Genomic DNA, 135,710 nt, shown 5'->3' on the forward strand with positions numbered 1-135,710 from the left:
CAGCACCATATCACCCATGTGTCATTACGTACTAAGAAAAAGCACCCTAAATATGATTGCCAGGGTTCCTCTGAACATTTTGATGGCCATTGTTCATAAGTTTACCAAAGTATCTGGCATTTAGAGGCCCCAAAATGAAGTTAGCGCATACAAACAGTCCCGTGGGTAACTTCATCTAATGAAAAATCAACACATTGACTGCATTTTTGTGGGGTAAAAACACAGAAATATATGTTTACCCCCCAAACCCATATATTTTTGGAAAGTACACATTCTACTGAATCTAAAATGGGTACCCATGCCTTTCTGCTCCAAACTACTGAGTCGCAAGGCTTTCCCAAAGTTGTCGGTTTTGGTGAAATATCTGAAAATTGCCTCAAAGCTTCAACTTCCCAGCACCATATCACCCATGTGTCATTACGTACTAAGAAAAAGCACCCTAAATATGATTGCCAGGGTTCCTCTGAACATTTTGGTGGCCATTGTTCATAAGTTTACCAAAGTATCTGGCATTTAGAGGCCCCAAAATGAAGTTAGCGCATACAAACAGTCCCGTGGGTAACTTCAGCTAATGAAAAATCAACACATTGACTGCATTTTTGTGGGGTAAAAACACAGAAATATATGTTTACCCCCCAAACCCATACATTTTTGGAAAGTACACATTCTACAGAATCTAAAATGGGTACCCATGCCTTTCTGCTCCAAACTACTGAGTCGCAAGGCTTTCCCACATTTGTCGGTTTTGGTGAAATATATGAAAATTGCCTCAAAGCTTCAACTTCCCAGCACCATATCACCCATGTATCGTTATGCACCAAGAAAAAGCACCCTAAATATGATTGCCAGGGTTCCTCCGAACAGTTTGGTGGCCATTGTTCATAGGTTTACCAAAGTATCTGGCATTTAGAGGCCCCAAAATGAAGTTAGCGCATACAAATAGTCCTGTGGGTAACTTCAGCTAATGAAAGATCAACACATTGACTGCATTTTTGTGGGGTAAAAACACAGAAATATATGTTTACCCCCCAAACCCATACATTTTTGGAAAGTACACATTCTACAGAATCTAAAATGGGTACCCATGCCTTATTGCTCCAAACTACCGAGTCGCAAGGCTTTCCCAAAGTTGCCGGTTTTGGTGAAATATCTGAAAATTGCCTCAAAGCTTCAACTTCCCAGCACCATATCACCCATGTGTCATTACGTACTAAGAAAAAGCACCCTAAATATGATTGCCAGGGTTCCTCTGAACATTTTGGTGGCCATTGTTCATAAGTTTACCAAAGTATCTGGCATTTAGAGGCCCCAAAATGAAGTTAGCGCATACAAACAGTCCCGTGGGTAACTTCAGCTAATGAAAAATCAACACATTGACTGCATTTTTGCGGGGTAAAAACACAGAAATATATGTTTACCCCCCAAACCCATATATTTTTGGAAAGTACACATTCTACGGAATCTAAAATGGGTACCCATGCCTTTCTGCTCCAAACTACTGAGTCGCAAGGCTTTGCCAAATTTGGCGGTTTTGGTGAAATATCTGGAAATTGCCTCAAAGCTTCAACTTTCCAGCATCGTATTGTCCATGTATCATTACCAGCATAAAGCATCCTAAATATAAACATAGGGGTCTACTAAACAGTTTGATGCCCAATATGCATAGATATACCAAACTATGTGGCGCACAGAGACCCCCAAATGACAATATGTATAGACATTTTCACGGCTGACGCGCTGGCTGCTGCAATATAACCACTCGGTGTGTGTATTATGCGACATTAGACCACCTAACAGTACAGAGACCCCAGAAAACCATATATTTTCAGAAAGTACAGATTCTGACGAATCTAATATGGGTAAATAAGTGTTTCTACTGCAAACTGCCAAACTGAAAAGCAATGCTGAACATAACGGTTTTTATCAAATTTCTGAAAATCGTCACAAAGCTTGAATTTTACCCCATTATATGCCCCACATTTCGTAACTTATCAGCATAAAACATCCTAAATATGAACGCCAGGGGTCTACTAAACACTTTGATGCCCAATATGCATAGATATACCAAACTATGTGGCGCACAGAGACCACCAAATGACAATAGTGTATATACATTTTCACGGCTGACGCGCGCTGGCTGCTGCAATATGAGCACCTGGTGTGTGTAATATGCGACATTAGACCCCCCTAACAGTACAGAGACCCCAGAAAACCATATATTTTCAGAAAGTACACATTCTGACGAATCCAATATGGGTAAATATGTGTTCCTACTGCAAACTGCCAAACTGCAAAGCAATGCTGAACGTAACGGTTTTTATCAAATTTCTGAAAATCGTCACAAAGCTTGAATTTTACCCCATTATATGCCCCACATTTCGTAACTTATCAGCATAAAACATCCCAAATATGAACGCCAGGGGTCTACTGAACACTTTGATGCCCAGTATGCATAGATATACCAAACTATGTGGCGCACAGAGACCCCCAAATGACAATAGTGTATATACATTTTCACGGCTGACGCACTGGCAGCTGCAATATAAGCACCTGGTGTGTGTATTATGCGACATTAGACCCCCCTAACAGTACAGAGACCCCAGAAAACCATATATTTTCAGAAAGTACACATTCTGACGAATCCAATATGGGTAAATAAGTGTTTCTACTGCAAACTGCCAAACTGCAAAGCAATGCTGAACATAACGGTTTTTATCAAATTTCTGAAAATTGTCAGAAAGCTTGAATTTTACCCCATTATATGCCACACATTTCGTAACGTATCAGCATAAAACATCCTAAATATGAACGCCAGGGGTCTACTGAACACTTTGATGCCCAATTTGCATAGATATACTAAACTATGTGGCGCACAGAGACCCCCAAATGACAATAGTGTATATACATTTTCACGGCTGACGCGCTGGCTGCTGCAATATGAGCACCTGGTGTGTGTATTATGCGAGATTAGACCCCCCTAAAAGTACAGAGACCCCAGAAAACCATATATTTTCAGAAAGTACACATTCTGACGAATCCAATATGGGTAAATAAGTGTTTCTACTGCAAACTGCCAGACTGCAAATCAATGCTGAACGTAACCGTTTTTATCAAATTTCTGAAAATCGTCACAAAGCTTGAATTTTACCCCATTATATGCCCCACATTTCGTAACTTATCAGCATAAAACATCCTAAATATGAACGCCAGGGGTCTACTGAACACTTTGATGCCCAATATGCATAGATATACCAAACTATGTGGCGCACAGAGACCCCCAAATGACAATAGTGTATATACATTTTCACAGCTGACGCGCTGGCTGCTGCAATATAAGCACCTGGTGTGTGTATTATGCGACATTAGACCCCCCTAACAGTACAAAGACCCCAGAAAACCATATATTTTCAGAAAGTACACATTCTGACGAATCCAATATGGGTAAATAAGTGTTTCTACTGCAAACTGCCAAACTGCAAAGCAATGCTGAACATAACGGTTTTTATCAAATTTCTGAAAATTGTCAGAAAGCTTGAATTTTACCCCATTATATGCCACACATTTCGTAACGTATCAGCATAAAACATCCTAAATATGAACGCCAGGGGTCTACTGAACACTTTGATGCCCAATTTGCATAGATATACTAAACTATGTGGCGCACAGAGACCCCCAAATGACAATAGTGTATATACATTTTCACGGCTGACGCGCTGGCTGCTGCAATATGAGCACCTGGTGTGTGTATTATGCGACATTAGACCCCCCTAAAAGTACAGAGACCCCAGAAAACCATATATTTTCAGAAAGTACACATTCTGACGAATCCAATATGGGTAAATAAGTGTTTCTACTGCAAACTGCCAGACTGCAAATCAATGCTGAACGTAACCGTTTTTATCAAATTTCTGAAAATCGTCACAAAGCTTGAATTTTACCCCATTATATGCCCCACATTTCGTAACTTATCAGCATAAAACATCCTAAATATGAACGCCAGGGGTCTACTGAACACTTTGATGCCCAATATGCATAGATATACCAAACTATGTGGCGCACAGAGACCCCCAAATGACAATAGTGTATATACATTTTCACAGCTGACGCGCTGGCTGCTGCAATATAAGCACCTGGTGTGTGTATTATGCGACATTAGACCCCCCTAACAGTACAAAGACCCCAGAAAACCATATATTTTCAGAAAGTACACATTCTGACGAATCCAATATGGGTAAATAAGTGTTTCTACTGCAAACTGCCAAACTGCAAAGCAATGCTGAACATAACGGTTTTTATCAAATTTCTGAAAATTGTCAGAAAGCTTGAATTTTACCCCATTATATGCCCCACATTTTGTAACGTATCAGCATAAAACATCCTAAATATGAACGCCAGAGGTCTACTGAACACTTTGATGCCCAAAATGCATAGATATACCAAACTATGTGGCGCACAGAGACCCCCAAATGGATATATAGTAGATAAAATTTACAAGGCAAAACAAAATAAGGCAGTAAAGGGTGAAATGCAAAAAAAATCCAATAAAACCACAAAAATCAATGTTTTTTTTCCAGACTAGTGTTATCAGCTGTCAGAATCACAGTTTGAATATTTTAGATGGGCCAAACAGGTTATACGGCTAGAAAAAAGTGAACACAATATATGCAGAGCTGAAAATGCAATAAAATGGCTAAAAATTCAATAAAATGGCTAAAAATGCACCAAAATACCCAAAATTGCAATATAATCACCGAAATAACATACAAAAGGTATTGCACAGTACGGTTAGCGAATACGCTATGCGTAATGGCAATAAAACATTTTTTTCAGCCAAAAAAAGAAACGATGCGATAAGAAAAAAAAAAAAAAGGCCACAATGCCATGTATGTGCGTGTGCGTGTGTACAAATGGTAAATTACATGTTATGTGCGCGTGTGTGCGTGTGCACATGTGTGTAAGTGCAGTGAGTGTAAGTGACCCCCCCAATCCCCAAAAATGTATGTGTAAGTGTGTGTAAGTGTGAATCTAAGTGTGTATTACTGTAATAAGTGTGTGTTGGTGTGTTTGTGTGTGTAATTGTTGCACTAACCTGAAAAAATCGCTGGAGACTGTTGCAGGCGATCAGGAAGAGCCCCTGGAAGACATCTGCCTCGTGGTTCCTGTCTGTGTGCTGTGGGGGCGGAGATCGACGATCCGGTGCAGGCTGCAGCAGCAGGACACGTAAGTAACACGTGCCTGCTGCTGTTTTTGGGCCCCTGGGCGATCGCGCCCCAGGGGCCACTCGATCCCCTGCTCTGCTCGTTGCCTAGGGGCAGGGGATCGAGCAGGAACGGAGCGAGCGGCTCTAACAGCCGCTCCTCCGCTCCTGAAACAGGAAATGCTGCAGAACGTAGAATCTACGTTCTGTGGCATTTCAAGTACCTTTGCCACAGAACGTAGATTCTACGATCTGTGGCATTTAAAAGGTTAAGTGCCATATAAGTGCCAGTTCAGGTGTCATCTGCCTGGTTGAAGTGCTTTTCTCCCCTTTTAGACTGTACTTACTGAGGCAGTGGAGCAGTGCACAAGTGGAACGTCACCTCCCTTTTTGCGCTAAGGGCTGGCCTGGTGCTTGGCTGCGTCTAACCTGTCCCCTCCAGCACACACGCACAAGTATAGGTGTGCTGGGTCGGACTGGGCCCTGGCTTTCAGGCAGGGTCGGACTGGGCTGGCGGGACTCCAGGAAAAAACCCGGTGGGCCCTGCCAGACCAGACTCGCTGCTTGCCCTCTTCTTGCTTGCTCCCCTGCCTGACCTCCCTCTCCTGCCCCGGTCACAGAAATTAAAAGGTACATACATGCAGGGGCTTATGGCAGTTGTGGGGAGTCAGAGCAGCTGGAGGGGGCCACTGGGACAGTAGTCCTGGTGGGCCCCAAGGCCCCCCAGTCTGACACTGCTTTCTGGGGCCCTGCAGCACTAGACCCACTCCTCACAGTACCTGAGGTACTCCCTGACCTCCCTAAAGTATGCGCAGGTGTTGGGGGGGGGGAGATAAGGTGCTAGCGCATACCTCCCAACTGTCCCTTTTTCGGAGGGACAGTCCCTCTTTTGACAGCTCAACCCGCAGTCCCTCATTTGTACTGGAAAGTCCTTCTTTTCTATACACTGAATAGCCAGAAAAAGAAACAAAGTTTCTCACTTAATTGGCTTTTAGCAGAGAGCCCAGAACAGCTAACAGGTGCAAATAAGATACTTTGTAACAATTTTGAGACACAAAAACACAGTTCAGATAAGGAGAAATATTTTCAAACTTTCATAACCTGCCAAATTTTGTAAAAAGGATCCATGAAGATCTGAAACATGTTGTGCTTAATAAATTTTTTGCAGTAAAAGCTGCTATTTTGTGTGCTCCATCCTACTTCGATTTTCCAAATTTTGTAAAACAAACATGGTAATTAGGGGGTGTGGCCACAGAAATGGGTGTGGTGAAAAAATTGCTGCGCTATGTGCGAAAAAAAATTTTTGTCCCTCTTTTTACTTCCAAAATGTTGGGAGGTATGTTAGCGCAGAGGATTGAAAGAGGTGTGGGCCCCTGTTGTGGCAGCTCCAGTGCCCCCCCCCCCAGTTCAACGCTGTATAAAACCAACATTTACAGAAAACATGTCTGCAGATACCAAAGAGCATGATGGAACATTGCAAATTAATCAGATCTATACCGCAAATTACTTTTATAGTCCAGTTTTCATACACTAGAGGTCACTAGAGGCCTTAATTTTGAACAATGTCAGTGTGTATTATTATTTATGCAGCACCATCATCTCCCACAATGCTGGACAGAGTTAAGCTGGTCATACACGGGCCGATAAAATCTGCCGACAGACCGAGCCGCCAGCTTATCGGCCTGTGTGTAGGGCCCTCCAACGGGCTTTCCCGATCGATATCTGCCCGAAAGTTGGCCAGATGTCGATCGCGCAGGATTAAGAATCCCATCGGATAGCGCCCGCATCTATTCATAGATGCGATCCCGTGATCCAACATGCGTTAGCTACATTATGATCTGATTGTTGGGCCCTAGGGCCCACAATCGGATCACCCCGATATCGCCCACCACAATGTGGGCATATCGGGAGAGATCCACTCATTTGGCAAAATCACCAAATGATCAGATCTCTATATGTATGGCCACCATAAGGGCAATGGGTAGATTTGTCACCTAAGTTAAAATCTTTTCTGGGGCAGCAAATCTTCATACACTAACCATGTAATCACCCCAAGTAAATTATGGCAATTAGTCTTGTTATGGGAAAATGCCTGCTCTTGCATTCTCCAGCTAATAAGCAGTCTTGGCTCCACTGAATGGGGTCAGTTTAGATTGGGGAAGTCCATAGAGCAGTGTGTTAAGTCTATACAGCAGTGATCCCCAACCAGTGGCTCATGAGTAAAATGTTGCTCTCCAACCCATGTTGCTCCCAGTGGCCTCAAAGCAGATGCTTATTCTTGAATCCCTGACCTAAAGTTGCATAAATACCAGGTGAACTGTCAAATGGAGCCTCCTGTAGGCTGCCAGTCCACATAGAGGATGCCACATAACCAATCACAGCCAATATTTGGCTTTCCCAGGAACTTCTTGCATGCTTGTGTTGCTCTCCAACTATTTTTACATTTGAATGTGACTCATGGGTGAAAAAGGTTGGAGGTCTCATGTGTGAGGAAGAGTTGAATACAGAAAATGTATTATTGAAAACATGCAATGAAATGAAGCAATGAAAGTATTATTTAGTATGCATTTGTGGAATAAATGCGAGGGCAGAGTCAAACGTCACTCCTAAGCAGCAAACTTGGGTAACTAGGGTTATATGGATGTCTTCAACACTTAGGGGGGTTATTTATTAAAATCCGAATTTATCTAATTATTTTCTGAAATATACCTCGACCAAATCTGCATGGGTTATTTCCCTTTATTTATCAATACCAATACATTTTCCCATAAATTCCAGTTCGGGAATAAACTAGAAAAAAAATCGTGAAAACTCTAATCGTACAAATGTTTTGGGTTTTCCATACGAAAAATCTGATTTTTTTTTCAAATTTTTGCTGAAAACCACTAAATTCAGATTATTGCACGAAACCAGCACAGATCTGGATATCTTTGAGACTTCTCCCATTGACTTATATACAACCTCGGCAGGTCTGAGATGCCGGATATTCAGATTGGGACCTTTTCCATCCTCTGGGTATAATAAACCCAATAAAAGTTTTTTTTCATAAAAAAATTCAGATTTTATAGTCAAAAGAAACTCAAATTTTTCGAGTTTTTGGCGTTCAGACTTTAATAAATAACCCCCTTACAGTGCAGTGATTTCAGGCAGAGAAAACTAAGTGGAAGCTGGGTTGATATTTAAGTTGATTTTTAGGCAAAGAGAGGACAGAAACGTTACCGTTACTTAGTCTGGGACACAAGTAAGAAACGGCTAGTCAGAAGTAGAAACCCAAATGAGCTGATCAGCTGACGAAAACGAAAAGTATGTTCTGAGAATATGAGGGGGTTCAAAACTGAGCCTTGAATTTATTTGCTTATATTGTGCGCCTTTAGGTTTCCTGACCGTTTTCAGCCAGATGTCTGTCGGGGAAACTGTTGGGCAAGAACCATACATATATAAATATATATAGAGTATTATATATACAGTATAGATAGGTTGCTGGCTCGACCAAATCAGCAGCCTAAATCTGCCCATGTATAGCCAGCTTTCTGCTCTTCACAAGCCAAACCCTACAAAACCGTGGAAGTAATGTGCTCTAAATTTTTCTTCTAATTTTCTTATATAGCAGCAGCCAAAGGAGAAGTTGCATATCAAGGTATATATGACGTTCACAGCAGCTATTAGGATACTGAAATTTGAAATATGGGCTTTCCTTGTCCTGCTGTCCAAAAATGTGAAGTTCTAAACAATGCAATGTCATGAGAAAGATATGGAAGCAATTCATGCATTATTTACAAAACAAGTGCAGGATTTTATATTTTAATTGACAAAGCAATGGTCACGAACATCTGCAGCACATCGGGAATATTCATCCATCCAAGACACGTGCTCATTCATTCATTCATTTGATTATTTACCCACACTGTCATACAATGTCCTTAAAATGTATAACCCTGAAGAGCATTTATACTGTAAGGTTTGCTTTTCAACATTTAAAACTAAAATGTGTCAGGACAGACCAGTGTTTTTTCACAGAATGTCAGTGTAATTGTAGTTGCGTGCTGAGTTGCGCTGATCGCAACTTGCACAGGATGTACCAATGTGGACACAGATTTAGCATCCATTTGGCATATCACTCAGAAATCAATTGTGGCTAATGTAAATGTAAAACAAGAAAGCAATCATTTGAACTGCTGCCGCCTCCAGGCTAGAATTACTAGTCAGTTGACAGTTTCATACAGGGGATTAAGATAGGGATGTCACACATATTGGCCAATAAAAAAGATAATAGAAAGGAAAGTACATATTCTGTATAATGATCCAAAACCATATGAAATAATCAGTAAATGCTGAGGATAGTTTTTATGAGAAGCCAAAGACAAAAAACTGGGTGCTTCAAGTGTGGGGCCACCAGGTTTATCAACTGCAAGTTCATTAATATTTCTTTTTTATAATCAGTTCAACAGAAAGAACATTGCAGACGTGGGATTGTATGGATTCTCCATGCAATACACCAGGTGCACTACCAAAGCCCTTCAATGCAACATGAGAGAGCATATTAACAGCATAGTAAACGTGGTAAAGAGAATAGTCCAGTTGCAAAGTATTTAAGGTGCGATATATATAGTGAATAAAGTACCCCCTCTTGTAAAATATAAGGAGATTATAAGTTACCGAGGAGTTTCATGACCATATAAAAACACGAGGCCAAAGGCCGAGTGTTTTTATACAGGTCATGGAACTCCGAGGTAACTTATAATATCCTCATATTTTACAACTGGGGGTACTTTATTAATTATAATACACAAATTTTAGTGAGTCATGTGACAGAAATTACATCACTACTCACCGTTTATAACTGATGACATCACTACTCACCGTTTATAAGGATATAATTTACAAGATATTCATGGCTTTTGTGTATTATATATATACGCTGGTGTCTTTTTTTTGGGTAACTGGGTTCCCCCATACATTTTACATATGGAACATAAACTATACAGTGGGCTCATGTGTAGGGCAATATAACAACTCTATTGTCTTTATGAAGGTTCCCTGAACTTGTGTGTATTTGTAATGTATTTGCTGCAACATATACGTCCATTCAACTTTAAATTTCCCGCCGTATGCACATTAACTTAAGCGCAAGACATCTAGCGAATTTGCGCTAGGCAGAAATTAATGCTAGCGCATCTTCGCTTTCAATTGCTCACATTGCCGAAGTAATGCTAGCAAAACGTTACCAGTGTTCGGCGCCCACTACGAAACTCCGCATTCCAGTAAATTAGCGTTGTCTAAGGGAATTTTTGCCTGTCGAAATGTTGCGATGGCTGCGAATCGGTCGCTGTTGAATTTTCGCCCTTAAGTAAATCTGCCACTAATAGTGTGGAGCATGTAGCGGGTGGACCATGAAACATTTATTTATTGTGTCGATGCACTGTCAATTCTGCATTCATTTTTTAAGGCATACAAACAGTACTTTTGAAGATGTTACCCAAACATTCGGTAATTTTCATTATAAATGCACATAAACACTAGGTAAATGTGCACCTGGACAGTAATCACAGTGAATCAAATAAATTTGAAATAAAAGCCAATCACTCACTGACACCTATGGGTTACTGCCCAGATGTAAACTTGCCTGTACGTGAGCCCCACAGTTTTCATTTTAGTTTGTTCAATAACTTGCAGTGAATGCCTCCTGCCTTCATTTATACTAATATTGGTCTTCCTTCTGTAATACTAACACATTTACTTTGTTTAGTGTGTTCCATGTGCAAAGTCACAGTTCCATCCTGTAACAAAGAAAGCACATGTAAGTGGGTGAGCTGTTAAGCTAACAGGGGTGGGGTACACAGTACTGATAGAAGTATCTATAGCAGCAACACAACTTATGAATCAGCACGCAGCTATGGAAATATTACATATATATATTTGTTTCTTGTTTTTTCTTTGTTTTTGCTTTTTGCCTCAGATATTATCATATACAGCTATTTTCCAGAATGCTTGGGACCTGACGTTTTCTGCACAAGAGGGTTTTCTGTTTTTCTATATTTCTTGAAAGCTCTAAAAAAATTGACATTTATTAAGTGTAAAAACCACAAAAACCTCTAAGGCAAAACGTCACCAAGTAGAAGTTGTTGATAGGGTTGCCACCTGGCCGATATTTTACCGACCTGGCCAGTAAAATGTTGCTTGATGTCAGTGTTATTTATAGGGAAAAAACATGAATATATAGGAAGGCCAGTATTTTTTTCCAGAAAAGGTGGCAACCCTAGTTGTTGAGGTCCTATAGTCAGGTCCATGGGAGCTGCACTGATTTTATTGGACCACTTTTAATCCATTAGGACTTTTCGAGATTAGCTCATTGTTCATCGCTTTTTTTCGTTCATACTTTTTATAGTCTGGTCTTTTCATAAATTCAATGACAATCGTGGTTTTAGAGTCTGTGAGTTTAGTTGTGGTTTTAAAAACCTCTAAAACCACTAAAATCTGGCTTTAATAAATAAGCCTCCAAGTCTACTAAAGATTCATTTACATTGTTATATAGTAAGTTAGGTTTAAAAAAGACACACGTCCATCAAGTTCAACGTTTAAACTCTATTTTAGCTTGCCTAACTGCTAGTTGATCCAGAGAAGGATTTAAATATTAAATAATCCCCGTAGTATTGTTTTGCCTCAATTAAAGATTCATTTTAGCGGGAACAAGTAAAAGTTACTGTTTTATTATTACAGAGAAACAAAAAAAACTGAATTATTTCATTAAAATGGAGTCTACGGGAGATGTCCTTCTTGTAATTCTGAGCTTTCTGGTTTGCTGTGCTTGCAATGCAGTCATTTTTAACCTGCCTTAATTATAGGTTTTGCCAAACGGGAAAAATCTTAATTTTATTATCACAGCAGGTTGGCACCTGGAGTTTTACCAGTAACGAGAAATCTGTAGCATGAAGCACTATGATTTAGGTTTACTAAAAGATTTATTGCTGTCAACATTATTTTATGCAGCTTAATAAACAACGTACAAGGTACCTTGTTAAGTTGTTATTACAGAAAACAAGCAAATTAAGTGAAAACAAGAGGTATTTTGTTTTTACCACACAGTTAAAAAATCATCCATTTTATTTTATACAATTAAATGTTAATAAATATTATTACTTAAACATGTTCACTTAAAAATGAATTGTTTGCTAAAAATGCCTCTATACTGATTCACTATACTGAGGTAAAATATTGTAAGTTCTCTTATTTGCATTTTTGTTCTTCTTGTCTCTAAGCCACCTGGTTTCTTAGGCTAGCAACGCAAAGAACATAGTGCTCAGTTCTGTTTTTGTGCCAGACTACACGGTTGGACTGAAACCTTGGGGGCAAACCAGGGCTGCAAAACGAAGGGCCCTCCTAGCAGTCCCCAAGGCCTCCTCCAGATCTCTAGACGTGCATTACATCTTTTGCAAAACACACAGGAGCAGGTTTTTATGGGGCAGCCGGGGGAGCAGGCAGGGCCGCTTCTGCCATGAGGCAAGATGAGACCCTTGCCTCAGGCGGCAAAAATATGCCTCTTGTAACTTTAAGAGTCAAACTTCCTGGTTTTAATCCGGAAATCCGGCTCCGCTAGTGCAGAGAGCACCATTGCGCTTGATGCACTAGCGACACTGCCCCTTTAGACCCGATTCAACGTTAATTTGTAAGCGCGGATCGGGAGACGAGGGGGGCGGCATCTGGGCTGCGCTGGGAGCAGGTCTGGTCTGGCGGTGGCTCATGAGGTATGGTTGCCACCTTTTGACCTGTGGTGTCCGGCCAGGGGGTGGGGCCGTGATGCAGCAGGGGCGTGGTGGGCCGTGATGTCAGGGGCGGGCCTATGATGCGGCAATTGCCGTTTGGCCAGTCACCACGTCAATTATAGAAAATCCCGCCCGGTTTTCCTAATTTGGAATCTTGTCTGAGCTGTAGAACAGATTTTATTGCATTTATGCAATGCATTTATAAATAGGGTCTTGTTGTAAACTAGTAGTTGCAGTAGTTCCATTCAGAATAGTTTTTTTGCCTGTGCTAGAGTAGCTTGAGACTTGCCCACTGGCAGAGAATATGTTGAGGAAAGAGAGGTGCTGCACCGACACCCACTGACCATGGTGTCCTTGTAGCATCACTATCCTTAATGCTATGTTCAGGCTTTACTGATTCTAGGTTTTATACAATAGCTATGAAGTATTCTGCCCTGTAACTGGTTTATTGCTTTGAGGCTCATTTTGTAGGAGAAAACATAATTTTTATTTTAGAATAAATGTAGCTAATACATTACAGTGCTGATTCTATAGGGATAATTTCTGACCGCAAGTAAAGTTGTACATTCACACTTTTCCCCGCAGTGTGTTGCATGCTAAATCCTATTACCAGTCGAAATGCACTCTTTGCACTTCTTTAGAGCTGCACTTGATGCTGCTCAGGCTTCCTTCCTTCCTTTCCAAATTGAGTGCTGCCACTTTAATTGACACAGGGAACCCCTGGAACGACCACCATGCCCTGACGGTAGCTCCATCTCCAGTCGGTCGATCCAGGGTTCTATTAGCCCCCTAGTGTCAATAGGCCCATTGCACGTGTGCCTTAAGAATCAGGCAGAGCCATCACTTGAAAGACTTCAGTGCAATTGAATCTGATTTTTAATAAAAAGCATGCTCAGTTGCAGTGATTTTGACAATATGGGCATAATTATCTTCGTAGCATAGTGCCCTTTTGGGAGAAAAACCATGGAGATTGTGCTTAAAATTGAACTTAGCACACTGGTCATCGTAAATGACCACTTATATCTCCACCAGGCTCTAGAACGTATCTATACATTACCTGTTAACATGTTCTTCAGTAATGTATACTTTCAATATTCACAAAATATTGATGTTGTATTCATTGTTGTTAAAATGTTTAAACATACTGCAGTACAGTTGTTGTTACTTTTTATAGGCTTTCAGTTTTTGGTACAGGTATTATTTGTTGGTTCCTGAAACATAAACTACCTGCATTCCCCCACCCCTGCTTTTATATCAGGACTGGACAGCCCATGCTGAAAGGGTTGTACTGTTTAGGATACAGATCTACAGTATAATGGAATAGCATGACTGAAATGAATGGCATTACGTTTCGCTGGCAATCCAGCTGAAAAATCCATCTGATCAAACATACTGTATCACAGTCCTATCTGCTTAGCGACAGTGGCTAGCAAACCAAACACAAGTCTCACCCATAGCCCAGGTATTGTTTGACTTTCCTACTCATTGTTCTTCTATCTGAAAAAACCTGTTTGAAGAAGTCTGAAACGAGTGTTCAACAATCTATTGCTTTGCTACAATATGCAAATATGAAAGTGTGAGGGATACATTCATTGGATGAGGAAGGCCAAGCACTTTCAGAAGGAGGTGACGTTGCTGATTCTTCAGTTACTTCTGCTTTGTGCCAGAATGCAGTCTCACCGAGCTGTCTTATGGGCCGAATGAAGAGCAGCTGAAAAGTAGGAATACTCCTGTGAGAGTTGCAGGTCTATATAAATAAAGGTAAGTGAGATTTTAGTGCAAGATTTTAGATATATCTCTACATCAGACTTCATCTATATAAAGCAGTCCTGTTTACAGCATTACATACATAGATTTCTTATGTATAATAATAATTATTATTATTTCAAACTGCATTGACTAGCTTGATTTGAGCCAGTTTACTAAAATTCTAAATGTACAAGTCTTGTCATTTCCTAATAGTTACTATCAACGGCACTTTATCCTTTCATAATAACTGCATCAAAATCTCTGGTTACTCATGGTTGGTTTGCAAACTTCACCACCTTTCTTGAGTAACATGGAGTTTGCGAAACAAAAATCGTACAGAATTATTCACATCTACGTGTTCTGTTAAAGGCCTTGTTCATCTTCAAACACTTTTTCCTGTTCAGTTGATTTCAGATTGTTCCAGATTGTTCTAATACTTTTTCCAGTTACATGCCATTTTATATTTGGGAATATTTTCACCATTTTCTACATTGGCTGCTAGTGGGGCTTGTCATGTTTTACATAGGGGAGAATAGGTAAATGTCTGGCCAGATGTCAGCGGATCCAGGGGATCAAACATACTGTATCACAGTCCTATCTGCTTAGCTACAGTGGCTAGCAAACCAAACACAAGTCTCACCCATAGCTCAGGTATTGTTTGACTTTCCTACTCATTGTTCTTCTATCTGACGTAATATTGAAGTATAAAATGTCATTTTACACCCAGGCATTGCCCTTTAGCTGACATCTGGCCAGACATTTACCTATTCTCCCTTATGTAAAACATGACATAGCAGCCAATTTGGAAAATGGTGAAAATATTTCCAAACAGTATGTATACTGGAAAAAGTGTTTGGAAGGTAAACAACAAGCTCCGAATATCAAAACCTCGAATAATTCACAGTTTTCGGAGCAAAGTCCTGTATAAGTCAATGGGGAAGGTCCCAGTGTCTGCGCTGATGTCCGTACTGATATCCGATGATTTTGTGGTTTCGAAGCCAAAAACTCAGAAAACTCCAAAAAAATCGTTGTTTTTGCGGAAAGCTCCGAAGTTTTGCCCGACCCTATTTTTTTGGACTTTTTTCTTCATAAATAAGGTCCATTCGGGAATTCGGAGTTGCTCGGAGTTGGATATTAGAAATACTGAGATAAATTCGGACCTTGACCCCCTCAATTTATACTTTACAAAAGCCACCCAAAGAACCGTACATGTATAGCCAGTAGTTATTTTACAGCTGTGCTGTTCCTTGTATTACTGTGATTTACACATGCAAATATCTGTTTTATGAGCACCCATTCACATTCCTGGGCACTCTACAAGAAGTGAGTCTTGGTTCAAGCAAATTTTTAATTATTCTGTGTATATAGACAATTTTCTATATGCACTACATTTGTTTGAGTTTGCGAGTCTGATTTGTTGTGGGGCCTGTGTTTACAGTTTAGAGAGAACATTTCTACCAAGTACATGGTTGTTATTGGCAATTAGCATTAGCATTAGTGCCTTATAATAATCTGTAATAATCTATAGAAGCCCTGTAGAAATGGTTTTACACCTTGTAGGCTGTCATTACAGGGCCCCTTTCAACAGTAGCACTAGCTGTGTTATTAGTTTGCTAATACTCTGAGCTTTTTATGTTACCTATATAAACTCAGCCAAACAGGTGCAGGTAAAGTAAATGGCCAGTGCAAATGGATCAAAGGCTTATGGATAAAACTGCCAATTTACAGCAAAATGTATAGGCATTTGTCATTCCAGCTCTTGTAGAACTTAGACCAACACCCACACCCACTCTTATTATTATTATATATACACCAGCTCAAGTGACAAGGAAATGTTGTATGTCATCATTTTACTACAGTTGAGATGTGGGTGGTTATACCTGGCTTATGACAATTATCTCCTGAATGTGTTGGTTTTAACCCCAAAACGTTGCACTTCCGCAATAAACTTAGCAAGGGCTAGTCCCTGCTTGTAACTGCCTAGAGTTCCAGTGAATCATTTGTACTCACACAACTCAGCAATTTGCAACCATTGTGAAGTTTTAATGGCATAAGATACATTTCTATACCTTATTTACATTTATAGCCCATATAGAATGTAGACACCCAGGTATTGCGCTTTAGCTGATATCTGGCAAGACATTTACATATTCTTCTTCACTATGTAAAACATAGCCCCACTAGCAGTCAATGTGGAAAATGGTCAAAATATGTCCAAACATAAACCCCTAATATACCCATCACAGTTACCTGTTTCTTCAAAAAGTATGAATAAATGCCAGTTTCTATGCTGAAATCCAGCTGTTTAACAGTTCTCATCTTTCTGCATCATTTGAAATCCTGGCAGGGAAGGAAGGACTAAACACTGATGTTACAAATTGTAACAACTTTTCCACAGCTTACAGACAACATGCAGGAACTACATAACCCACAATGCATTGCACTGTGATGTTCCTTTCCTTATTGAAATTGTGGGGTTTGGAGGATGCAGGGTGAGGACAGATGTCTGTTGATACAAAGTAACAGTAGTCAGCCAGCTCAGCAAAGTAGTCAGACAGATCAGCAGAAGAGCAGGGGGCTAGGCTTAGGGAACTGTCAGAAACCATTAAAAATCATGAAAAGTCTGCATATTTTTTAACTGATGTATATTGCAAAGTTTCTTGAAATTATGTTTACTTTTCAAAAAGCTTAAGTTATGTTTTTGTGGAGTTCCCCTTGAACTCTTTTTTTGTTACAAAGGTACCACCTCAACGATTACATAACATTTATTAATTTACAGCTCTTCAGATAAGGGATGATATTGTAGGAGTAAACATTGTGGAACACATGATGTTAAGTCACAAGTCTGAGCCATAGTTTACAATAATGTTGAGCGATCTGCAACTGTTGCTAACATTTTGTACATCCACAGTTTTGTTGTGTTGATGTAATAAGAAGTGTATCATAAGCTTTTAGCATGATCAGTTTTTTATGTTCCTCTTTAAGTTCAGGGCTATTATTAATATTGGGTGCAAGGTCTCCTGTGTGGTACCTGTGTAAAGAAGTCCTTGGTTCTGACCTAGCATAGGTCCCCATGACCCACATTTAAACACTACGGGAGACGCTGTCCTTGTATTTTAGTATAAATCCTTTTCAACCATATAATGTCTTTAATATTAATATTTGCTTCATTTGCTTTCTTCCTTCAGGACTCCATCATGGGAGGCCAGAATTCTAAACCCTTACACAAAAAGCAACCGAGGGTTGTAATGATGGGACTTGACTTTTCTGGAAAATCAACTCTTTTATATAAACTGAAAATCAATCAATTAGTAGAGACATTTCCTACGGTTGGCTTCAACGTGGAACACATAGAAATGACTAAAAATATGTCTGTGACAGTGTGGGATGTTGGAGGCCAAGACAAACTCAGACCCAACTGGAAGGAGTATTTAGAAGACACCGACGTTCTGATCTTTGTTGTAGACAGTTCAGATCCACCCAGACTCCCAGATGCTACAGCAGAACTACTGACTGTTCTGAACAATGAGAACATGGCTGGCATTCCCTTCCTGATTATTGCTAACAAGCAAGATATTCCTGGTGCTCTCCCGGCAAAGGAACTGGTGCATATTTTGAAGTTGGAAAATTATGATGATAGACCTTGGGAAATACAGAGCTGCAGCGCTTATACTGGGGAGGGTTTGGCGGAAGCAATGAATGCTGTTGCTAGCCTCCTGAAAAGAGTCCAAAATCCATAAGTGACTATTTATTTAAGATAACTGGCTCATAAATATCGGCCAAACATCTGCCAGTCATTTCCAGCATTGTTTACAGATTAGTTTTAATGACACTTTATTTAAATTTACTTTAAAACATTTCATTAGATTATATTATGGATACTTGAAACGGTGCCAGGGGAACATTAGAGCACACTAGCATTCTCCACAGTCCATCGTGTTTGGTGGTGCCCCCTTTGCCAGAAATTATATTTGGCACAATGGAGTATGTGTGTTTTGGTGTAATATATATATATATTTTTTTAAGAATTAAAATGTTGCCCCTTATTGTGGAACCTTCTTCTATTGCCTTAGCAAAGTACTATTCCCATGGATATAATTATCATTTTTAGCTAGCACGTTATAATGTCTGGACTTTGTGCAGGTTTAGAAACTAACAGGCTCATTTTATTGTTGTTTTGAAATAGGGAATACATTGTTAATATCATACACAAGAGTCAAATGACTCATATTACATCACTAAGCACTGACTATAAGGATATAAAGATATAATACACAAAAGCCATGAATATCTTGTAAATTATATCCTTATAAACGGTGAGTACTGATGACATCAGTTATAAACGGTGAGTTCTGATGTCATCAGTTATAAATGGTGAGTACTGATGTTATCAGTTATTAAAGGTGAGTAGTGATGTCATTTTTGTCACATGACTCACTATATCTTGTGTATTATAATAAATAAAGTACCCCTGTTGCAAAATATACTTTATTCATATATACAGTATCATTCTCTGTATTTCCCTTCTCTGCCACTATCCCTGCTTACATACCCATTCTAGACTTGTGACGTTTCTTTAGCCTTGGCTGCTGCAGCAGAAATCCTAGGCTTAGTATGTGGCTAAGGTTACAGTCCTTTATACCTCCAGTGCTCCTGCCTGTCAGTTCTAAGGGATGGCAAGGTGTTAGGGCTAATGGCATTTTTGAAGATCTTTGCATGCTGTTATTTGTGCCAAAACTGCATAAACCTGGCTGTTAGGCCTCATAATATGATGTTATATTCCCTATTATCACGTGGCTTTCCTTTGACAGCATTACTGGCAAGATTCATTATTTGTCTGTTAGCACAGGTGCTAAACCCAGTTAGACCTGTCTCACAAGGATAAAGATCTAAGAACATTTACTGAGACCTACGTAAATATAATGTTTAAGTGATGAATGGCAAAATCTTTGTAATGATAAAAGTCTGACACAGGCAACATAAACACTTCAGAAGAGATAGAGCAGTGATCTCCAACCAGTGTCTTGTGAGAAACATGTTGCACATCAACCCCTTGGATGTTGCTCACAGTGGCCTCGAAACAGGTGCTTATTTTTGAATTTTTGAAAATTCCTGACTTGGAAGTAAGTTTTGGTTGCATAAAAAACATACTGCCAAATAAAGCCTCCTGTAGGCTGCCAGCCCACATAGGGGATATAAAATAGCCAATCAGAGCTCTTATCCGGTAGCCTCTGGAACTTTTTCCATGCTTGTGTTGCTCCCCAGCTCATGGATAAAAAAAAGGCGGAGGACCCCTGCTATTGAGCATGGGGTGTGTAACCCTTATTTGGCTGAATTAGGCAAATACCAACTAGTGTGATAGAGCATGGGCTACACACAACCCTCTTTCACCAGGATGGGCTTTTGCAAAATGGAAATAACATGTGCTGATGTTGTTGAACTACTACTCACTACTGCCAAAAGTGTAAAAGAATAGAGTTGGACGCCAGTTCTTTGCAAAACAGTAGAAGAGGCATAAAGCGCCACAGGGTTATTATACTCACACATGAGGTAAATTCACACAGGTGTAGCAGAGACAGCATTTAAAGACACCACACTAGGAATAGCCAGGGGAGTTGAAAGTACACACCTTCCAGGGTTTCAGTACCTCATGTGGACCGGATCCCCTACAGCAGACGTGGAACAGGGATAGAACAATAACCTAATTCCCTTGTCAGTACTGTGGTCCCTTCACTACAGGCAAGCAGAGCCTGGGGGAGAGCCACTCCCTTCTATCCTCCTAGTTGGAGCTTGAGCTGCTATTTATAACGAAGCCTCACTGTCTCACTCTCTCTATAGAGTGCTATTACAGGAGCTACACTACACACTGGCTTCACCTCAATGTACCCCGACTTCACTAAAGGGGTTGTCCCTTTAGGGCCTAACACTTCTGGGGCCTTGTTTACTCCAGGCTCAATGGGCCCACTGCCCAGCTCAACGGCTGCAGGCCAAAGAGAAAGGACCTCCCCTACCAATCACTTTGTTACAGCACTGCAGGAAGGAGTCACTACCTAGAACCAATGAAACAAGTATGCAAATGAGGTACCAATATGTTACATGGGTTTTAACCCAGCAACAGGGAAGGAGGCACAGTTAGGGAATGAAGCCATAAGGGCCATTACACTTATGGGTCCCTACAGGTGCACTGGTGATCTAGACGTGCTTCAAGGAGGCAGTGCTGCATATAGGCCCACTCTCCATATATTCACCATAAGTGGAGAATAATGAAGGTTTATGGAGGCTATGATGGTATTTTTAGTAGTACCATTTTGACCTCCTGTAAGACAAAACTCAGTAAAGGAAAACCTTTAGTAATTGTCAGGCAATTTATTTATACAGAATACAACATAACAGTTTTGTCTGGGTAAGCTGTTGGAGTAACACACAGAATGTCACCCAAGGACTTACCAAAGACACACCTCTTGGTCCAAGTGTTATATAGCTTTCAGAAGGCATTTACAGTAATTGTGACAAGGGGTACACGGAAATACCATACATCGTCTGGCGAGGAGACTTACTGCCATATACATTTATACATTCCTGTAAGATGTGCAGTTTTGCAACATAAGAGATTTCTGGTTCCAACTGTCCACAGCATCTTAAACATCTGTTGGTTAAACATGGCCATTGTGGTAAAGCCAGTAATTGAGCAACACCTCTGCAAAATGGCATAAGAGACATGCTGACACTCTGCTGACACTCTGGAATCTAAGTAACAGAGTGGAGATCATTTATTTGTATGGCCTAGTATAAGTTATATGAGTGACCATTGTCCACAGTTGACCATTAGCCCTTATAGTCCATCCTGGCCCTATAGCGTTATGGCGTCATAGAGGGCAGGGGTTAAAAGATATCGACCCTCTGACACTAGCCATTCGTCCATCATAGGAAATAGACCATTCCAGATATAAAATATATAAACATTTCTCTCTTGAAACGTTTCAAAAACATTTCATATTAGTAAATCATAGGCACAGTAAGAGTGCTGAGAGGACCTCCAGGAACAAGGGAGGTCTGTTATAATTGGGACAGTGGTGTGCGCGTTGTGAGTTACAGTTCAACATCATGGCAGCACCAGTACAGAAGTGCAGCTGAAAACTGAAATCAGTGAAAAGAAAAAACAGGAAGCTACGGAGCTACAGATACATCCTGTTTCATGAAATAACTTGGTTAAGTGCAGCTGGGAACAGAAAACCCTACAAAAATGACAAAGAATATATAATATATATGTAACATGTTATATGTAAGCTGTTATAAGAGACGAATATAATACTGATTTCATTACTAAGTAAAGTAAAAAATTATTCTTACTTTCTTTCTTTCTTTCTTTCTTTCTTTCTTTCAAACCTCCCCACATATGGCTGAGAAAAGCTTTATCTTATAGATGTAAATCAAATGAGAGCAGAGGTTGGGGGGAGGCACTTATAGCACAAAGCAGAATTCTAACAGTGAAATATAGACCAAGTATTAATGCTAGGATGACATGGATAGACTTAATGAAACTTCCATTGGAGTTGTTTAACCAGCTATAACATTTTACCTAATCATTTGGAATAACTGAACTGTTCTATAAAAAGATTACACTTATTGTTGCAGCTCTAAAACTTTGGCTATATAACATTCAACAAACATTTTAGAAACAATGTGAGTACAACCTTCATTTTCCTATCAAAACACATACTAATCTAAAATCATACTATTTTGGTCAGTTACTCTATTTATTTGGACAACCTCTATGTTTATGACGGTGATAGATTTATATTTTTTATATATTTTACATTATGGGAGGATTAGTCTTGGAATCTAGACTCTATTCAATACTAATATTAGCACATGACAGAGTTCTATTATTATGGGGTCTATCATTTTTTTTGTATGTCAGTGCTGTTTACACACAACCAGCTACATATAGAGCTGAGGACCTGGGGCAATAATACAATAATTAATTACAGGAAACTTTCCTTCTAAAACCTTTTTAAACAGATACAATTTTACCTTTGTTGTTTTCATGACTAATTTAAAACTAAACATATAGAGAAAATGCTACATTATCACATTCCCATTGTTCTTGTCAATTTCACACAATTAAACTATATCACATTCAATACTTTTATGCATCTAAAACTTAAAATTAACCCGTTTCAATATCAGTTCATTATAGGGGAAAGTCCAATCAAAGAGACATCATGGCTGTGGATAAGCATATGAAGAAATATTCAACAGTCACTTGTATTCAGTCAATGCAGCAGTCTCTGTACAGTTCTTAATCAGTCCATGGATCCGATATTAGGATAGGCAAAAATGTAAAGGCATCTCAGATATGAATGGAAAACTTTGAAATGGCTCTTTGTATGCATGCAGAGTTTCCTTCAATGAGTGGTGTAATCAATGATAGCTGTTCTATTTGGAATTGATTGGAATATAGTGGATAATCTCAACAGCTACTGATGGAATTTTGCTCAGATCATCAACCTGGAAACAATGAGACAATGTGACAATATCTGGTGTTCTGGTAATACTGACTTATCTAGTGTACTAGCTAAAGAACTCTAATGAAACTGTATGAACTGTCAGTAATGAGAAGCGGTTGTACATTTATGATATGAGTGAAGGACGTTTGTTTTCTTGTGGTTAATTCAAATGGAGAGAGTCCATAACACCTGATAGGATTGTTGCGGAGAATTGACAGGGCAGCTGGGAGTAAATCCAACCAAATACTGCCAGTAATTGTGTTGTTGGAAGTGGGATGGTACAAAGACACAACTCCACTTAATATCAGTGTCATTTGCAAATTTGTAACAGAATTGAAAATGTAATTGTGTAAACTATCAAATACAACCTGTACTGTTTCCTTCTTATAACAAAACAATATTGATTAATCATAACCAGGAAAAACATTTAACAAGTTCTCTCTTGTACCTTTATATATATTTATATATATATATATTTATATTTTTAGCCAAAATGAGAATGACATAGACCCATTTTAGTAGCATCATTTATTTCTACAAATTTGGTAGTGAAATTACTGGTTACCAGATAAAATCAACAATAAATCCAAGTCACTTCTGCATTTTCTTACACTTGCAGACTTGTGATACAAGATAAACACGTGCAATGATTACGGGAGAATTTTTTCTGCAGCAGCGGCACAAGCACATAAGCTGCATTTTTATGAACGGAAGCTTATTTAATTAGAAAAAATAGTAACAACAACAGAACCCACAATATAATACTCCCCTCTTGTTGTACTGCAAATGCAGTACAATAATATGAAATAATAGATTCACATCTGTTTAAAGAATAACGAAAAGAGTTTAACCTGTACCAATAAGTGAATCGGGTATGGGTCCAAACTACATCAAGTTTACCTTCATGTTGTTGAAAAAGATCCAGATGCAGGAGATACAGAAAAAAAATACAGATGAGTATGAAATGGTAAAGTTAAAAATATTTGCTGTGGTTAAAAGTTCCTGAGCCAGCGGGCTGACAAAAGAGGAAGTTACAAAACAGTGAGAGAAGTTAAGCATCTGAAATATTGTGCCACGGAGGATTCTGGGAAGTGTAGTTTTTATGACAGTACCAGCAAATAGAATCCTTGTTGTTATTGTTTGGACTATGAACTAGATTTCCTCTAAAGGGTGCTGTAAGTCTAATGCACCGTTAAGTAATTCAGTGTGAGTGTGCCCTGGCGTTTGAAACAACTGACCGTGATTTATTTGGTCGCCAGGAAGTTTGTCTTCAGAATATTCAGGGGAAGTACTACTTTTAATAAGTTTAAAGCATCCTGAACCATTAGCCCAATAAGAATCTTCATTACTGGGGGCTGCACCGTCTGTGGAACCAAAAGTTCTGAGATTGTGTAACCCTGTGTCACTCTAAGGTTGCCAATAGGCATATTTAAAATGGCATTTAATTGCTCCTGAGTATTAAGGACTGGATCTAAGTTTGCTGAGCAAGGAGCAGAGAATAGGTGTAATGTCTCAGATGAAGCATATGTGAGAAATATCACTTTCTATTGGTTGGCATCTAATGACATGCAATGTGTATAGTAAAATATTTGCCCTTACAAGTATCCTTTATCTGTCACAGTAGAATCTCAAGTTGTGAGGGAAGAATACTATCGCCTTCTGGCCAGGAAAACGCAGTCTTGTCCCCTCCACTGTGACACTTAACAAAGGGTTTGTAACTTAAAATGTTTTGGGCACTCCTCTAGCATATCTAGGAAGATTGTTAGATATTCTAAACAGACGGAACATGTTTTTTTCAGATCACAAGTAAAACATAATACACTTAGAAAAGAGTTATCAATCTGACCAATAAAGATAAAAAATAGAAGTAAGGTTAGTTTGAGACAAAAAACTATAAAAGAGAACATTTAAAGAGACAACACTAATATTTCTGTTAACACAAGAAAGACAAGTGGAGTGAATTAACCTTATTCACGAGTAACCCATTCACAAACAGAAATACACCAGAGAACTAATGTTACTATGAGAATAATAACAAAGAAGACAATGTTAGGATAAGATAAGAATAGTGACATGATAGTCAAAGACAAAATGACAATATTTTAGTGACAGACACATAGAACAAATATTATATTACAAGAGGTACCTATGAAAACATATAAACATTAAAGAGAACCAAAAACAGTAAGGCAAACATATTCATTACAGACACATCAAAGTCATATAACCGTCAAGTCCAGTCAAGTCAAGTCCTTTTCTTTTCCTTACACACAAGTATTACATTCAAAATATGCTCTATCAGACCTGTAGGATGTAAAAAAGCTTAGCAACAAGCTATTAACCTTGGTTTATAAAACAAACAGGGAAAACAAACATACAAATAAACTGGAGTCACCTGCAGGAAAAAATGATGTTATACTTTTCTCTGAAATTTAGAACAGGCTTACAATTGAGTAGAGTACTCAACTTCTCAACTTGCCTGAAAATATGACTGGGAAAAGACTGGTTCACAGTCAGCGGGTCACCATATGATGGTATTTTTAGTAGTACCATTTTTACCTCGTGTAAGACAAAACTCAGTAAAGGAAAACCTTTAGTAATAGTCAGGCAATTTATTCATACAGAATACAACATACAGTAACAGTTCTGTCTGGGTAAGCTGTTGGAGTAACACACAGAATGTCACCCAAGGACTCACCAAAGACACACTTCTTGGTCCAAGTGTTATATAGCTTTCCGAAGGCCTTTACAGTAATTGTGACAAGGGGTACACGGAAATACCATACATGGTCTGGCGAGGAGACTTACTGGCATATACATTTATACATTCCTGTAAGATGTGCAGTTTTGCAACATAAGAGATTTCTGGTTCCAACTATCCACAGCCTCTTAAACATCTGTTGGCTAAACATGGCCATTGTGGTAAAGCCAGTAATTGAGCAACACTTCCGCAAAAGGGGCCCCAAGAGACATGCTGACACTCTGGAATCTAAGTAACAGAGTGGAGATCATTTATTTGTATGGCCTAGTATAAGTTATATGAGTGACCATTGTCCACAGTTCACCATTAGCCCTTATAGTCCATCCTGCCTTGGGCCCTATAGCGTTATGGCGTCATAGAGGGCGGGGGTAATAGATATCAACTCTCTGACACTAGCCATTCGTCTGTCATAGGAAATAGACCGTTCCAGATATAAAATATATAAACAGCTAGTCCTCCCCAAAAAAGACCAGCTGCTATATATAGGTACATAGTTATAACTCTCCCATGAAAAGCTGTTTATTGATTGCCTTCTCCAAACTAAAATTCACCTTCCTCCCCTGGCAATTTCTCAGCTTTAGAATTGCTTATGGAATGTACATTCCTTATTCACTTTACCACTTCCTCTTCTGCAAATCAGTAGGATGAGGCCACACATAGTATTGTAACTATACTGTAAAATATATGTTCTGACTGCTTGATATAACCAGGAGTGAGAATACAACAATGATATTATGTGTGTGAGGCACAGGGACATTAACAAAGACAATGCCAGTTGGTGAAACCTCTGCCCACTCTGTGTGCCAGCCAAATACTGTGGATCAAGTATACATAGCCTTCATGCTCCTGTCGCATTTTATATGTGAAATGTCAAATAGGGAAATTACTTAAATTACTGTTTATTTCTATCCTGTACATGTTAAAATGTTTGTTCTTCTGTAAAGTGTACACACTTACCTAATTACATATATAGAAAGTCATTACTTCCCATAGTATATCAACTTTTGCCCATTACATTCTGCTGATTTATTATCTCCTCACTAACAGTTATAATATTGACAATTTCTCCCCTATAAAAAGATATTTTTTGTACCTTGTGTATCATGTATACATCTATATATATATTGTGTATACCTTATTGAGTGTGTACCCTTGAGGACAGGACTAGTGATCTCTGCGTTTCGCCACCAGCAAATAAATTCGCAAAACTGCCAGGAAAATTTACTGGTAAAAAAATCTGTCGCAAAAATAAATTTGGGCAGAATAGTCACATGCATAAAAATTGTCGAGCGTCAAAATAATTTGGACGCCCATTGATTTTAATGCATTTGGACAAAATAGGCGCATATATAAAACTTGACGCGGGCATCGAAATTGACACACGTCAAAATAATTTTGACGCCCATTGACTTCAATGCGTTTCTCGAATAATTCGCTGTTTCACGAATTTTGCTGGACAAATTGAAACAGGACAAATTCACCCTTTACTAGACAGGAACCTCATTACCTATTATATCAATTTGTTTGTAATGGTAATGCCCTATTATTATTATATTTATTTATATACAGAACTTTTCAAATGTCACATTCATGGCCAATGGAATCATGAACAAAATGTTGACATTTTACCAAATCCCAAACGCATTTGTGGTGCTGACATTGCTGGGGCTCCAATGTATGCTGGAAAAAGGTATGCAATTGATATCTGATTTGTGATCCTCTATTGAACTACAGATTTCAGCCTGTGGTTGTTAGCGGGACGCAGAGAGTTGTAGTTTATGAACAACTCGAGTGCAGGTTTATCGTTTGTCTCCAGTATGAATCATTGTAGAGACATGGTATGAACACTGTCCTTTCTTTTAAATGCTACCTTACTGATAATAATGGCAGTGGTATGCGTGACTGAATAGCACGTGAAAGAGGTTAGTCATAAAGGGCAGAGCATTCCTCAAACAATTACACCTATGGTAAATGCATTGTCAGGGACTGTAAATTGTCTGGCTCTTCATGCCTAGAGGATTCTGGGAATCCCTAATCCACACAATAAAAATGTCTGTGAAAATATATATGTATTTGGAGGTAACTAAGCTGCATGAATCCATATTGTTGGTCCTATTGGGTTTGTTTAACGTTTAAAGTTGTTAAGGTTGTTCACCTTCCAAACACTTTTTTCAGTTCAGTTGTCTTCAGATTATTCGCCATAAACAAAGACTTTTTTTATTTGCTTTCCATCTTTTATTTTTTACCGGTTTCCCACAATTCCACGAGGAAACTTCAGGCGACTTCGGAAATCGAAGTGCGGCGATTGCATTGCCGCAGGCGTTTTTTCATTGAAGCAGGCGGAAGACACACGGAAGCAGTTCGGGGGGATTAGTCACCACCAAAATGAATCAGTTAATAGTGCTGCTCCAGCAGAATTCTGCAAACAGATTTTTTTTATATTCAGTTTTGAAATCTAACATGGGGCTAGACATATTGTCAATTTCCCAGCTGCCCCAAGTCATGTGACTTTTGCTCTGATAAACTTCAATCACTCTTTACTGCTGTACTGCAAGTTGGAGTGATATCACCCCCTCCCTTTTTCCCCCCAGCAGCCAAACAAAAGAACAATGGGAAGGTAACCAGATAGCAGCTCCCTAACACAAGATAACAACTGCCTGGTAGATTTAAGAACAACACTCAATAGTAAAAACCCATGTCCCACTGAGACACATTCAGTTACATTGAGAAGGAAAAACAGCAGCCTGCCAGAAAGCATTTCTCTCCTAAAGTGCAGGCACAAGTCACATGACTTGGGGCAGCTGGGAAATTGACAATATGTCTAGCCCCATGTCAGATTTCAAAATTGAATATAAAAAAATCTGTTTGCTCTTTTGATAAATGGATTTCAGTGCAGAATTCTGCTGGAGTAGCACTATTAACTGATGTGTTTTGAAAAAAACATGTTTTCCGAGGACAGGATCCCTTTAAAGTTGAATGTTCGTGTCTCTGGTGTTTCAGTCTGGCAGCTCAGTGATCCGGAGCAGATTCTGAACTGTTACAATTTGCTACATTTAGTTTATACAATTAGTTGATACAATATGAGCAACTATTGTATCAATTCTAACAGCTGCCTTTAATGAAACTCAGGGTTTCTGATCTGCAGAAAAATTGTAAAACAAATCCAAATCCTACGGATTTTGCGCTCGAAATCTGCGATTCTTTTGTAAAATTGCCAGAAAGCTAAGATTTTTTCGGAAACCCAGCACAACTCAGAAAATCTTCCAGTTATTGAGGGGACATCCGCCATTGACTTTTACATGTTCTTGACAGGTCTGAGTTGAAGTCCTTTTTTATTTGGACTTTAAACACCATTGGACTTTAATAAATTCTGAAAAATTCAAGTTTGTTTTTCCTCCGAAAAAATTGTATTTTTCCCTTTAAAAGTCAGAGCTTAATAAATAAACCCCTAAGGGTAAGGTCGCACTGTGAGATTCTGACAGATTTAGTCTCCCGGCGACTAATCGCCTCTTCTTTGGGGTGACTAATCTCCCCGAACTGCTTGCCCCTGTCTTCCGCCTGCTTCCTCGTGAGGCAACTTCGGAAAAAGAAGCACCGCGTGCCATGCAGCAGGCGTTTTTTCATTGTAGCAGATGGAAGACAGGCGGAAGCAGTTTGGGGAGATTAGTCGCCCCAAAGAAGAGGCGATTAGTCAGTGGGCGACTCAATCTCCCCGATTCTCACAGTGTGACCTTACCCTTAGAGATTTTTGAGGTACCAAGCTGAGGTTCCTTTTTCTCAAGCTGTGTGTACCCCCTGGCCTATAGGAAACTGGACAGTTGTGTTTCTCACACAAGACACTAATTGCAATGTGTTGTCATTCAAGTACTTTCTTTGACTCGCAGATTTTGATATCCATTGCCTGTATAGTGAATGCAGTCATCTGAGTACTCCTAAGTACTCCTTATTCTTCTGTATTCCTGTAGCCTGTAATGAGGGACACAATCGTAGCATGCTTGATCTTATCAGGTGTAGTTTTACATGCTTGGCATGTGTCTTTACTGCCTGAATTCTCAAAGAAATGTGCCTTTTTACAAATTTCTGCTGAACATGTTTACATTGCTTTTGAATGTGTTATTGACTTGGGATGTGGACATTTCCAGCTCCAAGCTTCCTTTTCCAAACACCACAAATGGCCACTGAGAGTAACAGTACCTACATAGTTCCTTGTGTTTGATAGCTCTGCTGTGAGAGATAGTAGCGCTGAGCTCTAACACCTCTCTGAGTCATTAAAGGAACAGTAACACCAAAAACAGAAAGTGTTTTAAAGTAATGAAAATCTCATGTAATGTTTTTCGGCAGTGGTAAAACTGGTGTGTTTGCTTCAAAAACTCTACTATAGTTCATATGAACAAGCTGCTGTGTAGCAATGCTGGAAATTGGAAAAAGACTATATGGCACAGGTTAAATAGTGGATAATAACAACACCACTATGTTCTACAGAGCTTATCTGCTGTGTAAAGGTGGCCATACACGGAGAGATCCGCTCGTTTGGCGATGTCGCCAAACAAGCAGATCTTTGAGGTGGGCATTATCGGGCTGATCCGATCGCGGGCCCTAGGGCCCAACAATCGGATCCTAATGAATGGGAACGGGGGTTGGATCGCGGGACCGCACCAACGAACAGATGCGGCCGTGATCCAACGGGATTTTTTGTCCCATCTGAAGGCCATATCTCGATCGGGAAGCCCGTCGGAGGGCCCCATACATGGGCCAATAAACTGCCATCTTGGTCTTTTATCGGCCCGTGTATGGCCACCTTTACCTGAGCATTTTCTCCTTTGAACGGCTGCCCCCACTGCTACACAGTAACTTATTTATATAAACAATGTTAGGGGCAGATTTATCAAGGGTCGAATTTCGACCATCAAATAGGTGTAGTACGAAAGACGAAGTCGAAGGTTTTTTCCGCTAAATTAAAATTGTTCATTTGCATGATGAAAACCTTTGATTTGTACAATTTAACAAAAAAAATATTCGACTTCTCAAAACTGAGCCAACGGCTCATATAGGTTATAGGAGGTTCCCCCATAGGCTAAACAGCAATTCGGCAGGATTAAGGTCACGAAGTGTCGAAGTCTAAGTTTTTTAAAGAGACTGTACTTAGATTTTCGAATGGTCAAATTTGTGAAGTATTTTCAATTCAAATCGAATTTTGGCCTATTCAATGGTCGAAGTACACAAAAATTACTTCAAAATTTGAAGTTTTTGAATTCAAAAATTCACTTCGACCCTTAGTAAATGGGCCCCTATTTTTTTTCTAAAGCAAACACATCAGTTTTACCAGTGCAACACTGCATTATATTTTTGTTACTTTAAGGGCAGAGACACGCTGCGATTCGGGGAGATCAGTTACCCGGCGACAAATCTCCTCTTCTTTGAGGCAACTAATCTCCCCAAACTGCCTCCAGTCAGCTAGAATGTAGGTTGCCGGCAGGATGGCACGAAGAGCCATCCCGCCGGGGGCGGGCCATGACATCACAGGGGCCCAGGCAGTGATGTCACTGGGAAGAGCGGGTGATGAGGAGAGATGGGCCATAATGTCAAGTATGGGGTTACGATGTGGTGATTGGTCGATCACCATGTCACTCTAATGTGGCATTACAGCTCAAATGTTATATACAGTACATGTGCTAAATTTACCATTTTTTTTGGGTAGAGGGTCACACATCAGGTTTCCTAACCTGTGATAAAAACTATAATTGATCTACCGATAATCTCCTCAACATGATTGCAGGTTTGCCCATCAGCCGTCTCTCTTAAAGGATAAGGAAACCTTTAAAATAAATGAATGTAAAATGAATGGGAGTGCTATTCTAAGCACTTTTGCGATATACATTCATTATTTACATTTTAATGCCAAGATATTAAGGGACACATGTACTGTTAATATGAATAAATTTTGTTAAAACAGCGCCACCTGCTGTCAGTTTCCCTCCATTCTGACCACCAAGTAGTAGATTAAGTTGTTAGTAGACAGAAAGAGACTGCTCTAATGTTCTTCTGCTATGGAAAAAAATTTGAAACCTCAGATAACTTTTCTCACATCTTTCCTAACCAGAAGAACATCAGATCTGTCTACTGACAATTTCCTCAACTACTTGTTTTATCCCTGAAGCAGTGATTAGTTCATTTCAGCCAGCTATAGGTAGAACAATTACATCAACTGTGTGAGTGGTTAGTATATAAATCCCCACATGTATTGATACTTTACTGCATCTTCTGCAGTTAGGATAGTACATACACCCTTTCTAATGGTGGCCATACACTGGGCGATAAAAGCTGCCGACAGAGTCAGCAGCTTATTGGCCCGTGTATGGGGCCCTCCTGCGGGCTTCCCCGATCGATATCTGACCGAAAGTCGGCCAGATGTCGATCAGATGGGGCTAAAAATCCCGTTTTATCGCGGCTGCATCTGTTCGTTGATGCGGTCCCGCGATCCAACTGCCCGTTACCCATCGTTAGGATCCGATCGTTGGGCCCTAGGGCCCACGATCGGATCAGCCCGATATTGCCCAGCTCAAGGTGGGCATATCAGGGAGAGATCCACTCATTTGGCGACATTGCCAAACGAGCGGATCTCTCCATGTATGGCCACCTTAAGTCCCACTGCTGTCTGCATGAATTTCTCAGCTTTTAGAATTTTTATTTTTTTAAATTAATAAATCTCAAAAATGTTAGTTATGGAAGCCTGAATTTATGATTGAAATTCCAGATTTGAATGTTGACAAATCTTCCCCAAGGGGCCAATTTATACATTTTTATATTTTTTTCCTTTCCCGAAGCAAACTTTTTAGCTCTAAAATTTGTGTATTAGAATGAATTTTCTAAACCAAATGTGTTATTCATTAAGTGTAAAAACCACGAAAAACTCTGATACAAAACTTCTACATCTAAAAGTTGGCAAGAAGAAGTCAATACGAACGGCCCCTCTAGAGGTTTTTTAAAAAAAATTGAAATTTGTAATTGCATGAAAAATTTGGCGAAAACAAGGATTTCAAGGTTTTTGTATCTTCTTCGTTCTTGATTCCGTGTCTTCTTCGTTCTTGATTTTTATATTTGAATCTTTTAATAAATAAATAAACATTCATGGTTTTTTAAAATGTGAGTTTAGTTGAGGATGTGTTGTTGCCCCCAAAACTTGAAATTATCAGATTACCGAACGAAAACCAGAACAAACAGCTCTATGAATTTCCATAATTTGCCAGTGCTAATGGTGACATTTTTTGTTTTGCTGACTTGATTATATTATAATCGTTTGCTTGTTTTTCAAAGTAGCCAACCAGGTACCATGGCGTCACATAGTGATTAACCGTAAAGCACTAATGGGAATTGGTGATTAAACCAAGATCCAGGCTGTTTATAGATAAAGCTTTTTGAATATGTAATGTATGAAGACTTTATGAGCCCAAATCTTTCTTCAGTAAAAGACCCAGTCTTAGTGAATCTGAATCTGACCCATTTTGCCCAGAATTTGTGAAATGGCCAAAAAGTCGTCAATGGGCGTTTTTTGAGCAACAATTTTTCAAACTGCGCAACATTTTTTATACTATACATTATAGTCTATGGGTGTTTTTTCTCAGTGAAACCCGAAAAATACTTATTTATACTAAGTATAAATAAAGTTTCTCTTACTTTTCTAATATTTATTATATTTAACGAACGATTTAATGGTTCGATCGAACGATTTCACTTCGGCCGCAAAACGGTCAAATTCAGTAAAAAACGTCGAATTCGATATTCAAATTCAAAGTATTTAAATTCGATGGTCGAATTTCAAAGTATTTATAAAAAATATTTATACAGTTTCTGTGTTTATCTTTGGGCTGTGATGCTTCTTTTATTCTTTACTTAAGAATCCAGGAACATCTGGCAGATGCTACTGTTAATATTTACTCAGCATTATGAGCAGCAATAAAAATATAACAAATAACTCTCTCTTTTTTTTTTTAATACTTTCCATTTCCTCTGTAATAATAATACAGCAAATATTTAATTGTGATTGTTGTTTATTATGCACTTCCAGCAATGCTTTAAATATAAGGTTATATAAAGTTTTTATGAAATATTATATGTAGAGTCTTAAGAAACCATTCAGATGTTGAGGCCCAGGAGCTATACCTGTGATCATTCTGGGGTTTGTCGTATTATTGTCTGTGGGTTGCTGACACTTGGCAATTGCAAATCGTATTTTACGACAAAATATTAAACAAAACTCATTAGCGATGAGTGAATGATTTTACATTACAAGAAGTGCTAAACATTCGCAAAACCCATTTATAAACATTGCTTGCGATTTTTAATTACATTTCCCCTTATTTCTCTAAAACCACGAATGCCATGAACATTATTAAAAGATACAAAATGTGCCCCCCCTTACCTTCCCTTTACCTTCCTCTACCCAGACCCCCTTCCCCCCCTCTCTCTTTTCTCCCCTCTTTCTTACTGTACCCTCTGCGTACTGACTCCAAAACCGGATACATCGGCACTCTATGGTCAAATTTCTAGCACCCCAGGCTATATGTTGTTTTGCGTAGCCATGATAATGCGAAGATTGAACAGCTCCATCGTCTCCTGAGTTATTTACAATGCCTTTGTTTATGCTTTTGTGGCCATCACCATGCGTAACCATGTACCTGTGGCGAGCGAGACTCGATATGCTGCTCATTACGGTCTGGTCTCCTGAGATTGTTGATGTAGAGTCATTCTGCATTTGTGCATGGCTATCTGACTGATGCTATTTTCTGTATTGTTCCTGGTGCTCTATCTCTGTATTGACTGTGCTGTTGTACACCGTTCTTTTTGTTTTCTTTTTCTTTTTCTCCTTTTCAAAAATCAATAAAAACAGATTTATAAAAAAAAAAAAGATACAAAATATAGAAAGTACAAATGAAAAATAGCCGCCCAAAAAAAATCCAAAAGCCATGAATTTTGATCTCCAAGAAACTCTAAAACCATGAATGAAACTCTGATCTTTGCAAGAAAAGAAAGGGAACTTCCATTGAGTTCTACACGACCTCGACAGCTTTTACTTGCTGTACTTTTGTATTCGTGGACCTTATGGATTTTACACTTGATAAATAATAAAAAAATTCATGGATAGAGTAACTATACAAAAAAGTTGTTAGTTCTAAAAAGTACAAATCAGAGAAACGAATGCTCTGCAAACACTCATAAATTGGCCCCTAAATATAAACAGCTGATATAAAGTTGTCATTCTTTGCAAATCCAGGTCTTACCTGTGATATCAGATAATACAGAGAGGGGGGAAGGACTTTCCATAGGTTGTGCGGTAAAAGACTCCATCAAGCAATCCAAATATCTTCCATCAAAAAGAAGGATGATGATCCATATTATTGCAGGCACACTAGAGTGCAGACATAAACTGCAACACAAACACCACCTGCAACCATTTTTGCCTCTGCAGCAACTAAAGGATTTTTGTTTAAAAAATAAATTGAGAATGAACCAGACAAAAGCCAGAGTGTACAGAATCTTCCAGAGCCTCGGCTCTGGGCACTTAAATTCTAGCTCCATCATCTCTTTCATCGCAAAAAGTATAAAAGCAACGCAGAATGTTTTCACAATTTGTGGCTGAGATTTCCAGGTGTTAAAAAGTTTCAAACGGGCCGACATGGTTTGTCCAGACAAGCAAGAAGGGAAGGGAGCTCCGGCACACTGGGGATACTGCTGAGAGAATGAAAGTGAAAGGATGCTTTAGAGATAACTGGAATATAAAGTCAATACTGTATTTTGTATTTTACTGCTGCTTGTTTTGTGCCACTGACTTACATGTACCTGAGCAACTCCCAGTACCTTGGATGCTCCTCTTGGCAAAATGTTTATTAACAGTATAAAGGTCCAATAAATTAAATGAGCTGCCCCTCTTTCAAGGCAAAGTTTACAAAACTGACAAATCTCTCCCAGAGATGAAGCAAGCTATAAGTATTAATTACCACTCGCTTGAAGGAATTCCTCCCTGCGGACAGAACACTGTGCAAAGGAATCCTCAGCCTGGGGTCTTGTATCTTAGCAACCTACCTGGTCCTGGTCCAACTCACCCACTGAAGTCCATGCACTAGTGATTGACTCACCACAAGGTCCTAACCTCACTATTCCTCCTTGTTGGAGCGGAAGCTGATCACTATCTTCCCCGAGCCTTCCTCTTGCTCCTAGAACAACTATAACAAAACTATCACTAGCTAATCCTATATAAACTTCACCAGACTGTAGCCCGGGGGCCTGTAACAACCTCCCAAAGAGGTTAGGTCCCAGGAAAGCCCTTGTGCACTTTTACATGCTGCCACCTAGTGGGCAAATCTTGAAATAATATGGACCCAGGAAAAGGGACATAGCTGCCTGGATGCCTTAAAGAACCAACACGAGCACTTTAGGTGGCTAAATATAAGGGAGACTGCCTGAGTAAAAATACCCAAATCTCAGGGTCTCTACATGTAACTTAAAGGAGAACTAAATCCTAATTAAAGAAGTAGCTAGAAATGTTGTACATTATGTATTGTGCTTCTGTACCAGCCCAAGGCAACCACAACCCTTTAGCAGTAAAGATCTGTGTCTCCAAAGATGCCCCAGTAGCTCCCCATCTTCTTTTCTGCTGATTCACTGCACATGCTCTGTGCTGCTGCCACTTACTGAGCTTAGGGACCAGGCACAGAACAGTATATATACATTACATTATTAAGTCTGGAGCCTTTGTCAAAATGTATTATCACTACCACATTTTTCTGTGTTTCAACCTACTACACAGCACCTGGAAGTGAGGAAGACTGGTACAGCGTGTGCAGACGGAACAGACAATGTATATATATACATATATATGTATATATTTAATTAAATAATAAATTAAGTGACTGATATATTATCATATCAGTGAATGGAACTATTTATATGAACTACTTATTATAAAGTAACATCAGTTGTTTATATTGGGATCTATTAACTGAATTACACGAGTGTCTCCTCCATGAACTTTTCAGCAATGAAATGACTAATTAATGAGTCTCACAGCAACATGGTCGGGCACCTAAACTTTGGCAACAAGGAATTTCCAATGAACATGTATTGCAGCTGCTTATCCGTCACATGGCTGGGTCCCCGGCAGTTGCAGTGTCTGTTTCCTGATTGGTCTCATTGTTCTGCTTTGATCTTTCGTTGAAATTCCTGCTTGTTTAACTTGGAAAACAATAAAAACATATTCAATCTAAAGTGATTGGTGAGCTTGTATTCTAGTAGCTGTGGTTGAAGAAAACACATTCAACAAGTTTAAGCTTTTGTCCCAGAACATTTTGCTGAAGCAGGGCATTGGCAAATCTGTATAACTTTTAGCTTTCCTCAGTTTGTGTATCATTAGCATCATGATCAAGGCTGGAATTAGGCTTGGGCACAAGAGGACAGAGGCACAATTCTGAGGGAGAGAATGTAACTTAGCACTGTGTGTGGGTGAGTTTGCAAGTTCTTGCTTGTGTGGTGACTGGGAGAGAAAGGCAAGAGAATGGTGGTGAGTGAGTAGGTGGTGGGAGAGTAGGAGCAACAACATGGGAGAAGGCTTTGAGGTGCTGGGTCAAGTATCATTGCCACCGGTACAAATATTACCTGGTCCAGTTCTAATCGTGCCCATAAATAGTGCTCAGAATATCACTCTCTGCATCATACTAAGTTCTGAATTTATCTCAATATTTTCTGCTACAAACTCTGATCAAATCCACTTGAGTTTTTTTACGCTTACCGTATATACTCGCGTATAAGCCGAGTTTTTCAGCACCCAAAATGTGCTGAAAAACTCAACCTCGGCTTATACGCGGGTCATACCGTAATACGCTCCTTCCGCGGCCCCAGCAGGACTGTCTGTGACTGACTGTCACGATCGCCGCCCGGAGCAGGTTCAGGAGCTCCGGGCAGCGCGTCCTTCCCTGCCGGCGTTCGCTCCCAAAATGGCGGCGCCCATGGCCGCCACGTGGGTAGCGGCCGGCGCCGCGGAAGGAGCGTATAGCAGAAGGAATAAGAGGGAACATTAGGTGGGCCCCCAGGGCCTCGTCAGCCCAGATCCACTCCTGCGGCTGGCAGAGCTGCTTCTTGCCTTCACTCCTTCCTGACCTCCCCCACTCAATAGCAGCTGTAATACCCATGAAGAAGGTAAGCACTGGGGGAGAAGGGGGGACAGAGGGGAATTTGTGGCTGGGGGCCCCGTGCGGGTGGTGGGGAGGTAGTGTGCAGCCTCTGATTCCATAGTTTTCTGTTCCATAGTTTTTGTTACTCCTTTTTCTCAAAATTGTCTACAAACTTCTCAATATGATTTTATCTGTTAAATCATTTCTTTTAAATGTAAAAATGAGCTGACTTTTATGTCTCGATATTCACATTTTGAAATCTGACATGGGGCCCCTAGGCTTATACACGAGTCAATACATTTTTCCAGTTTTCTTAGGTAAATTAGGTACCTCGGCTTATACACGGGTCGGCTTATACACGAGTATATACGGTATTTATTATTAAATTTTCCCGAAAATATGCTTTGCACGAAAAAAAAAATCTGATTTTTTTCAAATTTTTATACGATTTTCACGATTTTTTATCAGATTTTTTTCACCCGAAAACTACGATTTTTGCCTGAAAACTCTGAAAACTTTGGGGTATTGCAGGAAACCCAGCGCATATCAAAAAATCTTCGCCCATTGGCATATATGCAACCTCGACAGGTCTGAGATGCCGGATTTTCAGATTCTGAATTTTCCATCCTCGGGGTTAAATAAATAAATTTGTGATTTTTTTAAAAGTCCAATTTTTATAAAAAAAAAATCAGGACTTTTTCATGATTATTACATTTGGACTTTAGTAAATAACCCCCAAAAAGTTGTGAACAAAACCTTTAATTTGAAGGATGTTTATAATAAGAAGCTTCCTATACACCCCTAATATCAGAGCAATGTGCTGGGCACTGTTCCCAAACCCAGAGCAGTGCAGGGATAACTGCTGTAGGCCCTGTCCCATGTCAGTACCATGTGACAGGTAAACCTGAAAATGTCTGCAATGCCTATTTGCTTTACTATGAGACTTTTTACCTCTTCTATTTTCTCACTTTACAAAAAACCCTTTTCTGTTCTATGTGGGATTAAAACCATGAACAGTGTCAGCGTGTAGCCAACACACAGCACAGGGAATGATCTGACAACACCAGCTGTAATGTTGTTGCTGCTTAGGGTGCGATACGGGAGCAGATTTGTTCTATATTTAAATAAAAATATTCAATTTGGTAAATATGGCCACTACTGCTTTGAGTTTAAAGGGAAAATATACCCCTCCACCCCATTTTTACATGCCCTCGTTCAATTGGGATTATGTAGAAAAAGTGCAGTGTCTGAACTTCCATCACTTCACATCGGAATAAGGTGTGTATGTATGTGTGTGTGGGGGGATTGCAGTACACTGTGAGCCTAAGGGAGGGTTGAAAATAGTTCTGTAGCAGTTCTGTAGTATATCATAGTTTTCTTTCAATCTGTGGAATTAGGAATGTCTGTTTAAAAACAATTAGACATTAAAGGGGAACTCCACATAAACATAACTTAAGCTTTTTGAAAAGTAAACATAATTTCAAGCAACTTTGCAATATACATCAATTAAAAAATATGCAGACTGTCCATGATTTTAAATGGGTTCTGACAGTTCCCTAAGCCTAGCCCCCTGCACTCCTGCTGATCTGTCTGACTACTTTGCTGAGCTGGCTGACTACTGTTACTTTGTATCAACAGACATCTGTCCTCAGCCTGCATCCTCCAAACCCCACAATTCCCTACACACGTGATTTCAATAAGGAACAGAACATCACAGTGCAATGCATTGTGGGTTATGTAGTTCCTGCATGCTGTCTGTAAGCTGTGGAGAAGTTGTTACAATTTGTAACATCAGTGTTTAGTCTCTCCTTCCCTGCCAGGATTTCAAATGATGCAGAAAGAGAAGAACTGTTAAATTTCAGCATAGAAAATGGCATTTATTCATACTTTTCGAAGAAAGATATAAGTGCGATGGGTATATTAGGGTTTCTATGTTGTGTGGGCCTCTTTATAAAATTTTGGTTTGGAAGCCGAGTTCCCCTTTAATATTTATTTTTGGAAGTTCAGGTACTGTCTATGCTCCTTGTCTGAATAAACACAAATGAATTCATGTCAGAAACAGGGGGGTAAGGGGGATTTCCCCTTTAAATGAAATCAAAACCGTTAGAATAAGTGAATATAAAACTGCTCAGAAAGTTGTTCTAAAAGCTTTTTACATTATTTTCTTTGACAATTCCAAGCTAAGGAAAACGTATAGTGCTACACATGATGGATTTTGTAACAGCAGCTCCACCTGCTGGTCAGTTTTCCAATTATGAAAATGAGACAAGTGTTCAGATGTTGCTCTTTTCATGAGAGACAAAGGGGCAGATTTATTAAAGGGCGAAGTGGCCGTCGCTAGCAACAATTTGCCATAATGTCACTTCACAGGGTCATGTCCAATTTACTAAAAGGCGCTGAGGACAATTCGCTAGTGAAAGAACTTAGTACTAACAGAGTTTCAAGCTGTTTCGGCAGGCGAATATTTACTCAGGCAAACGATCATTATTCTACAAATTCATTAAAGTGAGAATTTTACAATCCATTAGCCTTTTCGCCAGTCTGCTTTGCCAGGTTATACTTGGCTAATTGATAACATGAAGCTACGTCCTCCTCAGTCTCATGTCAGTGACATCATATCCTGTAAAAAAAAGTCATAAAAAAAGAAAGTTCTGGAGTTTTTACCTATTTTAATGTGGGATTATCTGTAAATTGTAACTGCTAAATATATGGTTTTTAAACAATTTTTTTTAACCATTTCAGGGGCATACCACATTTGTTTTAGGGTGGGCTGACGTCTAGGGCATTAAATGATCTCTTTTGTCTTTATTTTGCTTTGTTGGACATTTTTAACAATAATAATAATAATAATAATAATAAGTGGCCACTTGAAGCAATTTCACCAACATCACTAATAAAGACTTATATACGACCTATATGTACCCACCATATTTAAACTGACGTAAGAGTAAGGGGCACATTTACTTAGCTCGAGTGAAGGAATAGAATAAAAAAACTTCGAATTTCCAATGTTTTTTTTGCCTACTTCGACCATCGAATTGGCTACTTCGACTACGACTTCAAATCGAACTAAAAATCGTTCGACTATTCGATAGTCAAAGTACTGTCTCTTTAAAAAAAACTTTGACCCCCTACTTCGCCACCTAAAACCTACCGAGGTGCAATGCTCTGGACCTGGAGTTTTCCGGATAAGGGGTCTTTTCGTAATTTGGATCTTCATACTTAATCCCCTAAAAAAATCACTATTTAATCATATTAAATAGACCCAATAGGCTGGTTTTGCTTCCAATAAAGATTAGTTATATCTTAGCTGGGGATCAAACACAATGTATTATTTTATTATTATTGAGAAAAAGGAAATAATTTTTTAAAATTGTAATTATTTGAATTAAATGGAGTCCAAGGGAGATGTCCTTCCTGTAATTTCTGGAGGTTTCCAGATAACGGATCCCATACCTGTATTTAGAAAAACCAATGTAGCCATGCTGTGTGTCAGTAGCACAATGGCTTATGTTGGAACCATCCAATCAGAGCAGATGAAGTTGATCTTTTTTTTGGCATCTTGGAAGTCTGATGTATCCTCTTAGGACCATAATACTAACGGATCACACTATTTTAATATTTTACTAATTTTTATTTTACTAATAATTTCTATTATTATCTGTGCCATTACTTTAAATGAAAAGTGTCTCATGTCTCATCTGCAGAGTGTCAGAAATACAACTTCAATCAACACTACAATCCGAATAATACAGTTTATTAAAAAATTATTTAAAAAAAATTGTAGATACATTTTTGTTTAACATGGTGTCAGTTAAAATGGTAATTATTTGTCATACCTGAACTTCAATTGCCATATTATGTAAAAATGATGATGTCATACAAAGAAGTCTATGGAGCCCCCATAGGGAGGGGCAAGATCCAGCCTCTAAAGGGCCTCCAGTTGGCCAATCCTGATTCAACTTATTGTTAGGAATCTGTGTATATACACATAGCATAATACACATAGGGGCAAATGTATCAAGGGTCGAATATCGAGGGTTAATTAACCCTCGATATTCGACTGGGGAATGAAAATCCTTCGACTTCGAATTTCGAACGATCGAAGGAATAATCGTTTGATCGAACGATTAAAGCCTTCAAATCGAACGATTCGAAGGATTTTAATCCAACGATCGAACGATTATCCTTTGACCAAAAAAAGTTAGCCAAGCCTTTGGGGACCTTCCCCATAGGCTAACATTGACTTCGGTAGCTTTTAGGTGGCGAACTAGGGGGTCAAAGTTTTTTCTTAAAGAGACAGTACTTCGACTATGGAATGGTCGAATAGTCAAACAATTTTTGGTTCGAATCATTCGATTCGAAGTCGAAGCAGCCCATTCGATGGTCGAAGTAGCCAAAAAAACACTTCGAAATTCAAAGTATTTTTTCTTCTATTCTTTCACTCGAACTTAATGAATGGGCCCCATAATGTCTGGGGTGCAGGAAATATTCTATGACAATCTAAGCAGCAAACATAAATTAGAGCCTGCCCCACGAGAAAATAAGTGGTAGTACCTGATGTAACAATCAAGACCTTATAAAGTCTGTCTGAAGGGACCAATCCAATCACTGGGGCTGCAATTGCGCTTTATGTCTCTTCCTGGCTTTAATGTTACATGGAGAATTAGTTCATTCAGCTCTGTGTTTTGAAATGTAGATTTCATTGTTCATTTTATGGTTTTCAGTTTCATACCGTGTCTTTAGTCCAGTCCGATGAGAAGCAGTTTGTCTCAGTAGGAGAAAACATTACTTTCTGACTTCAAAATGGCCACCACAGCAGTGCCAGGATAAACAGAGTCATGTGTATATGAATCAACCCCATGAAAATATGTGATTCCTAAAAAATAATGCACATCTGCAGGAGAGAGAGAGAATCCCTGGGGAATCCTGCATTTTCTTTTAAGAATTGCTGTAATAGGAGGTGATTGAAGCAGGTTATGGTTATGGCATCTGACTGACCTGCCTACGGCTCACAGACTTTTTTGCGTGGCATATAATTCAGCCCAAAACGACATGCTATAGCAGAAACTCAACTGGCTAAATAAAAATAGGCTGGACAGCACTCCATCATTAGACATGATCAAATAGAATTTCAGTGGGATATTCTTTTGGTCCAATTAGGGATTGAATCCATATACGAAAATAAATGGTTCCCTTCACCGTGACTTTTTTCCTGCGCCTCGTTTGTTTGAATGCATCCCTTTCAATTCCAGCCAAGACTGCCAGAGTAAGAGTCCAGGTATCAAAACCCAAATGCCATTAAAGAACACTAAGTAGACCCAGAGATAAAGCCAGTTGGAGGTGTTGAGGCTGGGGCTTCCGATTAGCAAATCTGGACAAAAGGTCATCCATCCGCCATATAACTCACACACGCACAGAGTAATCTGAATGAAGTGCCTGAGACACAAAGAGAAGTGTTATATATATATATCTAGATCATACACAAAAGCCATGAATATCTTGTAAATGATATCCTTATAAACGGTGAGTTCTGATGTCATCAGTTATAAACGGTGAGTTCTGATGTCATTTCTGTCACGTGACTCACTGAAACTTGTGTATTATAATAAAGTACCCCCAGTAACAAAATATGAGGATATTAGAAGTAACCTCGGGTTCCATGACCTGTATAAAAACACTCGGCCTTCGGTAACTTATAATATCCTTATATTTTACAAGAGGGGGTACTTCACTATCTATATCATACACGAGTCATTGGTAAAATATAGCAGTGTATTTGATGATTAAAGGGGAAACTATACCCCCAAGTAATGTACTGTAGGTCTCTATAAAAAGATATTGCATCAAACAGCTCATATGTAAACCCCTGCTTCATGTAAATAAACCATTTTCAGAATACTATACTTTTTAGTAGTATGTGCCAATGGGTAATCCTAAATAGAAAATTGCCATTTTAAAAAATAAGGGCTGCCCCTGGGATTGTAGATCACATGAGCCAATTAACAGGCAGAGTTCTGTCTTTTGCTTCCACGCTTCTTCCTGTTACAGTTAGAGCTGCGGTATTTCTGGTCAGGTGATCTCTGAGTCAGCACAGAGCAAGATTTACTTATATTTATATACCAGTTTCTTTAATATGTCACTTAATATGATATAAACTGTTGCTTAAATATTCATTTTGGGGGTAAAGTTTTCCTTTAATGATGCCATGACAGCAGGGGCACTCCTAAAACAAATGCATTAGAAGTGTAAAAGTGCTTTCGCCATCTAAAAGAGAGAATAAAAAGAGTACTGCAATCAGTGAAGTCATTTTTGTGGAGAAGACAGTCGTCTACAGAAACCCGGAGCAGTTTTGGGACATGTCTGGATTTAAGTTGATTTTACTTTCTGCAACAGTGTGTGAGAGCCAGCCAGTAGGGCTATATGTTAGAATTACTTGGTTGATGCAGCTTACAAAGTATAAGGGTAGCCCCTAAAATTGGCATTTTACAAACTGTCCCACTACCCCAATCCACTCTCATATATCCATAGTTATTGCTGACATATGCAGGACTGACTGTCCCAACCGACCATTGTTCTGAAGGATTAAGGGGGTTCCAAGTTTTCTTCTTTATTTCTGCAACTATTTACACCTGCTTCTAGTGACTGCCCTTACATTCGCCTTGTCATTTTCCTCCATGGCCACCTTACTAAGCACCTATGCTTGTTTTAGGCCACTTCCTACAAGCAAGACTGGCTCCTATACTCTAAATTATTTCTCTTACTCCTCCTAACTGAATATCAGTTGAGCCTCTTCCATCTGGTTGGGAATATTGGGGATATATAGGGGTTGGGCATCAGATTTATAAACTGAATGTATATTTTAGAATATTAGAGATTGAGAGAACACTCAAAGAGCATATTCAATGTTGTGATTATTTTTATAGCCGACTACTGATGCACATATTTATTATAGAATAAATGATATAAACACATGAACAATTAATTGGTGGTATTTGAACAGTCATTGGTGGTTCTTTAGCTCTTATTGTTACAATGAGAAACAAACTTTAGCTCTTATTGTTTCCCCCATAGGACCATTGCGGTGTGAGTGATTCTTAACATTATCTTGCTTACAGCACATCCTCGGAGTCTGCATGGTATCTGCTGATTTCTCTATGAAGAGAGAAAAGAACCCCAATTGCCTCTCACTCGTTCAGCGGTTCCTCAATTATTAGATTACCTATTAAGTGTTTATTGTGATTGTCAAATGGCAACCACTAACTAATTAAAATAAGTGCTTAATTTTACCAAAAATAAATTATATTAAAGTGCAAGTGCAATATAATTCATTCTATTAAATATAACTAAAGATTAATAAATACTTAATTAATTACTTTCACACAAATTAATGACCTTATGATACAATGTGTTGTCTGGTACGTTGGTTTTGCATCCACAATCAATCTGATCAAAGATTCAATAAAGTGCTTCAAGTGCTGATATGATTGCTATTAAAAGGCAATTACCAAAAATTCATCATTGCTTCAAAATTAATTTATTGTAAAGTGCTTAACAGTGCTAAGTAATAAATATTGATAAATAGGTAAAAATTCAATAGTTGATATAGTGAGGACCACAATTAATGGGATAAATTACTTTTAAAAAATACACATGATGCTCAGGTTAAAAAGTTTTAGCAAGAAAAGGAAATTAGAAGAGGTGGAGTTGTCCCAAAACTACTACCTAATTGTTTGCTATCCCTGGGACACCACAAAGACAAAGGAGGCAGAGTATCCGGGACTGTGGTCTCGTAATTAATCTAAATCCTATTCTGAGAAAGAGCTGAATAACCCTAAAAAACCACAAATCCACGGGCTCTTGTGACTTTAGTAGCAGAGAAAAGAGAGATTACCGAGCATTGGTTGAAGTGAGTATCTTCCCCACCCCTTCTATTCCATTAGCCCAATAGATTCAAATCCTTCTAAAATTAAGTTTAAAAGAGGAATCCGAACACCGACGCGCGTTTCGCATTAATAGCTTTGTCAAGGCGTAAACTATACAAAGCTATTAATGCGAAACGCGCGTCGGCGTTCGGATGCAAAACCAACGTACCAGACAACACATTGTATCATAAGGTCATTAATTTGTGTGAAAGTAATTAATTAAGTATTTATTAATCTTTAGTTATATTTAATAGAATGAATTATATTGCACTTGCACTTTAATATAATTTATTTTTGGTAAAATTAAGCACTTATTTTAATCACAATAAACACTTAATAGGTAATCTAATAATTGAGGAACCGCTGAACGAGTGAGAGGCAATTGGGGTTCTTTTCTCTCTTCATAGAATTAATTGAAAGTTACTGACTTAGGTCAGACCTCTGCCTCTGCCGTGGGACGAATTTAAGTTTATTTGGGATCACTTCGTTTTTGCAAATCTGCTGATTTCTCTTCTTTATGTGAAAATTAAATAAAATATTTTAATCATAAAAAAACAAATATATATATATATATCTTGCCAAACAAAATAATTGGCTGCAACCAATCATGCTGTGAGTCATGGACAGATTTCCTCTGCTATAACTGGCTGATTCTAGTACGAGTCAGCAATCTGCAAAGTAACGGACACCCAGCATGGTTTCAGTGGGAATAAACAGTGTAAGGTTGAGGAAGCACAACCGCAGCACATTTATATCTTTAAAAAATATAACAAACTACAAAACCTATTTGTTAAAAAGAACCGTTGCAATCCTACTACAGTTTAATGAATGTTTTCAGGTGGTGGTTCTCCTATAAGACAATGGTCATTAAATGATAAAAGTCACAAGGTTTGTTCTGTATTCAGTAACCAAATATCAGGTGGCATTTACCAATCATCTGTTTTAAAAGAAGAGATTGAAATGGTTGCAATGGGTTATTAGACATACAGTAGTACCGACTTATAACATTACCCCTGGTGTGGGCTGTTTAGTAACATGCACAATTATGCACTGGCCTAGAGAAATGGCAACCATTTGTACCCTCTAATGTGGTTCTGCAAATTTAGAGAAGCCTCTGATTGCTGTGGGATATCGGACCAAGGGATGCCTCCTTACTATATATCAATAAATATTTTGCTCACCTGTAGTATTTATCCTTGATAATGGCATAAATGAGAAGCAAGGCTAGAAGTCCATCCAAAACAACAGTGAGGATTTCAAGGGATACAATTGTTGGATCAGAATGGAGCCAGCGGGTGTCTGCTTTGCCATATTCTTTCCCTGGGAAATAGGATTATATAGAAACACTGTGATAGCTGAACTTCAATTGCCTTCAATTGCCTTATTATGTGTACTGACGGTGGCCTTGGTTGCGGGGTGAGAACACGAATACACAATGTGCGGAGAAACAAGACAAGTTGATACTTACATAAAGAGGCCAGGATATTGTCAGACGATGCCACGGTCCCTGTTAAGGAGAAATAAACAAAGGGACCCTCCTGGAAAGAAAAGTAGAGACTCATATCCATTGGCAATTCATGGGAATAAGTAAAATGTGCTGATGAAGCCAATAATACATGGTTAGCAATAACATTCCTATATGCACCATAACCCTATATTCCTACTTGTTCTGCCTTTAGTTATACAGCGTGTGGCTGCAGTCACTGAATGCCTATGGGAAATGCACTCTGTGGGATAATATAAGGCAGGGGTCCCCAACCTTTTTTGGCCCGGGTACCAAAAAAGTAGGGATGCACCGAATCCACTATTTTGGATTCGGCCGAACCCCCGAATCCTTTGTGAAAGATTTGGCCGAATACCGAACCCTAATTTACATATGCAAATTAGGGGTGGGAAGGGGAAAACATTTTTTACTTCCTTTTTTCGTGACAAAAAGTCATGTGATTTTCCTCCATGACCCTAATTTGCGTATGCAAATTAGGATTTGGTATGGCCAGTCAGAAGGATTCAGCCGAATACTGCTCAAAAAGGCCGAATCCTGGATTCGGTGCATCCCTACAAAAAAGAGCCAATTTTTTTTCCAAGGACCGGGAGGAGTCTGGAGGGGTCGGGGAGGTTGTTGGAGGTGTCGGCATCCAATTCGGCACACCACATTCATGGTTCGGTGGCCCAGTTCAGGACTGTCTGCAGCCCGGTTCTGGGCCACAGCCCGGTGGGTGGGGACCCCTGCTATAAGGCCATCAGTAGGTGACTGAGTGTCTCTGTACATAATACTGACTCCAATTTTTTTTTTTTTTCATTAATCCAAAATTGAAGTGAAATATTCTTGTCAATATTCAGTCTGGCAGCTCAGTAATTCAGGTGCAGATTCTAAACTGTTACAACTTTGCAACATTGAGTTGATCCATTTCTCAGCAGCATCTCTGGAGTATTAGCAACTATTGTATCAAGTCTAACAGCTGCCTGTAATGAAACTTCAGAGATTCTGCTCAGCAGGGACAAAGATAAGAAATGTATCAACTTTTATTTAGCACATTTTACAGGGTCTGCGACCCCTCCCCTTTCCAGCGCTGCTTTACAAAGGGAAAAATGAAACTTTACACTTCAATTTAATAGAAAGTAATTGGGAAAAGTCTTTATTTCTGGGGAATAATCTGAAACCAACTGAACTGGAAAAAGTTAATTGAATAGCTGTGCCCCTCGCTGAGTTTTAGTGGCTGTGAGGAGCCCCTGGTGTCCATCCTGCAGGGACACTTTACGGGATAAAAGTAAAATACACCGCACACGGTGTGTGACTACAGGTGACGAGAGCTCGGGTGAAGTTGCTCTTTGCACGTGATGCAGCTGCTGATAGATGTGGATAGAGCGGGGCGGCGCATGTATCGGTGCTTCTGGGGGTGACGGGGCTCAGGAGGAGGGATACACAACAGTGACAGGGCACAGGCGCTATATACTCACAAGGGTGAAATGCACAATGGCATCATAAAAGAGCCAGACGAGCACCCATCTGTCAGTGGCCGAACACTTGCTTCCCAGGCGTCGGGCCAGGCAATAGCCGAGCAGCAGCTGAGCGGCACACGCAGCCAACGAGTACACGGTAACGGAGCTGATCAAGGCTGGAGGCTGCGGGGACTCTGCCATCATGTCTCCTGTTTCGAGGAATTCCCTCTCACGCTCGTCACTGGCTGCCAGCCCAGGAGGGGATAGTCAGGATAGGTATAACCCGCCCTGTGGTTCGCGGCGCTGAGTGGCCGCAAGGGAATCGGCTCATGTGGAACACGCCCCCTCACCATGGCAACATCGGCTTCGGGTTGCTCTCCGATTCCCGCCGTTACAAAGTGCAGTCCTGAGGAGACCGATATAATCTCCGGCCTTACCCAATATATATCCCAATACAGCCAGTGCTACCGTCTGGTTACAGCTCCCTACAACCCTTTCTATCTCAGTTGTGTGTGTTTTGCACAAATCAATAAATATAAGCAAATTATTAGTCAGGAGGATTGAAAGTACAAGGCCACCTCATAAACACTTAGTATCCTCCTACTAGAAACCTGGGGTACATTATTATTACTATAATAATATACAAGGGATATAAATGACATCAGCAGGCAGGCACCATTTATAAGGATAGAATTTACAGGATAATCTTGTGTATTACAGGTATGGGATTCATTATCCGGAAACCAGTTATCCAGAAAGCTCTGCATTACAGAAAGGCCATTTCCCATAGACTCCATTTTATCCAAGAATCCACATTTTAAAAATGATTTCCCTTTTCTCTGTAATAAAACAGGAGCTTGATCCAAACTATGATATAATGAATCCTTATTGGAAGCAAACCAGCCTATTTCACATTTACATGATTTTCTAGTAGACTTTTACATAGTAAGTTAGGTTGAAAAAAAGACACAACCATCAAGTTCAACCTTTTAACCTGTCTAAGAGGTCATAGCCAGTAAAACATCTCTGGTAGGTCTCTGCAGCCAAGCTTGGGAATACCTGCCTGCTGCTAGGCGTGCCATTGGCAGACAGGGATATTGACAAAGGCCATGAGGTAGAAGATTCATAGATACCATCATACCGACAGTGGCAAAAACAGTTTTTTTTAAAGGGTAAAAAACCCACAGGTTTTGAATCAGGTGATATTGGTTAGATATTTGAAAAATGTAGTTGTTAACACGGCTAAACAATTTCCACCCAACCACGGAATGAGCCTGCAGTCAGGTGGGATCACCAGGCGGAAGTGCAGGCCCGTGTCTACATCATATGAACCTTTGTGCTTGTTGATGAGCAGTGAAACATCTTCAGTGATTTCTCAGAAAGTCCACAGTTGCTCTAGATTTACTTCCATTAGATACAGTACATCTCCATATAGCACTGCTATCTCAAGCCTGCTAGAGGCCTCCATATGGCATTTGTCCCATGAAACAAGTGCCATTTTATATAATCACCCCACTACTGGTAAAAATTGGAGAGGGACTGCACTAGGCAAATCCATTATGGAAAAAGGACATTGGAGACCTTGTATATAAAAGACTTGGCTGTAGCAAGCAATGCCAGTCAGCAGTATCAAAGGCAAATAAGGTCTTGAGCTGTATTAAAAGGGGCATAGTCACGGGAGGAGGGGGTCATTCTTCCACTTTATAGAGCACTGGTAAGGCCCCATCTAGAATATGCCGTACAGTTTTGGTCTCCATCACTCAAACAGGACATTATTGTATTAGAGAGGGTACAGAGAAGGGCAACTAAGCTGGTAAAAGTTATGGAAATGCTCAGCTATGAAGAAAGACTGGCCAAATTTGGGTTGTTTGAACTGGAAAAGAGGCACTTAAGGGGTGATATGATAACTATGAATAAATATATAAGGGGATCATATAATAATCTCTCTAATGCTTTATTTACCAGTAGGTTTTTCCAGCTGACACAAGGTCACCCATTCCGATTAGAAAAAAGGAGGTTATGGCTAAATATTGGGAAGGGTTTTTTACAGTGAGAGCTGTGAAGATGTGGAATTCTCTCCCTGAATCAGTTGTACAGGCTGATACATTAGATAGCTTTAAGAAGGGGTTGGATGGCTATTTAGCAAGTGACTGAATACAGGGTTATGGGAGATAGCTCATAGTACAAGTTGATCCAGGGACTAGTCATTTTGGAGTCAGGAAAGAGTTTTTTTTTCCCCCTTTGAGGCAAATTGGAGAGTCTTCAAATTGGGTTTTTGTCTTCCTCTGGATTAACCAGCAGTTGGGCAGGTTATATATAGGCTTGAAAGGTTGAACTTGATGAACTTTTTCCCCCCTAACCTACTATATACTAGTACATCTTTAGCCATTGTGCAGCAGTTAAGCCAAAGGCCGTATGACCTTTTAGTACACAAGTCCCCAATATCCCACATTGTCACCCTCATTAGCAGCAAAGTGAATTAGTGCCCTGCACACACACACACACACACGAAAATATAGTATTTGATAGCAGCTTTTTATTGGTTACAAAACCTAAGCCCATATACAAAATTAGGAACACATTTTGATGCTTCTTCTGAAAGAACATTTTAGTCCATTTAAACAGTTATTATAAAAGAAAATGCATTTTTCAAACACTGTTTTGAAAACTTAAAAGTGCAGCAATAATCAGTTTTTTTCCCAATTCTTGTCAAAACTTGATATGGTCACAGGCTCAGGAAAAGCGAACCAAACACTTGGTTAGAGCTTTAAAGTAGTCATGTACTCTTTAAAGGCTTTTAGCACACTCCAAACTGCCAGCAAAGCTTCCTTGTGAAAGCAAACTCCTCCCAGGTGAAACTGTTGCAGCGTCATGGCGGAACTGCCAGTTTTCCCTAAGAACACCGATCTGACATTTTGAAAAATTTGGAGGTTAAATGGTTAAAAAGGAAAACAAAAATACTGCACACGTGTAAAAAGCGTCACTAGGCTCCGTTCTGCAGCATGACCGTATCAAGTTGTGACTTCAACTGTAACTTTTAAGTGAAACACCACACATTTAGACTGGAGGGTGCGAATGGGATGCACTTACGATATGAAGCTTCAACTCTAAACTCTGGGGACAGGGGAAAGAAAAAAAGGCACAATGAACTTCAACTCAATTTTTTTATGTGCACAAGAGTTGAATCAGTTTTGAGCCACCTTAAAGAGAAATTGATTCTAAAATTTATAAAACCTATAAATAATCAGAGGCCAAACTGCTATATTAAAACAGATTCTTTAGCAAGTAAAAATCTTGCAGTTTAAACATACGCTTGTATCATTCTGGCGATACAAGACAAAACCCCCCTCTTTAAAGTGGCTCCACCTTGGCAGATATATATATATTGTAATGAAAGCACATCTGCTGTGTTGCTCTCCAGTAACAGGACTCACGGACAGGGAAGCTGACCCACAGAACTTGCATGGCGTCCGTTCTCCTCAATACAGTAAACATTAACCAATTCAGGTAAGTTAAGTAGTTTTCATTCCTCTATCCCTTCACATCACTTAACTGGGAATTGTCAAAACGCAAATACACTGCGTTTTAGTGTGAGTTGTGACATGCTCCTGGTCACTCAGGCAACTGTAGCTTCGATTAAACACACACACAAAAAAACCCTCTTAAAGTCAGAGTTTGTGAAAGTAAATAGCCATTATAATTGTAATATTTCACAATCTTAGCAGGTTCTAACTGTCAGGTGTCCAAGATCAGGATTAAGCAAGTAAATTACCCAGACCTCTAAAGCCAGCCATCATATGTGGACATTATTAAAGGGAACTGTACAGCAGGAAAGTGAGACAATATTGCGCTACAGACCCACTTCATAGGAGTTCTGTCCTTTTACATGAGCCGTTATTGTTTCCACCAATTGTCGGCTAATTTCTGTGCTAAGCATCCTGCGTTATTCGGAATAAAGCTTTAAATAGTTCTGCGATTGTTGCCAACCATGATTTTAAAAGCACTGGTTACGAAGTATAAATTGTTTAAGACTACATTACAGTAAACATGAAAGCTCCACAGTTTGAACCCAATCAAATAAAACGCCTTTAGCCACCCAAAGAAAACAAAATACTAAGTCAGCTAAAAGATGAAAGCAAGGTTCCACCCCCACCCGCATTTTAGGTTTGTTCTTGTCAAAATCTTGGTTTCGTTTTAGAAGTAAGGGACTCTTGCTTTCAGCTTCAGGTCAGCGGACGTATTCTAGAAGCTTAGAAAAACAGCAGGATATATGTAGAAGTGATCAAGTACGGCGTGATGTTCAAAAGAATACAAAGCACTTTGCTTAGAAATAGTTCCATTTTTTTTTTTTCCTCTCCAATCCAGACTTCTGAGGCAGCTTAGGAAACACCAATTAGAGACAGGACTACAGTTTTCCTTCTCTTAAACAATTTGTTTCATTCAATCACCCAAGTAAAACCTTTATTCGGTTTCGTGAATGAACTATTTTGGCTTGCATGTTTTTTTTTGTTTTTTTTAAACTTTTTTTTTTTGTTTTCCATTAAATTTTTTTAGTTCCACAAAATATGAAAATGTTCATGTAGGAAGATGGAGGCTCAGAGCAGACTACTCCTGCAAATTCTTCCAAAACAAAGGCATCCTACCCAAGTCTCGATCTACAGTGCACCAGAATCAAGAGAAGCTACTTTTCCCACAGTAAGCCGATATGCCACCACTATGGAATAACTTGAAAGAAGAACGTTGTGGCAGTCAGCACATGGTGCTGAATGGAAAAAGCAGGAGATATAGTTGGGACTGTCAGAATTTCAAAGAAAACCGAGATCATGCATATGCAATTACAGTCCGTGTGAATGTGACATTTGGCAACTGCAAGGTGACAGATAACATGATTTGCTTTAGAAGCATCAAAATGAAGAGGCGTGTGTGTATCTTTAAGCCTTTAATGTTTCTTCAACAGGTTGGTGTCTGGTGGTGGTGTATGCTGAGGGACAGAAAAGCTGCACAGCAACATACTTAGAAGTTAAATTCCTTTGTTTGCAAACTGGCTGTGGGTTCAAAATGATATGTACCTCCTGGGGTAGCGTCAGGAACAAGGCTTTGATCTTCATCAATCTGCAGACAAGAACATGAAAATAATCATTTTAAATTCACATCTCTGCCATCATTACTTGATAGATCTAAAAAAGACTGAGCACAGATGCTTGCAGGCAAAAATGAACGGTTTGCTAGACAGAAGTTTGAAATAAAAGGTAATTGTGAAACCCAAAAAGACAAAGCACTTACATCATCACCAGAGAAATACTGGTCTATGATCTCAAATGCTAATTTATAGATTTCTTCATTCTCGTGTTGTTGCAGTGCTTCTATTTTCTCCAATCCTATAAGAGAAATGAGACATTTAGAAAACCATACTTATATCCGTTTAGATGGTGCTCCAATAAGCTGAACTACATCTGTATCGTAATGTAGCAAGGCACCGTTAATCTCTATGGACACATTTTCTTCAAGGGAGCAGAGTATTGATGTGCGGGCGGACCCAATACCCGCGGGTTCGGGTCGACCTCGCACTGCTACTCGCGGGTGGCTGGCAGGTGCGGGTTGAGCTCTTCTCCTGCTCTTCCCGCCCGCCACCTTCAAATACCGGTATCCGGTTTTATAGTCTCGCGTCTGCTCGCCCCTCCCCTTTTGTGACGTCATTGGCGGGGCACGTCTATAAAAGGACCCCGGAAGTGCGGGTACGGGCGGCAGCAGGGCGGGTTAGGGTTGGGTGCGGGTCAGTAAAACCCTGACCCGCACATCACTAGAGAAGAGCATTTGCTGCACGAAATAAAGATGGATGTAAGCTCATATTGTACTGGACACAGCGCTGGGCCAGGCGCCCTAGGAAACCTGGCCAGTTCAGAGACAACAGGCACAGAAAAGACGTGGAAAAGACGCGCACATACACTATTTCCTCCTGCAGATACTTCTTATTTGAATGGAAATGTGCTCTATGGCAAATGCTCATGCAGCCAGACAGGGATACTGACCTCAGCTTCAGCTCTGCTGTGTATGTGTGTGTGTGTGTGTATACAGGCTGAACAGATTCAAATCAATGGAGCAGGGACACTGAGCAGACCTGCCTCTCTCTCTCTCTCTCGGCCTGCAAAACTACGCAGACTAACAACAGCCGTTGTGTCCATAGCCTTAGGGCAATGGCACATGAGAAGATTAGTTGTTCTGTGGGCAACTAAACTCCTCCATAAGCTTCTCATTTCCTCGCAAGGAAACTTTGATTACACTTTACAAGTACATTAGAGGCCATTATAGACAGATAGCAGGAGATAGATTTTGCTATAAAAAGGATTAATGCACCAGAGGCCATCCCTTCAGTTGTGGAATGCACTGCCGGGTGATGTGATGCTGATTCTGTTAATGCCTTTAAGAGGGGCTGGATGATTTCTTGGACAAGTATAAAATCCAAGGCTATTGTGATATAAAATCTTTAGTTAGTATAGATATGTATATATAGTTTATGTGAGTGTATGGAGGAGTCAGTGTGTATGTATGGATGCTAGGTTTCATTTGGAGGGTTCAACTTGAAGGACTTTGGCCTTTTTTCAACCTAACAACTATGTTACCTGAGCATAAATGAGCGGCAGTTACTGTACTGATACAGGTCATTGGATCATTTTACATCTCTTAAGTAAGAATGCAAAGGAAATAACTGGAGAATTTCAAACAGCCCTTACCTCCACATTCTTCAATAATCTCAGCAATAGTGCTAGCTTCATCTCCTGCCATTATTAGAATGTTTTTCAAACCGTCCAAAACAACTTGCACCACTTGAGAATCCTTCACAGACAGCAAACTGCAGAACGGGGGGATAACATTTTGCTGCACAAGGTACTCCACCTGCATCAAACAGAATAAAAGTATAAAGGGTTAATTATATCTTAGTCTGGATAAAGTACAAGGTTCTGTTTTATTATTACAGAGAAAAAGGAAATTATGCATAGGATACAATATGTGTGAGTGTATTGATAAATTGATGTCATAGGGTATTTGTCACCACTAGGCGACTGCTCAGAAACAGACTACCATGCATGCATCCTCCACTTAGAACCAAACAGGTTCCATAACAGTTTATATTGGTAAAGCTTATAAATCTACTTCTTGTGCAACTAGCAAAATCACACATTAAAACCAACCACTAAGTAGCAATATCACAGTATTTGACATATTATAATCAAGTTTCTCAATATGTTCTATAAAAAAGAGAAAAAGAACCCCAATTGCCTCCCACTCGTACAGCAGTTCCTCAAATGTTAAACTACCTATTAAGTATTTTGTGATTGCTGAGGGCAATCGCTAACCAATAAAATTAATGATGTGCTTGGTTTTAACAAAATAAGATTACATTAAAGTGCAAGTGCTATAAAAATTTATTCTATTGATTATACTTAAACTTAAAGGTTAATAAATACTTGATACAATTAATACTTCGCACAAATTAATAGCCTTATGATACAGTGTATTATCAGGTACCTTATGTTTTCACCCACAATCAATCCGACGAAAAGGAATTAATTAAAATAAGGATACTAAAGTGCTTTAAGTGCTGATTAGATTGTTATAAGATGGCAATTACCATAAATTCATAATTGCTTCCAAATTAATTGATTATAAAGTGCTAGACAGTGCCAAGTAATTAATAATAAATAGATAATAAATAGTGTAGTTGATATAAAGAGGACCACAATTGATGGGATAAATAATTGTTAAAAACACACAGAATGCTCAGGTTAAAAGGTTTTAAGCAAGAAATGGAAAATTGCAGGGGGTGGAGTTGTCCCAAAAGCTGCTACCTGAATTATTTTCTATCCCTGGGACACCACAAAGATAAGGAGGCAGAGTATCCGGGACTGTGGTCTTGTTTGTTAATCTAAATCCTATTCTGAGGAGAGACTAAGTAACCCTAAAAAACCACAAATCCACGGGCTCTTGTGAGCTTTAGTAGCAGAGAAGAGAGAGATACCCGAGCACTAGGTAGAAGTAGATTTCCTTCCCACCCCTTCTATTCTGTTTCCCAAAGACCGAAATTATTCTAAAATTTTAAGTTAAAAGGATTCCAAACGCCGACGCGCGTTTCGCAGTGATAGCTTTATCAAGGCGTAATAAGAGCGTATCTAAAGCTATCACTGCGAAACGCGCGTCGGCGTTTGGAATCCTTTTAACTTAAAATTTTAGAATAATTTCGGTCTTTGGGAAACGGAATAGAAGGGGTGGGAAGGAAATCTACTTCTACCTAGTGCTCGGGTATCTCTCTCTTCTCTGCTACTAAAGCTCACAAGAGCCCGTGGATTTGTGGTTTTTTAGGGTTACTTAGTCTCTCCTCAGAATAGGATTTAGATTAACAAACAAGACCACAGTCCCGGATACTCTGCCTCCTTATCTTTGTGGTGTCCCAGGGATAGAAAATAATTCAGGTAGCAGCTTTTGGGACAACTCCACCCCCTGCAATTTTCCATTTCTTGCTTAAAACCTTTTAACCTGAGCATTCTGTGTGTTTTTAACAATTATTTATCCCATCAATTGTGGTCCTCTTTATATCAACTACACTATTTATTATCTATTTATTATTAATTACTTGGCACTGTCTAGCACTTTATAATCAATTAATTTGGAAGCAATTATGAATTTATGGTAATTGCCATCTTATAACAATCTAATCAGCACTTAAAGCACTTTAGTATCCTTATTTTAATTAATTCCTTGGTCGGATTGATTGTGGGTGAAAACATAAGGTACCTGATAATACACTGTATCATAAGGCTATTAATTTGTGCGAAGTATTAATTGTATCAAGTATTTATTAACCTTTAAGTTTAAGTATAATCAATAGAATAAATTTTTATAGCACTTGCACTTTAATGTAATCTTATTTTGTTAAAACCAAGCACATCATTAATTTTATTGGTTAGTGATTGCCCTCAGCAATCACAAAATACTTAATAGGTAGTTTAACATTTGAGGAACTGCTGTACGAGTGGGAGGCAATTGGGGTTCTTTTTCTCTTTTTTATAGAATTAATTGAAATCACTGACTTAGGTCAGACCTCTGCCTCCGCTGTGGGTTTAAATTAAGTTTGAAAGGATCACCTTGTTTTTGTATTTGTTTCTTAATATGTTGCATTAGCTACTAAAGTGTCATTCTCTGAGGATGTAAAAAATCGTGGTATTGCTCGTCCTGTTTCTACTCTAAAATGTCTTAACCTTTCACTATAGCAATGTTTGCCATTCAATAAACACATTGTCCTCTTTGGTAAACATTGCTATAGTGAACAGTTAAGACATTTTAGTTTAGAGACAGGACGAGTAATACCAAACAACTTAAAAGGAATGGTGACATGTTACAAGTTTAACAGGAACATGTCACTATGCAATAAATCCTAGTCTTTTCTAATGGAGATGCTCCCCTGCCTCCGACATGACTTGATGGAGAACAGTTTACAATAAAGTATAACAAGGTATTACAAAAACAGTAGCAAACCTATGGGACTCCAGAAGAGAAATGACTTACAGACCAAGCAATACAGGAGGAAACCTAAATTTCTTAACGAGTTACACCCACGAGTTACCCCCTACATATACATCAGTCCTCAAAGTTCTTTACGTCTTCCCTAGAGCAATCATAGATACTGATACCAGAGCGGAGCTTTACACTAAGCCACGTTACATAGTTTGCAAGGAGTTCATACCAGTAATAATAATGCAGTGACGCATTGGACCGCCATGTACAGCCTATAAAAATTTAGCCAATGACATCAGCAAGTATCACTGGCAACTTGCAATTATATTCATAATGAATACGTAAGGGGAAACAGTCAGAATGGTTGATATCCTTTTAAATATAAATTTTATCACATGCACAACGTAACTAAGGGGTCTTTTTTTTTATATTGTCCTGAGGTGACAAGCCTGGCCACCAGCAGAGAGAACTTAATACTGCTCTGAACCAGCTACAATGTCATATCAGCCTTAGCACTTGAATATAAAAAGTAGTTCTATTCCATTTATTATTTTTGGGGGGGATGGGGGTGCCATTCATGCTAGCATTGGGCTCTAGAGTCCATGGTTACACAGCAGATAATGTAAATGTGAATAATGCAGCTAAGTGACATTTGAATGAAAACTGCTCTCCTAACATTTTTATGACCAGATGTTTCTTTAAGCTCAGTTTTTTTACATTAATAAAAAATAACATTACTGAATACAATTTAAACGTACCTGATCTTTTCTGCCACTTATCGTCAAGTTACTGATAGCCCAGGCAGCTTCCTTCTGGGTTCCAAAATCCCCCTTTAAAAATGGAATATAAATATATATGAACACAGACATATATAAACGCACACAGTTTATGCATCTTTCTTAAAGGAAAACTATACTCCCAAAATGAATATTTAAGCAACAGATAGTTTATATCAAATTAAGTGGCATATTAAAGAATCTTACCAAACTGGAATATATATTTAAGTAAATCTTGCCCTTTTACATCTCTTGCCTTGAACCACCATTTAGTGACTCTATCTGTGCTGCCTCAGAGATCACCTGACCAGAAATACTTCAACTCTAACTGTAACAGGAAGAAGTGAGGAAGCAAAAGACACAACTCTGTCTGTTAATTGGCTCATGTGACCTAACATATATGGTTTGTTTGTGTGCACCGTGAATCGATCGATCACAGGGATGGCCCTTGTTTTTTTAAAATGGCAATTTTCTATTTATGATTACCCAAAGGCACATATTACTAAAAAAATATATTAAGAAAATGGTTTATTTACATGAAGCAGGGTTTTACATATGAACTGTTTTATGCAATATCTTTTTATAGAGACCTACATTGTTTGGGGGAGGGTAACATTTTCCTTTAAAGGAGAACTAAACCCTAAAAATGGCATGTTTTATATACTGAATTTATTGCACCAGCCTAAAGTTTCAGCTTGTCAATAGCAGCAATGATCCAGGACTTCAAACTTGTCACAGGGGGGTCACCATCTTGGAAAGTGTCTGTGACACTCACATGCTCAGTGGGCTCTGAGCAACTGTTGTGAAGCTACGCTTTCGCAAATTATCAACAGAAAATGAGGTTTGTCTGTAATATAAGCTGATGCTACAGGGCTGATTATTAAATTCTGATGCTAATTGCACCGGTTTCTGTGCTGCCATGTAGTAATTATCTGTATTAATTACTAATCAGACTTATTTTGTGACACTCTATGTGTACTGTATATTGTGAGTGGGTCCCTAAGCTCAGTAAGTGACAGCAGCACAGAGCATGTGCAGTGAATCAGCAGAAAAGAAGATGGGGAGCTACTGGGGCATCTTTGCAGACAAAGATCTTTACTGCTAAAGGGCTGCGGTTGCCTTGGGCTGGTACAGAAGCACAAAATATAATGTACAACATGTCTATTTACTTCTTTAGCTTAACTTTCCTTATCAGTAAAATATATCACATGTGAAAAACAGCCCCCAAAGTAATATACATTCACTTGCAGATGTTTTTATAGTTAGGAGTGTATAGGTACAAAACAAAGTCATGCATGACTCACCTTGGCCAGCTGATGTATAATCATAGGTATTAGACCGGCATCTATGACAGCTTGAACTTGTTGCTGGTTTCCTGCTGTAATATTAGATAAGAACCACACTGCTTCCTAAATGAATACAATTATTTCATTATTGGTTTGCAAAGAAATAAGAAAGCAAAAGGTTTCCTTACAGTAACATATATTGTATAGGAATAGAAAATTGTGAATGTAATCAGGCTCATTCTCCAGTACAGGTATGGGATCCGTTATCTGGAAACCTGTTATCCAGAAAGCTCCGAATTATGGAAAGGCTGTCCCATAGACTCCATTTTATCAAAATATTCCACATGTTTAAAAATGTCTCCCCTTTACTCTGTAATAATAAAACAGTACCTTGTTCATGAGCCAAACTAAAATATAATTAATCCTTATTGGAAGCAAAACCAGCCTATTGGGTTTATTTAATGATTACATGATTTTCTAGGAGTCTTAAGGTATGAAGATCCAAATTACAGAAAGATCAGTTATCTGGAAAGCCCCAGGAATTCTGGCTAAAAGGAACCATACCTGTACAGGGCAAATTTACACCTGGCAAGTATCCAATAACAACTAACCAGTGGTTAGATTTCGGGGATACAGGTTGTTGGGGCGAAGACTGCATCAACAATACAATGTAATCTTCGCCCAACAGAATTTTGAAACCTGGCTGATTTCCGGACAGATATCTGTTGGGTAAGTCCATCAGGTCATACCCAGGCCAATGTGAAGCACCAGACAGCAGAAAGAAAAATATTTTCAATGGTATTTTGTGCAAATCTGAATGTGTAAATTAGACTTTATATTCATGTATATATTCTGCAGAATCTTTTGTGGAGGACCCCAGTATTTGGCCAAATTAAAAAAAAATGTGTGATTTGGTACACCCACCATAGCCATTACATTCACTTTAAAATCAAAACTTTAATGACTGTATATGAGGAAACTGCTTAGAATTGTATTTTCTTTCATTATGTCAAAAAACAAACAAACAAAAAAACACAACTGGTTTTGGGTGGAGATCCTCTCTCAGCATCTGTTTCTCTTCATTCTGTTTTCATGCAGCAGTTGGGTGTCAGATATTCATTGACCGTTAGATTCCATATATCTTATAGGGGGGCTCCTTTCCTAGCAGATTCCAGTACAAACAAAATCTAACAAAATAACTGCCTTTCGCACAAATCCTGCATGTAGAGAGACTGTAGAGAGACATGATGTCTGGTGATTTTAATAGAGTGAGCTCTAATACATCTTCTAGGCAAAAGCAGCCCCCTATAAGATATATTGGATCTGACTGTCAATGAATATCTGATCCCCAACTCCTGCATGAAGACAGAATTAAGAGAGACAGATCCTGAGAGAGGGATAGTCAAGCTAAACTTGATTATTTCGGAAACAATGCAGAAATTTTAATTGATTGTATTTAGAAAGTTTATTATTTCATATATGATGAAGCTTATATCAAATGTTCATTTTCGCGATAGTTCCCCTATAAACTTATGAAATACAATAGCAGCAATGATCCAAAGAAGCTTAACTTGGACTGGCCATATTTGCTGCAAATTTTGCTAAATTTGGCTACCCACGTGGTAAACTAAATGATGCTGATCCAATCATTTGGCCAAGGTGCAATGATCAGAACCAATATTAACTATGCAGACCAATCGTATGAGGACCACATTAATGGGTTTATAAAGTCATTAACCACTGGTATTTCCTTGCCTATGTTTAGCTTGATATAGGTTGGTGGGCTATCAGGAAAGTAGGGATGCACTGAATACAGGATTCAGTTCGGTATTCGGCCAGGATTCGGTTCGGTATTCGGCCATTTTCAGCAGGATTCTGCCAAATCCTGCCTGGCCGAACCCTCATTTGCATATGCAAATGAGGGGCGGGAGGGGAAATCTGTGACGGTCATAAAACAAGGAAGTAAAAAAAAATTCCCCCTTCCAACCCCTAATTTGCATATGCAAATTAGGATTTGGATTGGTATTCGGCCGAATCTTTCACAAAGGATTCGGGGGTTCGGCCCTACAGGAAAGCTATGCATAGGTCATTAACTCTATTGGAGGGGCCAAATTGGCAGTTTTTTTTCTTTTTTTTCACACTCAGAAGAAGAGATAAAGTTAAAACACAGCGAAGTACCTTGTTGATTTTCTCTTTAGGGTGGGTTAGAAGATTGTGAAAATGAGAAAGAACATCACAGTTTAAGACGACTTGAGTCTGTTCATCTGTTCCAGTAACAATGTTACCAACAGCCCTTAGGGCTGCAGTCTGTAGAGGAAAAAAGAAAATAGCGTGTACATGGATCGAAAGGGGACCTATAAACCCTCGGAAACTTTTAAACAAAATGTCCAGCCCAATTCCGTTACACATCAACCGAGGACTGTGGCAGTGGATAGCAAACCCTGATGAATCAGCATACAAGCTAACTGTACACAATATATACACACACAGTATAGTGAATTAAAGAAACTTAAATAACTATTTACACAACAGGTATTATGTCCCACTAAACTCTTCAGCTGTGTGACGAGGGATATTGTCTAAAAACCCAGTAGGGACAGAATATCCAGTTGACTGGCAGCTCAAGGAAGGGAGGAGCATCATTTGCTATATATGTACAGTATTAGTGGCCAATTCAGGAATTTATTTCAAAAGCAACTAGTTCAAAAGAAAACAATATTAGTAATACTAATGTTAAAAAGAATCATAAGACTTCTACGCCTGCTTTTCTTTGCAATACTCCTTTATAGTAATAATGGGAAGATTTAAGTTCTGCGTCCTACAAACAGAAAGGGCAGCCTTGACACTTACTTGTACTTTTACTTCCTGGTGGCTCAAGAGAGGTACTAAAAATGGAACGACTCCAGAATCTATCACCATCTGTATTTGCTCATTTCCACCATCAGTCAGGTAAGACAAAGCCCATACAGTATCCACTAGAATCTAGAAAATGAATTACATACCAAGAACTGCATCAGAGATGGAGATAGCATGCCTTTTACTCAAAAGATCTAAAAATGGGCATCTCAGCCTAATGGCTATTATTTACAAATGACCCCAAAATATGATGTGCTTACCTGCTGCTTTATTAGCCTGGGATTCAAACCTGTATGGAAGGTAGATGCTGCCAGAATACTTTGTTCCCTTCATCTCTTTATTAGTTGAGATCAGCACTTCAGTTACTTGGAAAAATTGCCTATTTTCTAATGGTTCTGTGACTATGCCTAAGCATACACATAGAATATATATTTTGAAATAGTACAAACTAGATAACCTTTGTATCATTAACCCAAACATGCCCAGTTTTAATTAAAGGCTGTAAAGCTTTCAATCTGTCAGTTTCCATTTGTCTAACTGCATCTACTCACCCCAAAGCATTTAACAGCACTAAAAAGAAAGTTGCTAACAACTACAGAATGTGTTAGAGCTGAAATTGTAAGAACGTTGCTTCTACCGACATGGCACAAATAAACAGACTTAAAAAAAAAAAAATCTCGTTTAAAAATATATATTTGTAAAGGCTGTGTACTTACATTGATGTCTGTATGATATATGAGGACACACAAAGCAGGTAAAATCTGTAAAAATAAAACATCAAATGAATGTATCCATAGCATAAAACTGAAAATATTTTATTTTATTAAACTTCTACATCATTTACTCTTTTGTCAATTGGGGGTCAAAGGGAGCAGAGGTTATTCAAATTCTTCAAGTCACCTATGTTGTCAACATACTGGGCCCAAGTAAGGGGACAAAATGTCATCAGGGTTTTGTCAAATATCCGTAAATTTGGAAAATCCCATTGAGAGAGTTACATATTGGCCCATAGATGCAGCCCTCTAACAGTAAGGGCTCTTACACACGGGTGGTTTTTCCTGCGCTGCACTTTCTTCCGTTCAGCAGCACAAGAGTAGATGCAGTTATTGTTAAGGGGCTGTACTCACACAGACTCATGTATGCTCTGAACACAGGTGAAATGCAACAAGCTGCGTCCCACCTGCGTTTGTCGCTTACATGCATCTGTGCGAGAACAGCCCCCTTCACAATAATAGAGTGCGTCTACACCTGCAGCTGAACGGAAGAAAGCGCAACGCAAGGGAGTGCAGAAAAAAACACCCATGTGTAATAGCTCTAAGTCTGAACAGGCCCAGAAATGAATGCATTATGGGTAGAGGGTTAAACCACCAGGTCATCCAGATTTGGCCCACCAACTAAGAAATTAAAATCTGTTAGAAATAGCTGCACTTACAACATAGCAATGGACTTTGCTAACACAAATGATAGCATTCCAAGTGTAATTTACCTCCTGGACAGTCTCCATGGGTGGTGGAGGGTCCTTATTTCGGCAGAGATTTACAATGACCCAAGTGACGTTACGAAGGAAAGTGATGGGGATTGAGGGGTTGATGAATGACAGAAGAGGTTTGACAACTCCAAGCGAGATGACATAATCTCTACACTGAGGACCATCACCTACAGGAAAGAGACACATAAACGTTGAAAATTAAAATAACTTAACGTGTTCCCCGATTATAAGCATCTATAACATAATAAAGGCATCTAACATTTCCTCATCCTCCCAACTATTTTTTTCCCCTTGACTCTCCAGAGAAATTCTCCATAGATGAACTAGAATACCATAAATTACGATCTTTCGAAATCTACCAACTTTATAAAGAAGCCAAAGGTATAGTAGCTATCATTTACACATGTACATGGGAACTGACTGAATGCACACAATTAACCACCTTACAATTGGTATATTTCAGGGTGGTCCAACTAGATGCTCGCAGGCAAGATGTGGCACTCCATTGCATTCTCATTGCCCATGGTCTTTAGAATTCTTTAATTTTATAGGACCAATTTCACTTGAGTTTTCTGTTAAAATCTTTTTGGGGGGATTTATCCAAAAATCGTAAAATCAATGCAAAGATTAAGTATAAAGAAAAATAAATAAATGAAGGGAAAGATGTTGATCATTTGTGTATATAAGGAAACCGAATAGAAAATGCTCCCCGTGATGCTCACCTATAATGTTTCCAAGTGCCCACACTGCTTGTTCACAAACATTTTGATGCAGGGAATGGAGAAGTCGCAGGAAGAGAGGCACAGCATCTGGCAAGAGAATATGAAATTAGAAGCTTTTCTTTTCAAGTTCAATGTAACCTGGAAAGGGGGGTGAATGAAGTTTGTTAAAAAATTTAACAAATATATAATATTAAAGGAGAGTTGGCCATTACATTGCCATGAACACATCATTTAGTCAGTTGCAAACACAGATGGCTGCAGCAAGTGTTTGTCTAGTGCTATTGTATATTTTGGTGTATGCTTTTTTTCTAAAGAAAAGACATTGATCATACTTACTGGACTGAACCACTGCCTGGGTTTGTGCCGAGGTTCCTGATGCTATGTTAGTTAAAGCCCATGCTGCTTCAAACTGTAAAGGAGGGCTGAAAAATTGAAATGGAGCATTAAAGGAGAATTCAACCCGTAGTTTAAAAAACCCCTCCCCTCCACCCTGGGTAGACCCCCTCCCTCCTCCCAAGCCTACCTGCCCCCCCGGGCAAATGCCCCTAATTTTTTACTCCCCCCTCTGTGCAGATTCTGGCCTCAGAGTTCACGGCTTCTGGCCTCAGAGTTCACGGCAGCCACCTTCTTTCTTCTGGCTTTTTCGGAAGTTTCGGGGCATGTGCAGTTGGGAGTAAATTTCTGGTCCCGAACAACTGCGCATGCGCAGAAAGTCATGAAAATTTCCAAAAAATTGACTCCAACTGCGCATGCACTGAAAATGCACGAAGAATACCGGAGAAGAAGAAGATGGATGCTGTGAACTCTGAGGCCAGAATCTGCATGGAGGGGTGAGTAAAAAATTAGGGGCATTTGCCTGGGGGGGCAGGTAGGGTTTTTTTATTTATTTTTTTTAAACTACGGGTTGAATTTTCCTTTAAAAGAACAAAACCAGAAATGAAAAACAAACACTATGCAAGTTAAACTATTCTATAGTATATTTCCTGAGTTTGTTTTCTAAATCAGAAAGAGCCGTGTCAACCACTTCCCTGCTGATCAATTTTGCCACTATAAATGTTTTTATTTTGCTTTGCTAATTGATGCTATTCTAATTTCACAGTATATTACAAAAAAACTTTGTCTCATACATACGGCAAAGGAGGTGCAATTAAATCAAATCCAGTGATACCTGCACCTACTGCATATTTAGCTTTATATATAGGGCTGAAGACAATGGGGTCATGGTAAGAAATAACACAATAAGGAATAGAAGAGAGTATATAATTTACCAAAGAGAACTGCAGATACTAAGCCATTTCTTTAAAGTACAGCTATGAAGTAAAGCCCTTACACTGCTAGATTCAGTCAACACAGTTCTAATACAGTCAGGGCAGTGCTCAAAAGGTATCAAACAACAACAAAGTATTTTAGTGCTTAAAAGTTGCCGAAAGTTACACCAAGGACAATGCAAGAGGTTTAGGGAAATGGTACATTGGAAGTTAGGGTGTTTTACTCTCATTATTTCTATTAGCCCAAACACAGTGTTCAATGCACAGTATTGCTCTCTGTTGCCCATAAGGAAAATTTAAAGTGGCAGTACTGGTTTTTGTTGGGCAATCCTCACTAGAATACGCCACATCGTAAAGCAGATTTATGCAGAACGCCAAACATACAGAATCCTGTGAATTCTACTAACAGATATATGTGACAAATTAATTTATGATAATATACAGAAACTGAAGATTGTGCTTTACTTACTTATCATCTGCCTCTAAGCATTTCACTAGAATCGGCAAAATTCCCGATTTTATTAGATCATCAATAGGTGGATTTCTGTCACTGGACAGTAATTTTCTGCAATGAAAATAGAAGAGGACATTAGTTCTATAAGACCCTGCTCAGAAATGAGTATTTTCTTCATTAACATCACATGATGTAGCTTTGATACAAGCAAGACTGAAATTTAGTACACATGAACTCCTCCCACATTTCATAGTGGCTTGTAAATAAAGCGATTCTGTTTGTGATCAGCCCTTCCCACCTCAAAGTAAAATGACCTGTTTGAAAACACTGCATTTGGCAAACTTAAAGGGGTTGTTCACCTTCGAGTTAACTGTTCGTATGATATAGAGACTGATATTCTGAGACAATTTGCAATTGGTTTTAATTTTTTTTTTTTAATTTTTTTTTTAAGTTATTTAGCTTTTTATTCAGCAGCTCACTAGTTTGCAGTATCAACAATGTGGTTACCGGGGTCTAAATTAACCTAGCAATCACTTCTGGGTTTGAATAAGAGACTGGAATATGAATAGGTGAAGGCCTGAATAGAAAGATGAATAATAAAAAGTAGCAATAAAAATACATTTGTAGCCTTACGGAGCATTTGTCGGTAGCTGGGGTCAGTGACCCCCCATTTGAAAGCTGTAAAGAGTCAGGAGAAGTAAGCAAATAATTTAAAAACTATAAAATATAAATAATGAAGACCAATTGAAAAGTTGCTTAGAATTTGCCATTCTATAACATACTAAAAGTTACGTTTACGTTTTAAATTTTACATGACAAATAAAACATATAATTATTCGATCTTTACCTTGCTGCTTGCACTGCACTTAGTTGGACTGCTGGATTATCGTTGGTGGCATTCTGCAAATAAAGAGCATAACTATATACACAGATGCAGAGATGGAAGCAATCACACAATGCGACACTAAACAAAAACCTTACATACCTGCAATATTGCTTCGAGTGTTACATTTTGCTAATTAAGAGAACAGAAAAACATCAGTTAATTCTACCAATAGTGGGGGGGGGGGGAATGCATTTAACAAGCAGATACACAAACACAGATCGAAAAACAATGTGTTTCAGATCATCCCATACCGATTTAAAATCTCCATCGACATCTGAATCTTCTAAACTCTCTTCTTGTGGGACATTTCTTTTTTTCAACAGGTGCTCGTCTCGTTTGTTCTGAAATGAAACCAAATGTGGATGCCTGATCAGCCTCTTTAAAGAACTAAGTGATGTATAAACCCCAGATTTCCAAACTATTAAAATGCACTTGCTGGGCTAAAATGTTATATCCCCAACCAAGATTAATTTTCATATGATAATCGTTGAGTGTATGGTGGGAGACAAGCCAACCGATATTGGCAGAAGATTTGGCAGCCATCTTCTTCTCTTCGGTATACTTCAGGATGAGACCGGCGTAGCGGTGCATGTACAGTTGGAGCAATTTTCTGTGCCACGACAAATGCGCATGTGCCGAAACTCACGTAAATTGCGGATTACCAAAGTAGTTGAAGATGGCGCCTGTGAACTCCGCTGGACAGAATCGACATGGAGGGGTAAGTAAAGAGTTAGAGGCATTTGCCCAGGGTAGCGGGGGTCTATGTAGGGTAGGGGAGTAGGGTTTTTTTTTTTATTAAGGGTTTGTTTCTCCTTTAAGCAGCATGAGATTTGATGGTGGCCCTAAGCACATACATCTTACCGTCTCAAATTAGGAGATCAAAAACCATCACAGAGAGTAAGATTACCTTTCGCAGCTCAACAGTCACTTCATTTCTGTGTCTTCTCATAGTCTAAGGAAATAAAAATAAAAAGGTATGTGGGTAAACATGCTACATAAAAGGTATTCATGTCAATAGTGTGGACAAGTCATTATATAAAGACGATTTATGTATTACCAATGTGGGATGAAAGTATTAGTTCAACATTCCCAATAGCTACATTTTACATTCTCTCTAGAACGGTGGAGGGTTGCAAAAGAAACCATCCTCCAACAGCAATATAATAATATTAAACATACATTCAAAAAAAAAAAACAAAAAACAAGTCATCAGAATGGGTACATTTTCATTTAAAGGACAAAGAAATGCTAAAATATTTAGCACATCTCAGTGCCATCTTATGTATTGTCAGACATCCCTGGCTTAGACACATTTAGTGCTAGATATGCTTTAGAAAGTAAAGTGTAGATGTTATTTTAAATGGGACCTGTCGGCAAAAAGAAAAATATTCCAAATCCTATTTTATCATGTTAGTCAAGCAAAATTAACTTTAATTACACTGTATAAATTATTTGAATCTTGTTTCCATCAGTCTGGGAACTCGGAATTATAGCAAGCAGGCAGGAGCCATATTGTGGACACTGTTATTAAGGAAAGCCTTGCATCATCTCAGAATCTTGTTTGTGCACCAGAATGGGGGACCTGATGTCCATCCCCATGCCCTGGTTACACATTAAATGTTAAAGAGAACGGGGGAATGTGGGGAGAACAGTGACATCTAGGAGGTGCTGAATGGAAAGTAATTGCTTGCCCGCCTCTATGCATAAGGCACAGAGAAGGGGCAGGCAATATTTGATTGACAGCTGAGATTTTTAAAGAGTTTACAAGAGCTATGAACGCTTTGATAAAAAAAAAAAAGAACTTGGAGTTCACGTTTAATTTTTTTATTAACTTTTATTATACAGCTTTTTATATCTGGGGGACAGGTCCACTTTAAGGAAAAATGCACCTGCCTGGGGAAATATATTGTTAATCTTCCCTTCCTTGTTCTTTAAGCTTTATATCAAGGAATAATATTAAGCATTAGCTTATAATGCCTTTGTAACCTACCTGCTACATTTTGCTTAATAGAAAAACAAGTGCATATCTAGTGGTGTTTTCGAAGATAAATTAAAACCTTGATTATAATCCTGTTTCAGTGCAAGCCGTACCCATCATATGCAGCTCACTATATCACTATAGCAAACAGCAACTTTTTTTGCCTCCACTGGAGGGACAGTAAGTGCTACCAGAAGAGTTTGAAAGCCAGATAAAAGTTCTTTATACTGCTCCAATAGACAATAATCATAATTAAGCAGTGAAAGCCCAGAAAGCTTTTTCATTAACAGGCATGATGGTATGTATTTCCACAAACAGGTTTCAGACAGCACTGTCTCCTCTAAATATAGTGGTCAGATCAGTTTTCTTGTATATATCAAAATGTCAGAGTTAAGCAGTAATCTTAATGGCTTGAACAGACAGAGCCAATGTCAGCGCTGGGAGAAAACAGGACAAACAAAAAATATGAAAGAAGAGTGCAACAAGCAGAGTCTGACACTGTGGGCAAGCACTATGTACATGATGATAGTAAACGGGCTACTTCTCTACCAGAACTTGGAAAGATCTGCTGCGTCTTCCAATGGATACACATGACCGTGCCAGTGCTGCTGTTTTTCAGCACAATAAAACCACCCCAAGACATAATTTAAAGTGGAAAGATTGCGAAAATGAAAATAGAATATAAGCTTCATGACACTGAAATAAGAAACTTTCTACATATAATCAAATATTCTGTACCGTTTCTGAAATACTCAAGTTTATCTTCACTATTCCTCTCTCAGCATCTATTTTTTTCTTCATTTTCTCTTCATGCAGCAGTTGGGTGTCAGATAATCATTGAGTTAGATCAAATATATCTAAGAGGGCTCATTTTGCCTAGAAGACGTATTAGGGTAGGACCACACAGACATTTCGGCGTGATCCAAAGGGCTGCGACAAATAGCATGCCATAGAAATAAGGTAAAAGAGAGAAATGTCAGATGAAGTTGCAGCGTTGATCCGACGCAACACGACTGTAGGATGCAAACGATGCGTCCCGACAGTTGTGTTGCATCAGAGCAACGCTGCGACTTCATCGGACATTCCTATCACTTACCTTATTTCCGTTGCAGCGCGTCGGATCGCGCCAAAAACATCTGTGTAGTCCTACCCATAGAGCTCACTCTATTTAAATCACAAGAAATCCTGTCTCTCTACATGCAGGATTTGTACAAAAGGCAATTATTTTGTTAGATTTTGTCTGTACTGCAATCAGTTATTTGAGTGAGCTCTAATAACTCTTCTGGGCAAAAGGAGCCCCCCTATAAGATATATTGGATCTAATGGTCAATGATTATCTGACACCCAACTGCTGCATGAAGACAGAATGAAGAGAAACAGATGCTGAGAGAGGGATAGTGAAGATAAACTTGATTATTTCAGAAACTATGCAGAATCTTTAATTGATTGTATTTAGAAAGTTTCTTATTTCAGTATGACGAAGCTTATATTAAATTTTCATTTTTGCAATAGTTCCCCTTTAAGCAAAAGTGAAAATCCCTACCGGCACCATCAGGCATATCTCAATTAACGCATAAAAACCACAGAAATGTGTTCAAACTTTCATAACTTGCCAAGTTTTGTAAAATGGACATGGTAATTAGGGGGTGTGGCCACAACATGGGCGTGGCCAAAATGTTGCTCTTTGGAGCTCGTCCCTCTTCCTATTTCTAAAATGTTGGGAGTTATGAAGGAGTAGTATTCACATCTAAATGTCAAGTTAAGTGGCATTCAGTCCTGGCCCAGTATTAACTGCTCTGGCCAGCCCTATAGCTTTATTTTATTTTTATAAAGTCATAAATGTCACAGAGAGTATTTGACCAGTTTATCATTACCAAAATAATGAAAAACCTCTAAAGCCGATTGGCTGCTTCTGTATGAAAAAAATAGAAAAAGGACTAAAAGACAAACTGACACCAGATCCAGAGTAGGATTCAAAACAGGTCATAGCATTTCAAGTAGACAGTGGCTGAAATAACCCCCTCACTGGTCCATTAAGTAGTGACTGTCTGTGGCATCTTAGAGCAGCCCTTCTGCAATTTGCCAGAACCCCCAGATTTCCAGTACAGGCCTGACTGTCACTAAAGACTTGCCTTTATAGTTATAACAGGAATCACAGTATAGCAAATGGACAACTTGTACCAGCACAAAGATAGCTCAACACATATAGCATAGCTTTAAAAAAATTGTTCAGTATAAAAATAAAAACTGGGTAAATAGATAGGCTGTGCAAAATAAAAAATGTTTCTAATATAGTTAGTTAGCCAAAAATGTAATGTATAAAGGCTGGAGTGACTGGATGTCTAACATAATAGCCAGAACACTACTTCCTGCTTTTCAGCTCTCTTGGTTTCCACTGATTAGTCACCAGGCAGTAGGGTGGGGGCACATGGGCCATAACTGTTGCTTTTGAATCTGGGCAAACTCACTGAACAGTTATGTCCCATGTGGCCCCACCCTTCAAGTCGCTGACTAACTCAAGAGTTAGAGAGCTGAAAAGCAGGAAGTAGTGTTCTGGCTATTATGTTAGACATCCAGTCACTCCAGCCTTTATACATTACATTTTTGCCTAATTAACTATATTAGAAACATTTTTTTATTTTGCACAGACCATCTTTTCATCCAGTTTTCCTTTTTACACTGAAATGTTCCTTTAAACAAATACTGTGCCCAACAAAAATGTCCTCCGGTAGACAGAGTATGGGGATGTTTTATCAAGGGTTGAATTTCAAATAAAAAAAGACCAACTGAAATGTAAAAGAAATCAAAGTTTTTTTTTTCCCGGGTGAATAGGCCGTTTCCGTTAGAATTCGAATGAATCGATGTAACATTGTATTCGATCAAATTCGATTGAGGTTTTTTTTTTTTTAAATTTAGTCCACCAATTGACTCCAAATAAGTTCTAGGAGGTCTCCCATAGGCTAAAACCAATTCGGCAGGTTTTAGATGGTGAACGGTCCAAGTCGTATTTTTAAAGAGACAGTACACAAATTTCGATATTCAAATTTTTTCAAATTCAAATCGAATTTGGACTATTCCCTAGTCAAAGTACACAAAAAATAGCTCAAATTCGAATTTTTTAATTCGAATTTTCACTTCGACCCTTGATAAATCTGCCCCAAAGTGTATTTTCAATTTATATATAAAAATGTTACCAAATATTTCTTGCAACATTTGCAGTTCTGAGTTTGGACTCCAGACTAGCCCTCCTGTCCTGGCATGTGATGTCAATGTGGGCACTCTGCCAGCCACAAGGTCTAACTGTGTGAACTGGTTATTTATATAAAAGGAATTAGAACTTTAGAAGCAACTACACACTTACATTAATGAAGAGTAAGAATCTGTTAAAGGAACAGTAAGACCAACAAAAGTGTTTTAAAGTAATGCAAATATCATGTAGTGTTGTGCAGCACTAGTAACTCTAGAAACACTACTATAGTTTATATAAAAAAAAGCTGCTGTGTAGCCATGGTGGCAGCCATTCAAAGGTGAAATAAAAAAGGCACAGGATACACAGCAGATAAGCTAAGTAGTATACAATGAGATTTATTTTTTTTAGAATTTATTGGTTATCTACTGTGTATCACGGGCTTGAATGGCTACCCAGCAACTTTGTTTTACCAGTGCAGGCAACAGTACATTATATTATTTGTTTAATACTCTTTCATTTGTTGGTGTTACTGTTCCTTTAAAGGGGTCGTTCAACTTCCAGTTTTTTAGTTGAGTTGGTTTCAGATTGCTTGCTATAAACAAAGACTTTTTTCCAATTGCTTCCCATCTTTTTATTTTTTACCATTTTCACAAAATGTAAGTTAAAAGCTTAACGTTCCTCCTTCTATTGTTTCAGTCTGGCAGCTCCATGTGATCCATGAGCATCTGAATGGATACAATTTGGTAAATGTAGTTCATACAATTAGTTGATACATTTCTCAGCAGTATCTGTGGAATATCAGCAACTATTGTATCAATTTAACAGTTGCCTTTAAAGGAGAACTCTGGCTTCCAAACCAGAATTTGATAAAGAGGCCCACATAACACAGAAACCCCTAATATACCCATCACAGTTAATGGTTTCTTCAAAAAGTATGATTAAATGCCATTTCTATGCTGAAATCCAGCTGTTTAACAGTTCTTCTCTTTCTGCATCATGTGAAATCCTGGCAGGGAAGGAGGGACTAAACACTGGTCTGTTGATACAAAGTAACAGTAGTCAGCCAGCTCAGCAAAGTAGTCAGACAGATCAGCAGTAGAGCAGGGGGCTAGGCACGGTCAGAAACCATTAAAAAATCATGAAATGTTTGCATATTTTTTAATTGATGTATATTGCAAAGTAACTTGAAATTAGGTTTTCTTTTCAAAAAGCATAAAAGTTATGTTTTTGTGGAGTTCCCCTATAATGAAACTCAGGGATTCTACTTAATTTCTGGTGAACTATCTGAAACCAACTGAACAGAAAAGTGCTTGAAGGTGAACAACCCCTTTAATGTATAAAAACCAGCACCCACATGGGTGGTAAGGGCCCTTGAAGGCATTTTAGGACCCACCAGCATCCACGGGGGCTGCATAGATTACTTTGTAAGAAGTTATAAAACGTTCATGGAACAGATTTTGTATCAGTTACCTTGCTGACTACATGGGAAAAGCTGGACAAACGGACTAAACTCACAAATGTGACCTGGGTTGTTTGCATTGGTATTAATGATAAACACCAGATCAGGTTGGTCTAGAAGTCCCTGCAGATAAGGCTGTTAGATGTACGTGATCCTCAATCTTTCTGAGTAAGGAAAAGCCCACCTAACAATCTGCTGAAAAAGCCAAAACAGGGGCAAAGTTCATGTCGATGAGTGTGGGGAAGGTGCAGTTATGTGCAATCTATCCAGACTTAGCTAAGCTTGAGCATTCAGTAAGCAATAAAGATTAGAAAGCAGGAGCACAAAGCTGCCATGTAATGAATCAAAATTAGCTGACTGTGGAAGCACACAGCATAACATGCCATAGAAGTGAAGCAACTACCCAAACTGCTTAAACTGAACCAGTTTATATAGTGAATAAAGTACACCCTATTGTAAAATTAATTAAAGTATTATAAGTCACAGAGGAGTTCTAGGACCATGACCTTTTTTTTTTTTTACACAATACACAAGTTTATGTGACAAAAATTACATCAATATTCTCTGTATATAACTGATGACATCATTAAGAGCTGTTTATGAGGTTATAATTTAAAGGATATTCATGGTAGAGTCCTGCAGCAGGTCGGGTACCCGCGGGTTACCCGCAAAAACCTGTGGTACCCTGCGGGTTGGGGTTAGAAGTTCCAGGTGCAGGTATAGAAGCGGGTCAGCGGTTCTGCAGTTTGGGCCGCGGTTCTTCTCAATAGCGATATTTACTCGTTTTTTCTGGGCACGTCTACTACCGATGACGTCTCTTCCGGTTGACAATGACAGCACTTCCTGAATCTTAATGGTCAGCAGGTCGCAGATAAGGTACTTGCGGGTGGGGTAGCTGGTCCAAGCGGGTAAGAATGCGGGTTGGGGTTGCGGGTACGGGTCCCAAAAAATGGACCCGCGCAGGACTCTAATTCATGGCTTTTGTCTATTATAAATATGCGTAACTTTTCGCAGCAAGAATAGAGAAACCGGCCAAGAAATAAAAATTTGGCTCATAATATTACATTGTTTTACAGCAGGGGTGCCCAAAAGGTAGATCCAGATCTCACACTAGACCTTTAGCTGGTGACCAGTAGATCTCAATCACAAACAACTTGTCTAAATCACCCTCCCATTTTATGCTTTTCATTAGGGGGGGGAACTAGAAAAACTGATCTAGAATCGCTTACACGCAGTGGAGAGCTTATTTGAAATACAGGTAAAGGATCCATACAGCTCAGAATTATGGGAAGGCTGTCTCCCATAGACTCCATTTTATCTAAATAATCCATTTTTTTGAAAATGATTTCCTTTTTCTCTGTAATAATAAAACAGAATCTTGTAACTGATCCCAACTAACACACAATTAAGCCTTATTGGAAACAAACCAGCCTATCGAGGTTATTTAATGTTTACATGATTTTCCCAGGCATTCTGGAGAACAGGTCCCATATCTGTAAAACGTTTGGGGGGCGATCATATTCAACTGATACAGTATTACAAAACAAATCTCTAGAGCTCTTTAGCAGACTCGGGTCATAATATTCCTTTAGAGAACCATATACAGGCCAGCTGGAAAGCCCTGCTCTGAATTAATTTGATGGTTTTAACAGGGTTGGACCTGAAGGATTTCTTGCTTTTCCCCTCCTATACCCACCAGTACAGTATATTAAATCTTATACAAGATTATATGGTCGGTTTCCCAGCTGCCACCAGTCATGTGACTTGTGCTCTGATAAACTTAAGTCACTTTTTACTGCTATACTGCAAGTTGGAGTGACATCACAAACCTTCCCCCCACCCAGCAGCCTAACAACAGAACAATGGGAAGGTAACCAGATAACCACTCCCTAAAGCTGGCCTTATATGGCCGACTGAGTGGGCAGCTTATTGGCCCGTGTGTGGGGCAATATCTGGCCGAAAGGTGGCCAGATGTTGATCGGGCAGGGTTAAAAATCCTGTGGGATCCTGGCCGCATCCACCTCAATGTAGGGTTGCCACCTTTTCTGGAAAAAAATACCGGCCTTCCTATTTATCTTTTTTCCATATTAAAGGAAAACTATACCCCCAAAATGAATACTTAAGCAACAGATAGTTTATATCAAATTGAATGACATATTAAAGAATCTTACCAAACTGGAATATATATTTACATAAATATCGCCCTTTTACATCTCTTGCCTTGAACCACCATTTCGTGACTCTATCTGTGCTGCCTCAGAGATCACCTGACCAGAAATACTACAACACTAACTGCAACAGGAAGAAGTGAGGAAGCAAAAGGCAGAACTCTGTCTCTTAATTGGCTCATGTGACCTTACATGTGGTTTGTATGTGTGCACAGTGAATCTTACGATCTCAGGGGGCATCCCTTATTTTTTAAAATGGCAATTTTCTATTTATGATTACCCAATGGCACATACTACTAAAAAAGTATATTATTATGATAATGGTTCATTTACATGAAGCAGGGTTTTACACATGAGCTGTTTTACTCAGTATCTTTTAATAGAGACCTACATTGTTTGGGGGGTATAGTTTTCCTTTAATAACATTAGGATCAACCATCATTTTTACCGCCAGGCCGGCAAAATACCGACCAGGTGGCAACCCTAAATGTGGGCATAGCAGGGAGAGGTCTAATCAAACAAGGAATCTTCTCTTGTCCTGATTTCCAATAGATTTGATACAAAAAAAAAACTAGAGTCAATACATTACACATTCAACCCATCTGACTCCCTCACAATCTACGTGCAAATAGCTCTCTAGATAGAGAAATTGATTGCTTATAGGGAAAGGCCTCGTCATATTTTTACTTGTGTGTGTGCCTTAAAGGGGTTTTTCACCTTTAGTTAATTTAAAGTATGATATAGAGTCATATTCTGAGACAATTTGCAATTGGTTTTCATTTATTGTGTGGTTTTTTTTTTTAGTTATTTAGCTTTTTATTCAGCAGCTCTCCAGTCTTTATTTTCTGCAAGCTGGTTGCTAGGGGCCTAATTAAACTAGCAACCATACATTGATTAGAAAAATAAACTGTAATATGAATAGCAGAGGGCCTGAATAGAAAGAGAAGTATTAAAAAGTAGCAAAATAAATATGTCTTAAGAGTCCATTCGTTTTTACATGGGGTCAGTGAATCCCCAATTTGAAAGCCGGAAAGAGTAAGAAGGCAAATAAATAAAAAAAACTTTAAAAAAATAAATAATGAAAGTCAATAGAAAAGTTGTTTGGAATTGGCCGTTCTATAACATACTATAAGATAAAGGAACATCAAAAAATTTAATCTTAACCCAATATGCCCACTAACGGCTGGGCAATATCGGATGAATCCGAAAATTCGGCCTTGGGGCCAAACAATCGGATTGCAATACTACCAATGGACTCCGACGGGTTGTAGGACCTCATCAACTAGCTGATGCGGTCCTGGATCGTACAAAAAAAAAATCAAACTTGACTGATTGATATCTGGCTGATTTTTGGCCTGATATCGATCGGGAGAACCCGTCTGGAGCCCCCACACATGGTCAGATAAGATGCCGAATTGGTCTAAAGGACCGATATTGGCAGCTTTAACCTGGCCTTCTTTAGAAACTCTAACTGACAGGCTGAGGTGGGACAGTCAGGTTGGCAAAACAGTCTGGTTTAGGAACTTCAAGTAACAATTACTTACAAAAGCAAAACTATCAGCAAAAAATCATCAACATGACCTATAGGTAACTTTTTCAATTTCCGCCATTACTACACAGCAGCTTGTTTATATGAATCATAGTTGTGTTTCTGAAGCAAACAGATCAGTTTTACCAGTACAGGGCAACAGTACATGATTTTTTTCATTAATTTAACACACTTTCATTTTTGGGTGGAACTGTTCTTTTAATTCAAAGGTGAACCACCCCTTTAACACACTCAATAAGTACGCAGAGGCGAACACTGTACCTGTCAGTGAAATTACAGCAAGGAGCAAATCCACTTGGATTGGCTTATTCGCCTCCTGAGTTCCACGCAGGCTAAGAAACAGCCTGATGCTCCATTTGCTTAACACTGCTTTCAACAGTAATTACTTTAAATCCATCTAAAACTTTTAACGTGCAACAGAAAGTAGATTAGAATTACATTGCTTTCATTAAGCAAAAACATTTTGGGTGGAGCTGCCCTTTAATAGACATCACCGTGAACCACACCCCTTTTAATGTGCAACATTAACCCTTTTCACAACATATACTTTTATGCATTAAAATAAGGTACAATGTGGATTTAGTTGGGTAGTGACAATAGTTATGGCATTTACAGACCTATAAATATTGTTTTTCTAGAGACAAATATATACATCTAGTGCATAAATGAATAATGTATTAAAAAAAACCTTATTATTAGGTTATGAATTTCTTCTGTACTTAGTGACTAGTGCAATGACTCAAGTGAATGTGATTTGTAAGTAATAATATTTGTATCCAAGTTGTTTCGTATAACATTATGCCAGTTCAGCTCAAGTATACTCCCTCTCAACCCCACTGATTGGGGCTTTCGTTTATCATATTAAAATGCACATTGGCTGTACTACACTGGATTTTTTTTTACCTAAAAATAAATATATTTGCGCTTCAGTAAATTGTATTGGGTAACTACGGGTATAGTTTATTATATCAACCAAGAAAAATCTATTTACATGTTTGAGGTGTGCAGCTCACCCTCCAATATCCCTTAAGCTGGCCACAGACGCAAAGATCTGATTGTACGAATCAACGTATGATTGGACTTCCCCATCTCCCGACCTGCCACTAACCATTCAAATCAAATGAAGTACAAAAGAACCGATCAGCCGATGTTCTGCCCCTGACAGCAATTGTACGAAAGTTATGTCCGACCAAAGCTAGTGACAGTCTCCCACTGAAAAACATATGATCGGCAATACATGCAGAGATATAAGCAGCAGCCGACAGAAATCTTTTAACCTGTCTGATCGTCCAAACAACCGATCTCCGCCGGACGAAAAATGACGGGACTCTCCATAAACGGTCCAAAAATCGTCCGAATCCTCGATTCGTACGATCAGATCTTTGCTTCTATGGCCAGTTTTACAGGTATGTGATCCATACTCCAAAAAAAACTCCTATAGAACCCATTTTATCCAAATCCTTTTCTCTGTAATAATAAAAGATTACCTTGTACTTGACTGAAACCAAGATATAATTAATCCTTACTGGAAGCAAAGTCTACTGGGTTTATTTAATGTTTAAATTATTTTTCAAGTAGACTTAAGGTATAAATAAATCCAAATTACAGAAAGATCCCTTATCCAGAAAACCCCAGGTCCCAAGCATTCTGGATAACAGGTCCCACACCTGTTATTATTCAAAACAAAAATAACAACTAATTGCATAGCAGCATCATATCTACCTCAAGTCTATATAAACAATGTAGCGGCCTGGGTGCAGGACTGTATTAGACAAATTGTAAAAAGTTCAAAAGGAGCCGCACTCGCAGTTCTCTTCACCTTTAAGGTAACTTTTATTATATCTACAGTATATCTATATTATAGAATGGCCAAAATTAAGCAACTTACCCCCTTCTATATCATACTAAAAGTTATCTCAAAGGTGAACAACCACTTTAAGGATCTAACAATATTTTTTTGAGGTGAGACTGACGTTTCAGCTGCTCCCACAGCCTTTTTCAAAGTGACAATCAAACAAACACACAGATAAACCCTCCGTGGCGGGAAAACAGGGATGATGTCACAGCAAACAATATGGTCACCCCCACACCCATCAAAGTTCCAATTGCACAAACTAAAATGAAACAATACTAAAAAAATAAATAAATGCACCAGTATCATAAGCGAGTATTCATTAGGACCAAGAGAACGTGAAAAAATTATAAAAAAGGAACACTTACAAGAGTATATCGGACACGCTGAACTACAACTCACACCTCATTTATTGGGTCAAGTGCACCCAGTAGTATAAAACGAATGCAGCTATTCAAGATCTTATAATTGGCACAAAACCACGTAGGTAGTAAGATCAGGGCTTCCAGACAGAGTATGGGCCACATAATATATTATAAAAATCGTTCAGCTGGGATAATAGGTATCCTATACAGTTTCAGGGGCCCAAGGGTTGTAATATTTATATTGCACATAGGCTTATTATGTATGTAGTATATAACGTTAACAATTACGGGCTGGTTTACGAAGCAACACAATATACATGTCAAACATCAGCATAGCATTCCAAATATGCGCCCATATTAAATAAAGCACACCTTATGTATATCAGTAGACTATATGTTATTCTGCATGGAGGCTGGTTCTGAATTGTCACCACTCATTAGTGTTCTTAAAATGAAGGGTCATGGAGTAAATAGAGATTATCAGACATATTTAGTTGAACATTTGAGGTTCAACATTGTGTCCCCCTTAGAAACAAGGTTACAAACAGCCATGCAATTATAGTTTCAAGAATCTCTAGGACATCAGCATTCATCCCAAATATTGTTCTAACTGACATCTGAGACAGGCTCCCAAGAGTATCTAAAAGGCATCAAGCTGAGCCTCCTCCTATCCATGCCTCTGTGATGCAGTCCCACAGTTCCACAGAAATAAGTCTACAAAAACACTATTCTACAACTACTGTGCCATTGGAATGTGTCATGTTCTGCAAAGAGCTGTGCAGGTATAAGATGGAGACAGGGAAAATAGTACATTAAACGGGTGGTTTACCTTTAGGTTAACGTTTAGTATGTTATAGAATGCCCAAATCCAAGCAACTTTTCAATTGGTCTTCATTATTTTTATTTTTTTTAATATCATTTTCTAATTATTTGCCTTTTACTTCGGACTTTGCAGTTTTTAAAAGGGGGTCAATGACCATCTAAATACAAATGTTCTGTACAGCTACAAATGTAGTTATAGCTACTTTTTATTACTCATCTTTCTGTTCATGACTTCTCCTATTCATATTCCTGTATCTTATTCTAATCAATGCATGGTTACTAGGGAAATTTGGACCCTAGCAACCAGAGTACTACATACATTACAAACTGGAAGGCTGCCGGATATAAAGCCAAATAACTCAAAAACCACAAATAATAAAAAAATGAAAACCAATTTCAAATTGTCTCAGAATATCACTCTCTACATCAGGAGTCCCCAACCTTTTTTTACTCGTGAGCCACATTCAAATGTAAAAAGAGTTGGGAGCAACACAAGCATGAAAAAGTCCCTTGGGGTGCCAAATAAGGGCTGTGATTGGCTATTTGGTAACCCCTATGTGGACTGGCAGCCTACAAGAGGCTCTATTTGACATTATACTTAGTTTTTATGCAATTAAAACTTGCTTTGAAGCTTGGAATTCAAAAATAAGAACCTGCTTTGAGGACCCTGAGAGCAACATCCAAGGGGTTGGAGAGCAACATGTTGCTCACGAGCTACTGGTTGGGGATCACTGCTCTACATCATACTAACAGTTACTTAAAGGTAAACAACCCCTTTAAAGGGTACCTGTTTGCTAAATATATTATCCTCATCCAAAGAGCCTGCACTTCATTTGGAGGTAACCAAAGTTTTTTTTATTTTTAAAAATTGCCCAGAGCCAGCACTAGGCCAGCCACAAGGGGAGAGGGCGCCTGCTGCAAGCAGCCATGTTGGGGCACAAACGTGCATAATGAGCGAATGCCACAACTTGCTCTAGCCTCCTGCACCCACAGGGGGCTCCCTCCCAGTGTGAGTGTCCTAGCACTGGCATTAAATGACGATTAAAAAGAAAAAAAAATCTACTGTTACCCCCAACCAGAGCACAGGATCTATTAGCCCCCACCTTTGTTTGGGAATAATATATTTAGCCAACATTGCCCTTTAAATGAGACATATTGGATAAATGAAAAAACCCTTATTTTGTAGGCAATTAAATAAAAAGCAATGGTGTTGCTTTTACATGGTGGTAAAAATTATTATTATCTTTAAAAATAGCCCCTTTATTGGAGCTCCATATAGATGTTCACTGGTCCGTTTCAAATAAGGGGTGGGCGTGTCCCTGCCAGAAGCACAGTAGGAGGGGGACAGCCAATCACAGCCCTGCAGTCACACAAGCACAGACAGATAGTTCCCTATCAGGTCCTGCTAGCTGCTGATTGGTTCCTGTCCTACAGTGCAGTGAGCTGAGAGGCACTGGCTCCCCTGCACAGCCTGGGAATTCAGGGAACAGGAAGTGGAAGAGAAGGGAGGGATTATTAGGGTTTCTGCAGAAATATTCAATAAATCAGCCTGAAACACTACTTTTCTTTTTTAAACACAATTCCTCTGTCTAAATGAGTATAATGAGCATAACTCACTGGTACGTTCATGTTTTTTACTGGTACGTTCATGTTTTTTATTTATTTTTTTTTACACAAAATTTCTTTTTTAAATGAGGGGGTGTAAATATATCTGCACATGAGGTGACAGGAAAGCAGGCGTGACAGATGGGAACAGGAAAAGTTGGTAAAAAAAAAAAAACCAAGTGTAAAGATTCTGCACAAGAGAATGGTTGATTTTTTAACAAATGTGCAGTTTGATCTTCATTTCTGCGGCCCTGAGAAGCAGTGGGACTTGTCATGAATACAATGGCAGATAAAGGAGTGTGTCATCACCATCTAATGTTACACCAATACATGGCCCCCAAAATAAGCCAAGTAAATATGTTCCAATGATTAGTAAGCAGGAAAACTGATACAGGGGCAAGAGCTTTATATTGTGCCCATGAGTGTATTAGAGAACTGAGGGCAGACATGCTAGAGAGGCACTCAGGGAAACGACCAACTGCAATGATACAATAGATACACAGTGAATGGCAATACTGTAGCAGCTTATGCAAATGAAATCCCCACTGATCGTGCGGCAATAAACCTCCAGTGTAACCTTCACAGCTGGAGAAGAGGCTGCCATGCCAGGTGGGCTACTAGGCTACTACATTCCCCAGCCATGTTTGGAGAGAGGCACTTCCGGGAAGAAAGTGGATCTCTGCTGTTCGGGGGGCTGCAGCGCAGAGCTATGGGAATCCCTGGAAAAAAGCCTTCTAATGACTACATGTCCCAGGATCCCCCCGCAGCCGCTGACATGATCAGACGAGCTCGCAGGGCTACAGACTACAGCATGGCCTCTTCCCGGGCAGGTGTCACTGACGGCACATCCACTGGAGGCCCCAATGCCGCACTCTCTCAGCGACCCATACGGCGCTCCGACTACTCCCTCGCTCGCTGTGACACAGTAGGACGAGCCACTTTATGAGGACGGTACCGGCTTCCCCACACAGAGGTCAGGGCCTGAGTCACAATAAGGCCTTTCCCGGCTCACTGCGCTACTCACCTCCACATCTCGCCCCTTGTTCTTAAAGCTCTTGATACGGTGGTTATCTAGGCCGGCGTTGTCCGCCATGGCGGCTGCTTCTTCTGCGTCTTCCCACTGCCCGTTTACCGGCTGCGACACCAACACTTCCGAGCCCGCGCCACAGCCGCACTCCTCCGCCCTGCGCGCGCACGCACTCACACACACACAGGGAAAGGGGTGGGTAAAGATTTGGGGGCGTGGCGTGCGCGCTCGCAATGAGACCTTGAGCGTGGCCTGCGCGACCGCGTGGGGAAACCGTGGGCGTGATCTTCACGTTGGAATGGAGTTCGCTTTTGCGGCGCTCCAGTCTATAGACGCTAGAGTTGACGGCTGCGTTGAAACTACGACTCTCCGTAACCCCTCGGGACACGCAGAAGGCTATTGTTATGAGCCAATCAAAGTAAAGCCTATCCAGATGATGGGCTGTAAAGAGCCGGTATTTGGTCAACTAAAAGGTGGACTATTTTTCCCACTGACGTAGGCAGTCACGTGGCCTAAAAGGAACGCTCTAGAGCCGCCTGTGGAATGGCTCCCATTGTGCTCCGCCCTTTCTGTCTAATGCGGGGTTACAGGCTCCGCCCTTCCAGGCAACCCCTGGGCGCGCCATTGGTGGGTGGTATTATGTACCAGCTAGGGACCAGCCTACGGCCCCTCTTAAAGGGATAGTACACTTCCATGCATTATATCTTTAATGAGCCACATTCGAATGCAATGGGGAGTAACCCAAACATGAAAAAAAAACCTGGGGGTGCAAAGTATAGGTTGCCAACTTGCCAGTCAGGTCTGGACTCGGAGTCAGAAATTCAGAATAGCATTTCAGGTACACAGAGGCCCAAACAAAGCCCACTAAATAGCAACTTTCTGTGGCGTTTTACAGCAGCCCCTCTGGCATTTGCCAGAACCCACAGATTGCCAGTCCGGGCCTGTTGCCAGTGGTGGGGGGCAGGAACAAAAGGGGCAGGCTGTGGTGCAAAAGGGGTGGAACCAGGATGTGTATTTTTTAGTTATAATATTGGTGTGTAGGCAGCCATCTCAGGTCATTTTGCCTGGTGCCTTTAGAGCCAGCACTTTAGGATGGAACTGCTTTCTGGCAGGCTGTTGTTTCTTCTACTCAATGTAACTGAATGTGTCACAGTGGGACCTGGATTTTACTATTGAGTGCTGTTCTTATATCTACCAGGCAGCTGTTATCTTGTAAAAATTGAAAAACCAAAGTCCCAAAACCAAGTGAGTTCTCCAATCCAGTAACGATAAAAAGGCTCTCTCCAACCTTCAAAAAAGTCAAAATCCAAAATGTGCCACTGGTCATTCCTCAAAGAAGAGAAAAGGGAGAAAAAAACAAGACAATAATAGTGTAGCGTTCTTTTCTGGAGCCACACCTCCTTGTGCTTACATTCACACATGGATCCATAGACTTGGGTCCCTATCCCCTAATGGTTTGAATGTAGATTTTAAAATGCAAGCTTTTTTGATTTAAAAAAAAAACAAACTTTTTTCAGGGGTTGTTAACTAAGATAGAAATGTTTGCATTTTAGGGATTGGGCACATTGTAAGAGACTGTGAGGGTAATCAATGTAAGGAAGGAATATATTTGTGCGCAATAAAGTTGCAATATTCAAGAGTCTTTTGGACATTTAAGAGTGGGCAAAGGGAACGGTCGTCATCGCTCAAAGAGGAAGCCTGTGAGGCGAAACGCGTCAGCGGTGACGTAGGCGCAAGTGACATGCACATGCGCAGTGGACTGCGAGGGACGCCATGGAGACTTCTGCACACACGATGGATACTGTACCGGCAGAGAGAGATATACCGTGGACACCACACTACGCACTGCAGGGATTTCAGCTCGCACCAGAGGAATGCCGCTTGGATTTTAAAACCGAAAACATTGTGAGTGCAATACGTGTTTTATTAAAGTATTTATAAAACGTTTTGCCGCACATAGCACTCTTTTGTTGTCCAAGGGAATCATTTGAAGAGCAGTTAATGTCGTGATATGTGATTTTACATGGGCCGTCTGTGAGTATAATATACCACCAGAAGTGGGACCATAATCGTGTGGGTACTTACCTTTCAACTTCTCTTTTCATATCTTAGCACTTGCACTTTTTACTAGATGGTGTTATAAGTACACTTGGTAAATATTTCACTTGCATCTAAAAAGGTCGAGGTGGGGTTAATAGCACTGATAAATGTGTGAATGGAAGCACAAGGAGGTGTGACTCCAGAAAAGAACACTACACTATTATTGTCCTGTTTTTTTTTTCCTTTTCTCTTCTTTGAGGAATGACCAGTGACACATTTTGGATTTTGAGCTGTTATCTTGTGTCAGGGAGCTGCTATCTGGTTACCTTCTCATTGTTCTCTTGTTAGGCTTTCGGGGGTTGGGTGATATCACTCTAAAGGTGGCCATAGACGCAAAGATCTGCTCATTTGGCAACATCGTCAAAATGCGTATCTTTCCCCGATATGCCATTAACGAGCATGGCTATATCGGCTATATCGGGGGTAATCTGATTGTTTGGCTGTATGGCCCGACGATCCAATTACAAAGCGCAATGGGCTCCGGCGGAATCGGTCGGGTCAAAATAAACCCTGACCGCTCGACCAAACGACTGATCTCAGCCGGACGAAAGATGTCGGCACACTCCACACACGATCCGAAAATCGTACGAATCCTCAAATCGTACAATAGGATCTGTGTGTCTATGGCCAGCTTTAGTTGCAAGTACAGCAGTAAAGAGTGACTGGAGTTTATCAGAATACAAGTCACATGATTGGGGGCAGCTGGGAAACGGACAATATGTCTAGCCCCATGTCAGATTTTAAAATTAAATCTGTTTGCTCTTTTGCAAAATGGATTATATGGCAAAATTCTGTTGGAGCCGCTCTTTTAACATTTTTTCAAATGACAGTATCATTTTAAAGTTCAGCTGCATGCATCCTGCATACACAAACACCTAACCCCTGTACCGCCACACTCTTTTATAGTGTACACTGCAGCTGAACTGTGGATGTCAACTCTGCATGCTACACTGCTAGTGAAAGCAATCTGCACACGCACCGTTAACATCAAAAGTAGGGGAACTAAGTACAATCTCTAACCAGCCACTTTGTGCCTGAACTACTGTACTATGGGATTTGGGTGTCCATTAAGCTTCCAAGTAAAAAAAGCAACACAGGGAACCCTAATGGCACATATTTCCAATCGACCAGTTCTTTGGTATGTACTAACACAGTGCATTATGTCAGAATTAATGGAGAAAACAAATGGATCTCAAATTGATACAGAGGAAAGCATTACTTCCAAGGGTATTTTCTTAGAAAATGAATGGCTGCATTTCATAACCAAATTCGCCCTGCTAAATTCAACAAATAATTCTTTTAAATGGCACCTGTATATTAACCCATATTTTATACAATACTGCTGTTCATTAAGAGTTTATACAGTTGCACATAAGTAATGATGTTTGTTTAAACACTTTTTATGTTTAGTGTATCTCATTACTCATCTTGTATTCCATCTGTCAGGTAGTACTTGTGTGCAATTCAGTAACAAAGAAAACAAATGAAAAGCACACACAGACAAGAGTACCTTCAAAAACCTACTAAGTCAGTGCTGTCATCTGGTAAGCCAAAGGTTGCTATTAGTGATGTGCAGGCTGTCCCAATGCCAGACGGTTGGGTGGATTTAGCCAACGTTCACACGCGATACTGAGCTTCAGTGAGCCATTTTTAAGGGTCAGGCCACACGAGCAGATTTGGGGAGATTAGTCGCCCCAGCGACTTCGTTTTTCCAAAGTCGCCTGAAGTCACAAGGAAACTTCGGAAAATGAAGCACCGCGTGTGCCTTCCCCCAGGTGATTTTCATTTTAGCCGAGGGAAGGCAGTTCGGGGACATTGTCGCCCCAAAGAAGAGATTTGTCGCTGGGGCGAATAATCTCCCCAAATCTGTTCCTGTGGCCAGACACTAAAGATTTGCGGCTGTGTGGCCCTGCCCCTTATGTGATGTTGGGGCAAGTCTATAAATTTGGAAGTGTGCGAGGTTGGGTGTGGGTGATGAAGTGGCGGTTTATGGTCAGGTGCATCACAATACTAGTTGCTATGGCAAAAAAAAAGAACAAAAAGGTGTTATAAAGGTTATGCCTTTATTGGCTAAGTTTTCAGGACATTTTAGTTTCTATTTCAAGCTGAATATAATGTTCTCTGATAGATATATAGATATATAAAACCACAGCTTCATTAAGTTCAGCTTGAAAAAGGAACTAAAATGTTCTGAAAGTTTGCTATGATTAGGTTAGTTAGCCAATAAAGGCATCACCTTTATACCACCTTTTTGTTATTTTTATTGCCCTGTGACTGGCTAACACCGTAAGTTTACCTAGTTGCTATGGGTAACACTTGGGCAAATTTGACCCACTGTATCACACATAAATCATAAAAATGTATATTTTTAAGCATTAGTTTAAGGTAGAATTAAGGGTATAATCACTGGGGGGCAAATGTTAGAGATTCCCCTCCCCCCATTGATTACAAGTGCATACCTGATAAACCGGCCCGGTGCTCCCGTTTGCTTACAGGAGAAGGAAAGGCCTGCAGCACTTGGGGTGCCAAATGTTAGGCAACCCCAAGTGAATGTAGTTACTTACCTGAAACCCCATGCAGGTGCACTTATCAGCGGAAAACTACACCAGCCCGGGGTTATACCAGTGAGCACCACAGAGCGATCTTCTTCCGTCTTCGCACGGCTGCACGAGCAGTAGAACGAAAAGCCGAACTTTAACTAAAAAGTCACTATTTCATTGAACTGCGCATGCGTTTGCCCCAGGAAATTTGAAGACGGAAGTGGATTGCTCCGTGGTGCTAACTGGTATTACCCCGGGCCGGTGCAGTTTTCTGCTGATAGGAGCACCGGCCCAGGGTTTCAGGTAAGTAACTACAATTACTTGGGGGGGGGGGCTAACATTTGGCACCCCCAAGTGCTGCAAGCCATTCCTTCTCCTTTAAAACTGCACCTGCCCAAGGTATTCTTGTAGGAGCTCATTTGCAGCAATCTCCTTCTGCTTGTTTTCTTTGAGTTTGGGTCAATGACTAAACCTTTAGTTCTCCTTTAAAGCTAGAAACGTAAACTGTAAATAACTGGCAGTGATATCCACAGATCAAACCTTCTTTTGTGCCATACATACACACAGTTCTCATCAGTCAATGGCTGGTCATTTATAAACAATGGGCAAATCTGTTCCTGAGCAGTAATCCTTGGCAGCCAATCAGATATTTGCATTCACTGTTCTACCAGTAGCTGGCTGGAAAAAAAACGAATTACTGATTGGTTGCCAAAGATATGGTTTACGCTCCAGGTGCAAATATGCCCAGTATACAGGCTTTCATCAACCTGTGTATGGCCACTTCTTGTAAAGGAACTATGCTGGATGTGCACCCAAGCGGTCATTGAGCAAAGAGTGTTTGATCAAAAGTCACAGCAGGATGATTACATTTTGATCATACACACATTCTTGTTCAGTAACAGCTCAGCTGCATATCAGGAAGGGAAGGCAGAAGTGTTCCCTGCACCAATGGAAAGACACTCTGGTTTGCTCAGTGATGTTGCAGGTGTAAATAAGGAAGGTAGTAAGGTGTAAGACAGAGAGGTCGTTTTTGGAACAGCAAAAGACTGGGCAGCTGAAAAGGATTCAGCAGAGCCAAGGAAATCTAATACTGTGTATCAGACTTGCTTACCAACACTGAGGGCTGCCATACATGGTGCAACTGGTCACACTCCCAGGTCGACATGGTACATCTGCAAATTAAAATGTTTAAACCTGCCCGATTCCTTAACAGGAATGCCAGGCTACCATACATGTACCAATACCCATATTACTGGTACGTGCAGACTGCAGAGCCAGCCCACTGCTTTCTTTGTACTGCCACTCAAGCACAGCTAAAAGAAAATAAAAAATTCTATTACTTGCATACAGCTAGGCATTTAAGAAAAATGTATTAAGTTAAAGCACCTGTATTTTTTAGCAATGAGTTTGTCAATCACTTTCCACTGCAGCCAATCAGTATCAGCCTAATGCTTGCTGCAGTGCATGTTTTCAGGCAAAAACCATGCAGGTGTTCCATACTTGATTCAATGCAATGTATCTACAGTGGGAAACAGGTGGCAGCTTTGATGTTTCTGGGAAACAATATTCTTACCATTCCGATATATATAGGGCAGAATTAAAAATAGAAATATTTTCAAAAGTTGAAAGGTTGTGATGATAGGATTCTTGTAGGTTTTATTTCTGAAACAACAGGATACAATTGTGTCCATGATACAAAATACTTTCATATGGAAGAAGCTCACGTTTTGGTAATAATTTCCTTTTAGTATTAATGAATAAAAGCTTTCTATTAAATAACTACCACAAATACATGAACATATTAACATTTACTGTGCCAATTAGATTTTTTTTTTTTAGTGCCCAAGATTCACAGAATTCAGGTAGGAAGGCTCGATCATAAATAGGAGTTTTTGAAACACAAAGCTGAATTTTGTCACGACACACGAGAAATGCTGCCGACGACGAAAGTGCAGAATTCTACATCTGAAGTGTGCACAATATTATTTAACAAAGTGTGAGGATAATAAAAGGTCCATCATAAGTATGTACCCCATAAGCACCCAAGCAGGCACACCATGGTTGTTATATGGAGGAAACCCACTGATCAGTATCAGTGTGGCAGAACAAACATGCAGTTTTTTTTTTTGTCAGTAGCAAAAATGTACCATAAGGCACTCTGGGAATTAATCACAGACAAAAGACACACTGCTTCAAAAAAGAAAAAGCAATTGGGAGAGTTTTTAGGTTATTGAATGCATCGCACACCCCCTTGGCATGAAAGGGTTTGAAGTGTCATAGTGTTAGTGCAGAGTCTCTGTACAGTAATTCTGTAGGAAGCTAAGCATTATAATCACTCGTTTATTTCACGAGGAGGGCTCTGAGCTCGGCAAAAAAAAATATTGTAAAATAAATAAAATCACAAATAATACTGCACATGGAAAGGAAATGCACTTAGTATTTTATATTTACATGTAGATATGCAACAGCTGCCCAGAAACCCTTTTGTAGTGGGGGCGGGAATAGAAGTTAGGGTATGAGCAGATAGAGGAGGCCCATCAAAAGGACGTCAACACCTTATTAAATACTCTCACACACCCCTGAAAATCCTGTGCCATAAGGGAGACAAAAAGAACATTACAGTATATATCTTGCAGTTTTAGGTAGTGAGGACCAAGCTGTGTGACTGCAGAAGGAGTCCAGTCTTTAGAAAATCTGCTGCTCAAAGAGAATCTTCTCAAATCCAGCTGGAGGGGTGTGATAAAACTCGCTAAACTGGCAGTCCAAAATTGCGCTGTCGTCAACTGAAGGAAGAACAAAGAAATAGTGGATTATGAGGTTATAACAGAGGGATGTTTCATGCTATAGTGTCCGTGTAGTTGAAATTCCACACAAAACCCAGACAAAATAACCAAATTTATAGGTTTTGAATATTTTGGCAGAACAAAGCTATCTTGTTAAAGGGGTGGTTCACCTTTAAATTAACTTTTAGTATGTTATAGAAAAAAACTTTGCAATTGGTCTTCATTGTTTCTTTTCCATAGATTTGGAATTATTTCATTCCACAGCAGCAGGCCCCAAAAGGACATTGATGAAGACTGGTCCTGGCAGGGGTCTCCTGCTTACTAAAGAGAGATCTCACTAGCAGTCCCAGGATTACTGCTACAAACACTGTGACAGTTATGGTCCAATCTGGTCCACCATGTGAGCAAACATAATAGTTGTGAGTTCCAAGTTTTGCTGGGTATCCATATGAGAATATAAGGCTAGCTTTAAAAAGAAATAGGGGACACATTGGGAGGAAGATACAATAAAGGTCACAGAACTCCAATTTGCATTTCTGTACAAACAAACACACTTTTTTTTTGCCTTTGACGTTATAGGCCTTTTGCTGACTATTTTGCCATACTTATAAATGAAATAAATGTATGGAAAAGTTGCCATTGTTAAACTGAACAGGATTGGACAGTACAGAAATATGTCCCAGAAATATGTCTTATATGGCAAAGATCTATATTTCAGAATAGACTACTCTGACTTATGGAATGTGAATTGAATTCATGTAGAAATGTCAGTCTGACAGTCTCCATTGTTATTGTTATTATGGTGACACAGAGTCTCTTGCTCTAGTAAGCGGACGACAAAATCACTAGAGGGGAGCACAACCATGCACCATTTTAAAAAGTTTCAGTACTTACAGAACACAAACGTGATACCTGTAACTTACCATAAACAACAGGGTAGACAGTCCCTCTGATACCAGAAGCTGGACAGTGCATATTTTTTCCATTTAAATAGATGTTTAATTCTACATGATCATATGAAATGCCCTAAAGAAATGAGAAATGACATATGTTAGAGCATAAGTACACATCTGACTGTTGAATGGATGCAGTCTAATACAACTCTATTCCTTACTAGCCATGTGAGCTTTATGCGGGTCTGTGCATATTGGCTGTATTCAAAATAACATGCAGTTTATCATCACTGAAAGTGATTTTGTTTGTATTGTAAAAAACGAAAAAAAAAAAAAAAAAACAGGGAAGGCATGTAAAAATTCCACAAAAGATAAGTCGGGTATTTTATTACACAATCACCAAATTAACAGCCAGTGAAACCCAAAGTCGCTCCAGCAATTCTAATCTCTAGAGAGCCTAGGGTAAGTTCTGCAGAAAGCGCCACCACCACTTCTCAATGTTCTTCTCAATGATGCTCTGAGTCAACCTGGGCAGGTGCTGAAACATGAACCTTTACAATCAATGTTGTAGAATTTTGCGTCTTTTGTACCATCCATTCTATTGCTCAACAAGGAATGAGCCCCAGTGTCTTCAAGGTCTGGAGAATGTAGAACTTTGGCCAATAGCTCCATCATGGTCTCATGTAACCACAAAACATTTTCCCATATTGTATAGGGGGTCACTGTCATGCTTTTTAGGAAAATCCAGACATGCTTTCATATGGTTCTTTTTGAGTAATGGCTTCTTTTGTGCAACCAAGCATTTGTGCATTTTTATTCGTCTCCATTAATAAACTCTGTGCCCTTTCATTATTGGCCTCTGTGTTGTTTCTCTGACAAGCATCCTTCCTATTTGAGAGATGACTTAGGTAGCACTTTGGTGTCTTGGTGTACCTTTCAGTTCTTGATAATTGAACCCAAGGTTGCAAGTCATCCTGAATATTCACTCAGTATGTGGCCATACACTGTCCAATATTGACTGCTAAGTCTGCAACTCTCCACTGGACTGGCGGAATGTTGTATTGAGTAAGGGCAAAAAATATGGCATCCCAGCCAATATCTGGTTAGGTCATTTAATTGCCGAGCTGTGGCCATTTACACCGGACCACATTCCAAATCCACACAAACACCCAAAGCTTTTGACATTAGCAAATAAGTACTCTTTGGTAGTTTAAAGGGGAACTCCGGCTTCCAAACCAAAATTTCAGAAAGAGGCCCACATTACACAGACACCCCTAATATACCAATCACAGTTACCCGTTTCTTCAAAAAGTATAAATACAGTAAATGCCATTTTCTGCTGAATCCAGCTGTTTAACAGTTCTTCTCTTTCTGCATCATTTGAAATCCTGGCAGGGAAGGCGGGACTAAACACTGATGTTACAAATTGTAACAACTTCTCCACAGCTTACAGACAGCATGCAGGAACTACATAACCCACAATGCATTGCACTGTGATGTTCCTTTCCTTATTGAAATCACATGTGCAGGGAATTGTGGGGTTTGGAGGATACAGGCCAAGGACAGCTGGCTGTTGATACAAAGTAACAGTAGTCAGCCAGCTCAGCAAAGTAGTCAGACAGATCAGCAGGGAGCTAGGCTTAGGGAGCTGTTCCAAACCATTACAAATCAAGAAAATTCTGCATTTTTTTAAATTGATGTATATAACAAAGTTGCTTGAAATTATGTTTACTTTTCAAAAAGCTCAAATTATGATTTTGTGGAGTTCCCCTTTAAAGGAGAAGCAAACCCTAAAGTTAAAAAAAGTCTTTACTTACCCATCAATGCAGATTCTGTCAAGCGGAGTTTACAGGCGCTATCTTCAGCCGCTTCGGTAATCAACTAATTGAGACCAGTGCTTCTGCAATTTTCATGAGTTTCGCGGGACAGAAAATCTCTCCAACTGCGCATGCACCGATACGCTGGTCTCATTCTGAAGATTACCGAAGAGAAGAAGATGGTGCCTGTGAACTACACTGGACAGAATCTGCAGGGGTAAGTAAAGCCTTAGGGGCATTTGCCCGGGGTAACACTTAGGCTGGGGGAGGAGGTTCTATGTAGGGTAGGGGGGTAGGGTTTTTTTAACTGTAACTTTTTTTGGCTTCTCCAATAAGTAAAGCAGATATTGCTCAGCATTTTTGCGGAAAATCAGGCAGGATGGGAGTACTAATATAATATATATATATATATATATATATATATATATATATATATATATATATATATTATAGTACAAACACCTGCACTCTGTCCACTTTTTTCTCCAGGCCGGGTGCTCGGTCAAAGTCTTTATACATGCATAGAATGGACCAGCACACCGTTTTCTTCAATCAAACGTGTTTATTCAATACACACTGTGCATCCAACGTTTCGGCCCGCATCCGGGCCTTTATCCTTGATAAAGGCCCGGATGCGGGCCAAAACGTTGGATGCACAGTGTGTATTGAATAAACACGTTTGATTGAAGAAAACGGTGTGCTGGTCCATTCTATGTATATATATATATATATATATATATATATATATATATATATATATATATATATATATATATATATATATATATATATATATATATATACACACACACACACACACAGTATATAACAAATGTGTTTACTCACCACAACATCACCCTCTTGGGGTAAACCGTTTGCTGGCAGACTGTTCTTTTCCTCATTGTTATAGTAAATGGTCCCATCGTTTCTCATGACTAGGCTATGGACATCGCGTCCTAGTGGAATTTGGTTCAAATTTGCTTTTTGTGTTGCAACGCCAATGCCCCATATACCTGAAATATTATGCAATGATTACTAGATCATCTTTACCTGTTTTTCCAACAAATATAATAAATTATACCATTGTGGTCATATTATACACAGAAAACTCTTCCGTTATAGCCTAAATAAACAGCACCAACTTTCCAACAAGGCTGTTCAAGGTAAGAGTAAGAACAATGCAACAAATTCTTATTTAGCACACTACTGTAATGATGTTTAATTATTCATATCCTTATCTGCCCGAGGGGAGGATACAGCCTAGTTTCTGTATTGTATAAACACACAAGTATCAATTCCATCATAATAATGAATATAAGTTTCTTTGAGTTGTCAAGGTAAACTGCACGAGAGAGAGAGAAAGAGAGAGAGAGAACCAGACTCTTGGTTGCAGTAATATAGCCACACTGATGTACATGCCTACAATATCCCAGTAAACACCATTACAGGAGACAAGTATGGCTGAAAAAAACACCAATTTATAGACACGACTAACAGAAATGATGTCCTAAATTATACTACTATATATATTATTTTCACACATATGTAGGAATTAATTTATTTCTTCAGACTAGGGAATTTAATTCTTTTAGGCTGGGGCAGCTGAAATGGCAGGTCCCCTTTGCAGTGTAACGGTGCATCGAACAAGCCTTTCCCATTATCCACTATATTGTTCACACTTATGAGTAACGCAGCTATTACAAACCTGTAGATTGTACTTTAAACTCAAAATAGCTTTTGTTCTGATGAAGAGGTGCGTTGGCAAGACAGGCCCCTGTGCCACAGATTCGCCTGCCATTTTTGACGATTACAACATCCGTTCCTGCAAGTAAAAGCACAACATTACACAGAGGCAAAAGGTGCATTTACTAATGGAGAAAGACTAGAAATAGTTCAGAAGATTGTGGCATAGCTCAAAGATGATCAGAATCAAAGACAATGTAATGAAGATATCATACTGGTAGTTTTTGTTTTTATATTGACATTTTCCTTTAAAGCCAGAGGTGCAAGTCATTCTTTGGGAATAACACACTGACAAAAAGAACAACCATATCTGTTATTGTTGTTATTACGGTTATTCCGACCTCACTTGAATGAACCAGAGAAAGAAACCAAGTAACATAAAAAGATAATTGAACATGTTTTTCCCCAAGACATAATCCTCTTCATTGGTGCCATTTTGGTCAATAATAGAGACAAAGCTCTTAAAGGAGTGGTTTCCCTTTGAGTAAAGGAACAGTAACACCAATAAATATATGGAAAGGCCACCAGACATACTTAAATATGTTTGAAAACCTCTAGTTCCACAATTATTTATTTATTTATTTTATATAGTTTTTGAATTATTTGCCTTCTTCTTCTGTTTCCAGCTTTCAAAAGGGGGGTCACTGACACCATACGACAGATGCTCTGTAAGGCTACAAAATTAATTGTTATAGGTACTTTTTATTACTCATCTTTCTATTGAGGCCCTCCACTAAAGTCTTTTATTAAAATCAATGCATGGTTGCTAGGGTAACATAGACCCAAGCAACCAGATTTCTAAAACTGGAGAGCTGCTGAATTAAAAGCTGAATAACTCAAAAACCACAAATAATAGAAAAACCAACTGCAAATTGTCTCAGAATATCACTCTCTACGGGATACTAAAAGTTAATATAAGATTGAACAACACCTTTCATGCAGAAGCGAGTGTACCTTTAATATGTCACACTAACCTGCAACAAAGTAGGAAATAATTTAAGAGGTATTGTGTTTATGTGGTTTCGCCATGAATAAAACAGAGCTGAATTCATGATTTCGGCCGAATTTCTGGACTTAATCTGTTTATATTATATATATTGGAATATTTGTATACAGGCCCTTTCAGTTGTTTCTAGGCTGCCAGAACAGGTTTGGTGATTGTCCTTTTCCATGGCATGCAGCTTTTTCTTAGGCTGAGGCAGATCCATTAGATTGTAAGCTCTGGGGAGCAGGGCCCTTTCGTGTCATTTTTAGCCTGTTACATTGTTTCAGTCTGCGGGTTAATATGAATGAGTGTAAAGCACGGTTAATATTGGGCACTATATAAATAAAGGGTCTGGGCGCTATATAAATAAGGGGTCTGGGAGTTATATAAATAAGGGGTCTGGGCGCTATATAAATAAGGGGTTTGGGCGCTATATAAAGAGAGGGTTTGGGCGCTATATAAAGAGAGGGTTTGGGCGCTATATAAATAAGGGGTCTGGGCGCTATATAAATAAGGGGTCTGGGCGCTATATAAATAAAGGGGTTTGGGCGCTATATAAATAATGGGGTTTGTGCGCTATATAAGTAAGGGGTCTGGGCGCTATATAAGTGAGGGGTCTGGGCGCTATATAAGTGAGGGGTCTGGGCACTATATAAGTGAGGGGTCTGGGCGCTATATAAATAAGTGGTCTGGGCGCTATATAAATAAGGGGTCAGGGCGCTATATAAAGAAGGGGTCTGGGCACTATATAAAGAAGGGGTCTGGGCACTATATAAATAGAGGGCCTGGGAACTATATAAATAAGGGGTCTGGCCACTATATAAGTGAGGGGTCAGGGAGAAGGGATTCACAAAGAAGCCAATGCCTGAGGGTGGGCGTGTCCAAGAGCAGCTGGACGGTCTGTACATAATGGGAAGACGTGGGGGCGGAAGAATAACAGAGACTTGTCAGTGGCAGTCAGTAGGTTAACGATTAACCCTTGGAATGATTGCGCCTAGGACCTAAGTGACGCCCAAATGTCATCTTACCCATGTGCTGCGTGTCCAGCTGTACTGCCGGCATCTCCTTGAGCGGAATGTGCCCAGAGGCATCGTCCACACAGCACCTGAAGCAGCACAGCACATTCGCCATGCTTGGCCAGGAAGCGACTGCGGACTCCGCCCCCTCCCCAGCTGAACAGACGCACGGCCGCTGCTAACCCAGAAGACTTTGCCAGAGAACAGCGACCTCTAGCGGCAGAGATGTTCAATGGAATCAGCTGGCGGAACAACGGACAGTGAATAGAAGTCAAGCTGGAGAAGCCGTTTGTGCCTCTCGCTGGCAGCCAATGTATCTGCGCGGGAATATGGGCTGAATCCGCTGTCATTTACAGCCCTGGCTTGTTGCCCTCGTTCTCACCCAGCGCTAAAAGTAAATGTGCACGAGCCTCAGGCTGCTGTCTCCGCCCCTCTTATCTGCGCAGCAAGTTAGACCTGCCTGGTGGCTGTGTAGGTTGCACGGTACTGACTGGCCTTCTATTTACACATGAAACAGTACTGTGAGCTGACCGAAGCTGATACTGTACCTCACTAGGACAACATTACCAGGGTTGCTGGGTCTAATTTTCAAAACCAGCCAAAGTCAGCTACAAAACAGCCTTAAAAATAGCGAAAAATAAGTCTAATAAATAAATATACGTGAAAAGTTTTTTTAATTTTTTTTTACTGATTTGCAAAAATTTTCTATGAAGCAAAATAGGACAGATTCGCCCGTCACCAGGGGAGTAACTATAGCGAGGGGCCCAGGAGGTATAGGGGCCCCATAAGGCCTAATACATATACCATTTCAATAAATATTGCTAAAATGGCTCAACCTCTAGACATTTTGGCGGCCAGCAGATTTTTTGCTCCAAAATTGTCTGAAAATGAGGAAAGTCACCAGAAAATGCGAGAATGCTTAAGAGTGACGGGAGACTGGGGTACACAGGCAAAAATCTGGTAAATCTCGACTTCTACACAAGTCAGTCCCATTGCATGCTGGGTATTGTAGTCTTACATTAAACTTGGCAGCCGGCGAATTGTTAAAACAAAAACTACATTACCCAACATGCATTGGGAGTCGCAGGCTTGGCACATTAGGGCAAAAAAAAAAAAACTTTGGCTGGTTTCCAAAGTAAAAACCAGCCAAAGGCCCAAATCATACCTTGGCTAGTTTGTACTTTCAAAAAAGCTGTCCGGGTCAAAACCAGGCAAGTGGCAACCCTAGGGGTGTTATCTAGCAGCAGAACCAGGCTTGTTAGTGGGGTGACTCAGTGTATGTGCCGGCAGCGTTTCCAATGATGCGCATAGCAAGGCCTGGAGTTTCAAGGTCGGGAGGGGACTGCCAGGAGGGCCTTTTGTTTTGCAGACTCAGAGGGCCCCCAAGGCTCCAGTCCAACCCTGCGAGCATTATCACCCAGTCCAGCAGGTAAATCAACTGCCAGAGCTGCTGTTGCCATTAAAGGAACAGTTCATTGTAAAAATGAGGAAGTTGTATTCGCTCCAGCCTTAGATGACATTTTTGACAAACTAAACTGTATTTGATCAGATCCTCTCCTTTTTTTTTAGCCCAATTCTCACTCCCAGCTTACCCTCAACCTACAAGACCCTCCTCTGCACACCAAACCTCTGCCAAATCCACCCTTTACAACCCAGCCCCATTTATCGTCCAAGACAGAATTTATTTATTAAAAGGTGGTAACCATATCTGTTTTTTGTTCATAAATTACCTTGAGGAGGGCATTGTAAGTACTAGTTATGTGCAGGCCGACCCGATACCTGCGGGGGGTGTGTGGGTTGAGCTCTTCTCCTGCTCTCCCCGCCCGCCACCTTCAAATGCCGGCTTTCGACTTCCTGCTTTATAGCTGTGCGCCTGCTCGCCACACCCCTTTTGTGACATCATCGATGAGGCGGGTCGGCGCGAGTCTATATAAGGAACCCGGAAGTGCGGGCGGGTTAGGGTCCGGAAAACCCTGACCCGCACATCACTAGTAAGTACTGTCTCATTCTGCCAATAATAATAAATTGTGCAAATACTACATTTACAGAGCATTTTTTCTAAACTGGAGAACTGGGCAGCAAACTGGTAAACTGGGTTAAAATAACACAAATGTTAGATATACATTAGGTGGCAATGTGTTGAGGTGTTGCTGACCCTTTAACTGCTCTAAATTGATACATTTGTTATCTTTGTCCCTGCTGAGCAGAATCTCTGGGTTTCATTAAAGGCAGATGTTAGAATTGATACAATAGTTGCTAAACAGATACTGCTGAGAAATGTATCAACTAATTGTATCAACTAAGGGGCAGATTTATTAAGACTATAAGTTGATGGAGGGCACTCACAATATATTCACAATAGAAAAAATACTTTTTTAAGGTATTATAACCCTACAGGAGTGAGCACCCGACATGTCGTTTGCTGACATTGGCTCCCTAACCACAAGAAAAGCAGATACGCTTGCCTATACACAAGCTGAGGTCAATGATATTATTTCCAGGTTCTCTACTAACTTGGTTAATTTTGAAACTGACAAAAGTGCCCAAATACAGAGACTGGAATTTCTTTCTAAAATGGAATTGAGTTTGCAATTGCATTCAGACACATTGATTGAATTTTTGAAAGTAAAGAGAATTAGGCCAACACTATGTGAGGAAGATTACATGCATTGTAAAAACTGGGAGAAGATACTAAATAAATGTAGCCTTGATCTTATGGCACTGACAATCGAGGGGATTCAAACAAAATTGAGTAAACTTAGGAGCGACATCACTGAGTTGAAACAAAATATTCAGGCCACATATAGAGAAGCTGAATTTGATGATTTGCTAGTGAAATTGAAGGATACGGTTGATAAACATCAGAGTGACTTATGCAAGGTGAAACTTGACAAATTAAAAAGGGATACCATAGACTATCAGGAAGATAGGGTTTATAACTGGAAAAGACCCTTTATCAGGAAGAGGCCATATAGTTCGACCAGGTTGGTGGAAAGTGAGGGGGCTAGTGGATCAGAAAGCTCTGACATTCCTTCCAGTCCTTTTTTAGGCAGAGGCACAGGAGGAAAACAAGGAGAGGCAGGAAAAGGAAAGAAAGGGACAAAAGAACCAGTGGCCTTTCAGACCTCAACGAGGATGAAAAATCGATAGTGGTGAATATTAGTAGGAGGACCCTGACCGAACCAGAGATCTGTGTATTGAACAAGGGTTTGGGGTATGTACCCACATACAATGGTGATAAATTGCTCCTTGATGTAGAACTTGAAATATTTTTTAGGACATTGAGACTTAAGGCTCATTTTGCACAGGATACCTCCGATAAAGACCGATTGCCATCTGAGGAGGACGATAGTGAGGATTCACAAGATACAGGAACACGAATATTGAGACCTGGTATGATACCAACAAATGTAGAGCAAAAAGTACGTTTTCCCCCCCAATGACCAATCATTGTATTGAGGCATTTGTACAAGTGGTTAAGAGGCATGTGGATAAGTTAAAGTGCCCTTTTGGACTTAAGAAGTCCCAGAATTTGACTAAAATTGAGAGAGATGCCTTACAGAACCTTAGAGATGATGCCTCCATCACTATAAAACCGGCAGATAAGGGTGGGGCAATAGTAGTGATGAGCACTGAGTATTACAGAGAGGAAGCTCTAGAACAACTATGTGTGCCTTCACACTATAGGTTACTGGAGGGAGATCCCACTAATGCTCTGAAGTCTATGATAGACCAGGTCCTAAGGGACAGTGAGGAGGCAGGCATTATTACAAACCGTTTAAGAAAGTTTTTAGAAGTTAATAACCAAATTATACCTTTTTTTTTTATCTCCTCCCTAAGATTCACAAGGACCTACAGAAACCACCTGGGAGACCCACTGTTGCAGGGATGTCATCCATCTTTAAACCCCTAGCAACTCTTTTGGATAGCGTTTTAAATGCAATTGTGGTATGTACAAAGTCATATGTAAGAGACACCACAGATTTCATTAATAAACTGGGGACTATTGCTGAAGTTCCAAATGACGCCATTCTCTGCACAATGGATGTCTCCTCCTTGTACACTTCTATTCCGCATGGCCATGGCATTGACACAATAGTGCTGGCCATTTGTGAGTTACAATTACCAGAGGGTGTTCCAGAATTACTAATGCAGCTTCTGGGATGGGTCCTTAAGAAAAATTATTTTATGTTGAGGCCAGGGTACGTCGATGGGGTCTAATGTGGCCCCTGCATACGCAAACCACATACTGCCACATACTGACCTGGCTTTGTTACATAGATGATTTGTTCTTTATCTGGCAGGGGACAGAGGAACTCCTATATTCATTCAGAGACTACCTAAACTGCAGAATACCAACGATTAAGTTCACACTTGAGCATGATACACATCAGGTACATTCATGGCCGCCATCAGGGGGGCACAGGGGGTACTACTGTACCGGGCCCGGACCTGAAGGGGGGCCCGCAGAGGCGTCCACTGAAAAATTTTCAGGGGGGGAGAACAGACGCTCCAGCTGCGTGCGCTCTCTCTCCTAAGGAAGAAATGCAGACTCGCCTCTACTCACTGATTTACGAGGCTGCAGTGACAGCTCTGTCCGTGCTTCAAATACTTGTTGAGTTGCAAACTCCCCCCTCGCTCGATCCTCCCTCCTCAGCTCAGCCCCTCCCCTCTTAGCCCTCCTCCGTGCTCAAGGCTGACATGAAAACCCTAGCTCACAAGCTGAACACAGAGCACGGAGGAGGGTTAAGAGGGGAGGGGCTGAGAGGGGAGGGGCTGAGGAGGGAGGGGCTGAGGGCTAAGGAGGAAGGATCGAGCGAGGGGGGAGTTTGCAACTCAACAAGTTTTTGCAGCATGGACTGAGCGGTCACTGCAGCCTCTTAAATCAGTGAGAAGAGGCGAGTCTGTATTTCTTCCTTAGGAGAGAGTGCAGCAGCCGGGGCGTCTGTTCTCCCAATGTCCCAAAATGGATCCCAGGGTCTCCCCCACTCATCCCTCCTCCTTCCTCTCTCTGCCTCACACACTCAAGGCGCATCCAGGGGGAGAAAGTGCCCCCCCCTTTTGCCCCTATGTACAGGGCCGGACTGGGGGGACCACCGGGACTGCCATCCAGGGCCCCCCCGCCGGCCGTCCAGGCCCCCCCCTCGCCACCCTTCTTCACCATATCACCTATTGCAGTGCCCAGGGTTGGACTGCTGGGCCTGGGGCCCAACAGGACTGCCGTCCAGGGCCCCCCACCCCTCCTCACCTATTGCAGGGCCATCGGGCACACAAACGCTGACATCGCTGCCCAGCACACCGCGCATCACAGTGCATGCGCGCACGTTGCCGCACGTCAGGAAATTTTTATTTTCAAACTGGGATTGGGAGAAGGGGATCTGGCACGACGGGGGCCCATCAGGGTTGGGGCCCACCAGGTTTTTTTCATGGTGTCCCGCCGGGCCAGTCTGACCCTGCCTATGTGTGGATGCCCAATGGAGCCCAGCTGTGCTGCCCTTTTTGAAATAGCAGGGCCCCCCTTGACCACAGTGAAGCCGCGCCACCTCTTCCATCTGAAAAGCCGAATAGCTGAAGTCCTGAAATTGGCTAAAAGACCCAAAGTCCTGAAGTGGCGAAAAGACCCGAAGTCACGAAAGAAGGTGTAGTTGAAGTCCTGAAGCCACGAGTTCAATACTGAACACCAATTATTTTTTTTTTAAATCCCCTGCCCGCCAATGTATTATTGTAATACTCTATAGGCCCCTGCCACCAATGTTTTTTTTTTAAATTTTCTCTGGGGCCCCAATTTTTTTTACTTGTAAGGAGAGGCCCTGGCACCAATGTTTTTTTAAAAATATTCTCTGGGGCACCAATTTTTTTTTTTAAACTTTTAAGGGGGCCCAATGTTTTTTTTAAAAAAAACTTTTATGGGGGCCCTGGCACCAATTATTTTTTTAACTTATAGGGGGGCCCTGGTCACCAATTATTTATTTTAACTTGTAGGGGGGCCCTGACCACCAATTTTTTTTTTTTTTTTTTTAAAAAAACTTTTTTGGGGGCCCTGGTGCCACAGTTTTTTTAACTTATAAAATCAATAGCTTTTTATAACTTGTGTGTGGGGGGGGTCACCTTTTTTAGTGCTGATGTCTGGGTGGTGAAGTGGGCGGGATCTGGGGTGGGTGGGATCTGGGGTGGGCGGGGTCCAGGGGGCCCCGAAAATTTTGTTGTACGGGGCCCCGTGATTTCTAATGGCGGCCCTGGGTACATTTCCTAGATGTCATTGTGGAATTGAAAGAGGGGATACTGGCTACCGATATTTACGGACAGGACAGGATCACGTATTTGGATCCACGTAGTTTCCATCACCCGGCCACCACAAAAGGTTTACCTTACAGTCAATTGTTACGGGTGCGGCGGATTGTGAGCACAGAGGACAAATTTGAGGAGAGAACAGTTGAAATGATGACTAACTTTAAAAGCAGAGGATATGGGTCGAAACTCCTAGACGAGGCCAAAGAGAAAGCAAAAAACAAACCCAGGTCAGATCTATTATGTAAAAAAACCAACAAGAAATCTAATAGATTGCCTTTTGTAACCACATATTCAACACAATCAGGCTATATAAAAGAGATTATACATAGACATTGGCATCTATTACAGATGGACCAGAAACTGAAGCCTTGGGTTGCAGACTTTCCAATGATGGCATACAAGAGAGCAAATAACCTGAGGGACCAATTAGTTCATGCACTATCTGAGCCCATCGAAAAACAAGGCACGTGGCTAAGTGGAACCAAGGGTATGTACAGATGTGGGAGGTGTGTGAATAGCAATTTTGTGACATGGGCAGACCGGTTTTACCATCCTAGGATGGGTAGAGAATATCCAATGAAGGACTACATTAATTGTCAATCTGACTATATATGTTCTATATTCTGAAATACTGTGTGGGAAGTTCCATGTAGGAGAGACGACAAGGGCCCTAAGTGTTAGGATAGGGGAACATAGAAGCGATATAAGTCTGAACAAAGAATCATCCCCTGTAGCAAGACATTTCACTCAAGAATATCATCAGGTGAGCCAGCTGCGGTTTATGGGCATAGAACGGGTGAAAACACAGACTAGGGGTGGTGATAGGGAACTGCTGCTAAAACAACAGGAGCTGAGATGGATTTATAGACTCTGTAATACTTTGACTTCAGCTTGTGTTATTAATGGGTTTTTAATTAATTCTGATGTTTTTAAATAATACATTTAAGTGAATGTATTTTAATATTATATGTTGTTCTTACAGATCACATAGGATCCTGATGGTGATCTCACAAAACAATTAATGTGGATTTTAATTCTGTAAGGCACTGGCACCTTTAATGAATTCCTCCAATGGTAATGGTTGGCTTTACTATGGTAGAGATGGTTAATGGATATCGGCATTTTTTTGACACAGCCTCACTATATTGCACGGACACTTCACAGAAGAGAGACATGGGCATACGTTGCTACGATGTTTCTTTGACACTATTGACAAGGCTGATGTTTCATTAACTTACTAGTGAATGTGTGGTGACCATTGTATAAATGATTAGATGTATCTGGCCACTTATGATGCACTGAATTTTAGTACTGTCACTTTAAATGCATATAATTGAATCTTTGCACTGATGCACTTTTCAGTGGTAACATATGTCACTTTATGTCACTCCAATGAATGGGGATTTTTAGTAGAACACACTGTCACTTTAAAGACGATAATATATTAGTATGTCTCTTAATGAGTTTTAGTATTTTTATGCCGTGATTGTTTTTATATTGAGCACTACTAAGACTAAAGCTGGCCATAGACGAAAAGATCCTATCGTACGAATCGTACTATTTTCGGACCGTGTGTGGAGTCCCGACATTTTTCATCTGGTGGAGATCGGTCGTGTGGTCAATCGGAGAGGTTTGATTTTGTCGTGACCGTCCCGCCGGAGCCCATTGCGCTCTCATCGTAATCCGATCGTTCGGCCATAGGCCCGAACGTTCAGATTACCCCCGATATAGCCATGCCCGTTAGTGGCAAATCGGGGAAAGATCTTTGCGTCTATGGCCACCTTAACATGCTCTTTTTTTTGCGATCCTGTGATGAGTAAAGGACACAGGACTCCCGAGCATATAGGTCTATGTGATTGATCCTTACGTACTGTATGATTATGTTTGCATACATATGTTGCTATAAATACCCATAATTGTTTATAGATGTTGTTTATCTGTTGACAGAATCAGGTGACCAAATCTCCATATTGTGTTAAAAAGCGCTGCTCCCGGTAGTTAAAGACATGATACTATCCAGCACCCACTATTAGGACAGAGATGTTATAACTGAATGCCTTTTGGTTTCACTGTATAATGTGCTGCTTGTGGTTGCTATGGTACAATGTACACTGATACCGGTTTCATCACCTGCGTAGGTAGGGAGCTGCGTAATTACACTGGGCGTTTACCCAGCGTAAAAACGCCAGCGTAATAACGCTGGTGAACGTGACGTCACGAATGCGGAAGTGCAGGAAGCGCGCGAAAACTTTGATTTTTTTGAGTCTAATTGAATGTGGTATTTATACTTCAGCTTGGTGACACATCAGAATTCCCCTTGATAAAGGCTATAGTGCCAAAACTTTGGGGTGTTCTCATTCTTGGCAAGTGTATCTGCTCCCTGTGGTTTGTCTCTTTTTGCCTTGATCTTGTTACTTGGTGGTATGTACTGTATATATTTCCGCTAATACTGATGTATTTAATATACCAGCTTGTCTGATGTAAAAAAAACTTTTTGCTATTTTTTTAATAACACCTTTGTCTACTAAGTGTTATTTCTCTCATTGAGTGTGCAACGCCTCTCCATTTCTATATCCAGATTTATTAAGGGTGGAATTGAAAATTAAAATTTTTGATTTTTTTTTTTTTTTATAGTCAAAACTCTCAAAATCAAATTGTGAATTATCCAAACTCGATTTGAGTTTTAATTCGAATATCGGGATTTATCATGTCATGACCCTTTAAGAACTCGAATTTGACTATTCACCAGCTAAAACCGAGTTCATGTATAAGTCAATGGGAGAGGTCCAGGGACCAATTTGGAAATCTTAGTAGCCTTCCTGACATTCAAGCTTTTTTTGGAGAAAAAACTCGAATCAAGCTTAGTCGAATTAGATTTGATTTTTCGAGTCGGTCTGAGTTTGAGATATTCGATTTTTTTTCTATATAACCCCCCAGTCGAATTTCCACTACGGTATATTCAAATTTAATTGCGTTTAAAAAAACTCACATGAATTAGAAATTTGATCTTTTAATAAATGTGCCTCTTTAAATATAGCAAATTGTACCATCAGTGAGCTGCCAGACTGAAACACCAGAGACACGAAGATTAAACTTTGAGCGTAAATTTTGGGAAAACCGTAAAAAAATATAAGATGCAAAGTAAGTTGAAAGCAACTGAACTGAAAAAAGTGTTTGGGCTCTTACACATGGCCTTTTTTTGCCTGCGCTCCCCTGCGTTGCGATTTCTTCCGTTCAGCCTCACGGGAGCACAGGAGTAGACGTACTCAATTATTGTGAAGGGGGCTGTGCTCCCACAGACGCATGTAAGCGCCGAATGCAGGTGAAATGCAACATGCTGCGTCCCATCCTGTGTTTGGCGCTTACATGCATCTGTGTGAGAACAGCCCCCTTCACAATAACTGGACGCGACTACTCCTGCGGAAGAAAGCGCCACGCAGGGGAGCGCAGGAAAAAATGGCCTTGTGTAAGAGCCCTTAGGAAGGTGAACTACCCCTTTGATGTCCAACAGCTGGGCCAATCTCGGCTGCTTCTTTTAGTGGCCGTATCACCTCCAGTCTCCACCCAATCCTCTCTCTCCACAGTTCATTCACAGTGCAAACTCATAATCCTCCATAAACGGCAACTGTGAATGCACGTACTCTCGATTCTAATATGTATACACAGATGAATGCTGCAGATGAAGCCTCATGCTGTTCCAGGTTCTCCAATGTGCAATGAGACCAACCTGTTTTTAGAGGTCAGCTCTAGTGCTATTGCATCAATGGTTCTTGTGTTGTTTGTAAGGATTAGGTCATTTATTTCAATCTGATGAGGCAAAACCTATTTTTGATGTACTCTAGAGGGCAGCAATATCAAAGCAAAAACAATCGATTTTTTTTGTTTATTAACACAAGTCCAGGAAAAGTTAACTGCCAAAATAATGGAAACACATTAATTGTCTTGCTGCACTACAACCCAGTTACGCCATCACTTCTATTACTCAGGTCTGGACTAGACTTCAAAATAGTCCCTGGCATTTCAAGTACACAGAGGCCCAACGCAGCCCAATAAAAACTGTCTAAGTATGACATCTTACAGAAGCCCCTCTGGCATTGGCCAGAACCCACAGATTGCCTGTGTGGGCCTGGTGTTACTAACGTATACATATTGATCAAGGATGTCATGCTGCAAATGTAATTCTACAACCCGGGGAGGCACATCTATCAAAGGTCAAATTTCAAATTCATGTTCATGTTCATTCCCATGAACTCGAAATTTATTATCCGGTGAATGTGATCCACCCGAAAACTTGAATCGGATTTCATTTGAATTTTAAAAACTCGGTTCAAGTTTTTTTTCTGAGAATGTCAGGAAGGTTGCAAACAACTCCAAATGGGATGTCTCCCATTGACTTAAACAGCAATTCAGCAGGTTTTAGGTGGCGAGTAGTGAAATTCGAATTCTTAAAGGCCCAGAGTATGATAAATCTCGAAAATCGAATTTGAATTTTTTAAAAAACTCTAATCGAGATTGAATGATTCCCTAGTCGAATTTGACAGTTTAGAGTAGACCATAACAAGACCCTTGATAAATCCGCCCCTTGGAGTGTGATTATGTGATTGTCATGAGCGCCCGTCGGCACGTCCGTCCTCTTCTGTGCCGAAGTCAAGATGGTGGTGCCCATAGCTTCCACGTGGGTAGCGGTGGCGCTGCAACGCCGGCGCGATGACATCACACTAGCTGGCGCCAAATTCAAACTAAAAGAACGCTCGGGATGCCGGTTCGATGCCCGATTATAGGACGCATTACCTCGGCGTTCCTGGATGCTATAATTATTACTCTTGTGTTTTTTGGACTTCACCTTGCCTGAACTTTGGACTTTGCCTGTATTCTGCCTGCCTTGAACTTTTGCCTGGATATTGACTTTGCTTGTGCCTGCTCCCTTTCTGTATACCGCAAACTTGGACTTGAACCCTAAAGCTTCCTCCTTAGTCCGAACTCCTTCAACTGGGAGCCGATAGGCCCCCTGACAGTGATGTTTTGTCCCTGAAACTAGGGACTCTATCTTAATGGATAACTGGGGTGCTTTCTTCTGTAATTTAGCTATAGCTAGATTTCTTACAAAGCTGATTCCATATTTCCCAACTGTCCCATTTTTCACGGGACGGTCCTGATTTTGACATCGCAACCAGGAGTTCCGGATTATTACAGAAATATCCCGAATTTCACTTTGATCTCCTGCACTGCCAGGAAAAGTTAATTGGCTTTTGGCAGAGAGCCCAGAATACATGGCAGGTGCACGTAGATACATTTGTAACATTAAGGGCTCTTACTGACGAGCTGTTGAAGCTGTTCTCCCCTGCGTTCCGTTTTTCTGTGTTCAGCCGCAGGGGAGCACAGGATTAGACGCATTAAGCTTTTTTCAATGGGGCTGTACTCACACAGGCGCGTGTAGGCACCGAACGCAGGAAAAATGCAGCAGGTTGTACAGCTCCATTGAAAAAAGCTTAATGCGTCTATTCCTGCGCTCACCTGCGGCTGAACACTGAAAAACGGAACGCAGGGGAGCGCAGCTTCAACCGCTCATCAGTAAGAGCCCTTAGATAAGCAAAGAAGCAATTGTAACAATTTAAGATAAGCAAAGAAACAATTGTTAAGCAGGTCTCTTGGGGAAATTGTGACTTGCAGCTTAAAGGGGAATTTCACTTTCATTAGCGAAACTGTAATAACACATAAAAACCACAGACGTGTTGAAACTTTCATAACCTGACAAATTTGTAAATTAAATATGATAATTATGGGGTGTGGCCACAAAAATGGATGTGGTCAAAAAGTTTCGCAGAGAAAACTCAACAAACAGAAGGAAGTGCTTTTGGTATACTGAAGCATAATTATGCTACAGATATCATTTAGTAATAAGGACCTGGGATATGTATACAAACATGAGACTTTAGTTAAAGCAGCTATTATGTCATCTAATTGTTTTTAGCTCATTAATACAGACCTTACTGATAAATGCAAGCACAAGTGACAGCTGCATCTATTCAAACACATAGAGCAACTTGCTTGTATATGTTATGCTAAGAGTTGTAGTACAACAACAAAGAGCCATAGGTTGGAAACTGTAAGGTGCACCCCCGGGCCGGTGAGCTCTCCTACCTTCTTGCGCACCAGCCAGTGGGTCACTTCCAGGTCCTCTGTGGACGTCGCCTCACAATTGCACATGGGCGGTGATGTCGCTAACTGGAATTTGCTGCGTTCTGAGACTGTAGGTGCCATCTTGGTTAAGGGTTTTCTGTGTTTCTGCCCTTTCCTCACTTCCCCTCTGTTTTGGTGCCAAAATAGCCTATTTAAACCCCTCTGTCGTTCCCCAAGCTGGCTTCTGGTTGTGTTCAGATCCTGCTCAAGCCTTTTCTATTGTGTAATTCTGGTTCGTGATCTCTGCCTGTCTGACTATGATTATCGCCGCCTGCCCTTGACCATTTGCCTGTTTTTGACCACGTCTCTTGCCACATCCCAGCCTGTACTATTCATTTGAAAGTCTGGTCTCTGAAGTTTTGTGGGATCCCAGCTAGAACCGCAGCATAAAGTTCTGGGGCCCCAAAAGGGCATCAGTGAAAACCAGAACTGTTTGGACTCTTTCACTTTATGGAAGTGCCAGATTTGTGCCAGCAGCCTTTATTCTTGGTTCCTGTCTAACTAGTACTTCACAGAAACTTTTATCATAACAGATATTTGTAAAGTCAATCCTGGCTCATGTAAAAACATAGAGTATATATATTTAGCTCTTCCAGGCCTTTCTGTGTCTTTTTCCAATTGCTGCCCTCTGGTTGTGCAAGAGTTAAATTGCTTTATACGACATCCAGATTTCCTCAATAAGTTATAAAATAACTATTTTTGAATAAAACTTGGCAGGTTTGCTGCCTTCTTTATCCAATTTTCCATTAGGCCCAGCGTGATCCAAAAACATGAATAAGCAATATTTGGGCAAAAGGCCTTTTTTTTGTTGGGGGGGGTGGGGGTAGGATCAACAAGGAAGGATTGTGGCAGTGACCCAATACTACCAAAGCTGGAATATCTGGACTTCTCCCCAAAACTTTTTAACTGACTCTTCTTGCCTTAATGTCATTGATCCCCATGTAGAAGGAGGGCAGCCAAGCTATGTACAAGGCAGCACTGAACGTTATGGCGTGTCACCAAAGTGCCTGGTGTATGGGAGCCAAATAAAACATATAGTGTAATGGAAGAATCCTGACTCCAGTGTCTTGTGGTATGTAAGGGCCCCAAAGTGTCTTGAGCTCACCTGACGGAATTTTATCCTCATCCTTATCTTCATTGATGATGTGAAAGTGTGACACTACACTCTTTCAAAGAAAAAAAAAAAAAATAAACAAACAAAACACACACAAAAACAGCACATTTCTGCATTAAAGAAACAGTAACACCAACAAATGAAAACTTGTTCATTTGATCGGTCACCATTTATTTCTTTGATGCAGAATTCTTAAACTATGCATATTCACAAACTGCTCCTGCAAGCTATAGCAGTGAAAATTCAAATAAAAATATTTATAACATTGAATGTTCAAAATTGCATAGTTTCTTAACACTTGAGATTGAGGTTTTTTTTTATCTTGATTTAAAGGAGAAGGAAAGATAGCAAAGCATTTTATTGCCAATAGATTAGCCACAATATTGCAAGATATAACATTATTTATTCTGCAGAATGCTTTACCATACCTGAGTAACCAGCTCTAGACCCTCTCTCTGTTTGTTTAGGATAGCAGCTGCCATATTTTCTTGGTGTGACATCACTTCCTGCTGAGTTTCCCTGCTCACTCATAGCTCTGGGCTCAGATAACAGCAGAGAGGGGAGGAAGGAGGGAGAGAGGAGCAAACTGAGCATGCTCAAGCCCTAGCCCTGGAGGTTTAAGCTGAAAACAGGAAGTCTGATACAGAAGCCCATGAGTACACAATAGAAGGAAAGAACTGCTGTGTTTCTTTTGACAGAGGACTCAGAGCAACATTACTTTGAGGGATTACTGGTGAATTTATATAGACCTTTCTGATAAAGCTTACTTCATTTTAGCCTTTCCTTCTCCTTTAAGAAAAACACTGCAAACAAAAAAGAAAGCAATTGCAAATATAATGGAATAGTGATTTAGTAAAGAAAAAATCCAAAAATACAGGAGCCATCTACAAGAGCCAAGGCTCTTCAGTCTAACATGGGCAAGGGTTGCAGGGATTGTGAAGACAACTGGACTTCTGTACCTGCACAAAGAATGAAAATTGTAGTGCAAAGGAGCAAACACAATTCTGAAAAGAGGCTTTGAGAAATAAGGTGGATAGAGGGGCTTGCGTGACAAAACGAAATATAATTGGTGCTCAAATATTTATTTAGGTAGAACTGAAGCCAAACATTTTGCACAAGAGTCACCTGGCTTCTAGTTATGCCTCTGTGCTATACAGGGTGTACTGTAATGTGACTCTGGAAACTATAATCCAAAGGATTTATGAGTTGGTAGCATTACTAGAAATACTGGAGCCCTCAGTAATATCTTTTTAGGTTCTCCCATAAGCCTTGTGGAAGATAGTCTGTTGGCCCTTTTTATAAAAAACTAAAATGAATTCATACTTGTGAGCTCCAGTATCTGATGGTAGAGACACAATGAGGGATGATGATGACCAATGTCTTATTTTATATAGAATATATAGGATTAGGGTCTCCAAATTTGTAAGTACACCACATTTAAGAAGTGGCCCAGGTGCACCGCCCTGAGCCCTCAGCATAGGGAGCAGACAGACCGAAAATTCATTGAAGCGGGCACTCAAAGAAGGCAAACTTCCACTAGGCAAAATTTTCAAAGTGAAGAAGTAGTTTATTGTGTCCACAGCCTTATGCGTTTTGTGTTTACAAACACTTAATCATAGGCTATCTATACAGAGTCTTTCCCAGATATTTAAACAAAACTGCACCAATCAAAACACAACAACAATTTATAAAAGAACCAATTATCAGGCTTATGGACCTGCATTTGGGTAAGCCTGATAATTGTTTTTTTTATTAACTGATGCCTTATAACTGGTTCTTTTGTTGATTGATGTTGTGTTTTGATTGGTGCACTTTTGTTTAAATGTCTTATTTTATACCAAGGAAGGAAATCAATAAATATTGTGCACAAACTGTTAAACCATGGTACACCCATTGAAGTCTTTCTGTCCTAGGCAAAGATTTCTAATTTTCCAAGTTCCAGCCCCTTCAATAAAGTCATGTCCTTCGCATTTAGCCAGATACAGTTCATATCAAAGCAAGAAAAGAAGAAATAAAAAATAAAGCTGTGAGCTCCCTTTAAAAATTGTGTATAGTGTGGGATACAAGCAGTTTCCCCATACTCCTGCTATCTTTTCTACAGAGTACCGTAACTAGAAATTATTGGTTTAGGCTTTATTAAACTTCAGGACCCTGTTCATTTCCTACCCCCTTCATTCCTCATCCTCAGTAAAGCAAGCATATACATTAGAGAGCCTCGGAAACCTGTTTATTCCCTCACATTCAGATGGTTCAGAGGTTCTGATTATCACAGACTGTTAGATATCCAATCCTGTTATTGACTTTCTTTTTTTACAAATAAATGTTTTTTTTCCAGTGGACCTTGGACTTGTCCTCTGGACATGACTGTAAAATTTGGCCCAGCTTAGCTCATAATAAGAATACAGCTTTTATATAATTAATGGTGTAACAGTTGTTCCAGCAATACAGATTATCTTTCCTGTTTATAAAACAGTCACAACAAAGGGTGAAGTTATATGCTAGCAATGTGCTCAAGAAATAACCAGAACCATAGATTTTCCATGATTAGAACAATAGGCAAAAAGTACAAAGCATGTTCAGCACAAGTCCTTATAACTGAATTTATGTAGAACAAAGGGTTGTACTGGAACAATAATAGGCAATCACAAAAATCTCACCCTAACTAGTCCTTCAGAGCGCACTTGGGTAGGCCAGGCTTTCAATTTGGAGAACTTTGACGTAGGCTTGGGATATGAAAGTAGAGTCTCTGGGCTGGAATGTATCCGTCCAAGGTATAGTTTATGGTTATCCAGCTATCCCAAAGGCTACACAGACTTTTTTGCATTACATCATAATTACACATGAACACATGGTATGTTGAATAAATTGAACTTTACCGACTTAGGGGGGTTCACATGCTTATAAGAACAGTCCACTGAGAGTAGGTGCCATCACGCTATACAAGACATAAGTCCATAAAAAAACGATATAAAGTAAACATTTCCCCCGGATCTTCTATTGGATCCAAAGTAATCTCTATATAAAAGAAAAAAACATTTGCAGTGCAGTTGTTGTACTACTGAGCTCAGATATGACTCATGGCTCCCTACAAACCCATCAAATGAACACCATTATGACAATAAATAAGTCCTGATCCAAAGAGATTTACAAGTGCCAGAGAAAAAATAAATAGAGTTTGTCAGGCCTGTCCTGCTTGTTTCTTCTTTCAAGCAGTTTTTCCTGGACAGTGAAATTCTAACCCAAGGAAATACCAAATATATATCCCTGCAGTATTGAAAGCTTCCTTTTATTCAGTAGCTTAAAGGACAAGGAAAGCCCAATTCACTGGCAGGCACCAAAATGTTAGGCACCTCCAGTCAATAGAATTGCTAGATTTGTTCCCCAGGCCAGTACCAGTACCTGCTGATGCTGGAGTTAGTTATTGATATTTCTCCAGCTCTTGCACAAAGTGTGCACTAGAGACACCTATAACTAAGTGCCGGGGGGTAAGAAACGCGTAAGGTGGACCATGTGGGGTCAGTATGTACCAATTTTTTAAAATCTGAATATTAATAAACAATTTGTTTTTACTGGATAAAACCTTGGGACATATATCTTTTTTTTTTTTTTGAAATGCAATACTGCTTTTATTGGCATGAAGACAAGCAGAAAGAAAAAGTAGTGGTATACAGTGACATTTGCAAAGTACAATGAGCAAGTACATAATATTGGGGACATATATCTTTTGACATAAATATTTTGTGTGCAAAATAATAACAATCTTCTATATAAGGGAAGAGGATATAGTGCATAAAAGTTGTATTACTGGGTACTAGTGCTGTGCGAATGGAACTCATAGCCGCAGGTTGACTTCCGCACACTGTTTCTGGGTCCCGGGTGCTGGTTGAAATCTTCTTTCTGTGGGTTAGGAGCAGCCAGGTACAGGTGGATTCTTTGGGGTTTATCTATCAAAAACTGAAGTCAGAGCTCGCCACAGTCCTCTAGAGTGAAATTCCGCCACTCTCCATTCATTTCTATGGGATTTTGAAAGGCATATTTAACAAAGGATGAACTTTCACTTTCACCCATTGATAAATACTATTTTAAAAATCCCATAAAAATTAATGGAGAGTGGTGGAATTTCTGTGGCAAGCTCTAAGTTTTTGATAAATATACCCCTTTGTCAGCCCGCGCATCACTACAGGGTACATAGGGTTAATGAAGAGAGTTCCAAGCTGAATTAGGAACCATAGCCAATAGGCCTCTAGCTACACCCCTAGTAGATGTCTGGACATCTTCACTTCAACCGCCCTTTTTCCAGTCCTACTTTGGGAGCACAAGCGTTAAAGGCTGTTTTATATGGCATCCAGATTTCCACAATAAGTTATAAGAGAATTGCTTTTGAATAAATCTTGGCAGGTTTGCTGCCTTTCTTTGTCCAATTTTCCATTCAGCGCAATGTGATCCAAAAACATGAATAAGCAATATTTAGACAAAAGGATTCTTGTGTCGGGTGGGGGTGCATACTGATGCAAGAGACCCAGTGAGATAAAATCCAAATACTATCATCCTGTTGTCTGAGTTTACTTAATGTCACTCATTGCTGTGAAACTGGAGGGCAGCCAAGTTCCTCATACTTCCACATGGCAGCATCAAACCATATGGTGTGCCACCAAAATGCCTGGCGTATGAAAGCCAAACATAACATATACTCTAATACAGGGATCCCCAACCTTTTGAACCCGTGAGCAACATTCAGAAGTAAAAGGAGTTGGGGAGCAACACAAGCATGAAAAATGTTCCTGGGGTGCCAAATAAGTGCTGTGATTGGCCATTTAGTAGCCCCTATGTGGATTGTTAACCTACATTGAGGCTCTGTTTGGCAGTACAACTGTTTTTTATGCAACTAAAACTTCCCTCCAAGCCTGGAATTCAAAAATAAGCACCTGCTTTGAGGCAACTGAGAGCAACATCCAAGGGGTTGGAGAGCAACATGTTGCTTACGAGCTACTGGTTGGGGATCACTGCTCTAATAGAAGAATCCTGACTTCAGTGCTTTGTGGTATGTAAGGGGCCATAAAAGTTCTTTAGCTCAGACATTTATCTTGCTTTCTCTTTTGGAAAAATCTGTTTATCATATTCCAAGTGGGAAAATTCTAAAAGGAGGAAGAAATTAAATACACAATCACTTACAAGACGTTGCATGGGTATCAGGTACATTGCACCCAGAGGCGGCAGCATGCATGTGCAACACCCGACGCATGGGAGACGGAGGCCTGTGTCAATGGAACCCAGAAGGTGGACTAAACATGTGGGTCTTTGCCGGATTTGGCAACCAAAATAGTGGGTATAATAAGACTGAGTATTAAGTAGTGTGGGCTTCTTGGACATCCAATTAAGTGGTGGAGCCAGCGGAGACCCCCAACACATATTATATTCTTATTAGGCAATGGGTTAAAGGAAAACTGAATGCTAAAAATGAATATGGCTAGAAATGCCTTATTTTCTATACTGAACTTATTGAACCAGCCTAAAGGTTCAACATCTCTATAGTAGTAATCAGCACCACCAACAGAGATCACAGGGCCCCATACAACAACATTTTCTGGGCCCTGTACCCCAAGTCCCACACCAGCCCCGCCCACCCCAGATCCCACCCACTCCACACCACAGTTAAAAGACCACACAGCGCAAAAAATGGTAAACCCCCCACACACTTTATAAAAAGCCATTGATGATCAGGGGCCCCTTACAAGTTAAAAAAATAAATAAATGGTGACCAGGGAACCCCTATAAGTTAAAATAAAAACATTGGCACCAGGGTCTCCCATACAGGTTTTAAAAAAAACAAATAAATAAAATTTAAAAAAACACATTGATGTTCAGAGCTGAACTCGTGGCTTTTGGTCTTTAGCTTTGGCTCCTATCGTGGCTTCTGGTCTTTACGTGGCTTCAGGACTTCAATGTCGGCTCCTTTCGTGGCTTCAGGACTTCAAATTTGGCGCCTTTCGTGACTTCAGCTCTTTTTGCGGCTTCAGGACTTTAACTTTGTATCTTTTTGTGGCTTCAGCTCCGTTCGCAGCTTCGGCTCTTCAGGACTTTGGCTCTTTGGGGCTTTTCAGGATTTCAGCGGTTTGACATGACTTATGCGCTATTTAGAAAAGTGGAGCACAGCTGGGCGCCCCTTAAGGACCGGTACAACAGTACGCCCTGTGCTCCCCTGATGGTGGCCCTGGTAGTAATGATCCAGTCCTTGAAAATAATCACAGAAGTTTCCAATCTTGGATTTTGCTAGGAGAATCAGTGACACTCACATGCTCAGTGGGCTTTGAGCAGCTGTTGAGAAGCTAAGCTTAGGGGTAGCAAATCCCATAGTAAATTTAAGTGCAATTGCATTTGAATCGTGTCAACATGCAAATGGAATTGTGTGAATTTCGACGCATGAGCCACATTTACATTAGCCACAACTCCCTCTGGTAACTGCAACAATGCTGGAATTATAGGAAAAAAAACACTGCAATGTTTGTGGGGGGGGGAGAACAGTGATTGTGGGACTTTGCACACTGCGAGTGTAGAGGTAAATGATCCCTTCTGTCTCCTCCCCTTCACTACTACAAAGTTTGGTCTGAGTTCACACTCCCATCTTCTTCACACAATATGGGAAATCAAGTTATGATGCACAATCTCCCTTTTCCTCTTTTCCAAACTAGGCTTTCTAACGGATACTCAACTGACTGCCTCTTCATCCCGCTGATGTTCTCTTTCCCCAGCATTACGATCTGCTCCTCTAAATTTAATGTACGGCAGGCACTCCTGAAATCCCATGAATGCATTAGATACAACTTACTTATGAGTTGTAACCTTTCATTCACCTGACTAGTGATGTGCAGGTTAACCCAAAACCCTGCAGTGACCCACAGGTTGGGCGGGATTGAGTTGAAATTTGGACAACCATTGTGGGTTAGGTTTGAGTCGGGGATAGACTGGAAGTACAAAAGTAGAGTACAGAGCAAGAAGACATGGGTATGTAGTACAATGCAGGTCCTACAATGACAACATTTTGGGGGTTGGGGTCGGGTTAAGGTTTTGCGGGTTAGGGTTGGTTGAGGTTTTCTTGACCCGCACATTGCAAGACTGACTGCATGGGATTTCATGAGTGTCTGCCCATTCCTTTTTCTTCCTTGTTCACATAGTAGACGTTCACTATTGGTGCTTAATATTTTGGAGCACAGGGTACTGCCCAGTATAAGTCTAAGGAACTTGGCATGTGACCCATGTTCTAGAATAAGCAGCCAAAGGTGTTTCCCCAATTGTTTTAATCATGAAAGAGCTGAATATGGCAAACAGGGAATTGGATTACCAGTATAGAACCTTCTCTCTTCCCTTTATTGTGACTTGGCAAGAATTAAAAACAGAGTAGCTCCCATCGAACTGTTTAGATGAAGAAATAACAAAAAAACCACAGATTTTTTGTGATTAAAGCAATAGGCAAAAGTATGTTCAGCACAAGCAATATTCATTGCACTCACGTTGATATGATGTGTACTGTTTCTTTAAGGGCAGAGACAAATGGTCAGATACGGGGAGATTAGTCGCCCCGGCAATTTCGTGTGGTTTCTCTTTGCAGAAGTTAGAAAATGATGCTCCGCCATGTTGCGGCAAGTAATAGCAACTAAGAGATCTCCCCATATGTGGAAATCTTAAATTGCTGAGCTGTCAACTTTCCCATTTTTCTTTGGGAGTTTCCCAATTTAAAACATCTCGGATCAGTAAATACTTTCCTTCCTTTTCAGAAATTCTTCCTGTGCTGATGCTTATGTATAAAGTTGCTTGGGGATCAAATCTGTTAAACAGATCATATAAATAATCTGCTAGTTTGCCCAAAGATCAGAGATAGATAAGTCTTAAAGGGGTTGTTCACCTTTATATTGACTTTTTGTATGATGTAGAGAGTGATATTCGGAGACAATTTGCAATTGATTTTCATTTTTTATTATTTGTGGTTGTTCCAAATTTCCCTAGGAACCATGCATTGATTTGAATAAGAGAATGGAATACAACAACATTTTCTGCGCCCACCCTAGACCCTAATCACCCCCCTGATGGCCAGGGCCCTGCCCAAGTTTTAAATAAAAGTTTTTAAACTTTGGGGCCCTGGCAGCAATGTTTTTGTTTATTTTTAGGGTGCTCTGGCACCGTTTTTTTTTTAACTTGTAGGGGGCACTGGCACAAATGTTTTTTCAATGTGTAGGGGACCCTTGCACCAATTTTTTAAATTGTAAGGAGCCCTGGCCACTAATGTTTTTTTTTTTTACTTGGGGGGTCCTGAACCTACAAGTTCAAAATCCACTGTTTTGGATTCGGCCAAACCTCCGAATCCTTCTTGAAAGATTCGGCCGAATATCGAACCGAATGCTAATTTGCATGTGTAAACTAGGGGTGGGAAAACAGTTTTGTGACAAAAAGTCATGGGATTTCCCTCCTGCCCCTAATTTGCATTCGGTTCGGCCGGACAGAAGGATTTGGCCAAATCCTGCTGAAAAAGGCCAGGGCCCCCTACACATTCAAAAAACATTGATGCCATGGCCCCCTACATGTTAAAAAACAAAACATTGGTTCCAGAGTCACCTACAAGTATAAAAAAAACTTAGTGCCATTGCCCCTTGCAAGTTCAAGGTACTGGCATGAGGAGATTAGTTGTCTGCAGTAAATCTCCTTTATCATAGTTGTAGCATTTGCAGATTAGCTGTCCATGGTAGAGTAGATTTATGGTGGTGATTAATCTGCACATATGCCTGTACACTTAGGATAATGACACATGGTAATCAGCAGTGTAACTAGCACAGGTGCAAGGGGTGCTCGGCTAGGGTTGCCACCTGGCTGGTATTCTACTGGCCTGTCCGGAAAGAATGATGGTTGATCCCAATGTTATTAATTGGGAAAAAAGATAAATAGAAAAGGTGGCAACACTAGGTGCACCTGGGCCCACACCACTTTAGGGCCTGCCAGAAGTCACATCACAATTCATTTTTTTGTGAGCGTTTGTGCAGGAGAGAGGAAAACACATTTCTAGGATGGGGTCAAGTGCACAGTCTGCGTCTACCCTAAGTAAACTAAAAGACCTATGACAGGTCTTCTCTCTCTAAAATGCAAGTCATAAGTAGGGTTGCCACCTGGCTGGTACAAATGATGGCTGATCCCAATGTTATTAATAGGAAAAAAAGATAAATATATAGGAAGGCCGGTATTTTGTTCAGGAAAAGGTGGCAACCCTAGTCATAAGGTAGGTCTTCTGTCAGAAAAAGTTTTAAAATGCAACTTTTATTTTGGGGATTAGTGTTCTGTAAAGAACAAAGGCAAGTCAGTAAAAATAATTTAGATTGTAAAGGGATCCTGTGATCGGAAAACATGTTTTTTTCAAAACGCATCAGTTAATAGTGCTACTCCAAATCCATTTCTCAAAAGAGCAAACAGATTTTTTTCTATTCAATTTTGAAATCTGACATGGGGCTAGACATTTTGTCAATATCCCAGCTGCCCCCAGTCATGTGACTTGTGCCTGCACTTTAGGAGAGAAATGCTTTCTGGCAGGCTGCTGTTTTTCCTTCTCAATGTAACTGAATGTGTCTCAGTGGGACATGGGTTTTTACTATTGTGTTGTACTTAGATCTACCAGGCAGCTGTTATCTTGTGTTAGGGAGCTGCTATCTGGTTACCTTCCCATTGTTCTTTTGTTTGGCTGCTGGGGGGAAAAAGGGAGGGAGGTGATATCACTCCAACTTGCAGTACAGCAGTAAAGAGTGATTGAAGTTTATCAGAGCACAAGTCACATGACTTGGGGCAGCTGGGAAATTGACAATATGTCTAGCCCCATGTCAGATTTCAAAATTGAATATAAAATAATCTGTTTGCTCTTTTGAGAAATGGATTTCAGTGCAGAATTCTGCTGGAGCAGCACTATTAACTGATTCATTTTGAAAAAAAAATGTTTTTCCCCATGACAGTATCCCTTAAACTCCACAGGGTTAAGGACTGACGTGAATGGTCTGTAGTCCTTGTAAGGCACAAATATGTCCTGTATAAATATTGCAGATCATGAATAAAGGGTGAAAAGGCACGTTACATGGCAGGAATAGGGTTAAAAAGTGTGGCGCGAGTGTTCTGTCAGAGAAAGACATAGGCAAGTCACGTGGCAGCTTTTCTGTAGAGGAAAGGGTTAAAAAGCAAGGCTAGTTTTACAGACATGGTTCTGCCAGATAAAAGGTTAAAAAACAAGTCACATGGCAGGTTTAGCGATGTGTCGAGGCCATGCAGCTGTGAGACACAAGTAGGGCGCCCTATTAGGAGAATTGTGTGAAGGGAAGATGGTGAAGGCGCCAGAGCAAGTGCAGACGCGCCATGACAGCTGGAGGAGCAGCAAGGACAGAGCCCAGGGTACAACACGCGTGGGAAGGGCAGACATGGACTGTTACTACTCCAGTCGTCTGTGGGAGGGACATGGGGAGGAGACCATGTGATCCTGTGAGGCAGGAGTTGTGCGCGCAGGGTTCATACAGACATAGGATGCTCCCGGCCGCTCCGTCATGTTCAATGTGTGCCAGGCTGGAGGCGACAGCTGCTCGACACTGACACACGGACTTGCCCCTGACACACATCATACCCTGTCCCCCCGCAGGCCTGTGACATTGGCTCACAACCGAGTGGACTGGCAGCAGCTGTATGGTAAGGCCTGGCATTGCTCTCACACACACACAATATAAATCACTGGCGTGACACTCACATTGTTTCTCTTATAAACTTTTATTGGCACGTGCACTTGTGCCCATCATCATCATCATCTTCCTCCCCATGTGATCAATGTGCAGATGAATTAGGCACGACATACAGCCACGTGACTTTGCTTTAGAATCAAATCTTAATGATATTTCTGCTACTATTGTATCAGCCTCGTTTAACTGCACTGTTGTAACAATGAAACAATGTTACACCATGAAAGCTGGTGACACCAGGGACTGTTGCAGTTGGTCCTTTGTTATTTAAAAAAGCATCGACCCAGGCAGTGCCAAGCTCATTCAGGTCATGGGTTTTGTGGCTGGGGCAGAGATGACAAGTTTTGTTCTTCAGCGCCAACACACACCTTGTAATTGTACAAACACGTGACTTATAATAACCAGGGCTGGCGCCAGGAATGGGAGCTTGGCACAGGCTCAGGGATGCTCTGGAAAAGCAGCTACTTTCAATCCCAGCTACAGGCTGTCTATCAGAGCCAGGTCCCCGGCAGAAAGTAATGTATGTTGCATTAGTGTAATGAGCACAGGCTCGTGTGTTCTACTTATTGATCCGTCTATTGCTTGCGTCAGTCCTTTTAGTGAGCACTAATTATGTGGGTTAATAATTTATCACTCACTGTAATAGAACTGTCCAGCATTTGTCATGGGATCCAGTCGTTCAGTGTCGGACTGGGACACCGGGGGCCCACCCAAAAACCTTTGACCAGGGGCCCACCAAGTAATCTTAGACCAGGGTCCCACTCTCAGTATTATTATTCTTCCTCTCCTCACTCAACCACTATTCTCCTAGTCTAATCTGTTATTCCATCTATTAAGCCTCTTTTTCTCATAGAAACAGGGAATGGCCATTAAATAGGCCAAATGTTTAGCAGCCTGAGGGGCCACTGACACCTGGGCCCACTGGCAGGGCTGGACTGGGGGTAAAAGCAGCCTTGAGCAAAAAAATCAAAGCAGCCCACATGTAAACGTATGATCTCGTAAACGGGTCCTCGCTGTGCAGTCGGTAAAAGCCTGAGCTAAGCAGTACCTGTCACCCTACCTCCAAGCGGCCCCCGCTTCAGGACAGGACTGGGCTGCCTCCCCCCTTCAGGACAGGACTGCCTATCACCCCAATGCTGATCATGCTGGGACACTCACACAGCAGTAGCAGGACAACAGAGGAGTGGGAGGGGCAGAGCCAGGAAGGGAGATACAACGGAGGAGTGGTCCTAGAGCCCGCCGGATGCACTGAAGCTGAAAAAACTTCAGAGGCAACCAGTGCAGTGTTCCAGGTGAGAAGCGGCCCACTTCAACACAATATGGGCAGCCCCTCGTCCGGGGCCCAAATTGTCCGGGCCTGCCCACTGGGACTTTCCCTGGTATCCCCGTGGGCTGCAGTCATTTCTTGGTCACTAGGCCAGTTACTTTATGGCGCACAAGGAAGGCAAGATAATGCTTGGGCAGGTTCACCTTTGTGGCCCTGGGGCCAAGATGCACAGCATGCGCTACAGTAACAAAGCCACTGGGTTTATTTGCGTCTGGCAGGCTGTAACATGGGTAGGACTATTTATACACGTATGAAACAGTTTGTGGCACTAGAGCATATGTGGTTGTATGTATCACCCAGCTGCATTTTAAATGAAAAACTGACATTTATTGCTGTGCCGTGATTCATAGTGAATTCCCTCTCAGACAAACACACATAAAGTTTAACGGCTCAGTTTTATTTTACACTTCATGCAGATAGGGGCGTGCCCTTTGTACCATGTTTCTCATTCATACCCAATGGCATAACTAGAGTGCTCCCATGCAAAAAAAATCTTCAGAGGGGCCGCCGGCGCACTCCAATCCCCATCCTCCGCCCAGTTCCTGTCTTGCCTCCGCCCATGTCCTGGCCAACCCAACGCACTCCCGTCCAATTTGCTTTCCCCTTCCTCTGGTATCTTGTCATATATTTGTTTTGTTTTTTTAATTGAGCTCATTTATGTCTGCAGACACAGTGGGCATCAAAACGTAATCTTCACACTTCTGTAGAGTTGCACTCAGCCCCACTCAGTCCTTCCTACCTTTCGTTGTGAATCGGGGGTGCTACTGCGCCTATTTGTGCAGAGGAACGGAGGGAACACTGGAGACATCACCTGGTCCGCAGGCAGCTGTAATTCCAGGGTTCTGCGTTGTTGCACTTGTGCCTACAGAAATGAGTGCAGATGTCACACCAAATACCGGAAAATATTTGCAGCAATGGCATATGGATTGCACACAGTTGTGTCCATCTTGACAAATCGGATGCAGTGCAGTTGTTACAGTCGCTGTCCATTATTGGCCCTCCACCATGTAGGCCAAAAAGTTGGACAGCACTGCAATATGGGATATGTTATCTCATGAATGCCGTTATGAGGAAACCTATTTAGAAACCTCTGAATTACATGAAGGCCATCTCCTGTAGATTCCGGTTTAATTAAATAATTGAAATTTTTCTTTTTCTCTGTAATACCAAAACAGTACCTTCTACTTGATCCCAACTAAGATGAATCTTTATTGGAGGCAAAACAATCCTATTGGGTTTCATTGATGTTTAAATGATTATAGTATGGAGAGTCAAATTACGAAAAACTCCAGGTACTGAGCATTCTGTATAACAGGCCTCATACCTGTATAAAATCACAAACCATATAAAAAACTTATAGTGTAAGCTGTGTGGGCCAGGAACCTCCTTCTTACAGCATTTTCCTCTTTCTAAATGAAGTTACAAACACTTGTATTAAGGCCAGTGGCACACTAGACTCTCTCTCTGGCCTTATACAAACACTAAGAGGCACAGTTATCAAAGGTCAAATTTCTAATTCATGCAAGTTTTTAAAAACTACCATAAATTCCACCAATCGAAATTTATTTTTTTTAAAAAAAAATCTAATTCGAATGAATGTATCGATCCGAAACTTGAATCAAATTCGATTCAAATTTTAAAAACTCGATTAGAGTTTTTTCTCCGAAAAAAACCCAAACTTGAATGTCAGGAAGGCTGCAAACAACTCCAAATTGATCCCTGGACCTCTCCCATTGACTTAAACAGCAATTTGGCAGGTTTTAGGTGGCGAATAGTCAAATAGTCTTAAAGGGCCAGAGTATGATAAATCTCGAAAATCAAATTCTGATTTTTTGAAGAACTTGAATTTGAATAACTACCTAGTCGAATTTGACAGTTTTGACCATAAAAAAACTTGAAAATTTCAATTTCAATTCGACCCTTGATACAGCTGCCCCCAAGTGAAGGAATGGCACAGTATGGGCCTGTGAATGTACATACAGAGCAGATTTTGGCTTAAAAGTGCATGTATTTTCCATTCTTCTGTTGTTTAAGTCAGGCAATTATTGTTCTATTGAAATGCAGTTTGATAAAATGATTGTTACATGTATAGAATACCATATGAATGCAACCGTTTGGTTAACCCTCATACAGATTTTTTTATGCACTGTATTGAGTGTATAGTCTTGTAGTGTAATCAGCACTTATTGCCAATAGATGTCACTGTCACTTGCCAGTAATTCTTTTTTTTTATTTATATATTAATGACTATATTTGGATATTTATTAGGGATGCACCGAATCCAGGATTCGGTTCAGGATTCGGCCTTTTTCAGCAGGATTCGGCCGAATCCTTCTGTTCGGCCAAACCGAATCCTAATTTGCATATGCAAATTAGGGGGCAGAGAGGGAAATCGCATGACTTTTTGTCACAAAATTTAAATATGCAAATTAAGATTTGGATTCGGTTCGGTATTCGGCCGAATCGTTTGTGAAGGATTTGGGGGTTCGGCCGAATCCAAAATAGTGGATTCGGTGCATCCCTAATATTTATATATATTTTTTATTTATTATCTTGCTGAAATTGCAAACTGGAGAGCTGCTCAGGCCCGGACTGGCACTATATGGATTGTGGCTGCTGTAAAATGCCATACACGTTCACTATTTATTGGGATGGTAGGGGCTGTTTATACTTTTGTGTCTGAAATGCCAGGACCTATTTTGATCCTCAGTCCAGACTTGGAGCGACTGAATAAAACTATAAAGACTTCAAAACCACAAATAGTTAAAAATAAAAACCCATTGTACATTGTCTCAGAATATCACTATCTACATCTGATCTGAATAAACATTTAAAAATTATAAATAAGGATTAAAGAAAAAAAAAATTGACTGCACCATAAAGGAAATACAGTTATGGGACCCATTATCCAGAAAGCTCCAACATTTTGGAAAGGCTGCCTCCTATAGACTCCATTTTATTTAAATAATCCAAATAGAAAAAAAAATTGTCTGTAATAATAAAACAGTATCTTGTATTTGATCCAAATTAAGATATAATTAATCCTTATTAGAAGCATAACCAGCCTATTGGGATTTTTTTTAATGTTTACATGATTTTCTAGTAGACTTAAGGTGTGAAGATCCAAATTACAGAAAGATCTGTTATCCGGAAAGGTCCTGATTTTGACAGCTCAACCCACAGTCCCGGATTGTTACTGAAATGTCCTGACTTTCTCTTTGATCCCCTGCACTGAAGAGCCAGAAAAAGATACAAAGTTTCTAACTTAATTTGCTTTTGGCAGAGAGCCCAGAATATGTGGCAGGTAAGCTTAGATAAATTTATAACAATTTAAGATAAGCAAAGAAACAATTGCAACAATTTAAGATAAGCAAGTCTCTGGGGGAAACTGTGACTTGCAGCTTAAAGGGCAATTTACCTTCATTAGCAAAACTGTAATAACACATAAAAACCACACAAATGCGTTCAAACTAGGGATGCACCATATCCAGGATTCTGATTTTTTAAGCAGGATTCGGCCGAATATTTCTGCCCGGTGGAACCAAATCCTACTTTGCATATGCAAATTAAAGGCGGGGAGGGAAATCTCGTGACCTTTTTGTCATAAAACAAGGAAGTAAAATATGTTTTCGGTTCGGTATTTGGCCGTTGGTGGATTCGGTGCATCCCTAGTTCAAACTTTCATAACCTGTCAAATTTTGTAAGATGAACATGGTAATTAGGGTGTGTGGCCACAAAATGGGTATGGTCAAGAAATGTCGCCACCCATAGCGCCCCAAATCTTTTTGTCCCTCTTTCTATTTCCAAAATGTTGGGAGATTTGAGTATCCACCACAAAAATACGTTTTTTTTTGTGCATATAGAAGAAGCGTATGTTTATGTGTATGTGCAGCTTTACACAGGACTATAAACAGGGGTCAAATGGAATTCATGCACTGTAGAATAAACACATGCCTCATAAAGTAGGACACATTGCCAATAAATAGTTTGTAGATGCTGGATGAACTTGGAATTATTCCAATATCTATGGCATTACTTTCAGGTAAAGAAAAAGATTTTACTTTAATGTAATGAATAATCATAATACATATACGACTGAATTATTTTGTAAAGAGGCCCATACATGAGTGGGATTTAATTGATAAACTTCCTAAGTAATAAATGTTAAACTAAAATACACATACAGTAGGTAGAATTGTTCTTGTACAGAGATTTCAGTTCTCTTCTAGTGGCGGCCACATTCAGCGCTGTCTCACGAAATCAAAACTTTCTTCATTTCTTCCAGGATGTGATGGAGGTGCTGGAGGAAGATCTAACATGCCCAATCTGCTGTAGCCTTTTTGATGATGCCAGAGTCTTACCTTGCTCACACAACTTTTGCAAGAAATGTTTGGATGGAGTTCTGGAAGAGAACTCTCGGACTATGCAGTGGAGACCCTCCTCTTTCAAATGCCCCACGTGCCGTAAAGAAACCCCAACAATGGGTGTTAATGGCCTTCAGGTTAACTATTTGCTTAAAGGAATTGTAGAAAAATACAACAAAATTAAAGTTTCCCCAAAGATGCCTGTCTGTAAAGTGCACAGTGATCAGCCTCTCAATATTTTCTGCTCCACCGACTTAAAGCTAATTTGCGGGACCTGTGCCACCAATGGAGAACACAAGAAACATGTATTTTCCTCCATCTGTGATGCTTACATTCAAGAGAAGAGCTCTGTGGAGACCTTATTTCAAGGTGTTGAAGAGTGGAATAGTAAAGAAGTTCACTCCAACCTGGACACCTTAGAATCCAACAAAAAAAAGGCTCTTCATTCACTTTCCATGGAGTCGGACAAAGTCAAGACCTATTTTCAGAAACTGCAGCATCTCCTGGAACAGAAGAAAAATGAAATCCTCTCTGATTTTGAGACCATGAAGCTTGCAGTGATGCAGGCCTACGACATGGAGATAAACAAGCTCCATACAGTTCTCAGCGAGCAGCGAAAGGCTTGTAGTATTGTTGAAGACCTTAAGGATATATCAGATCCCTTTATGTTCCTACAGCAGATGCAGGAATTTAGGGATAAGATGACATTTATCAAGGAAGCCCCTCTGACAACTGGGCAAGATGTTAATGTCAATCCAGCCATGAAGGAGTTTGACACAAGCATGTGGGACAGTATTAAACTGGGGGAAGTGGATAAACTATCCCTACCTCAAGACATAGTGAGCAAAAAAGAGCCAACAAATGCCAAATCCTTGCTTCGTTTTAAGCCAATTTCCATGGTTGTCTGTCTTATTCTTGTGCTGATCACTTTCCGTTGGGCATATCCTTTTGTTGACAGCCTTCCAACCTTCACTTTGGACCTGGAGGTGATATCTTCATCCTTCTCAGCCATGACAGCAAAAGCAGCCAACCTGGCCAACCAGTTCTGGGAGCAGCTTGCTGAAGAATCGTTACTTTTAAAACAAAGCTGCCAGAAATATGTCTCAGTGTTTCTGGAGAATGTGGCAGAACTTTGCAAATATAAGTTATAATTTATGGATCATTTTTTCGAAATACCCATTTAATGTGTTAATACCTTTTATAAGTGGGAACATGTAATTTTCCCAGCAGAATACTGTATGTAGAAATGGAATGGTGATACTCGTTTGCTTCCAAACACTGGATGATACACGTATGCTTCCAGGTTAGGGATGTACCAAATAAACTTTTTTCAGATTGACCGAATACCAAATCTTTCACAAAGGATTTGACTGAATCTAAACTGAATTCTTACCCTAATTTTTGCATATGGAAATTATCAACATGGGGGTAGCACAAGAAAATTGTCACCTTCTGTTATCATGTGGTATAAAGTTACATGATTTTAAGGCTTTGGATTCAGTTAGGCGCTCAGATTCAGCGGATTCTGATAAAAAAAAAGTCTCGTATTGGGCCAAATCCAATCCATGATTCAGTGCACTTGTAACTGATTTAGTATAACATATTCACAGTGTGCTGGAACAATAGAACATATATGTTTCTATGCACTGGAATAGTCTTTTTGAATTTTACATGGAGAATATGCATAAAATAGTGTAGTCATCAAACATGGCACAATCTCTATCATTTTATGTACTGTCCGATTCAGCACAAATTTGTAATGTAGATTAGGCAAATGTACAACATCTAAGTGAAAACAGTTGTTTTATGAATGTTTTGTTAGTTAAAGGGGGAAATACTGAATGTGTACTGAACCTGTTCCTAAATTTGGATTCAGTCCTAAAGCCATTATGTTTTTAACTAAATGAGGCCACCATCAGTGCTTGTCGGGCTTCTTGGCTAGCTCCCTCTCTTACTCCCTTTTAATGCAAAAAGAGAGTTTGGGATACTGGGAGTATGAGATCTGACACGATACTGTAAACAGTTGAAAAATATTACTGTGTATTTAAAATTAGGTTTGTGGTTGAAAAACAAAATGTTTGCATCTTTTCTCTAAATTCTTAGGGCCTTTACACATAGGTGTTTGTTCTGGCATCTCCCTGTGGTTAATCCTTCACGCGTTTCACAGATTAAACACAGGGGGGTCAGAGACAAACACTCATATGTAAGGGTCCTAAAAGGAGTTATACTGCCAGATATACAATCTCTACAACATGGAAACATGCTGAAAGTAACACAGGATCTTGTTTACAGAGGGCAAAGTGCAATAAATGTGCAAAGCTCCATATTTGTCTTGTCTTTTTGTGTGGCAAGAAGGCAGTGGATGCGAGTTTGTACACTTAGCATTATAGCATTCGTGCCTTACCCCATGCTTCCATCTTCAAATGAAGAAAAAGTCTTTAATTGCTTGTATAACAACAGAATAATTTGCTCATTCATGTCCTAGAATCAAGTGCATTGTTGTTGGGTGCAAGGTAGAGTCCTGCGGCGGGTCGGGTACCTGCGAGTTACCAGCAAAAACCGGCGGGTTGCAGGCAGGAGTGGGTATAGACGCGGTTCTCCGGGTCTTCTCAATAGCGAGTTTTACTCCTTTTTTTCTGATCACGCCAACTTTTAATGATGTCACTTCTGGTTTACAAAAACAGCACTTCCTGTTTTTTGATTGTTAGCGGGTTGCGGATAAGGTACTTGCGGGTGGGTCCAAGCGGGTAAGTATGTAGGTTGCGGGTCCGGGTCAGGTCTAAGAAATTGGTTCCGTGCAGGACTCTAGTGCAATGCTTATTTTAACATCTGCAACAGGTAAGCATTGAAGCCAAAATATGGGGTTGTGTCTTCAGCTGCTCCCACTTCTCATAAGTAAAGCACTGCCAAAACCAGACAGAACTGCGTTCACCCGGGAAACATAGATCTTCGTTGAGCTCCATTCTGGAAATGTGGGACAGGAGGCAAAGCATAAAACATAGTAGCCATATACTCAGCAAGAGAGGAAGCACTGGGGTTTTTTCTCCAATTTTTTCCTGAACAATGATGTTGCTCCCCCTTATATACCGGAGTCTTATTTACTGTCTGTCCTTCCTGATTTCAGATTGCAGGATAATGCCATGCTTTTTACCTACCTTTTTACCATTGTTAATAACTGATGCAATTTTGGACATTACATTCACACGCAAGGATCAGCAAGTAGGAACTGCATTAAAGGAGAACTAAAGCTTAACTAAAGAAGTATGTTGTACATTATGTTTTCACAACCCTTTATCAATGAAGATCTGTGCCTCCAAAGATGCCCCAGTAGCTCCCCATCTTCTTTTCTGCTGATTCAATGCACATGCTCTGTGCTGCTGTCACTTACTGAGCTTAGGGATCTACACACAATATGCTGAATATATATATATATATATATATATATACACATATATATATATATATATACACAATACAAGACTGATTAGTAAATAATTCAGATTATTGGTAGCTCAGAAACCAGCACAATTAGCACCAAAATGTAGAATCAGCTTATACGACAGTCAGACCTCATTTTTGCTTGCTGATTTGCAACGACCCCTAAGCTTAGCTTCGCAACAGTTGCTCAGAACCCAATGAGCATGTGCGTGTCGCAGGCACTTTTAACAAAATCCAAAATGGGAATCTCCTGTGACAAGTTTGAAGTCCTGGATCATTGCTGCTATAAAGATGCTGAACCTTTAGACTGGTTCATACAGTTCAGTATATAAAATATGGCATTTACAGCCTTATACATTTTTAGGGTTTAGTTCTTAAAAATGTGTGGAACACTTCTCTATATGAAACATATGCATAGTCATACATGCGTTGCTGTGTTTTGCTGATTTCCTTCTGCTGCTACTTCTGGGGAGCAGCGGACGATTGATGAAAATGTTCTCTGGGTCATTATGATTTTCTGTGTTCCCTCTAGTGTGTATTTATATGTACTGCTAATTTGGTGAGAATAAAAGTACCTTGACTCCTCTAGTGCAATGAAGATGAAATGTGCCCATATTTATATGTTAGGATAATGTTTCCTGCCTGGGTATATACAATTCTGGTCAGAATAACAGCAGTCCGACATCACTAACCTGATCAATCACTGTTTTTGGTAGAAGTTATAATTTTGTATCCAAATAATTTACTAGTAGGTGCAGCAGAGTAATAGAAACCCAACAGTCATGACATGATGCTAATTCTGTCACTGAATCATTAATTGAGGTTTGTTCCAAATTATAGCAGTGTGGAGTTCAATTAGTGATCTCCTTCATTCTGTGAAAAAACAGGTGTCAATTACGGCTCTTATTAAAAGGATATGTAAACCTTTAAAATAAGTAAATGTAAAATTGATGAGGTGGCTATGCTAAGAAATTTTGCAATGAACATTCATTATTTATTTTGTTTTTATTCCAAGATATTAAGGGATACATGTACTATTAATATGAATGAATTTTGTTACAACACCGCCACCTGCTGGTCAGTTTCGTACAAGTCTGACCACCAAGTAGTCAAGGAAGTTGTCAGGAGAAAGAAAGAGGCTGCTCTGATGTTCTTCTGCTTAGGAAGGTTTCCATTTTTTTTTCTAAGCAGAAGAACATCAGAGCAGCCTCAAATTAAAAAGACCCCTTATCTAAAAACACCCAGACTTCAAGGGGGTTACTTATTAAACTCCGAATGCCAAAAACTCGAAAAATGTGGGTTTTTTTTTTTACTGTAAAATCTGAATTTTAAGTGGGAAAAAAAACCTAATTTTTTTTGACATTTATTATGCCCCGAGGATGGAAAACATCAGAATCCGAAAAGTTTCTGTGGTCTGCTCTGAAATTAGCCCAAAAATCCAACTATTTTGTTCAGGGGGAAAAATGAGCGTTTCAGGAAAAAATGGAGTTTGTCCCCGATCCAATTAAACCTGCTTGCTTATTAATAAATAAGGTCAAATAGTGGATTCTAGTCTGCTTTGACTTTATTTAAAAACTCAGAAAACTTCAGATTTTGATTAATATGGCCCCACCGTGTATAATAATTATATTAAAATTATTAATAATTACCTACGTATAGTAGTAATGTTAATGGATCTATTATCAGGAATGCTCATAAGCTGAGGTTTTCTGGATAAGGGATCCTTCAGTAATTTGGATCACCATAGCTTAAGTCTGCTAAATAAAATTTAAATATTAGGGGACAGATTTATCAAAGGACGAATATTAAGAGTTTTTTTTTTATTTGAATGTACTCAAATGACTTTTAATAAAAAGATTGAATATCTAAAACTGGAATGAATATTACCAGCCTGAAAACTCAAATTGAATTCGACTAAACTCGAATAGAGATTTTTCTTCGAAAAAAACCTTGAATATCAGGAAGGCTATTAACATCTTCAAATGGGTCACTAGATCTCTGTCATTGACTTCTACATGAAATTGGCCGGTTTTAAGTGGTGAGTAGTCAAATTTGAATTGTTCCCAGGGCCCAGGTATGATAAATCTCGAATTCAAATTTGAGTTTGGATTATTCATGAATTTGTGAGTTTTGACCAAAAATCCAAATTTTAATTTCCAATTCGAACCTTCATAAATCTGCCCCTAAATAAATCCGATAGGATTGTTAGCCACCAATATGGATTCATGCAGCTAACCCAATTGTAAGTATAGTATTGTTGAAGTTAGGGGGTGTGGTGTGCGATAGCAGGCAAACAAGTGCATTTGTGTTGGAATGTGGATTTGTTGTGTGTGTGTGTGTGTGTATTCTAAATGATGAAACGGCTAATTAGGAACAGGGAATGGAGGAGCTTCTCAAGCAACTGCAAGTACAACTTGCTACTGCCAGGCAGACTCTATAATGCCTGGCCTGTTAAATCTCGTGCATGATTGTGCCAGTGTGAAATCTCGCATCAACATTTTAGGTCGGTGAAATGAGCAACCAAGATGGAGCTTCCCTTTCTCTGCACAGAAACCACTCGCTATTATTCCACATCACGATGTTGTGTTTCAGTGTGGCACAGACTACACCAATGGGGAATATGGAGCCAGGGGAGTGCTGCGTTTGCAAGGGAACTAGGTCTCACTACATTTCTCATCCATCACTTAATTCTACACTGCTTATTACGGTTGATCATCATCGCACAGGACCAGGGGGTAATAGGTTATCAGTATTTGGCTACAGTTTAGGACAATTGGGGCAAAAAGTTGCAATGGACACTTTCTGGATCGGTAAAACAAAACAAAAATTTGCATCAGGTTCAAATTGTAAAAAAATAAAAAGTTAAAATCTTGACAGCTAAAGCATGTATGAACAGTATTTCTACAAGACTGGGCTTTTACCCTTCATTCAAAACATGTTAACCCTAATCTCTCTCCTACTATACTAGCTTTCTCGGCCAGTCTCTTTTCAGACTGCTACACAGGCACAAATGCTTTTTACTTATAACTCTTCCCAGAGGCCATTACCCCCACTACTATAGGCACCACCTCTCCCTACTATCCCACAATCACACTCCCTTCCCAGAGACTATAATCCCACTGTTACTATAGGCACCATCTCTCCCTACTATACCTGCTATCCTACAGTCACACTCCCTTCCCAGAGACTATTATCCCACTGTTACTATAGACACCATCTCTCCCTACTATACCTGCTATCCTACAGTCACACTCCCTTCCCAGAGACTATAATCCCACTGTTACTATAGACACCATCTCTCCCTACTATACCTGCTATCCCACAATCACACTCCCTTCCCAGAGACTATAATCCCACTGTTACTATAGACACCATCTCTCCCTACTATACCTGCTATCCTACAGTCACACTCCCTTCCCAGAGACTATTATCCCACTGCTACTATAGGCACCATCTCTCCCTACTATACCTGCTATCCCACAGTCACACTCCCTTCCCAGAGACTATTATCCCACTGTTACTATAGGCACCATCTCTCCCTACTATACCTGCTATCCCACAGTCACACTCCCTTCCCAGAGACTATTATCCCACTGCTACTATAGGCACCAGCTCATCCTACCATACCCTTTATCTTACAATTCCTTTCCTTTTACAGCTACACTTTATTTTTAATCTCCAGTTGGTCTACTACACTCACCTGGCTCTAAAGTCAATGGAATTCTGTTTTTATTAGCTTTTATAATTTTTCTATTAAAAACAGAAAACAAAATTGACTTTTTGCCTTTATTTTTTCCCCACAGACAGATTCGTATTTTTATTAACATTTTTACATAATTCAAAAAGGGAAATCGTTATCCATAGTATAAGAAGTGCTAAAGGGGGAGGGCGGAGCATTTCTTAAAACAGGATGAAATTCCATTTTCTCAAACTCAAGACATCGATGTCCATCTGAAGTTGACTTTTTTTTTTTCAAAAGCAATGCTTTTTATGGCCATTACCAAATTGAATAAATAGTCTAAGAAACTAAATGAAATAAAGTGATATCAATTAGTAGTTCATAAAGGGGCTCATGTTTTCTATGTACATGTCCATAAAGCCTG

At 40.0% G+C, this 135,710-nt stretch overlaps 5 protein-coding genes across 7 annotated transcripts; 2 read left to right on the top strand and 3 right to left on the bottom strand.

The window, feature by feature from the left end:
- The first annotated feature begins 14,577 nt into the window (after positions 1–14,577).
- Positions 14,578–19,007, top strand: arl11.S (ADP ribosylation factor like GTPase 11 S homeolog). The gene is made up of 2 exons (XM_018250191.2): positions 14,578–14,718; positions 17,895–19,007. Exon 2 carries the CDS (start codon positions 17,904–17,906, stop codon positions 18,444–18,446), a length of 543 nt encoding a protein of 180 aa, XP_018105680.1. The 5' UTR covers positions 14,578–14,718; positions 17,895–17,903; the 3' UTR covers positions 18,447–19,007.
- Positions 19,008–42,841: 23,834 nt separating this feature from the next.
- ebpl.S (EBP like S homeolog) lies at positions 42,842–49,582 on the bottom strand. Its single transcript, XM_041584482.1, has 4 exons — positions 49,025–49,582; positions 47,535–47,604; positions 47,248–47,386; positions 42,842–43,580 (listed from the first exon to the last, which is right to left on the bottom strand). Exons 1-4 carry the CDS (start codon positions 49,208–49,210, stop codon positions 43,340–43,342), a joined length of 636 nt encoding a protein of 211 aa, XP_041440416.1. The 5' UTR covers positions 49,211–49,582; the 3' UTR covers positions 42,842–43,339.
- Positions 49,583–51,522: 1,940 nt separating this feature from the next.
- kpna3.S (karyopherin alpha 3 (importin alpha 4) S homeolog) lies at positions 51,523–84,822 on the bottom strand. Of its 2 annotated transcripts, none has more exons than XM_018248162.2 (17): positions 84,266–84,822; positions 69,161–69,205; positions 68,505–68,594; positions 68,359–68,382; positions 68,215–68,273; positions 67,383–67,478; positions 65,982–66,067; positions 65,646–65,732; positions 64,921–65,090; positions 64,151–64,195; positions 63,429–63,560; positions 62,757–62,885; positions 60,597–60,701; positions 59,275–59,346; positions 55,738–55,900; positions 54,290–54,384; positions 51,523–54,118 (listed from the first exon to the last, which is right to left on the bottom strand). In XM_018248162.2, exons 1-17 carry the CDS (start codon positions 84,332–84,334, stop codon positions 54,020–54,022), a joined length of 1,566 nt encoding a protein of 521 aa, XP_018103651.1. In that variant the 5' UTR covers positions 84,335–84,822; the 3' UTR covers positions 51,523–54,019.
- A 5,911-nt stretch (positions 84,823–90,733) lies between these two features.
- spryd7.S (SPRY domain containing 7 S homeolog) lies at positions 90,734–98,536 on the bottom strand. Its single transcript, NM_001094506.1, is given in 5 exon segments — positions 90,734–91,691; positions 92,615–92,717; positions 95,248–95,414; positions 96,107–96,223; positions 98,158–98,536. Coding segments are annotated over 5 exon segments (588 nt in total). The 5' UTR covers positions 98,261–98,536; the 3' UTR covers positions 90,734–91,593.
- A 23,418-nt stretch (positions 98,537–121,954) lies between these two features.
- trim13.S (tripartite motif containing 13 S homeolog) lies at positions 121,955–130,493 on the top strand. 2 transcript variants are annotated; one of them, XM_018250193.2, is made up of 2 exons: positions 121,955–122,431; positions 128,091–130,493. In XM_018250193.2, exons 1-2 carry the CDS (start codon positions 122,429–122,431, stop codon positions 129,318–129,320), a joined length of 1,233 nt encoding a protein of 410 aa, XP_018105682.1. In that variant the 5' UTR covers positions 121,955–122,428; the 3' UTR covers positions 129,321–130,493. The 2 variants fall into 2 exon arrangements, with proteins under 2 accessions (XP_018105682.1, XP_018105681.1); XM_018250192.2 differs by lacking the exon at positions 121,955–122,431 and adding an exon at positions 127,053–127,109.
- The last annotated feature ends 5,217 nt before the right edge of the window (positions 130,494–135,710 follow it).

The sequence above is a fragment of the Xenopus laevis genome, chromosome 2S (genome assembly GCF_017654675.1).
Source record: "Xenopus laevis strain J_2021 chromosome 2S, Xenopus_laevis_v10.1, whole genome shotgun sequence".
NCBI classification, from domain to species: Eukaryota; Metazoa; Chordata; class Amphibia; order Anura; family Pipidae; genus Xenopus; species Xenopus laevis.

Excerpts from the sequence above, each read along its gene's own strand:
- arl11.S (XM_018250191.2), top strand. The coding sequence starts at position 17,904 with ATGGGAGGCCAGAATTCTAAACCCTTACACAAAAAGCAACCGAGGGTT.
- ebpl.S (XM_041584482.1), bottom strand. The coding sequence starts at position 49,210 with ATGATGGCAGAGTCCCCGCAGCCTCCAGCCTTGATCAGCTCCGTTACC. Across the intron at positions 47,605-49,024 it reads CCATTGTGCATTTCACCCTT|GAGGGTCCCTTTGTTTATTT; the intron begins GTGAGTATATAG and ends TTTTCTTTCCAG. Across the intron at positions 43,581-47,247 it reads ATCAAGGATAAATACTACAG|GCACTTCATTCAGATTACTC; the intron begins GTGAGCAAAATA and ends TTTGTGTCTCAG.
- kpna3.S (XM_018248162.2), bottom strand. The coding sequence starts at position 84,334 with ATGGCGGACAACGCCGGCCTAGATAACCACCGTATCAAGAGCTTTAAG. Across the intron at positions 68,383-68,504 it reads TCGATGGAGATTTTAAATCG|CAAAATGTAACACTCGAAGC; the intron begins GTATGGGATGAT and ends TCTCTTAATTAG. Across the intron at positions 67,479-68,214 it reads AGTGCAGTGCAAGCAGCAAG|AAAATTACTGTCCAGTGACA; the intron begins GTAAAGATCGAA and ends TTTTCATTGCAG.